We start from the raw sequence: 144,179 nt of genomic DNA on the forward strand, positions 1-144,179 counted from the left end.
AAAAATAATCATGGGTGACTGGTTGGTTTACCTTGAAAATATACTGAGAATAGAGTTCTACTTTCTGTTCATTATTAGTTGCAAGGTGACTCTGAAATAAATACAGGTCTGTTACTTTCTCATACGGTCTGGTGGTGTTGCAAAGAAGTTTTTTGACCTTCTGATGCATAATAGGAAGTTGCAGACACATAGGAGTTATAAAAAATGTTTGCTAAATGATTGTTAAATGGCTGAATGGTGGCATTGATTTAAATAAGACCTTGAAGTACTTTTATAGGCACATCTGGTTTTCCTTCTCCATCAGCTTTTTAATTCAAATTAATCACTTGAGCCACAACCTGCCCAAATTAGCAGAACATCCAGTTTCCCATTCTTGAGACTTAAAATTAAAAAATAGTGCTGAAGTTTTAATCAGCCCAAAGCCAGTTTTGTTTCCAAACACCAGGAAGAGATCTGCGTCAAGAACCTTAATAATCCAAATGCATATACCAATATTAGGTTATTCTTTTTTTTTTTTTTTTTTAAAGATTTTATTTATTTGACAGAGATAGAGACAGCCAGCGAGAGAGGGAACACAAGCAGGGGGAGTGGGAGAGGAAGAAGCAGGCTCATAGCGGAAGAGCCTGATGTGGGGCTCGATCCCACAACGCCAGGATCACGCCCTGAGCCGAAGGCAGGGGCTTAACCGCTGTGCCACCCAGGCGCCCCTAATGTTAGGTTATTCTTGCATCTTTCACTGCCACAGAGGTCATACTTAATACTAGTGCTACTCCTTTTAATGTATATCTATTCTATTCCAGAATAAAGCTTTTACTAAGCCATATACCCTGGGGAGCACAGTAGTTAGTGAGGAATGTGACCCTGCTCTCGTTTGGCGGAATCTTCTTTGATGGGCATTAAAGTAAGAACACTCAGTGCCTAGTTTCATGTCCAGCCATTGCTCCCAGATATGGCCTCCCTGTGGGAATTTCTCAACCAGGCAAGAGGAAGACTCCAGTGGCAGCCACAGTCTGGGACAAACCCAGTTCTCCTGTGCTGCCTGTCAGATCTTGATATTAAGCTGAGGACACCAGCCAGACTCCCCTTTCCTTCAGGATGAGTTCCCCAACAGAGACCTGGGTATATTTACAGCCAGTCAACTTAAGTTAGGATCATCTCTGTTTCAGAGAGATCGTAAAAACACTAAGTCTGAAAGAGTAATGAGGCAGATTTCATCTCCTTTCCTTCCAAGGAAGTTTCTTTGCATCAATACAAAAATAACTAAAAAGACCATCACAACGGATAAAGGGTCTATCACAAAAGATCCCTAGGGCAACGGGATTGATTGTCCTTAGATTTACACAACAAATGGAACCATTCAAAATTGCTCTTCTCTGAACTAATGATCTGTCCTCTGAATGACTCCCTGTGTTCAGCTGACAGGGGAAAAAAAATGTAGAAAACTTTTAAGTGACAATATCTTGAAGCCCTGTTTACCTCAGCGCCTGTCATCATAAATATTATGACATAGGTGTTCAGTTGTTCCAAATCTGATTTTTCTTCGTAATATTCTCTCTTGTTCTCCTCCTCTATCTTCACCCTAGACTAAGCCTTCATCAGTCTGTATTAAAATCTGTTGCTGGAGCGCCTGGATGGCTGTCGGTTAAGCGTCAGACTCTTGATTGAGGCTCAGTTCCTCATCTCAGGGCCGTGAGATTGAGCCCAAGTCAGGTTCCACGTTCAGTGGGGAGTCTGCTTGAGGATTCTCTCCCCCTCTCCCTCTACACTCCCTCACCTCTCTCTTGCTCTCACATAAATAAATCTTTTAAAAATTTTGTTGCTAATATTTACATTATCATTATGTTTCATGGTCAACAAAACATTTTCATATATCTTACCTCACCATAATCTTCACCACTAAATTGAGAAAATACAATGACACTAAAAATGTTTCTACTTCTACAGAAAGTCTGCACACCTACTATACTAGCAGCCATGTTTTCTAACTTCCTTACATATAAAATTTATAAGACCAAATATCTAATAAAGCTTGCCTAGAAATTGAGAAGCATAAATTATGTATTAACTATAACCTAGAATGGAAGGTGACACATTATTCTGATGATGAAGAAAAAAGATGGATTTTAATTAAAAAATAAATAACACTTAAATATTTATAATGCGTCAGACACTGCTATATTATTGTCTCATTTGATACTCACAAGTAACCCTAAGAGGTGTATGTCATTTTAGCTATATACAAATCAGAAAACACAGATTTGAGAGTCAAGCCTAAAATAAGGCTTTCCCGGAGATCAGAGAGATTACCCTGCCATTCTTGAAGAAGTCAGCACCTAAGAGCTCTGCAACAGCAAGGAAATGAATTTTGCCAATGAGCACGTGAGCTACTAAGAGGATCCCGAGCCCAGAGTGAATCTCCAATCCTGTAGCCCCCTGAGACATGAACATGGGACCAAGTTACGTGTTTTATTTTAAACTGTTAAATTTGTAGTAATTTGTCTTGCAGCAATAAACATAGCATATCTGCCAAAGTTCACACGCCTAGTGGGTGTGGAAATCAGAATTTGAAGTCATGGTGCCAGATCCCCAAACCCAACTAAATGACTAACTGCTATCATTTATGTTTGGTAGAAGAATGAAAAGATAGATAGATAGATGACAGGTAAATGCTAGACAGATATATAAATAGTTGGGTAGATAGAGAAGATAAACATTATTATCTAACTTAGAAATGCAGACTTCTAAGCCTCTAGTATATTAAAAAAAAAAAAAAAAAAACAAACCCTTAAGTCACTAAAGTCAGAGATGTAAAAGCCACAAAGGCTGTTTTTATCACTAACATAAGTTCTAAAAGAGGTCATTTAAACCCTAGGATATAAAAAAAGAATGCAAAATTACCAGTAGTGGATAATGCCTGTGAGAACACTACATAATAAATTTTAAAAATGAAGTAGAATTAAGTGAGAATCTCTTTCAAGTCATGCTTTGAAATCCTAAGCTAATTTTTCTCTAAACAAACCTAACTTGACATTTTAATTTTGAAAAGTTTTATTTTTCCCAGGCAGCTCTGATATATGGTTCCTCTTTCCCTGAAAAGCCATTAATTCTTGGCTAGTGGCCCTGCTGCAGTGCTTATTGGATGTGAGCATGGAATTCGGAATCAGACAACATAGGTTCAAGTAATGCTAACACTTATTGGCATATGAACTTAGAGCATCCTTTAACTACCAAAGTCTCACTTTCTCATTTGTAAAATGGAAATGATAATAACAGTTCCTACCTGTCCATGTTGTGATAACTATCAAATGCCATGGTGTCTTTAAATTGCTTCAGATATGTCTATGGCATTGAATGCTCATAAAGAAGTTTCCTTTGGGTATTACTTTTATTACTGGTGGATAATTAATGTTTGGGCACAAGGACTGAGAGCAAATGACATGTGCAAGGAGCAGTTATGATAACAGCTGAAGTCATAATGATTTCAGTATCAGAAATGATCACACTTCTCAGGTAGATTTTAAAGATCTCGAGAGCAGATTCATGTTTGACAAACATCTGCGATGTGCTAGGATCAGTGGCAGACATTCGTATCTTGTGAGTCATATTCCTAATATCCACCCAAACTCTCAAGGGTGTGCATGAATGCTTCATTTCCACATGGGGAAACACCTATGGATAAAGAGTTCCCGATGATCTAGGACGGACAAAGTACAAAACTAGGTTTTTCTTTGTTTCTGTTGTTTACACACAGTGAACAGCAAAGCCCTAAACTAAAATTAAGATTTATTTTCAGTATCACTCCTAAAGCAGTGTTTCTCAAACTTGTAACACAAGCAAAGCAATTGAAGTTATTGCCAGGTTGCTGTGAAAAACGTGCTGGATCACTTCTCAGCTGGCAAAGCTGAGCTAGATCTGCTAAACACTCAGTTTACACAAAGGTAGCTCTAGAACTTGCTGAACGAGGGCTAGGTTCCCAGGCCTTTAGGCCGGTCCCACACTACTGTGTTTGGACAATATGCAAATCAGCCAAAAAGATGGTATAAACAGTTGGTATCAAAGAAAAGGCAACCTGAAATACAGAATTACACAAACAAGTGATATATAATACCCACAACCATCAAGCAAGAATGCAAAATTGAAATTCAAGTTCATGTCACTGGTGGGTAGAATGTCCAAATTTATATTACCTGTATGTCCATAAATGCAAAGACAGACAATGAATGGTTCAAGACTAAAGAGGTAACTGGAACCAGTGAACAATAATTGAATGAGTGAATGGGAAAGTATCCTAGGAACATATTTGAACCAATCTGTGTTATCACGGAGAGATTGAGAGTGAAAAACGAAAAATGTTTATACCTGAGTATACCGTGTACCATACCTTAGTAATACTGTGTTCATATAATTCTGAGATTGGTGTGACTCACGCAACATGGCCTATAGCACATATCCAGGTAAAAATACATGCTAGTCTATCCAAGATTTATATGAAAACAGTTATACTCATTTCAAAATGCCTGATATGACCCTCACTCAAAAGTCACTTGGAACTGTGTTCCCACTGCTGAGGCTTAGGGGCTAGAAATCTCTTCTCTCCTGTAGAAAAAGCTCATTCTCTCTGTATATCTTGACTATAGTGACCTACTTCTTCATCATTTGGATGAGTAAACCCTATTTGATTTATTCAAATACTGCCTATGTCTGCTCTTTCTATCCATGTATTCATACTACTGACATTGTCAAGAGAATTTTTGTTCAGACATGTCATTCCTAAAGTGGTTAATATTCTAATATCTCACATTAATCTACAAGGCAGAATCACTGCACACTTTAATACATGGATATATTAATATATAATATACACAGATATATACATACATTTTATATACATATATTTAAATACACAGATACACAAACACATGAATTTATTTTTCATTTAGTATCTTAAGGAGCTTCAGTTTTGGAGAATAAATGTATGTAATGTTGGCTTTAGCTAATGATGTTCCAACTCTAGCTTTGGAACTCCATTCAGCTCAGTTCCAACTGCAATTAACTTTTTTTTTTTCTTTTCAAAATGTTAAGATTTTGTTTGCAAAGCTTCTTTGTTGTACAGAAAGTAAAAATGCTATGGTCTTGGTATAACTGGTAGCCACAGATGGTTCACTCACCAATCACAGCTCTCCACACTACTGCAAGAGTCTTACATGGAAACCTAACAATGCTTACAATTGTGTTGGGGTGAAGTCCCCAAGCATGATGGTGAATTTCCAAGAAGGACTAAATGGAGGAAGGTGGAAAGTCATAGGAACGATTCTGTGGCTCTTTGGGTGGGTAGGTGTACTGGGGTTTGTATCAAAACTACCTTTTTTTCAAAACAGCCACCAAATCCATATGAGCAGTCCAACCAAAGCTGAACAGTTCTTTTTTTACAGGTTATGCAGGGTCTTAATCATCTTCTCCTTCACCATCTGTTTCTTTCTTCCTCTTTTCATCTTTCCCACTTTCTTTCCCCTTTTATCTGCATCTTGCTCCTCACTGTCTTCACCTTCATCAACTTATCATGTCCAGGTTCTACTCCCTCCCCACTAACTTCATCTTCATCTTCTTCCCCTTCCACATCTTCGTCTTTGTCTTTATCCTATTTATCATCAAACTCTTCCTCCTCACCATCCTCATCCTCATCTTCTCCTTCTTCATCCTCCTCTTCTTCATCCACACCACCCACCATGGCATCTAAGTGAGGGGTTTCCCGATCCTCTTTTCATAGCTACCCAAGTAGGTCCGCTGGGGTAGGAATTTAAAGACACTCTCAGTAGCCATTCAGGTTCATAACCTCACAGTTAAACAGATCCGGGCTTTTCAGATATTCCAACTTTTTCAAAGACTCCAAGGTGATAATCTTTCAGTTTAGGTTCCACTTAAGGTTAGCAGTATGAGATTTGGAAGCTTTTCTCTTAGCTTGTCCAGACCGCCAAAGATTCTGTTGTCACTAAGCTCAAGCTTTTTCAATTTGGGTAGTTTGGGGAGATTTGAAACTGAAATCAAGCATGCATTTATTAAACTAAGGAATTCTAAGTTCACACATTCAGCTGTTAAGTCCTCAATTTTTCCATCATATGATTTGCAATCGTCCAGGACAAGTTCTCAGACAGTTGCCGGGGTCCAGTTCCTCAGGCCCAGCTGTATCTTCCTCTTCATGTCTATGTTTCCTTCTTCCCCTCTCTTCAAACTTTACTTTGCATGGTGGGGGCAGAACAGAGAGAGGCTTCCCACCTGCAAAGCAAGGGTGCTTGGGAGGGGTCTGCTGGCAGCAGAGGCCAGCTGCACAGTCACAGGTGGTGTGCAGGAAGGTGAGTGGAGCCCTCAGAGCCCCAAATCACTTTTTTATCTGGGTTTTCTATCATACAATATGTGGGAGTGACATTGTGGTTATCTAAAAAAAAAAAAAAAGGGCATATATTTTTTTTTCAAATGCTAACAGTTAATAGAATAGGATATATATATATCGTTTCTGAAATTTACATCTTAAAAAAGTACATAACAATCTTAATTTCCATTGGGTATTTTAAATATTTCTTTTGATCTTTATTTAATATTTTCTGCTAAATAAATGGATTTGGATAAGGAATTGAGTGCTATTATTTAACAAAATTGGGGACTACTTTAATGATGTTATAACGAGTAAACAGATATCATCTGCACTGTAAAGCAGAAAAATTTCAAACAGTTAACACGCAAAACCTTGTAGAGTTTCAATCCTTGATATAGCAAATACCTAATTGATTTTCTAACATAATAAATGTTTTTAAACTTTAGAAAAGAAGTGGCGACAAATCTTTAAGCGTTATGCATAAAAATAAAAAAGCAATTTAAGTATGATAAGACCATTATCAATAAAAGAAAAAAAAGTATGTTCAACTTTACTGTTGGGTTTTATGAAATTTGAATTAGTTTTTGAATTAGACCAGATTTAGTACTATGCCAAATGGATCATTTCAATACAGTTGTAATGAACATTACCATGTACTGTACTGTAAGGAAATAGAGCTTAGCTTGCCAAACTATCATTCTTGGGAACTCTGCTGGTGCAAAAATAGCCTCCTTCCCTTGGTATAATATTTAAGGGAATTTTAAGAGGTTTTAAAATTCTTTAGAGAATTATTAGAAGTTACTTGATAAAAGAAGCAATCAGGTGTGAGTTTGAAACAGCATCACATTGCTGGTTCCCCATCTAAAAATCCTTCTGCTTCTGATGGCCATTTGTCACTTTGTTTGGTCATTCAGTACTGTAAAGGAACTATTCTGTGACCATCTGCCACTTATCTCTTTGGCCCCAATCTCCTCTTCTCTGATCACTATTGATTTTCCAAATGGACCCACCATAAACTAAACGTAGCAATTACAACATTTAGGTTAGAAACAGCCTTTGCCACTGTAGGTTGTATCTGGATTACTAAAGAATCAGTCAAAAACAACCAACAAAATGAAAGCATTTCCTGGAGGCAAAGATTTTTAAATTGCTACAATTAAGTTTAAGTCTATGTTATCATCATTAGTCCATATTTTCTATTTTTTAAAATAAATTAGCCACACAAATTCCCACATTTAAGTCCTAAGCAAATACTAACACAGCTGGTCCTCCCAAATGCATTCATCATATAATTTTTTGAACTATGTGCCATTTCTACTCAAAACTGAAATATCCTTCAGGAAAAAGAACCATTTAACATAAAAAGGTATTTGAATTAAAATCTTTTCTTTGGAAAGGCAAACTGTTGAGACAATAAAATTATCAGTGGTTTCCAGGGACTGAGGGTCATGGAGAAGGGATGAATAGATGAGTACAATGGATTTTTCGTGCAGTGAAATGAGTCTAGATGATAACATAATGGTAGATACATGAGTTTATACATTTGGCAAAATCCCTAGATATGTATAACAAAGAATGAACCCTAATGTAAACAATGGACTTTAGTTGCTAGTAATATGCCATAACAATTCATCAACTGTAACAAAAGTACCACACCAATGCAATATGTTAATGATAAAGAAAATAGGATAGGGTGGCAGGATGTGGCAGGGTGAGGAGAGGCAATAAATGGCCATACTTGCCATACTTTCTACTCCATTTTGTCTAAACCTAAAAGTGTACTAAGAAATAAAAGTCTTTTTATTTAAAAACAAAACAAAATTGTCCCTCACTTGGCTCTTTATACTTCACTATGATTTTGTGTATCTGTCCTTAAATTAATGTAGAGATATGTGGAAAAGAAAATTTTGAAAGTCTGCTATAAATGAAATGGCCCAAACTAAAATCTCATGAGAAACTCAAGTAGAATTTCTGTCAACATATATTGTAACCTACATCATGTTGGCCTGTCAGTTGAATTCCACTGTGGGTGAAGCAGCAATGGTGGAGCAGAAATTCCTATTTATAACTCCCTGAAGGAAACCAATCAATTGATGATCAGACAGGTGTTTAAAAGCATCTTGCACCAACTGAAACAGTTGATGTCTACAGACTACCGGTCCTAAAACATGTTCCCAGGCTGTGTATGACCAGGGACCCATTATGGATTTGGGGGGGGCGGGGGGTTGGAGGAGGAGTGTTGTTGTTTAGTTCTTCTATATGTTGAATCTATGTGTTTCAAAATTTCAAATTTCAATATATATCATGGTGTTAGCCCTGTCTTTTGAGGTTATTAGAAAGAAAGGGATAAGTGTCCCTCAATGGATGAATGGATAAAGAAGACATGGTACACACACACACACACACACACACACACACACACACACACAGAGTGGAATATTATTCAGCCATGAAAAAGAATGAAATCTTGCCATTGTGATAACACAGATAGACCTTGAGGATATTATGTTAACTCAAGTATGTCAGACAGAAAAATACAAATACCATATGATCTCACTTGAATGTGGAAGCTAAAACAAACAAACACAAACAAACAACAAGCTCACAGATACAGAAAATAATTTACTGGTTGCCACAGACAAGGTGGGGGTGGGCAAAATGATTGAAGGGTGTCAAGAGGTACAAACTTCTAGTTATAAAATGAATCATGGAGATATAATGTACAGCTTGGGGATTATAGTTAATGCTAATGTAGTGCATATTTGAAAGTTGCTAAAAGAGTAAATCTTAAAAGTTTTCATCACAAGGAAAAGAAAGAAGGGCAGGTGACACAAAAGATAGAGGGCAGGAGGGAGCAAAGTGGAAAAGACAGGTGGGGCTTCCTAACCCTGATTAGGCTATGTTAGTGATAGCATCTGTATGAGCCCTCATTTATTGTTCTTATGTAAATGTGTTGATCCAAATATCACTAGCAGTATTTTTTACTGCACATTGAAATCTAAGTTAGTATAATTCAGTTGATATCATATAATGGAAACAATACATATTTAATAAGATAATTAAATAGTATTTTACAGCATACTTTCTTCTACTCTTAAACACTCAGATATTTGAAGGGAACTGCTAACTAATTCACTGTGCTTTTATTGATGGGAGCAAGAGTAGGAGGTAAATAAGAAAAAAAAAGGGTTTAAAAAAATCAAGCCATATCCACTAACACTTCTAGGTTAACATGTACTAAGCTGACATTTGAAAGAGACTTACCTAAAACACATTCATGAGAGATGCTACTGAACACTGGGAAGCCCAGAAATGTGTCCTGTATGTGTTTTTAAGTCAAACCTAAATTCCCTATATTTGGAATAGCTACTTAACTCAAGGGTCACACTATTATCTCATTTTCCAAATCTTACTCTTCTGTGATAAAGAATGTGTCAGTTAATTAAGTGGTAGAGAATAATTTAATGTTTCCCTAACCATTCAATTTTTTGAATGAAAGAAAAATACTTTTAGTTTAACTAGGGACATGATGTGCAAATGGGAATGAACAAATCCATTATCTCTAACCCAAGGACATTAAAAAAAAATCCTGCTATAGAAAGAGTCTCCCACATATTCATCATTCTCAGGGTGAACTGTGAAACTTGTTAAAGAATAGATACGAAAAGCATTGCCAATATGTCAACCACCTTAATACCATCCAAACTTCCTGCAATCGCTGCATTTTCTTCTGTAAGAAATGTCAAGATTTCATCAAAAAGACTTTTAATTTGGATAGCCTCCATACAGTTGTCTGGCTATTTTCACTCTCTGGTTTGCAACTTCTCTTATACCAGTTGTCATTTCTGTAACCTTTCCAACAGCAACTGTGCAGTCTTGGGACCACGATGCAGAATATCTCACTCAACAATCCTCCCACAAACCATCTGTTTCTAGAGACATCAACAACTGTTGGCATTGGGAGACTCTATGCAAAATGGGGAAGAAATTGTTCTGAACGATAAAGTGAAACTTTCTCAGAGATCTCAAATCCCTAGCATAATAGGAAAATAATTGATGTATTAAAAAACAGAATTATTTGAGTAAAAGATTTCAAGTCTGGAAAAATAAAATAAAACATATAAAACCAAAAGGACAGAAAGTCCCTCACTTATTCTTCCATCACATTTACATAAAGTTGCACATAAAAATTTTTAAATTATAATAATAAATCTCTATAAAATTATGCAATATGCAAATAAAACATATACCCAAAAATGTGAAAACATTCATAAGACATTCACTCATCAAACATGGCCATACATATATATATATGCCGTTGTGACATCTATCTATCTATATATATATATTCTTTCATTATAAAATGACCGACATCAATCCTTGTGCAAATCATAAATAGAACTTTATTATCTTCCTGCATCTTGATTTGAAATCTGATTGTCCTTGAGATATGAATGAACACCAATAATCATTTTTAATTCACTCATGGGGCAACTGAATGGTTTTGGACAAACTTTTTTTTTTTTTTTTAAGATTTACTTATTTATTTTCGAGAAAGAGAGCACGCAAGTGGGGGGAGAGGCAGAGGGAGAGGAAGAGAAGCAGACTCCCTCCTGAGTGTAGAGCCAGACAGGGTGGATCCCAGAACCAGAGATCATGATCTGAGCTGAGACCAAGAGTCAGATGCTCAAACAACTGAGCCCCCCAGGTGCCCCTAGTCAGATTCTATAAAAAATAAATGCCCTAAAAAGACTAATTAGTTTTACAGTTGACAATGTGATTTCTTATACATTTGACATGATTTCCAAAATAACCTTGTGAAATATGTAGGGCAAATATTGCCACCAATTTACAGAAAAGTATTTGGTGAGTCATTCAAAGTCACATACCTTAGAAGTAACAGAGATGGAACTTAGAAGACATTTTTACAATTCAAAAACAGTTCAAATTCTTTTCAAACACTACTGTTTAGATTGAGTTTTTAAAATAAAATATGCTTTTCTTCCTTAATTTTCTAATATTACTTACCATCACATCATCTGGGTACACAGATGATAACTGGTTTGAATATAACATATAATTTTTTAAAAAGATTTTTAAAAGTCTAATACAAATGCCAAGATCTTAAAAACTACAGGTTCTTACAGGTTAGGAACCACATCTGGTTAGTCTTACATAGAATTTAATAGAAAAATTATATTTAAAATTTTAAGTCTTATTTTAAAGACTGTTCCAAAGATCCAAGTTGCCACACAATATAAATTAATTCTGAAAAATAACTCATAGCCAAAATACCTTCTAAAATTCACTTTCTTCTTTTTTAATGGATTCTTTTGTTACTCTTTGTTAGCTCCCAGCCTGTTAAATTTCATGTCATTAATGCCTAATAGGTAATGTTTTGGTCTATTTAAGGCCTAAAGCTTAAATGATTCAAGTTTGATGATTAGCAAGTCTGTAATAGTGCTGTGCCTCTCTTTGGATCCCAGGTCTGTGAACCAGAGTCAGAGCATGTTTTATCTGTATGTATTATTCATCACTCTCATACTCGGAGAGAATTTTCACAGACATGAAAGCACTTTAATTTTTCTTTTTCTGAGGACACATTCATGTCCAATTGGACCAATTACCACAGCCAGTTAACTCTCAATTATGTGGGCAAAACAAATTGTATCATTTAAAAGGTGTGATTGTCACTACAAGTGATCTTTTTGTAAATGGACGACTGGGTCAGACTTATAGAGTTTCTGTCAAAGGGCTGAGTAATTATAAATCTCCCAGATGTTAGCAAACTTCACCAAAGTGATGTCAAACACAGGCATTCCATTTCGGTATTTCAGATCATTGGTTCTCAGAGGCAATTTTGCCTCTCCACGTAATACTCAGCAATGTCTGAAGACATGTTTTGATGTCACGTTGGGGAAGAATAGTTATTTCTGTCAAAATGTCAATAGTGTCGAGATTGAGACACCCTGACCTAGATGGGATTATACATGCAATGGTTCCTAAAAATAAAATCTGGCTAATCATAATCCTAATCAGTTTGTTTTAAATTGTAAGAACTGAACGAATTAGTTCAAGTTAATATCTCTCTTCCTGTAATATCTGATTGTTGTTTTAAAATTCTATTTTCCTATTTATTTCCATATTACCTAAGGTTCTAAACTTTAGTTTGAGTTTCTCTTCTGTAGTTGTCAGTGGATAATGTATTTGAGAAATGACAAGTATTTCTTTTTTCACATTGGGTGAGGAGATCCATAAAGGCCTAGTTTTAGATTTGGGTCATGAGAATTTCAGCAACTGCTCTACCACTGCTCTCCACTTAAGTTGGTTTACGTAATAGAGAGAAAGAGAGAGAGAAAGAATAGATACATGATACATACACGGATAGATAGATAGATAGATAGATAGATAGATAGAATAGGGAAGAGCTTCAACCCTACAGCCAGGCTCCCTAAGTATGCATCTTGGCTTCATTACTTACCAATTGTGTGTCCTTTGACAAATAAGATATTAGGAGTCTAAGATTTTAAATCTATAAAATTGGCAGAATATAACATTATCTACTTTATTAGGGTTGTCCATAGGATGAAATACACAAAGCCCTTAAACAGTTCCTTACATGCAATAAATGTTCAAAAATATCAGCTCTCCAAATATTTATAATAGATGTTTTTACACCAATAATAGTGCTTTATTTTTTTTTAAAGATTTTATTTATTCATTTGACAGAGATAGAGTTAGCCAGCGAGAGAGGGAACACAAGCAGGGGGAGTGGGAGAGGAAGAAGCAGGCTTCCAGTGGAAGAGCCTGATGTGGGGCTTGAACCCAGAATGCCGGGATCACGCCCTGAGCCTAAGGCAGACGCTTAACAACTGAGCCACCCAGGCACCCCAATAGTGCTTTAAAAGTAATAAAAAATTCATTACTTAACATTATTTTACTTTTTCTGAAACACCAGAACTTCTGAAAATTACAGGATTGCTTTCAATAGCTTCAAATGATAAACAGATGTATACAACCCTGCTCCTCTGTAAAATTAATTTAATTAACAATGTATTTTGACCGTCATTGGAAATGAGGAGTGAAAATGAAATTAGTGTATCACTAGAAAATGAAAAGATTTACCAATCCTGCTTTTTAATTTATATTGATTAAAGTACTTTTTGATCACCATTTCAAATGTATAGTGAAGATAAGATGTTTGCATCATCAGAAAATAACTGGATTGACCGATACTGCTTTTTCATTTGTATCTATTAGTACTTTCATGCTTCTGATCCGAATTGCCCAGGCTTCAGTAATTTATTTTTCCAGGCTTATAAAGTGCTTTGGGTGTTTTTGATTGAAGTTACTCATTTTTTCATCACTATCATTGATCAAAGTCTTCCTACACTTTTCTTTTTCTCCACAGTGACTTAAATATGTATCCTTGTCTTCAACTTTCTGCTTTAATCTTTCTTATCTTAAAATGTCTTATCTCACCATGTTTGTGCTGGTTTGTTCCAAAGGACCCTTACCTGAGGACTTCCCTCTGTTATTCACTCTAAGTGATAAATTCAGCAGGTACAGGGAAATGATAGATAGATAGATAGATAGATAGATAGATAGATAGATGATAGATAGACAGATAATAGGTGAGTAGATGAACATATATTTTATATGCTTTTATAAATATATAGCTTTGGCTGTATTTTAAATATATAGCTGTAAATGATGATAGAAATGGTTTGGTCAATCTTTAGGTTTGCCTTATATCAATTCTGATGTTTAACATCAATTCTGATGTTTCACACTAGGATACGAGGATCCACAGTGTAGGTTTATACAAAGGAAGATTTGGAGTTTACCTCCGTTTAAACAGATATCCTCCAACTCATGCTGGTAAATTAGTTCAAGTGTAAAATATCCAATATCTGAAAATTGCCTTCTAATATCCTCAGCCTCTAAAATGGGATTAACTTTAAATGGGAAGTTGGGGACAAAGGAGTCTGTGTTGAACCAGAGAAGGCATCTGGAGTAGTACGAAATAGGAGCTCTATCCTATGTGAATTGACAATCATACACTTAATTTTGCTGGGCTGCATTATGTCAGTTTTTCAATATAATATCTATAAGGAAACAGAACAGGATTTCTTGAATGCTCAGATTTGCAGGGAAATAACCAGACACAAGAGAGATAATCTAGCCAATAAGCAAGGGGATATGAGGCATATTACTATTTTTACATATCAGTACCAAACAATATGTTTTTTGGAAAGCTTTCTAAAACAGAACTCTCTATACCACATGCTGAGTAAATGGGGAAGTTTCACAAACCTTCCTTGAAATACCAGATGCGATATTTTATGAAATAAGGTTGAGCTTGACAATGTTTAATAACATACCTAATTCTAAAATAACATAATCTTATAATGATATGGGATATAAATTGAGAGCTGAAAAATGTACAAAACATTTTGCTTCATTAGTGTGAACATTTTTTTTTCCCCTGGCAATCACTTCTGATACATGCCCATACTCTCAAGCAATGGCTACTCCTAGGATGCTGGATTAAATCTAAATGGTTTAACTACATGTCTAAACAAGATCAGCCTGGTGCCTCTAGAAAAAATGTCATTGGAACTTGAAATGAAAACTTCCTTTTTTTCTTCATTTTCTTGTCCTACTATTTCCATATAATCAGCTCAAGTGAACAGAGCAGAAGAAACAGATAAAGGACTGTTTCTTTCTCCAACATTAACACGCTAGTTGGTCTTAGGTAAGTAAATCACTTACCTGGGTGTTTCTTCCTTTCCAAACTATATATTATTTGGAAAGTAACATTATTCTTTCCCAGACCTAAATTTTAGACGATCCATAAATTAATGATTTTTTTAAATACTTAAGAGTTTTTTGTTTGTTTTTTGTTTTTTTGGTTTTTTAAGGAGAGTAAATAAACCACACAATTATAAAACAGAATTCAACATGACTTAGCCGATGTTTGATTCATGAAGTTTTGCAATGGAGCATTTAATGCATTTTGGTAATGTTTTGATTTGCATATTTTTTTTTACATAGGACAGCCACTCAAATTCATGACAGTTTCCTTAAGGTTCATCTTGGTCAAAAATTCCTAGATGATGCAGCAGAGGCTCATAAAATATCTCTGGGAATTCCAGAAAGAGCCATCAAAACTTTGGAAATCTTTTAGGGTGTTACTAGTCTCTTTATTTCTTAGTCACTTATAGAGTCAAATGAAACTTGTAGATGAGAAGAATCTTGTACTTGAAGGCATACACAAAATTTTGACTCTGCAATAAGCAAACCAAGGACTGCTTATGTTTTCTTTCCTGTGTTTTCAGCAGCAACAACTATAACAAATGTCCAGTGACTCATACAGTTAATTATTTCTGCTAAATTATGGAATCAATAATATAAATGCTATGCAGAGTATTGTTTAAAAATCCAATTAAATTACTAGCAAAGTATTCCAAAATTTAAGAACATGGATTAATGTTCATTTGAAATATCCTATGCAAGGGGTATAGGACATCATGATTTTTGTGAGGCCAACACAGACCAAAGTGAAAACTATATCAAGTATCTCAACACTAACCTTGCTGGGAGATGAATATTACTGCCCTTAAGAAGGTCCTGGTTTGGGGGCGGCTGGGTGGCTCAGTCAGTTAAGCACTGGACTCTTGATTTTGGCTCAGGTCATGATCGCAGGGTGATAGGATCAAGCCCCACCTTGGGCTCTGCACTCAGCACAGAATCTGCTTGTCCCTCTTCCTCTGATCCCTGCTCCCCTCACTAACTCTCTCTTTTCTCTCAAATAAATAATAAAAATAAATAAAATCTTTAAAAAGAACGTTCTGTTTTTTTCTCCCCCTTTGGTGATTGAGTTCTAACATGATTTTGGTACCTCATGAAATACTCTTAAATACTGAAATATTTAATGTATATAACAAATTCAAAAATTTGTAAAGATTTTATTTATTTATTTGAGAGAGAGAGAGCACAAGCAGGGAGGAGGGAGGAGGAGCAGAGGGAGAGGGAGAAGTAGACTCCCTACTGAGCAGGGAGTCTGATGCTGGACTCGATCCCAGGACCCTGAGATCATGACCTGTGCCAAAGGCAGATGCTTAACCAACTGAGCCACCCAGGTGCCCAACGAATTCAAATTTTACATACAGAATGAATTTTATTTATATTGAAAGTATATTTTTTTAACTTAGCATGGAAAGCTATTATATTACAGGTATTTTAGACCATTAAATTTACCTTAATGTGAGTACAACTGATTCTATCGTGTACAGCTCTTATATCTCACCAAGATGTCAGGAACCTTGTTTTTCACACCTGACTAAGGACTCTATCTTGCCCATTAATGTCTATTTTTCTCTCCATCTGCCTTTTTCCTCAGCTCATTTCATATACTTTCCATCACTACTCTTCCAAGTTACATTTGGGGGATCCTAAAAAATGACACATCTCTTCTCTGCCCATTTCATAATCTATTGAGAAATAAATGCCAAAGTGTAATAGAAAGCTTTCAAGTTAAAAATCTAGATAATGATAGAGAAACTTTTTGCAGATTGTATGTTTTCACAAAATCAAACAACAATAAAAGCTGGGCAAAATATAGACCAACAAATAAGCAAATTTCTCTTTGAAGCCATCAGAGATACTGAGGAAGCCAGGACTTAAGGAGCCAGAATCCTGAAAAGAAAGAAGCTTGTTGAGATGAGCCTAACACTACTTTTCCAGCACAGGGTAATTCTTAAGTGGCAAGAGGTAAGAGGTTAAGAAGAGCAGAGAATGGCATCTGAGGTGGGGGTATTTTTGAGTTTAACCTTAGGCAGCCTCAAGGGGCTCAATCTCAAGAGTTATGACTCTGAATCAAAGAATATATCATGTCATCCCCTTGTATATAAATATTAATGGCCTACAAAATTTTAGTTGAGTTTTAGATCTTCCCCTTTATGCTAGATGCTTCTAGGGCCATCCATGAACCAATTCTTTTGACTTTCACCTTCTGACCCACATACATCTGGACATTCCCAAATAAAACCTCAAAGTAGTTATAAAATTGAGTAAATGTCAAAGCCTTAAGCTTATTTCTCTGAGTTTTCTAATTTATGACATATAAGACATAGATGTTTTGCCACACTCTTCTCCACTTGGTTCAGATTACAATAAACTGTAAGTAAAAAGAAAATACTGTTCAGGTATTTTTGTTTTTATTGTTTTATTAATTGTTATTTTTATTGTTAATTGTATTGCTATTATTTTATTGTTTTATTAATATATTTAATCCAGAGAATTTACTTTTATGTAAATATAAATCTTTTTCTCATACGTAGATTCTATGAGTACAAATCTCCTTCTTAAATATGAAAGGTTTTTCACATATCTTCCAAGAGATCTCTTTCAAATCTCATCACTGCTAACTGCAGAATTCAGGTCAGTTTAGGATTTATTTATAGTGACTCATTTGTCAATTTATACAGATAATGTCAGTCAAAATTACTGAAAAACAGCAAAACTAAGTTCCAGCAGCCAGAAACTGTTTATTAAAAAGCCTAGGCTTCTTATAGGCACATTCTTATATATTATGGCTTTAGCACATTTTCTTGTATTGAACAATTTAATAATAAATATAAGTTTTGTAATGGAACCTTTCACTTAGAGTTATTATTTTTCAAGTTTTATTTATGTAAGGAATATAATTATCTTCTATATTATGTGAGCAATTTCTATATACCGCAGAGTTCTTAAATCGTAGCTTAAATACTACTAGAGGAGCAAATGAAACAAAGAAATAAAATATTAAACCTTATATTTATATTTATTTTCACCAAATAATGAATGAGGAGATTTAGATTTGCTAATATTTAATATACAAATTAATATCAGGGTTTTTAGTCAAATATCACATGTCAAATGGAGTAAAACCAAAATATTTGAAAAAGTCATAACTGCTAAAGGACTGCCAGAGACAGTAAGTACATTTGGAGTTAATTAAAGTTTGAAAAAGACCAAGAATTTAAAATAAATCCAGGTGTAATTTTCAAAAATTTGAGGGTTTTTTTTTTTTCCTCACTTGCTTGGCCTTTGCAAGGATTAGGTTCATAGTTTGTGTATACATACATAAATATCTGCATTACAATTTCTGTTTTTGAAATTGGGATGAAACCAGAGAAATCTGTGGAGCGTCTGATTAGTGCTTAACACAATTAATTGGATGGCTAGTAGATTGGAATTTAGTCATTTTGGGAATTAAATCCTGTGGGGCACAGCTGCCAAAAGTGTCCTATATTTCACAGATTAGACAATGTTTAATTAATAGATTAAAGGTAAGCCAAGCAAATCATAAGCAGTATTCAGATTTATATTTTGACTAGTCAGATATAATGTATAGCAGAAACCTATTATGCTTATTTAACAGGGAATCACTCAATTTCAAGCTAAAAAGCATTTGCTGGTTTTGGTCATAAATCATTCTATTTGAGTCACCATCAATTTGGTTTTATATCCACTATTTATTTAGCTCATTATGTAATACTATTCATGATACATAATAGAGGCCATTATTTTGTGCAAAAGTATTCTGTCATGGGATTTTTGGAATATTTATTAAAAAATATTTTCTAAATGAAAATTATAGATTATATTTATGAATATTTGACAAGAAACATGTACAATATTATGCCCCTTTCCTGTCTTAGCTAACAGATGATTCTTTTCTAACAGGCAAGTTCTACAGTTCCATATGCTTGTATCCTATTTATTGGAGAATACTGAGAAGTTCTGAAGATGAAAATTACATTGTAGAAGGAACCATACATATACAGTGACTGTATATGTCCAGAGACTGGGAAATGTGTCACCGTCAAATCCTTATACTAGTCAAAACTTGCTGTACCCCATAATGAGTCAGCTCTGTTACTTACACTTAAGGATAGTGACCAAGCACAGTCTGTAAAAAGCCTTAAAATGGGAAGTCTAATGGGGCGCCTGGGTGGCTCAGTTGGTTAAGTGTTTGCCTTTGGCTTAGGTCATGATCCCAGGGTCCTGGGATTGAGCCCTGCATTGGCTCCCAGTTCAGTGAAGAGCCCTTCCCTCTGCTGCTCCCCCTGCTTGTTCTCTCTCTCTCTCTTTCTGCCAAATAAATAAAATCTTTTAAATAAGTAAATAAAAATTTTAAAAATGGGAGGTTTAATGTTAAAAGCCACAATCTCAAAACCACAGCTAATACTCATCATCTTTCTTCTCCACCACCCTTTCTAGATTTCCCTTACCTTCAGCCAACACTTCCACAGGTCTACATCTCTTTGTGGGAGGTATCATCAAAACTTTGTCAGTGATATGTGAGTCCTTATTTACCTTGTAGTTACTAGGATATAGCTGTTATAATAGCCTTTGTATCTTTTTAATCACATATAAAAGCACCAAGAGTTCCCTTCATGAATCTTTTGAGTTTCAGACACATTCTTCTTGGATCCCATTATGTCACAAGAACACTAGCTTCCTGTGATGATTATGGTCAATTTTCCCCACCCCACTATATTAACTCTTTTATCGCTTGTCTATTAGTATGAGGAGCCCAAAATTGTAAGGTGAAAATTGTAGTTCTAAGTTCATCAGAATTTTACTGAGGCCCTGATGGAATCGCACTCCCTTGAAGACAAGAATTTTAATTCTTTAAAGACCAGAATTCAGGAGATAAGAATTAGAAAAATTACACAGTTTCCAAGTGGGTCACTTAGCTAAACAAGGACAAGCTCTACTCCTCTTTCCACCTCTTGTTTCCTAGACTCGTTTAATCTGTCAGAAACACAGCATATTCAACAGTTATTGGTTCAAAGTATATAAGATATCTTAAATAATAGGACACCAACCTTGCAAAGTATCATTCTCAAAATAGTGCCTTAGGTGTGTTTTTAAAAAGATATGTCCATTCTTTCAGAACAGCAGCTACTCAATGATATAACATATGACAGAACCCAAGGATCCCATAATCATGTGCTCATTTTCAAGCTCTCTTTACTTGAAAAGCATGTCTTGGTCCAATACAATTCTAGCATGGAACATATGTAAGTAAATAAAAACTCTGAAAGTCTTAGGATAGAGATGCCAAAAAAGCACTGAAGGCAGAGGTAACAAACCCACAGCCAGAATACAATTCTCAATCTCAGGGTTGATAAATCACTGTTCCCTCCATTTAAGACGAACTTAGGCAATCAACTTATCACTGAGTGGCACCATATCAAAAACTCAACTTCAGAGCGCCTGGGTGGCTCAGGTGGTTAAGCTTCTGCCTTTGGCTCGGGTCATGATCTCAGGGTCCTAGGATCAAGCCCCGCATCAGGCTTCCTGCTCAGTGGGGAATCTGCTCCTGCCCCACCCCCACCCATACTCTCTCTGTCTCTCAAATGAATAAATAAAATCTTAAAAAACAAACAAACAAAAAAACTCAACATCAGTCAGGCATTCAGCAAGGGCAGTAGACAAACCAGTCTCCACAAAAGCAGCCCCATGTTACTGGGCTCATGCCTAGACTATACTTAACTTCTGTCACTATATCTACTCCATTCATGGGCCTGTTGCATAAATACTGGGGTGGCTGAGGAGATAGCCTGTCTTACCTACGTGAGTCATCTTACTCACCTAGTCATGAAGTGTCTGTATTGATTGAGGTTTTAATATGAAACCACAAAAAAAAAAAAAAAAATCTGCATATGCGCTTGCTCCTATCCATCAATACAGAGCTCTTAGTCTCTGATCTTTCTTCTCCTTCCAGACTTTTGACCAACAAACCAATTTACCACTCCTCCAGATTTTGAGCATACCCTTACCTCTAGTAACTTCTCTCATGATATTAAAGTGGTATAAATATGTGTACTACTCACAGTTTAAACTGCTGAGAAGATTCCCCAACTATACTTATAGCTATACATGAATGTAGCTATTGCTCATTGGCAGTCTGTTTTCAGCTTGCATCAACATATTGAGCCGACCCATCTGTGAACCAGATACTAGTCTTCCTCCAAAGTTAGCTTTAGGGAATATTCTCCTTTACCCACAAAGACATAGGTATGGACAGAGAATAAGACTTTGTTGAAACAGAAAAAGGTTACCTGTTCATCGCCGGACTGAACTGCAATCAGGTTCTGAATAACTCATTTCCATACTGGATCAGCGTTGCTCCTGCTCAAGTTTGTGACTTAGTAGATCTAAGAATACCCATCCCCTGATGAGTAAGACCACTCACATAGCCTTACTGTCCCATGATTTGTCAATCAGTCTCTATTGGAGTCTAATGCAAGTTTAGAAGGTACTTTTGACAGTAATTCTCTGCCGCAAAAGACATTGCCTTCCTCCAGAATGTGAAAGGTCTAATACGTCTATGGGAGTCTAAATAGTCTATATGACTATTATATTTAAAGATTCCAAGAGATTCTTGGGGCGTCTGGGTGGCGCAGTCGTTAAGCGTCTGCCTTCAGCTCAGGGCATGATCCTAATGTTCTGGGATCAAGCCCCACATCAGGCTTCTCCGCTAGGAGCCTGCTTCTTCCTCTCCCACTCCCCCTGCTTGTGTTCCCTCTCTCGCTGGCTGTCTCTCTCTGTCAAATAAATAAATAAAATCTTTTTTAAAAATAAATAAATAAATAAAGATTCCAAGAGATTCCAAAGCATTGTATCTACTGGGTCATATAGCCTGAGCAGGAAAGAAACAGGAAGGATTCAAAAACTTGATATGCAGAACCGTCTAGTGCAACTGCATGTGAGCTCAGAAGATAGAGTGGATATGGAGTAAGTCATCAACAACCAGCATTTAATCTATGTATGAATTGTTCTTACATCTGTCTATGTGTACATTGATTTATTGTGCAAATATTTCTTCTTCCCACATAAAATACAGCCAGATAAAATATAATTTTAATGAAATGTAGACAACAGGGTAAAAGAAAAAAAATAGCAGCAAGAAAAGGCCAGGGATGAAATTTTGTGTATAAAATCGCACTGTGAAGTTCGCTGCATTGAAAATATAGAGAAATTGACTTTTGCTGCTGAGGTGATAGAGCACAGTTCATGGCTCTCCTTTGTAAAATATGGCTTATCTTCAGTAATACTGATCTTGTGAAACATTTTTTTACCATTCATTATATAATCAAAAAATAAAAGAAGAAAAGATGTAAAGGTAGAAAATTAAAGATAATAAAGAGCTATTGGAAGGTTGTGAAAAGCAAAAATAAAAGCAAGCACAAAAGCTGGTCCTTTGCAAAAACATATAAAATTTATAAAACACTAGCCAGGCCAACCAAGAAAAAGAAAAGAAGACAAAATTGCCAATACCAGAAATGAAGGAAGAGTCATAACTACTTAGCCCATAGACAATTAAAGGAACACTATAAATAACTCTATGACCACAAATTTTATCACTTAGATGAAATGTGCCAATTCCTTGAAAGACAAAACTAGCAAAACTCATAGAAAAAAGTAGATAACTTGATTGCACTATATCTCTTAAAGAAATTCAATTATTAATGACCTTCAAAAAATATAAATAAAGTACCAGGCCTAGATGCTTTCATTGTTGAATTCTACCAAACAACTCAGGGGAAAATAATATCAACCTCCACAATCTTTGCCAGAAAATTGAAGCAAAGGAACCACTTTCTAATTCATTCTGTGAGTCCAGCATTACCCTAATACAGACCAGAATATGTCTTAAAAATAGACACAAAAGGGGCGCCTGGGTGGCACAGCGGTTAAGCGTCTGCCTTCGGCTCAGGGCGTGATCCCGGAGTTCTGGGATCGAGCCCCACGTCAGGCTCTTCCACTATGAGCCTGCTTCTTCCTCTCCCACTCCCCCTGCTTGCGTTCCCTCTCTCACTGGCTGCCTCTATCTCTGTCAAATAAATAAATAAAATCTTTAAAAAAAAATAGACACAAAAATCCTCAACAGAATATTAGCAAATTTAATCCAACAACATATAAAAAGAATTATATGTCAAGACTTAATAAGATTTATTCCACACAAGCAGGTCAAGTTCAACATTCAGAAATCAATGTAATCCATCATTTCGAGTGACTAAAGAAGAAAAATCATATAATCATATCAATTCATGCACAAAAATCATTGATAAACCCAATACCCATTCATGATAAAAACTCTAGAAAAAGAGGATTCCTCAATTTGATTAAAAAAAAAAAAGTCTAGAAATAACAACTAGCTAGCATCATACTTAATGGGCAGAGATGGGATGCTTTCCCACTACGATCCTTAGTAAGTGGTGAAATCAAGGATGTCTTATTTTGCCACTCCTATTCAACTATTCAACATTGTACTGGAAGACAAAGCTAAGCACAATAAGATAATCTGACAGTTTCTTACAAAGCTAAACTTAGCACTACCATATGATTCAGCAATCATGCTCCGAATTGCATACACACAACACACACATACACACACACACACACACACACACACAGACCCCCCCACACACACATGCATATATATCTACTTTCTCAACTCAGAGGACCTAGAAGTAATGGCAGACTAGTGGCAACAACTACACCTAGTACCCAGATCTTAGTTTCTAATAATCTCAATAAAAGGAACCAAGATTCTTTGGGAATATACCTCTTTGCAGGACTTACGCAGGAAACACACAAGATGTTCTTAAAGCATCTTATAGTGCCAGAAAGGAGGCAAGTATTAAAACAGAAAAACAGAAACACCGAAAGAACAAAAAAACAATATTGGAAGTGTATCAAAGGAATCCAGGAGTTGACTGAAAGAGCTACTAATGCCCACACCTGGAACAATTTTAGCAACAGAATAAAGTGGCATTGGATTATAATACAAAGTATAAAATAATAAATATCCAATATTAATACTGATATCTAATACATATCCATATTAATAAAAATTACTGAACAAAAATATGTGTAAGAAAAAAATCAATATCCTATCTGGATAAATTTCAGATAATTTGTGTGGACTGGTGCAGTGACCTCCTTCCAAAGGGTACGGTACAGAAAGGGTCAGAGGAGAGAGTAACTGTACAGTGGAAAAACTTAAAAACCACTACCTCAGCCAGGTGATCAAGGTCAACATCAACAGTGATAAGCAATGTTGACAGTACATACCCTTGATATGATGTGATGAGAATAGAAATTTACCTGTGTGGTCTTCCTCCCCAAACCTTTAATCATAGCCTAATAATAAGAAAAACATTAGATAAATGTCATTTGAAAGATGTTCTAAACTATCTCACCAGTACTCAAAACTGTTAAGGTCATCAAAAACAAGCAGTCTAAGAAAGTGTTGCAGCCACGAGGAGCCTAAGGAGACATGACAATCAAATGTAATGTAATCTCCTGAATGGACTCTTTGAATAGAAAAAGGATATTAGATAAAAACTAAGGAAATCTGGGGGCGCCTGGGTGGCACAGCGGTTAAGCGTCTGCCTTCGGCTCAGGGCGTGATCCCAGCGTTCCGGGATCGAGCCCCACATCAGGCTCCTCTGCTGTGAGCCTGCTTCTTCCTCTCCCACTCCCCCTGCTTGTGTTCCCTCTCTCGCTGGCTGTCTCTGTCTCTGTCAAATAAATAAATAAAAATCTTAAAAAAAAAAAAAAAAAAACTAAGGAAATCTGAATAGAGAATGGATTTTAGTTAATAGCAATGTATCAACACTAGTTCATTAATTGTGACAAATGTACCATTCTAATATAAGCTGTCAATAATAGGGAAAGCAAGGTGTGAAATCTATGTCAATTCTTTGTAGTAGTTTCACAATCCTCTAAATCCATAACTATTCTAAAATAGAAAGTGCATAAAAATTAAGCATATTAGTTCAAAGATTAAAAGGCACAATACTAGAATATATCATAGAAGTAAAATAATTAAAAATCCATTAAAGATAAGCTAATATTTCAGAATAATGAGGGGTAAAACAAGATATTAAGAATGAGTAAAGAAATAATTGACCTATGTAAATATGAGGTAGAAACTTGAAAATCAAAAGCTACAAGATAAAAATGAGAATATAATAGAAGCTCTAGAGAGACAAGATATGTGTGGGAAGCTGAGAAATGGTTGCTAAAGCTTAATGAGGTAAAGGCTACACTTAAGGAGAAATAGAAAACAGAAGAGAGGTTTGGATGAATAGAGAGGGGAACAAAATCCATGCAGAGACAAACCACATTTTCCAGTGACATCAACTGTATATAAGAAGATTGCTGTGCACCATGGTCCTGGCTATGAAATCCATCCTGGCTAAGAACCTGAGAACAAAGGACTGTTTTTATATTTTTCTCTCTTCTTTTTCTTTATGCCTGTTCTCAAATCTCTAGAAATGAGCTAAGCTTTCCGAAGTCCTTTGCTTCTACCCCTCAGATAAAGTTGAATGGTAACAAGGGGTTGTAAGAATCAAAAGGAGTTATGCATTTGCTTGTACTGTGAAAATCAAAAGTAAACTTGAAAAAGGAAAGGAAATAAAAAGAACTTTTTAGTGTGAATATATACTTACAAGTTTAGATTAGGGGGGCAACCTGGGTGGCTCAGTCAGTTAAGCATAGGACTTTTGGTTTCAGCTCAGGTCATGATCTCAGGGTAGTCAGGCTCTGCTGGGCATGGAGCCTGCTTAAAATTCTCTCTCTCCATGCACCTGCGCCGTGCAGTTGGTGAACCATCCCACACTTGGTTCCAGCCCAGGTCACGATCTCAGCAGTCATGAGATCAAGCCGGTGTCAGCCTCTGCGCTCAGCTCCCAGTCTACTTACAACTCTCTTTCCCTCTCCTCTGCCCCTCCCCCCCATTTACTTTCTCTCTCTCTCTCATATAAGATCTTTGAAAAAAAAAGTTTAGATTTGTCATTTCTTGAAAACAAGATTGTATGAAAAATTAGATGACAATATATAATTTTCAATCATAGATGTTATATACCATCTTGGAGAAGACATTAAAGGTATACATATTTTTAATTGAAATAATTATTCTAAATGAATATGCATCAGTTCATACACATTTCTGCATGGTCTTCTTATAATTAAAATATTCAGAGAGATATGTTTATCATTTTGAATAATCTGATTTACCTTTCAGAAATTTTTGTCTTTACATTTCTCCTATACTATCTTCAACATGTTTTAATAAACTTGTAGAAAGACCAGAAGTTTTTATAAAATAAGTGTATCTTTTTCTGATCTTACCATCAATATAATCCCTTTTCTCAGCAAATGCTTTTAAGTCAAAATACCCCCAGAGGCAAAGCTCTAAAAAAGGCAAATGGGAATCAGGGTATCAGTTATATACCTAAATACTTTAATAATTCATTAAATTAGGTGCGCCTGGGTGGCTCAATTGGTTAAGCACCTGACTCTTGATTTCAGCTGGGGAGGTGATCTCAGGATCGTGAATCCAGCCCCACGCCAGGCTGCGCTCTGGGCATGGAGCCTGCTTAAGATTCTATTTCTCTCCCTCTGACCCTCCCCTCTTCACGCATGTTCTCTCTCAAAAAAAAAAAAAAAAAAAAAAAAGAAAGAAAGAAAGAAAGAAAAGAAATAAATAAAAATTAAAAATTCATTAACTTAGAATTTTTTCATCCTTTCCTTTGTCATGTAATACAGCATTTATATTACATTTTATGTAAATATGAAAATAATATTTTAAAATAAATGAAATATTTGTTATAAAGGAGTTCAATTTTACAGTGAATAATTGAAATTTTTGAAAGCAAATTATTCATTTGTGCATATTTCAAAAAGCTTATTAATACTGCCATTTGACCAAATTAAATGGCAAATCTTTTTCACATATTCCACTTTTTATTAATATTGACTACTTTTTGCATTTGAAGTAGAACTTATGAGTAAGAATAATTTATTTGGGAAATAAAGTAAATTCAGATTTGGAAAGAAATATGTTAGACATTTTTACATATGAGAAATGTCTTTGTTATAGTTACATTAAAATTTGCAATAATTGACTACCAAATAGGTTAAATTTTGTCTTGAAGTGAATGTTTTTTGTTATTGAATACACTTAAAAGAATTGTAGTTTTTTACAAACATCTTACAATTTCTTTTACTACCATATACATAGTAATTTTTTTTTTCACTTTTAACTAGTTTCTATTTTAAACTGATGGCAGATTAAAGAATGTGTTAAGTCACAAAGTTGTCTTATTTTGGAGCTGTAAGAAAGACTCCAGCGTTCATATAAACAAATTTCTTGTACAGAAGAAAATAAGTTCAATTCAACAAAGATAGCTATTTGCAGAATCAGAATCAGGTATCTACATGAGTTATGTTTCATTACATCAAAGGAGATATTTATCTATATGTCATATGACAGATGAATACTCTAGTTTACAAAGATGCACACTCCACTAGAATTTTTAAATAACCACAAAGAAATTCTATTTATGATTTGTATTAGAAACATATGATTATGTTTCTTGATGGTTTCCTAATACATCACATAGAGAGGAAAGACAAATATCACCTGCTTATCTCACTAGTTGGCAGCATATCTTAGGTCCCTCAAGCAGGAAAGAGTAAGAATTTCACTGACCACATCTTTTATACAAAAATTTAAAACATTAAGTGAAGACACATACAGACATGCACAAGTACATAAAATGTATACAAACTACCTTAATATTTTAAAGTATAATTTTTATGTAAATAGATATAAAAGATGCATAGAAAATAACAAATAGGAATATGTGGATGAAAATGGTTAAATGTTGATTTAAAGAAAAGGCGTAGTTTTAAGCTCCTTTCCCTTTTTTCCCTTAAACTCATCTTATTTTCTAATTTTTCTACAATAAACATGTTTGTCTAGTGAAACTTTTTAAAGATAAAAATTAATAAAAAATGAAGCCATATTTCTAATCATAAATATTTTTCTTTATGAAAGGAAATTTAAATCACATGTTTTTTCAAAAGTTAAATGTAATAACTAATGGTATATCTTAAATATATGTTTCAGAATAATAGAAAAAATAGCAAAGAAGTATAAATATCTAGGTCTCAATTTTTAGTGTTTAGTTTGTCAAACTCTAAAAATAAAGTATCAAAGCATAGTTCATTCCAAAATGTCTTTTTTTTTATTTCAGTGACATACATTTATATATATACATATAATTCATATATATATATATATATATATATATATATATATATATATAATTCAACACTTCATAACACACCCTGTGCTCATCACAACAGGTGCTCTCCTTAATCCCCATCACCTGTTTCACCCACCCCTCCACCCACCTCCCCTCTGTTTTTTAATATTTTTCTATAATTCTTTACTAGCAACTCGATAGTTGAAAATCAGAATAGGTTAAAATAAAAAACTACTACCCAAATGAAAACATCACATGATTATAATTTCTGTTTATTTAGAACCTTTCCAACTCCAAATGCTTTTAAGATCAGTTTATAAAATTCCTTGAACAAGAAAATATTTTATCATGTGGAGATAAATGGTAAGTTATATTTTCCTTTCTCGGATTCTATAATTCTTTTAGTTTTATTCCAAAACAATTATTGCCCACTAATAAAGTGACCTGAATTGGGATTTAGAGGCAAAATAAACAAAATTAAAGGAAACAAGAAGCAATATCATCAACAAAAAGAAAGTGGAGAAATGAAGGAGTAGTGAAAAATAAATAGGACTTCATAAGAGGGTTAAAAGGTATAGCACTATGCAAAGGACATGGAGGGCGTAAATTCTATGATAAATCATATAGAAATGGCTATTACCATTTTCATGCCTCAAATGCCCGTTCAAGTAACCTTCTCATTTGTCATGGTACTAAAATTAAAAGAAAAACACTTAATCATAATTTTTGGTTTTACTCCATTTGACTTTTTTTTTTTTAAAGATTTTATTTATTAATTTGACAGAGAGAGACAGCCAGCGAGAGAGGTAACACAAGCAGGAGGAATGGGAGAGGAAGAAGCAGGCTTCCAGCAGAGGAGCCTGATGTGGGGCTCGATCCCAGAACGCCGGGATCATGCCCTGAGCCAAAGGCAGACGCCCAATGACTGCGCCACCCAGGCTCCCCTACTCCATTTGACTTTTGTTCAGTTATTGAGCCTGTCTGAGCCACATTTTCCTCAAGTGTAGAATGAGGTATAAAAAAAAAAAAAATAAGTCCATTCTGAAGGCTTGTCACAAGGATCACTTTAGCTTATTATTTGAGCCCACCGAGGGCAAGTACTATGTCCTATTTGCCGACTTATTCCCAGTACCTGGCCTGAAGCTGGTGCATAGTACGTAATTGAGAAATACCCATTTCTTTCTATATAAATAGAGTTTTTCTAAGCAGATCCTTGATTTTTAGGCATTTTAGACTGAAAATATTTTAGAATCATACAGACAGTAGCTTGAACTCCAGGTATATACTCTCAAGTTATATAACATTAAGCACCTAATTTGATCCTCATTTTCATCATTTATCAGATGAAAATTTAAAAAGAAGAAATAACAAAAAGAGACAAAAGATCTTTCTACCTTACAGTATTATTGGAAATATGAATAATGTTTACTGTATGCCTGGCTTTTCTTTTTTACTTGATCAAGTCAGATTTTGTTGCATACTTTTCAGTCTGATTACCATGCTGACCAGTTTCCAGAGGAAAAGCAGCCCATTCCCTCCCGTGGCAAACCACAGAAGGTACTCTGGTTTAAACAAGTGAATAAGGCTAACACACAACTCACACCTCTCTATGTCCTCTCCTGGCTTATGAAACAGGCTGTAGACTCAAAGTCAGAAAAAGCAAAGCCTGTTGTTTAAGGAAAAGTAAAATAGCAACAACAAAACTGTCCATTTCCTCCTACAGGAACTATATTATGGGCTGTAGCTGCGCTCTCCAACTAAGATTAGTCTTGGTATAGCTTTTTGCACCTTTAAAAAATGCACCTCAAAAAAATGGCTTTCTTCCTCCTTCTCCCTAAATTCCTTGATGCAGAATAGGAGTTTATAAGTTTAATTTCTTGTCTCTGGTTTCTTCATTGCTTATGACAAATCTGCATCAGTCTTTCAAACAGCCCTGCCAAAATGTACTGGAAAAAAGGGACTCATTGAGAGTTACTTGGCAATTTTAGTTTAATCAAATCCAAGTCTCCTAACACTTTCCTTCCCATTTGAGCAAGTCTGTCCTGCTAGGAACAAAGGAAGAGTGCATTCAGGCTTGTGAGTGACACATATTTAGAAACCTTGTAATGGGTGGCTGGCTATCTGCAAGGGACTGAAAGATGTATTTACAAAGGGGATTTTCTTTTCCTTTTAATTTTATAGCTTTTCTGCTTTTGCATATTTGATCCGAAGGGAAGATACATGCATCTTCCTAATGTCCCTGCCTGGGAAATAAAGTAGAATGGGGAGGATGAATGCTGAGTGGTTCTGCAATCCAGTGCAGAGGGAAAACAGAGACCATGTGATAAAGAAAAGAGGTCTCACACTGAATGCCCTAACCCAAGGGCTTTGTAATTGCTTAGTTCCATTATCTGTGTCGTAAGGATCAAATGTAGATATTTAGAGATATTTATCAAAGAAAGGAGGAAATAAAGCTGCAAAACAAGGTGAATTAATGTAGGAATAATATTATGTTAAATGCATTCTCAGAATAGGAAAGCAAATTAAAGTAAATGGGTAAAATAAATGTATATGTAAGAAAATGTGATTTTTATAAAATTTCAGAATAAGCATATTAGCGGAAGCATATTAATAGGCATGATGTTTCCACTCTTATTATCATGGCCACATTATGGCCATAAAGTGAAAGAAAATAGGACTTCTTATTATTAACATGTCCTTCTAGCAATGAATTTTATAGTATTATCTTTTTTAGTGGCAATCTTTCTTATTCTCTAGATGAGATGAATATTTATGCTTGTCTCCCGTTCCAGATAAAAGGATATGATAGCACATCCCCTACTAAGTGACAAAGTTAGCTCTGCACTTACCAGCTTTCAACCTCAAACTATACAGAACATATTGATGTAGAAATCATAACAGTCTTTCAAAAAAAACACAGATTTCTTAGGTAAGAAAGAAATTGAGATTAATGAGGCAATAATATCTGGTTTAGTGTGTAGAAAACAGTTCCCTGAGGGCATTGTCTGTCTCATTTTTATAGTTTATATATGGCCTTATTTTGAGAATAACTATTACTTACCATAGAATCATTTTCAACACAAGCTGTTATTGTCATCTATAGATCACTGGTAGCCTATCACCACGTGTTTCTTTTTTTTTCTCAAATAAATGAACCTAATATCTAATATGTATATGATTCCACTTTCTTCCTCTGGTTTAGTCTTAAATCAAGAGAAGTAAATACAAATGCACTCAAAGAAAAAGAAAAAAAACCCATAGTAGATGAATAGGCATTTTAAATTCTACCCAATCTCCGGTTTAAAATGTTATTTGGAACAATCACAATTCTAGATAAGATTATGGGAAAATAATCACATTTAAGAAACAATGGTTTTCCTAGAATACAGCTATGTAATCATGGCTTGGTATTCTTATATGCATTGTTGAAGTTATTTTGTTTTTAAAAAATTGAAACAAGTGGGGTAAAAGGTACTAAATGTTTGTGTGCTGGAGGGAAGAGAGTGGAGGAGATAGTGATTCGCAACAAAAATGTCAAAACTGAAGAATATTTGCAAGTTGGGGGTTTTGCTCAAATATGAATCAATTGCACTTCTGTATGTTGTTTGCGCTTACTAAATGAATGAATTCTCAAAATTTCAGGGGAATGATATCATGCTTTCATAAGCTGGCTAAAATTACAGATGTATATATAAATCCGATACCAGTTTCAGGATTTTTTTTTTTCTCTTAAAACTTTAGATGTCCGCAATACATTTGAATGAATCATTTCAAAACTAACTAGCATTATATAAAAAAAGTATCATGAGTACAGGATTCAAAGGGATGAGTCTTCTTATCCTAAAATACTAACGAAGAGAGTCCTTAAATTTATAGGGTAGTAGGATGATACTGCTTTTCCTCGGATAGTGCACTAAAAAGGTAAAAATGCATTTTTATTGTTTTATTATTATTTGTGCAGTGGTAGGAGTAGGAGAGACCACAAGTGGCCACCACTTCCTTTTTCAGCCCCTCAAATGTTTGTTTATATATAATTATATAATGTCTATATGTGTATATATAATATACTTATATCTATCTATCTATCTATCTATCTATCTATCTATCTATCTATCCTCTTTCGATCTATAAAATTGTCTTGTTGATTTACACCAGACCATCCCTTCCAGTCTTTTATAGGTATAAAGGGTAATGAATGTACATGTGCAAATAGTCTTCCTTTCTTTCCACTTTGGGAAAATCATCTAGGCCCTGTGTGTGTGCATGTGCATGTTGTGTGTGTGTGTGTGTGTGTGTGTGTGTGTGTGTGTGTGTGTGTATTTGTATTTTATTAAATTATGTTTAGAAATTAGAGAAATGATCAAGTGCATGTCTTCATGGAAATATTACCATTTATGTTATTTTCTCTCAGTTCACAATTCAAATGAATTACTGAAGTTTGAGTACAGTGTAATCACTATTGTACCTCTCAACTATTATCTGACCATTTCTCCCTTTACTACCTAAAGTAACTTCCCTTCCCAAGCTAATGTCTCTCCTCAAAGTTTCATGAAAACCCATGCATATATCTTCTTTTGTACATTTTTTACTCTGATTACTATTTAATTCACTTTGTTTCTCTTTCCTTTAAAATCTCAAACAAGTCTAACTCTCTTAACCATTCTATTGATAGGCCCAGGATTAATCACTAAATTCCCATAGGTTACTTACTGGACATGTTACTCATACTAATTTGCATTTTTCTCTTTCTTTTTGTGAGCACGTCTTAACTCCATCAAATTTGTTTGAACATCCCTTAGGAGTAGACGACATGTCTTCAACAAGTAAACTACTGAGTCAGAAGATGCTTGAATTTAAACCTGGCTCTGCTACTTATTAGTTGAGATAGACAGCAATTAAATTCTCTTAGCTTCAGTTTTCCCATGGGCAAAAGGCAAACAAACAAACCCACCCTAGGACATTATGGTGAGAATAAAATAACTCCTATAAATAGCATAGCCCATTTGTGGCCTGTAGAAAGTTACTAACACACAGAGGTTCCTTACATACCCAAGAAGCACCTAGCAGAACAACTTCTATATAAACAGGTTTGAAAAGTCTTGGTAACAACTGATTACTGATGTTCTCATATTAGACTGATATTTTACATTCACTGTTTTGCTCACCTAAGAAACACAGTAAAATTGGGGTGCCTAGGTGGCTCAGTGGTTAAACATCCACCTTCTGCTGAGGTCATGATCCTGGGGTCCTGGCATTGAGCCCCGCATCAAGCTCCCTTCTCAGTGGGGAGCCTGCTTCTCCCTTTCCTGCTCACCCTGCTTGTGTTTATATAATCAATTCTAGATTTTTAAGTTAAAGGCAAGTAACGGTATCAGCAACCATGCAAAATCAAACAAGATTTTGTTTGTTTTGTTTTCTCTTGTTAAGGATTGGGATTGTGTTTTTGTATTTGTATGGTTTTGTATTTGGATAACAGGTGGACTGGAATTTCTTTCTTTTTTTTCTTTTTTAAGATTTATTTATTTTTTAGAAAGAGAGATAGCAAGCATGTTTGGAGGGAGTGGCAATGGGGAGGGAGAAGCAGATTCCCCACTGAGCCAGGAGTCCAAGATTGGAGGCTCCATCCCAGGACCCAGAGATCACTACAGGAGCTGAAATCAAAAGTAGGACATTTAACCAACTAAGCCACCCAGGCATCCCTGGAATTTATTTTTCCTAATTTATAATTCTTTAAACAAAAGGGTGAAATCATATTGAAGATGTAGTTAGGTAGTTTCAGAAAAGTAGCAATCCTATAAACCTGTCTATTTCTTAATTCTTTTCTAAACCCAATTTTCACATTAGAAATAGATAATTTTGCATCTGATTCTGGCAGAGGGTATCTTTTCATTTTTTCTAAGTCTGTTGTATAGGTATGATCCTTTGAAAGGAAATCTTTAACTATATTCTCCTATAATACAAAAATACTAAATACCCTAACAAAGAAATTTCTTAAACAAAGTGAAGTGAAAATGAAAGAGAAAGACATAAACTTTTACTCTTGAAAAACATTTGTACTTGTCACTAAGAAATGTAGTAATTCTGAGCAATGCTATAATAATATGATTTGATTTGTGATGGTTCCCATGTATGGCTCCAATATGAGTATATTCATGCTATCAATTTATAACCCTTCCTGTGAACCAGTCTTTTTAATTCCTTCTGAATACCCACCTCATGAGAAACTATCTCTAATATCTGAGTACGGATTTCTAGGGAATTAGATTGGTAGACGAATTCTTTGATCAGAAAGTCAAGGAGCAGGACCTGGTGTGGGACTAAATGCAGATAATGTAAAACTGTTAAACTCTATAATGCTCAGAGAAGACGGCAAAGTGTTCAAGAGGCCCGGGCCTAGAAGGATATGGGACCAAGAGTCTTACATTATACATAAAAATAGAACTTGTTGGTTGAAACCTTGCATGAGCTTGAGTTTTAAAGAGTCAGTTGTGGGACACCTGGGTGGCTCAGCTGGTTAAGCATCTGCCTTCGGCTCAGGTCATGATCCCAGGGTCCTGGGATAGAGCCCCACATCAGGCTCCCTGCTCAGCAGGAAGTCGGCTTCTCCCTCTGCCTGCTGCTCCCCCTGGTTTTGCTCTCTCTCGCTTTCTCACTTTCCCCCTTGCAAATAAATAAATAAACTCTTTTTTTAAAAAAAAGTCAATTGTAAGACATCCAGAGAAACATTTTACTTTATTAAACAATACTTTTAAGTTCTTTTCCTTCTTTCAACAATATTCAGGTATTATCCATTAGTTCTAGAATTAAAATGTTTATCTTAACTGAAAGAATTTTTTATTTTAATTAATAGGGATGATAAGCAACTAACTGAGAATTACTAAACTCAAATTAGGGAATGTGAACTAGAATTATAACAGTGATATTAGGAATTCTTTAATGTTATCTCTATTGCTTATTTAATTTTTAAAAAAGATTTTCTGTATTTACTTGAGAGAGAGAGAGAGAGCCAGAGAGAACAGGAAAGGAAGGAGGGCCAAAGGGAGAGAGAGAAGTAGGCTCTGCACTGAGAGTTCTCTTCTTCTGCCTCCTCCAATGTGCTATCTTGACTCTCTCAAAAAAGCAAAAACTGTATTCTTGGGGCTAGATCTGTTCAGCAGTTATATTTTGACTGGTTTAAGGAGAATACTAAAATGTTTGGATTAGATGCTTGGATGTGAACATAGAGATATTTTCACACAAATCTGAATGTAGTATCTCTCCGGGGCTGTGAGATTTGGCTACAGTGAATCCTACTTCCCTGCAGGTCAACAATTAGTTGGAACTACCACATTTAAAAGGGCACATCTCTTGGTTTGCTACTGCCCCTATCTGACTCCTTTTCCCTTTTTTCTGCTCCTGCCTGGCCCTTGTAGGTATTTGAATTTATAATCCTTGGACCATACCGTCTATTCTTTTACTGTTTACCTCCCCAAAGATTACCCTCTCCCAAACACAAACACATCACACAAGCTCCAGTGTATGTCGGAGTTTCTCCATTAATCTGCAGATAAATCTAAGCAAAACTATAACTTTTAAAATTTTTCTTATTATTTTATTAAATAATAGTTTAAGTTTTAAGGTGGATAATTTGTGTTTCGAGTTACAACTGAAACAGCGCTTCAAGACTTCATCTTTTGATAGAGATAGCTAAACTATCAGTTTAAGAAGGTTGTACTGAATACTGTGATGCTCTAACATATGAAAGATGACTGTGAGGCAGATTACCCAGCTGGGCAATTAAAACGAACCACTTTAAAAAACAAAGCTATCAGAATTTCTTTCCACAGTTAAATTGGTCAAGAAGGAATTTAAAAAAAATCACTGGTTGGGGCGCCTGGGTGGCACAGTGGTTAAGCTTCTGCCTTCGGCTCAGGGCGTGATCCTGGCGTTATGGGATCGAGCCCCACATCAGGCTCTTCCCATGGGAGCCTGCTTCTTCCTCTCCCACTCCCCCTGCTTGTGTTCCCTCTCTCGCTGGCTGTCTCTATCTCTGTCAAATAAATAAATAAAATCTTAAAAAAAAAAAGTTAGTATATTAAAAAAAAAAAAAAATCACTGGTTGTTAATAGAAATTTCAGATGGGTAATCTGCCTCAGTGAACCCAAAAGTCTCAATCATTTCTTCTGGAAAGAGTTACTTTAACTTAGTAAATACGGCATTCTTATACTAAAAAGCTGAGCATTAGAAGTATAACTGTGATCCCATTTCTGCTCTAAGAATGTTAGATTTACTTGGGGTGCCTGGTTGACTTAGTCTGTTAAGCTTCCAACTCTTTGGTTTTGGCTCAGGTTTTGGCTCCCCCCTTTGTGGGATTGAGTCCTGCATCGAGCTCTGTGTTTGGTGCAAGTCCGCTTCAGATTCTTTCTCCCTCTCCCTCTGCCCCTCCCATGTTCTATCTCTTTAAAATGAATAAATAAAATCTTTGAAATGGAAAAAAAAAAGTTATATTTACTTATTTGATTTTGATTTTCAACCACATTTAAAAGGACCATAATATTAAAAAATAACCATGAAAACACTTCAGGACAGCTAAAGTTCTGGGTAGAGCTGAAAATATTTTTCTTCAGGAAAACAGAATAATGATGTGGTTAAAAGTGTCAAGAGAAATTGCTTGGGTTGGAAATCTGGATCCTCTATTTACAAACCGTGTAACCTTGGATTAGTTATTTAACCTCCCTGTGCTTCACTTTTCACATCTATAAAAGGAGGATAAAAATAGTACCAAAATCCCTGGACATAGGATTTGATTTGTAATGCATGCAAAACACTGAGAAGTACTAAGTAATTATTAGCTGGCATTATTTGTTTTCGAAAGGATTTATTAAATTTAGACTGGGTTCCAAATACTATCGTAGTTACAGATGATGTCCATAAAATCTCTGTGCAGTTTGAATTTTTAATAACTTTGCTTCTGTATAGTGTGTAACAATGAACAAAATACAAGAGAAGGAATGTACTCAAAATGTAAATAAAATTGTTAATGATTTATTTGTTCTAATTATGTTTATTTTCCAGCTAACACATTCACCTTATGAAAAATAGCTATATTAAAATGTATCCAAAATTATAATGAATAGTTTAAAGTCTAAATATCTGCAATTAAATGGTGAGTAAAAGTTTCTACTCATCTCATCCAAACACAGAAGGCTGGCAATGACTTCAATTCAGGTAATAGAGCTGGGGAGGAGAAAAGTAAATAAAATTGCATTATGCAGATTAGGCCCTCCTCTTACAGAAATAAATTCTATGAGGATGCTATGGATACACTATATAACAAAGATACTACATAATATAATAAATATCAATGTGTTTGCAATAAAGCAGTTCTTCTAAGAATTAGTATAAGAGCTTTCAATAAGCTTTCAAAAAGTATTTGATTTACCATTTCATGTAAAATTTTATTACAGTTTATATATGTTAGCATGACTTCAAGACCCTGAAGGTATATGTAAAGGGTAGATAATTTATTTTGTTGGTATCATTCTTCCCTGTATTTTTTATTATATGTTGATATTATGTGAATATTTAAATTTCATGATAGCAACTATATTTATAGATAATTGAAGCCTGGACATTTTTAATAAAATAAAGATATTTGCACAGGCACATTGTAAGCAAACAAAACTACTGTTCATTGGTTATTTCTTCACTGATGATTGCCACAAATAAATTCCAAATAGCCACTAATGATCTAGTGGGATAGAGGAAACCAAAAATCTATGTTATATTTTACAGCGCAAGATGAGAAAATTATTCATGATCAAGTAGGATTTTCTAGAGAACAGGCTCTTCTCAGTAGTACATAAAAGCAATCCATTCAACTATAATACAGTAAATGGGCTAAACCCCATTAAAATCTTAGACCTTGTTATCCTCTCCAGAAAATGATGGACACACTTCAAAGAAAATTGGAAACTGAAAATAAGTAATCAGTGATTTCTTCCTAAAATATGGCTTAATTATTTCATTTGGTCAAAAAGGTGTGTGTGTGTCTGGGTGTGGTATGTGTATGTGTCTCCAATAAGCCAGGCACAATTCTAGATGTTGGAAATACAATGAGTTGGATCCAATTCCCACCCTCAAGGCACATACACTGGATGAGCAAGTAAATATGCTGAAAATTGCTGGGTGAATGATTTAGGAAGGGTTACTGTGGAGCGCCATGAAAGGAAAAAAAAAAAAATTGGTCTCAGGACTTCAGGAAACAGGACTCAGAGTCAGGTAAATGCTGAAGAGAGCTAAAAAGGTTCTATATATATAATATATAAGGTTATATAATATATAATATATATAATATAAAATATAATATAATATAATATATAATAATATAATATTATATATAATCTTTCATATATATATGAAAGATTATATATATAACTGACTTAAGAAAAAGAGCATAGCTAGAAGTCTCTCACCAGGTTTCTGGGGAGGACAAGAATAATAATGACAGAAATAAGAAACACCAGTGTTGGACTATTTATGAAGGTTGTATCTGACATAACTGAGGAGTAATAAGGCTAAATAGGCATTAAGTGAATAAAGAGGCTCTCTACACTGATGATACTTCTTTCTGTATGTCATATATTACCTGCCTTGGGCCTCCGTTTATGCTGTCAAATAGCACACATCCCTGAATAAGGCATTTTCCAACTCCAAGAAATGAAGATTCTCTGAGATAGAAAGTAAACTTCTAAGAGCATGCAGAGTACTACAAAAAGCTCTGAAATATTTGTGTAAAAATTTCAGTTCTGATCAAGATTCTAATATGATTAACTGGGTGAGTTAAAGCAAGTTAGGTAATTGCTATGTGCCTCAATTTGCTTATCTAAAAGTGTAAGGATTGAGTTTGATGCCACTTAGCACCTCAACTAAGTCTAACATTCTTTGAAAACATGTATGTTTTTGATGAACTCATGAAAGTGGTCAACTTTCCTACTTGAAAATTTCCTAAGTTATCACTCAACTATTAAACTGTTTTTCATTCTTTATATTCAATTTGGACCAACAGATGCCTGATAGAATTCAAAGGAACAGGACTGAACCATATGTGAATTTTAATATCACCTTCTTCTACAGCTCTTTCATTTGTGTTCAATGAGTTTTACTTAGAGTTATTATGGGGAAATTATGAAATATAGATTAATGGTTGCATTTTTATGCTTTTGATGTGTTGTTTAATGAGGTATGTGCTGTTTTATATCTTACATCAAAGAGACATCTGCTAGAAACCTTCTTATCATACACATCAAGTGACTTTTGCACTAATGAGCATAATCATCTGAATAATGGAATATGGTATCTCTTTTTTTATACCAATGAACTTACCTTATAAATTTAGTTCCCATTTTGAAACATAGTTTTTAATTTTGCAATTTAAATTTTACTTATTATTGAACATGCCTTTCCTGAAATAAACTTAAATGGTATGTAAGATTAGAGGAACAATCAAAAGATACAAACATTTAATAGTCCTAAAAGTCACAGAATATAGTTCAGGAAATTGCCATAATGATGTGGACCGCATCATTAGTAGTTTCTATAGAAGTTATCAATCACCTGGATTTATGATGTGCATTTCCAGTCATAGAAAATCATTAATTTGATGAAATAGTCATCAGTTAAAATGAGACATCAGTCCAAGTTAAATAATAGTTTAAATAAAATCACCATATTGATGATCAGACTCTCTGCTCCACCTGCTCTCATGGCATCTTTCAACCTAGGCCTGCATGGTTTAAAATCAAATTGCCCTTTCAGTGAAATATGAAGTGTGTCAATATTTTCTGCATCGCCAAACTAAACCAGTAAGATGTAAGATGTCTTTGTAAGACATAGGACCATAGAATAAACTATAAAATCAAAGAAACCAGACCAATACTATGCAATTTGCCATTCTGTTTTGTTTTGGTTTTGGTTTTGGTTTTCTGTTTTTTTGGTTTTTTTTTTGGTTTTGTGTGTGTGTCGTGTGTGTGTGTGTGTTGCACACAAACATAAGGTTTTGACATAAGCCCATCAGAAACAGATAAGGACCCTGGTGTGCAAATTCATAATATCCCTTAGTAAGCAAGATGGAATGTAGTTACTAACAAATTTATTAGAAAATATTGTTTGAAATGCCAAGTATTAAATAATTTCTCAGGGCAGATGAATAAACTATTACTAGCATGGCAATTACAGACGGCTCCCAACTTAATGACTTTTTTGACTTTATAATGGTGTGAGGCAATGCACATTCAGTAGAAATCATACTTCAAATTTTGAATTTTGATCTTTTCCTGGGCTGGTGACATGCAGTATGACAGTCTCTTGTTAAACTGTGTAGTGGTGGCCAGACAATCACAAAGGCAAACAACCAACACACTCAAAACTATTCCATAACCATATAACCATTTTGTTTTCACTTTCAACACAGTAGTCAATAAATCACATAAGATATTTAACATTTTGGACACCTGGGTGGCTTAGTCAGTTAAGCATCCAATTCTTGGTTTCACCTAAGGTCATGATCTCAGGGTTATGAGATCAAAGCCCTGCTTTGGGCTCCAAACTCAATGGGGAGCCCGCCTGAGATTCTCTCCCTCTGCTCCTCCCCCCCACCTCTGTGTGTGTGTGGGGGGGGCACGCACTCTCTCTCTCTCATAAAATAAATAAAATTTTTTTAAAAAATCTTTAATGCTTTCTAAAATAGGCCTTCTGTTAGATGATTTTGTCCAACTGTAGGCTAATCCAAATGTTCTGAGCTTTTAAGGTGGGCTTGGCTAAGCTATGCCATTCTGTAGGTTAGACATAGTAAATGCATTTTTGACTTAGAATATTTTCAGTTTATGATGGGTATATCATGATGTAACTCCATAGTAAGTCCAGGAAGATCTGTATTGCATTTTCCCTGGATTTCCCAAGTATAAATATCCAAGTAAAAGTATTCAGTGAGCTTTTCACCTAAAAGTAAGAGTAACACATATTTGTTTTAGTATGTGAAACAAACAGCTCTAAAGAATGAAAAGCACAAAAACTGTCCTCTGAAAAGTTTGGTTCTACATATATTACAAACTTGATGCATTACTTGGTGTTTATAAAACTAGACTATACACTAAATTAATGGAAATATTATATTAGATAGAAGAAGCTTTTCTAGAAAATGAAAATCAGTGACTCCTGAGTCACAGCTTTAAAAACAAACAACAACAATGACCACACATACAACAGCAGTACACCGTCAAACTTAGGTTCAAGTTTCAAGTCTCAGTTCTTCCTTTAGCTTGTTTTCTGAGCAGGCTCAAATCAAGCTTCCTCAGCTTCATTTTCCTTGTCTTTAAAATGAAAGAAATTTAGTGAAAGGAACCTGGGGTCACAGTAAAATAATAAATATTTCATTCTTTAACAATATATTTCACTGTTTATTCACAGCAATTTTAAAAATTATTTATTTTATTTTTAGAGAGAGAGGACAAGTGCAGGGGTGAAGAGGGGCAGAGGGAGAGGGAGAGAGAGTCTTAAGCAGACTCCCCAGGGAGTGTGGAGCCTGACACAGGGCTGGATCCGAGGACCCTAAGATCACGAACTGAGCAGAAACCAAGAGTCAGACACAACCAGCCATGCCACCCTGGCACCCTTATTCACAGCAATTTTAAAGACATAACTTCAAAACTATTATTTTAATGTATGGTAGCTCCTATTTGTCTGTATTTTTAAAATCTTGCAAAGCCTGCTCTGTATCACTCACACTTCTAGATAAAACTATATGCTGCAAGTAACATATTGTTTTTAATTCTAACTAAGCAAATATATCCCTCACCATTAATCCATAAGTGCTGTTTAGGTCTGAGATAGTTCTATCAATTGTCTGCAGTGTGCTGCAGACAATTACTTTAACTGTTTGATTTTTTCTGTATCTCAGCATTTCAGATAAATTATTAAGTCTCAGTTGACATTTGAATTAAAATTTCTCTGTGTCTCAGTCCTACATATTTTTGGAAAAGGCTTTGAGAATCCAGGGCATAACCGTTTAATCTTACTTCTGTTTGACCTTGGTTACCTCAGCTCAGAACAATATACAACATGTCATCCATCTCAATTCCTAAATTTTATGCCCTTTATCTCATTTCGTATGTAATAAATTGTCTTTTATATGTATAGCTCTGAAAAATGACTTGAGAAGAAGAGAAAGATTAGGTTTTAAGACTAAGGATGGGGGCAAAAAATCTACTTTTAAGCAAAAAGTAAATGTCCTCCTAAATGTAAGGGCGTATTCTGGAGATGCTTTTGCTAAAGCAGAATGTAGAAAGACTATGAAGTAAAAAATTTCGGAACTTTTTTAAATGGAAAATTATAATTGAAAGAGGTCACTGGGGTATCAAATAATATGTGTGTGGCTTCATTAAGGAAGATGATTCCCCAAATACTTGTGTGTATATGAATATATATATATATATATATATATATATATATATATATATATACTCTCACATTTTAAAGCAATTCACTTTTAGATGTTGAGTAAAACACTCATTTTTAAAACCATCTATAACATTGCAATCCTCATAAAATATTCTTAAAAAAATCAAACTTGAATCAGAAGAAGATTCCAGATTTAACTATAAAATGCATGGGCAGAGTGACAACTTTTAAAATGTATTACAAGTATGCAATCAAAACAATTGATAACAGGAAAGTTTACAGGAAAAAGAACTCAGTTCATCAATAAAAAATTACAAGGAGGAAAAGGCAACCAAGAGATTAAAATAGAATTAAAGGAGAAGTCAACTAAATTCAATGTGTGAATTTTATTTGAATTATGATTCAAATAAACCAACTGCAATACTGCAATATCTCTCTCTCTCTCTCTCTCTCTCTCTCCACACACACACACACACACACACACACACACAAAGGAAACTTGAAAATTCATTAAATATTTAATAATACTGAGGAATTATTATTGTTTTCTTAGGGAAAAAAATCTATAAGCCTGATATGTTTCATTGGTCACTAATTCAAGACTGGTCAGCCAAGTATTGGTATATTGCCTAATACAGTAGTCACACAATAAACTTTTGTTGAATGTTGTTATTGTTGTTTTACTCGTTAATGTTTTAATATGATTAAAAGTTCAAAGTCATAAATTGTAAGTACATAAAATTTTTAAAAATCATATGCAGTCGAAGAGTCATGATGAAGAGTTCAGGACACATTAATTTATTCAAATTTGTATGCTACATCAAAATAGTTTAATTCTCTCTCAGACCTTGTTCTTTATGGTGAAGGTCAAAGGTTTAAATTTACATGCTCATTTCTCTTTTTGGATTCCAACATAGTCCTAATTGAAATTTGACATATATGCCTATTAGTTGAAATTATTCCTTTTCCATGCTTCATTAACAATGCACTTTACTATACTACAACGATAATGCTCATAATAAAAGTCTCCTATGCAATGTGGATTACATTGAGACATGATTGATTATCTGAAATGTAACATGGAATTTGTATTATAAAATTTCATATGGTGAAATTGAGTCTGTGACTAGAATTTAAATATATACTGAAAGAAGCAAAAACAGTTTTCATTGCATGAAAATGAACAAAATTTGAGAAACTTTTTTTTTTTTTTTAACTCGGCTACGTATCAGTTAGAGATAGATATGACATTCAGGACTTTAGTTAAGACATTTTATTCTTCAATATTATTTAGGAAGTGACATCACCAAGATGGCAACATAGGTCATTCCTGACTTTGCTCCCCCTCACAAGAAGAGCAACTAACATCTATTCAAAACAGGACACCACTAAAAGAATCCCGGAATATTGGGCTGAGACTGAAGTACCCCCTCTATCTGAGAGACATGATAGACTGCATTAGAAGGGTAAGAGAATCAGCTACACACTGACTACATCCCCCACCCCCCAGGCCAGCACCCCACCACCCAGACAGGTCCCCTGAGCCCTCAGCTCCTCCCATGGGAAAAGAGAACCCAGGGGACAACCAGCCTCTCCTAGTATTGTGGGTCACTTTGGGGCACCCTTACTCTGACCATGGACGATGGGGACTGCCAGGGAATCTTCGGTTCCCACCTTTTGGAAATCTGACTGGCATGTAAGGGGGTTGAGGGTGGGTGACTTCCAAAAAACAGTGCTGGGTTCTTGGCAGACCAGGTTTATACCAATAGGGCTCAAGTAGTAATTCCACCAGTGGCTCCCCCCATCACAGGACCAAGTTGGGGGTGTACTCTGACCAGGGAACTTGGCAGGTGCAGATCTGCCTCATTTGGATCCTCATATGGAGAGTTTTGTCAGCCCAAGAGTCTGGTTTGCCCATATACAGGCAAGGTGCTGAGTCACAGCACCACTCATTGTGGAAAGTGTCTCCCAGCCCCATTTGATCAGAAGAGCTGGCAAGAACTCCTGGAAGATATGCAGTCCAGTGGCCCTTGAGACAAGAGGTGGGCAAGCAGAGCTGATTTGCCCCAAAGCAAAGCCAGTACTTGACATGGAGACTCCTGTGCTATGCTGTTCAGGGGTATTAATTCACAGCCAAGGCTGAGAGTAGCTTCTAGCCTTTCCCAACAGGAGGGACTATTTGGAAAATTAAGAGTAGCCTGGAATGTCTTCTCCCCCTGATTTCTAGGCAAGGGGGGCTGAGACATAGCCCCACCCTCTGTGGTGAAAGTCTTCTGGCCTAATCTGATGAGAAAGCCTGTAACAACTCCTGGAAGCTGAGCAACTCAGCGGCACTTGAGCCCAGTCAGGAAAAAAGAGCTGATCACCCCCAAGGCAAAGCCAGTGGCCCTATTCAGCCAAAAACCCCGAGGCAGAGGTTGGCTTGAGTTAAAACAACAACCTAAGAGCTTTACCAGTTTTAGAGCTGCTTCTCCCACTATGCCCAAGCAGGAAATCTAATTTATATCCCTGCTCATAACAGAATACAGCCTTCAGCTTGTCTGACTAGGGAAGCTAACGAGAGCCCACAGGTCACTGAACACTCAATTCAATAGCTCAATGTACAGTAGCACTTGAACAGAGACCACAGACCATGGCTTCCCTTGTCTGCAGAGCAAAACCAAGGGCTTCTGGACCAGTGCACACTCAGGCCTGATTCAAGCTCCCAAATATCAAGCTTGTACAGGCCCTGGGCCCTGACCTGCTATCCTGCCAGGAAGCTAATTCATAGCCCCATCTGTTACTGAACACAGTTTTTAGTCCCAAACATCTAGTAAGTCTGACCAAAGAATTCAAAGACCTGCAGAGCCCATACAGCCTCACTTGGGTAGGGAACCAAGCCAGCAGCCCTAGCCAACTGTTCTCAACCAGTGGCACACCCCCACTTCATACCTATCCTCAGAGCTCAAACAGATGCCTCACCCCAAAATAAGCCATAATAGCAGACCCCACTTCTGCAATGAATGATTACCAGCAGACACACCCAGAAACCGAAACTAAGTTGACTGGTGAAGAACCATCTCTGCCATAGCAAACCTGTAATATCTGGAGAGGAGCCAAATTACTTAGGTAAGGAATCAAGGATCACTAAAAATCAGGTAAATATGATACCACCAAAAGAAACTAACAGAGATCTAACAGAACCTAAAGAAATGAAAATCTATGAAGTTTCAGAGAAAGAATTTAGAATAATCCTTTTAAGGAAGTTTAATGAACTATGTGAAGGGGCGCCTGGGTAGCGCAGTCGTTAAGCGTCTGCCTTCAGCTCAGGGCGTGATCCTGGCATTCCGGGATCGAGTCCCACATCGGGCTCCTCCGCTGGGAGCCTGCTTCTTCCTCTCCCACTCCCCTGCTGTGTTCCCTCTCTCGCTGGCTGTCTCTCTGTCACATAAATAAATAAAATCTTGAAAAAAAAAAAAAAGGAACTATGTGAAAACACGGATAACTAACAAAATTAGGAAAAACATGCATGAACAAAACAGATAGTTTGACAAGGAACTAACAAGAATAAAAACAAAACAACAACAAAAAAAAAAACCTAGATTTAAAAAAATGGAAATTAACACTCTTCTGAACAGCCAAGAGATTAAGAGGAAATTAAAGGTGAAAAAAAAAAAAAAAAAGGTTTCTGAGACAATTGGAAAGGGAAACACAACATATCAGAATTTATGGGATATAAGTAAAGCAGTTCTAAGATGGAAGTTCATAGCAATAAAGATCTACATCAATAAGCAAAAAAGACCCCAATAAACAACCTAACTCTATGCCTTAAGGAACTACAAAAAGAAGCACCAACGGAGTCCAAAGTTAGCAGAAGAAAGGAAATAATTAAGATTAGAACAGAAATAAATAACTTAGAAAACAGAAAAACAATAGAAAAGAGTAACTAAGAGTTGGTTTTTAAAAAGATAAACAACATTGAGAAACCCTCAGCTACACTAACCAAAGGAAAAAGAGAAAGGATCCAACCAGAAAAATTATAAATTAAAAAGTAGGCATTATAACTCACACCAAAGAAATTCAAATGATCATGAGGTTACTGTGAACAAGTACATGCAAACAACCTGGACAATCTAGATGAAAAAAAAAAAAAAAAAAAAGTCTTAGAAATACACAACTTGCCAAGACTGAATCAGGAAGAAATAGAAAATCTGAATAGACCAATAACTAGTAATTAAAACTAGTCAAAAAAAAAAAAAAAAAAGCCCAAAACAAGATGACTTCACTGGTGATTTTTACCAAGCACTTAGGGAAGTATTAACACCAATCCCTCTCAAAGTATTTTTAAAAATTGAAGAGGAGGGAACACTCCCAAACTCATTTTATGATACTGGCATCATCCTGATACCAAAACCAAATAAGGACACTAGAAAAGAAAGATATAGGTCAATATTCCTGATGAATATAAATGCTAAAATGCTCAACAAAATACTAGCAGACAAATTCAGCAGCAAATTAAAGGGATCATTCACCATAATCAAGTAGGATTAATCCCTGCAATATGAGAGTGTATGGAAATCAATCAATGAGATCTATATAGAATTAATATCTATTCATTAATATAACAAATCAATAATAATATATATTAATAGAATAAAAGAAAATAATCATATTATCACCTCAGTAGATGCAGAAAAAGCATTCAACAAAATTTAGCACCCATTCGTGATAAGAAGTGAACAAATTAGGCAAGGAAGAACTATATCTCAAGATAATAAAGGCCATATATGTGATGAGCGCACAGCTAACATCATACTCAGTTATGAAAGGATGACAGTTTTTTCTTTATGATCAGGAACAAGACAAGGGCACCTACCCTCACCACTGCTCTTCACCATAGTATTGGAAGTCCTAGCTAGAGCAATCAAGCAAGAAAAAGAAATAAAAGGCATCAGAATTGGAAAGGAAAAAGTAAAATTTATCTTTTGCATAGATGGCTTTATATATAGAAAGCCTTAAAGACTCAAACAAAAATCTGTTAGAGCTAATCAATGAGTTCAGTAAAGTTGCAGGGTACAACATTAATATACAAAAGTTAGTAGCATTTCTATACACTAACAACAAATTTTCTGAAAAAGAAAGGAATCAATACCATTTATAATAGCATCAAAAACAATACTTAGAAATCAATTTAACTGAAGGTGGCTGGAGGGCAGGTGGGGGGGATGGGGTAACTAGGCGATGGGCGTTAAGAAGGGCACATGATGTGATGAGCACTGGGTGTTATACACAACTGATGAATAATTGAACACTACATCTGAAACTAATGATGTACTATATGTTGGCTAATTGAATTTAAAAAACAAAATAAAACAAAGAAATAAATTTAACTAAGGGCATGAAAGATATACTTTAAATACTGTAAAACATTGATAAAAGAAATTGAAGACACACCAATCAATGGAAAGACATCCATATTTGGAATTGGAAGAACTAATACTGTTAAAATAGCAATACTCTAAAAGCCATCTAGAGACTGAATGCAGTCCTATCAAGATGCTAATGGCATATTTTATAGGTATAGAAAAAAAAACTACTAAAATTTATATAAAACCACAAAAGACCCCAAATAGCCAAAGAAATCCTGAGAAAGAACACAGCACCAAGAGGTACCACACTTCCTGATTTCAAGCTATATATATAAAGTTATGGTCATCAAAACAGTATGGTACTGTCATAAAAACAGACAGACTAATGGAACAGAATCAAGAGCCCAGAAAGAAACCCAAACGTATACAGTCAACGAATATTTGACAAGGGAGCCAAAAATATTCAAGGGAGAAAAGATTCAAGGTCTCTTCAATACATCATACCAGGATAATTCAATATTCACATGTAAAAGAATGAAACTGGACCCATATCTTATACCACTTACAAAAATTGACTAGAAATGGACTGAAGACTTAAATGTAAGACCTGAAAACATGGAACTCCAAAACAAAATTGTAAGAACAAAGCTCCTTTACATGGGTCTTGGTAATGAACTTCTGAATATGGCACTTGAAGCACAAGCAACAAAATTAAAAAATCAACAAGTGAAACTGCATCAAAATAAAAAGCTTCTGCACAGCAAAAGAAATCATCAAAAAAGTGAAAAGACAACCTATGGATTGGGAAAAAAATATTTGTAAACTATATATCTGATAAGGGTTAATATCAAAATATATAATGAATTCGTATAACTCAATAGTTTAAAAAAAAGACAAAAACAAATCAACAACAACAAATAAACCAATTAAAAACTAAGCAAAGAACATGAACAGACAGTTCATCAAAGATATACAAAAGGCCAACAGGTATATGAAAAGATGCCAAACATCTTTTGTCATTAGGGAAATGCAAATTAAAATCACAATTGAGCTATCACCTCATGCATGTTAGAATGGCCATCATCAAAAAGACCAGTGATATTAATGCTTATAAATGGATGCAAAGAAAAGGAACCCTTGTGCCTCGTTGGTGGGCTTGTAAATTGGGATGGCCATTATAGAAAACAATGTAAAGGATCTTCGAAGAGTTAAAAATAAAACTAGCATATGATCCAGCAATTCCTCTTCTGTGAATATGTCCCAATATAATGAAAAACAATATCTTCCCACATGTTCACAGCAGCATTATTTACAATAGCCAAGACTTAGAAACAACCTAAGTGTCCATCAATGGATGAATAAAGAAGTGTGTGTGTGTGTGCATGTGTGTGCGTGTGTGTGTTAGTGTGTGTGCATGTGTGTGCACACACGTGTGCACAGAATGGAATATTATTCAGTCATAAAAAAGAGGAATTCCTGAAATTTGCAACAACATGTATGGTCCCTGAAGGCATTATGCCAAGTGCAATAAATCAGACAGATAAAGACAAATACTATAATACTGTATGATCTCATTTACATATGAAACCAGAAAAAGAAACAACAAAAAAACAAAAACCAAAAACAAACAACTCATAGAAAAAAAGATCAGACTTCTGCTTACCAGAGGCCAAGGTTAGGGGAAGAAGGAATTAGAGGGAAGTGGTCAAAAGGTACAAACTTCCAATCATAAGACAAATAAGTACTAGGGATGTAATGTATAGCATGATGACTATAGCTAAAACTCCTGTATAATATTATAGAAAAGTTGTTAAGAGTATAAATCCTAAGAGTTCTTATCACAAGGAGAATTTTTCCCCTTTATTCTTTTCTTCTTTCTTTTCTTTTTATCTCATCTATATTAGAAGATTCTTGTTAGCTGAGCGTACTGTAGTAATCAGACATTTCACAATATACATAAATCAAACTATCTTGCTGTATGCCTTAAATTTAAACAGTGGTGCATTTTAATTATTTCTCAAAAAAACTGAAAAAAGATGACCTATTATTACAAATTAAAAACAGTTTCTTTTTGCAATTTTTTTCTAGAGTAAACATTTTGATATTATTAAAACTTTCTATTGAATCCAAAGTACTGTGTTTTGAAAATACATACTTATTTACAAGGTCTAATTCTTCAAAGTACATTAAAAAAAAAAAAAAAAACTCCAGAAAAATATCTGCTGATTTCTTTTCCAGGATAGAGTTCCCTTCTTTTCAGCCAGTTACCCTGATTTTTGTTTGGTAGATTTCACCTTTTCCCTAAGTTGTAACAGTCCTGAAGTCCCAGATGGGCTTAAGCCAATAAGCGAATGACCTGGTTTCAATGGTTAGTTTAAAAACAAGCATGAAGGATTTATTTGCTAAGACTTTCTAGGAAAGATTCTTTACTCTTCTAAAAAAAAAAAAAAAAACAAAAAACAAACAAACAAAAAAAAAACAAACAACAACAACAACAAAAAACTTCTGAAAACTGTTCTCTTTTCCTCTAGTCAATGTGATATGAGAATATGAGTGACCCCTATAAGTGTTAAAGGCATTTTTCTACCCAAGGATGAATTGATGCTGGAGGAGGCAAAGTTGAAAGAATTGTTTAAAAAAATTGGCACCTAACCTTGACTAAACATGTCTGAAGACTTTCTTACTTATTCATATTATTTCTATTCCATATACATATAGAAAATATTGTAATTTTTTTCAGTTAATCATTTGAAAGTTCAGATTTTTTACATAGCTTTAACAAGGCCAGGGTTTAATTGTGGACTGTGAGGTGATAGTTTGGGGACTTCCAACCAACTGCCCTATTACTAAAGAATACAAATCTCTTGGGGGACACCTGGATGGCTCAGTCAGTTAAGCATCTGCCTTCAGCCAGGTCATGATCCCGGGGTTCTGGGATCGGGGTCCTGGGATCGGGGTCCTGGGTTTGAGCCCTGTGTGGAGCTCCCTGCTCAATGGGAAGTCTGCTTGTCCCTCTCCCTCTGCCTGCTCATGCTCTCTCTCTTGCTCTCACTCCCACAGTCTCTAATACATAAATGCAATCTTTAAAAAAAAAAAGAAAAAAAAAAAAGAATACAGATCTCTGGAGAAAGATCCAGAAGTACACATTTTCACAGGCACACTTAGATAATTCTGATGTCACCCACCAGATAATTTGTTTTTAAATTTATCTTTGCCACATCATCACCTTGGATCTTTTAAAAAATGCAGATGCTTACTACACCCTCTATCCCCCCAAACTCGTCAACCAAAGATTCCATTTTGGTAATAGGATTCAGGTAACAGTTTAGAACCCTAAAAGCACATTCACGTGCAACCATGGCAGAGCACCATTGCTCCAAGGCAGGGCTTCTCAAACTTGAATGTGCAGACAAGTCATCCAGACACCCTGAGAAACTACAGATTCTAATTCAGTAAGTCTGAGGTAGGACCTGAGAGGCTGCATTCTGAGCAGACTTCCAGGTCAGGTCCAGGCTCCTGCTTCACACACTACACAATGAGTAGCGACGAACTGTAGATTTTTTTTGTTTGTTTGTTTTTAATAATGATTTTTTATTATATTATGTTAGTCACCATACAGTACATCCCCGGTTTTCGATGTAAGGCTCGATGATTCATTAGTTGTGTATAACACCCAGTGCACCACGCAATATGTGCCCTCCTTACTACCCATCACCGGTCTATCCCATTCCCCCACCACCCTCCCCTCTGTAGCCCTCAGTTTGTTTCTCATAGTCCATAGTCTCTCATGTTTCATTCCCCCTTCTGATTACCCCCCTTTCTTTATCCCTTTCTTCCCCTACTGATCATTCTAGTTCTTATGTTCCATAGATGAGAGAAATCATATGATAGTTGTCTTTCTCTGCTTGACTTATTTCACTAAGCATTATCTCCTCCAGTGCCGTCCATGTTGCAGCAAATGTTGAGAACTCATTCTTTCTGATTGCTGAGTAATATTCCATTGTATATATGGACCACAACTTCTTAATCCAGTCATCTGTTGCAGGGCATCTCGGCTCCTTCCACGATTTAGCTATTGTGGACATTGCTGCTATGAACATTGGGGTGCATATGGCCCTTCTCTTCACTACGTCTGTATCTTTGGGGTAAACACCCAGTAGTGCAATGGCTGGATCATAGGGTAGCTCAATTTTTAACTTTTTAAGGGACCTCCACACGGTTTTCCAGAGTGGCTGTACCAACTTGCATTCCCACCAACAATGTAGGAGGGATCCCCTTTCTCCACATCCTCTCCAACAATTGTTGTTTCTTGCCTTGTCTATTTTTGCCATTCTAACTGGCGTAAGGTGGTATCTCAGTGTGGTTTTGATTTGAATTTCCTTGATGGCTAATGATTTCGAACATTTTTTCATGTGTCTGTTAGCCATTTGTATGTCTTCATTGGAAAAGTGTCTGTTCATATCTTCTGCCCATTTTTTGATTTATTTGATTCTCGTGTATTGAGTTTGAGAAGTTCTTTGTAGATCTTGGATACCAGTCCTTTATCTGTAGTGTCATTTGCAAATATATTCTCCCATTCCGTGGGCTGCCTCTTAGTTTTTCTGACTGTTTCCTTGGATGTGCAGAAACTTTTAATCTTGATGAAGTCCCATAAATTCATTTTATCTTTTGTTTCTCTTGCCTTTGGGGATGTGTCATGAAAAAGGTTGCTTTGGCTGATGTCGTAGAGGTTGCTAACTATGTTCTCCTCTAGAATTTTGATGGATTCCTGTCTCACATCGAGGTCTTTCATCCATTTGGAGTTTATTTTTGTGTATGGTGTGAGATAGTGGTCAAGTTTCATTCTTTTGCATGTAGCTGTCCAATTTTCCCAGCACCATTTATTGAAGAGACTGTCTTTTTCCCACCGGATGTTTTTTCCTGCTTTATCAAATATTAGTTGCCCAAAGAGCTGAGGGTCCATTTCTGGGCTCTCTATTCTGTTCCATTGGTCTATGTGTCTGTTTTTGTGCCAGTACCATGCTGTCTTTGTGATCACAGCTTTGTAGTACAGCTCGGCATTGTGATGCCTCCAGCTTTGTTTTTCCTTTTCAACAGTTCCTTGGAGATTCGGGGTCTTTTCTGGTTCCATACAAATTTAAGGACTATTTGTTCCAGTTCTTTGAAAAACGTTCTCGGTATTTTGATCGGGATAGCATTGAAAGTGTAGATTGCTCTGGGTAGCATGGACATTTTAACTATGTTAATTCTTCCGATCCATGAGCATGGAATATCTTTCCATCTTTTTATGTCTTCCTCAATGTCTTTTAAGAGTGATTTATAGTTTCTAGAATAAAGGTCCTTTACGTCTCTGGTTAAGTTAATTCCAAGGTAACGTATGGTTTTTGGTGCTATTGTAAATGGGATGGATTCCCTGATTTCTCTTTCTTCGTTCTCGTTATTCGTGTACAGAAATGCAACTGATTTCTGAGCATTGATTTTGTATCCCGCCACGTTACTGAATTGCTCTATAACTTCTAATAGTTTGGGAGTGGCTTCTTTTGGGTTTTCCATATAGAGTATCATGTCGTCTGCGAAGAGAGACATTTTGACTTCTTCTTTGCCGATTTGAATACCTTTGATCCCTTTTTGTTGTCTGATTGCTGTTGCAAGGACTTCTAGTACTATGTTGAATAATAGTGGCGAGAGTGGGCATCCTTGTCGAGTTCCTGATCTTAAGGGAAAGGCTTCCAGCTTTTCCCCATTGAGAATAATATTTGCAGTAGGCTTTTCATAGATGGCTTTTATGAGATTGAGAAATGTACCTTCTATTCCTACACTCTGAAGGGTTTTAATCAGGAAAGGATGCTGTATTTTGTCAAATGCTTTTTCGGCATCGATTGAGAGGATCATATGGTTCTTGAGTCTTTTCTTGTTGATATGATGTATCACGCTGATTGATTTGCGAATATTGAACCACGCTTGCATCCCAGGTATGAATCCCACTTGATCGTGGTGGATAATCCTTTTAATGAACTGTTGGATTCTATTAGCAAGTATCTTGTTGAGGATTTTGGCGTCCATATTCATTAGGGAAATCGGTCTGTAATTCTCCTTTTTGAGGGGGTCTTTGCCTGGTTTGGGGATCAAGGTAATATTGGCCTCATAGAATGAGTTTGGTAGCTTTCCTTCTGTTTCTATTTTTTGAAATAGCTTTAGGAGAATAGGTATTATTTCTTCTTTGAATGTTTGGTAGAATTCCCCAGGAAAACCGTCCGGGCCTGGCGTTTTGTTATTTGGAAGGTTGTTTATCACTGACTCAATTTCTTCATAATTAATTGGCCTGTTTAAGAAATCAATTTCTTCCTTTTTCAATCTTGGTAGTTTATAGGTTTCCAGGAAGGATTCCATCTCTTCCAGATTGCTTAGTTTATTGGCATATAGCTGTTGATAAAAATTTCTAATAATCCTTCCAATTTCAATGGTGTTCGTCGTGACCTCTCCTTTTTCATTCATAATTTTAATAATCTGAGTCTTTTCTCTTTTCTTTTGGATAAGTCTTGCCAGTGGTCTGTCAATTTTATTGATTCTCTCCAAGAACCAGCTTCTAGTCCTGTTGATCTGCTCTACTGTACTTCTGGTTTCTGCTTGATTGATTTCAGCTTTAATTTTGGTCAACTGCTTCCTCGTGTGTGGATTAGGCCTGTCCCTCTGTTGCTGTTCCAGCTTCTTGAGGTGAGAATATAAAAACTGCATTTTAGATTTTTCTATTCTTTTGAGTGAGGCTTGGATGGCTATGTATCTCCCCCTTAGGACTGCCTTTGCAGTATCCCATAGGTTTTGGACTGTTGTATTTTCATTCTCATTGGTCTCCATAAATTGTTTAATTTGATTTTTGATTTCCTGGTTTATCGAGTCATTCCTGAGCAGGATGGTTCTTAGTCTCCAAGTGTTTGAGTTTCTTCCAAATTTTTCCTTGTGGTTGAGTTCCAATTTCAGAGCGTTGTGGTCTGAGAATATGCAGGGGATAATTTCAATCTTTTGGTATCGGCTGAGACCTGTTTTGTGTCCCAGAACATGGTCTATTCTTGAAAATGTTCCATGGGCATTAGAATAGAATGAGTATTCTTTGGTTCTGGGGTGTAGTGTTCTATATATATCTAAGAGGTCCAACTCGTCGAGTATGGCATTCAAAGCCTTTGATTCTTTGCTTAGTTTTTGCCAGGGTGTTCTGTCTATTTCTGAGAGTGGAGTGTTGAGGTCCCCTACTATTAATGTATTTTTATCTATATGTCTCTTTATTCTGGTTAAGAGTTGGCTTGTGTATCTTGCTGCTCCCCTGTTGGGGGCATATATATTTATAATTGTCATATCCACTTGTTGAATACTTCCTTTAAGAATAATATAGTGCCCTTCTGCATCTCTAACTATAGTCTGTAGTTTAAAATCCAATTTATCTGATATGAAATTGCTACCCCAGCTTTCTTTTGAGGTCCATTTGCGTGAAAGATGGTACTCCATCCCCTTACTCTCAGTCTGAATGCATCTTTGGATTCGAAATGAGTCTCTTGTAGACAGCAAATGGATGGGTCATTTCTTTTTATCCAATCTGCAACCCTGTGGCGTTTGAAGCAAGAATTTAAACCATTAATGTTCAGGCTGAGTACTGAGAGATATGCTTTTAATTCTGCCATGTTGTCAGTAAAGTCTTTGTTTGTATTGGCTGTGACTTTCTGTTTTGTATCACTCTTGGGGCCTTTTTACTTTTATAGAACCTCCCGTAATACCTCCTGTAGGGCTGGTTTCGTGGTTACGAAATTGGCTAGTGACTGTCGATTCTGAAATGTCTTTATTTCTCCATCAATTCTGAATGACAGCATTGCTGGATAAAGGATCCTTGGCTGCATGTTTTTCTCTGAAAGAGCTTTAAAAATGCTCCCCCAACCCTTTCTCTCATTCCAGGTCTGTGTAGACAGGTCTGATGTAATTCTGATGCCTTTGCCTTGGTACGTGAGAAATTTCTTTGCCCTGGCCGCTTTCAATACTGTATCCTTGGATCTCATATTTGCGAATTGCACTATGACGTGACGTGGTGTAGGTCTGTCATGGTTGAGCTTGGGAGGGGTCCTCTCTGCCTCTTGGACACGAATTTTTGTTTCCCTTGCTAGATTAGGGAAGTTTTCAGCTACAATTTGTTCAAATATCTCTTCTAGACCTCTGTTTTTCTCCACCCCCTCGGGGATGCCGATGATTCTAACATTGGATCGTTTCGTTGAGTCAGTAATCTCCCGTAGCCAACATTCGTGGGCGTGGATTTTTTTAAGACCATCTTCTATTTTTATTTTTTCCTCTATTAACCCATCCTCCAATTCACTAACCCTTTCCTCCGCTTCCGTGACCCTGGCCGTCAGAGCCTCTAGTTTTGCCTGCATTTGGCTCATAGAATTTTTAATTTCTGTCAAATTCGCTCTCATTTCCGCCCTTAGGGATTGTATATTCTCAGTAATATTTTCCTGAATACTTTTTTCAAGTCTACTCATTATCTTGACCATTGTTACTCTGAATTCCATTTCTGATAATTTGGTTACATCCATATCCGTTACTTCTGTGGCAGAGGCCACTGACTCACTGTCTTTTCTTTGCTGGGGGGGCTTCTCCTTCTTGTCATTCTGATGAAGAGAGGTTGCGGGGTTTCCAGAGCCCAAAATTATTGACTGGGTCCCAGGCCGTGCCCCTTGTTTTATAGGGATCTTAGAGATGTGGGCTTCTTCTTTAAAGATTTTATTTATTTACTTATCTGAGAGAGGGAGACAGACAGTCAGCAAGAATGAAACAGAAGCAGGGGAGTGAGAGGAAGAAGCAGGCTCCCAGCGGAGGAGCCTGATGAGGGACTCCTTTCCGGAACGCCGGGATCACGCCCTAAGCCGGAGACAGGCGCTCAATGACTGCGCCACCCAGGCGCCTCCGGTTGTGGGCTTCTTGATTTTCAGTCTGCCTTCTGTGTTCTGGGGGAGGGGCCTGCCGCGCCGATACTCAGGCAACCCTGTTTGGTTAGAGTCTCCGTGTCCCCTGCGAGGGAGGATGGGGATGGGCACTCTCTGAGCCGGTATTTCCAGGCTTTTGTTCTCTGGCGGCTTTCCCTGGCGGTTTGCTGTGCCTCTTCTGAGAGTCAGAGCAGCAGAGGCTGCATTGTCGCAGAACAGAGGGATTGCGGCCCGTTCTCCACTGATGTTCTGGCCACTTTAACTCTGTTTCTGTTGGTGCTGCTCAACCCTGCAGCGTCCCGGGATGTGCACCCCACACCCAGCGTCCCTGCCCTCACTTCCAGGGCCGGCGCGTCTCTGTCCTTTGTGTTTCTAATGCCGCCAGCCACCAGCCGCCCCGCGCGCTCCCGGGTCTCCCGGTCTCAGTCTATGCCCGGTGAGCACACCTCGATTCCGGAGTTTCGTGAGAAGCCTGGTGGCGCGCGCACCCGGTTCAGGGTCTCAGTCTGCTGTTTTGCGGGTGCCGACCGCGAGTCCGCCCGCTCCCCCGTGCAGGTGGCCCGCCAGCCGCCAGCCGCCCCGCGCGCGCTCCGGGAGTTCCCGGTCTCAGTCTGGATCCCATGAGCACACCGGGATTCCGGTGTTCCGGGAGATGCCTGGTGGCGCGCGCGTTCACGGCTCACCGGTCTCAGTCCGCTCTCTCGCGGGTGCCCTCTGTGTGTCCGCCCGCTCCCCCATGCAGGTGGCTGCCGCTTCCCGGAGCCCAAACGCGGCGGCTCCCTCCCCCTTCCGTTTATCTTCCGATATCCGTGCACGGTTTACAGCTCCCCTCTTCGTACCTCAATACTCAGCGCTGGAGATGTTCATTTGTAGAGATCCAGATGCATCATCCTGCGTCTCAGGCTGATTCCGTGGTTATTTAGGCTGGTCTGGTACCTATCCAGCTCGACTCAGGGGACCGGCTGAAAAAGGGGTCCCCTACTCCTCCGCCATCTTAACTCCCACTCCCGAACTGTAGATTTTTAATGGTCAGTCAGGCTTGACAAGGCCGATATGTCACAAAAGAAGTAGATAAGAAACTGACAGTAGGAACTATCCATTGTATTAGCGTAGGCATTAAGAGCACAGATCCTGTTACACATTCTAGGAAAAGTCCAGTCTACCAGCCAAAGAGGAAATTGAAGTTTATGACCTACGTATGATTTATGATGTAGTAATATACTCATCACTAGGGGTCAAGAAAAAAAGCAAATGCTCTGTAGTGAAAGGGAATAACATTACTCTTATTAAGTTTGCAGTAGTAGGAAATGTATAATATTTGAATTTATTTTATAAGGCATATATACAATGTAACTTCTACAGTTTAATAGTTTTTTTTTTGTATCACTAATTTTTTAAAGAATAGGAAAGTCCATTTTAATGTTATGCATTTAAAAGACAAGCTAGGTATTAGAGAAATTAACATTTAGCTTTTGGAAAACACTGACTTGGTAGCAGGGAGTCTGTTATCCTTGCTGTTACTCTGAACATTTCAATTTCAGAAAGTTGCATGACTTTCCAATCTCCTCCATGTAAGACATTCTACTTGACATAAGGATTTATTTCTGGCTTTCCATCAGTTTCTAATTAATAGCACCACTGTGTGTTACATGATGTGAGAATTGAAAATCTCTAAACAGTACCACAGGAACACCACATTGCACTTCTACATGAAAAAACACCTGATCAGTTACCCAGCTGTTTCCTCCAGATGTTGTCTGTAAACTCAAAGGTCATTGTTTCACTAAAACTAAGATTAATTTGACTTTATCTTACTATTAAAAAAAAACACACAACTATTAAATCAAGTTCTTAAATAGCCACAAGTATAGACAATCAAAACATGTAGAACTTACAAAATATATATTTTTTTAAAGCATTTTCTGTCTACTTTACAAATCTAAATACAAAAAATATATAGTTTGTATGATTTATAAATAAAGTGTGGAGTGATATTTTTTTCTGTTTTTAAGAAAAAGCATTATCTTCCCTCTGAATGAACTCCCATGAAGTAAATATATATATATATATATATATATATATCACTATTTGTGCAGATAAATGACAATTCAGTGTAAGATGAAAACCTCAGCAAATGGTGAATGTTTTTGAAATGGAAATAAAATATAATATCAGTAGACTCTCTTTCTAATGTTTATCTGGAAAACACAATAATAAGGCTCAACCTAAAGGACAGAGAGTGTATTTATATGTGTGTGTGTGTGTGTTTTATTTTATTGACTTTTTGTTTGACAACATGACTTTATTACATTGCATAAGATCCTGTAGTAACAGGATACTATCAGAGTCTTAAGCATTAAAACTTGTCCTTCATAAAGGGTGTTGCAGCGTTTAATTATACGTATACTATCTTATAATAAAATCAAAACGCAGGGGCGCCTGGGTGGCACGGCGGTTAAGCGTCTGCCTTCGGCTCAGGGCGTGATCCCAGAGTTATGGGATCGAGCCCCGCATCAGGCTCCTCCACTATGAGCCTGCTTCTTCCTCTCCCACTCCTCCTGCTTGTGTTCCCTCTCTCGCTGGCTGTCTCTATCTGTGTTAAATAAATAAATAAAACCTTTAAAAAATAAATAAATAAATAAATAAATAAATAAATAAATAAAATAAGATCAAAATGCAAACATCAATACTGCACTAACTCTGCATTTGATTAGCTAAAAGGAAACCAAATATCCCTGTAATGTTATTATTTTTGTGTTTTTTATAGATTCAAGATTGAAAAATGAAATTTAAACTTGGATTATTCTGTCACTGGGAATATAATTTCTTTTCATTAATTGCTCACCAAAATAATTTATTGCTCACCAAAATAAAATAAATTAAATTAAATTAAATAAAAATCCCATGGAAAACTATAGCACAGTGATATTTGTTAAGTGAGTATTTATCAGGGTGCTTGGGTGGTGCAGTCCACTGAACATCTGACTCTTGGTTTTGGCTCACTTTGTGATCTCAGGGTCCTGAGTTTGAGCCTATCAGGCTCCATGCTCAGTGTGCAGAGTCTGTTTGAGACTCTCTCTCTCTCTCCCTTTGCCACTCCCCACATGCACTCTCCCTCTCTCAAATAAATAAATCATTTTTAAAAAATGAATATTTATCAAGTCCCATTGTGAATATGGTCTTGGGTGCGTACTATTCTCTAAACTTTGGCCCTCTATGTAATATTAATGGTATAACATGTATGCATCAATATTTATTTTTCTATTTATTTGCATGCCCCGCATGACCAAACCATAATTTGGTTTATAAATAAATATTCTTCTCTTGTTTTCAAAAATTATTGTGCATTAAATTAGCAGTCCTTCCTTTAAAAGGAAAAGAAAAAACTTGGAACTATAAAGTTTTGAATATACCAATTTCATAACCAGATTAAAATGACCACATCAATAATCAAAACACACAAAACAGTGGATAGAAAATTGAAAAATACAATTGTTAGTATAGATAGATAGATAGATAGATAGATAGATAGATAGATATAGACAGATAATAAATGAAGAAGAAATGAAGGCATTTTGGTCTCAGCTTGAGAATAACAATTATAGCAATCGTAGTATCTAGTGTTTGCTATGTACCAGGCACAATGGGAAGTGCTAAACATTTGTTATTTAACTCTGTGAATCCTACGAGATGGATAATTTTGTTACTCTCACTTTACATATAAAGGAACTGAGGGTTGAAAAGGTCTAATAACTTGTCAAATGTCAGATCACTAATAAGTGGTACTAGCAGGACTCAGACTTAGATCAGACTTCAAAGCCTATCATCTTAACCAAGCTACACTTGGCAGACAGAAAGCAGTACACCTAAAGACAGAAAGTAGATACACTTAAATGCATACAATTATTCTGAGATAATTCCCCAGTCAAAAGACATCTTTAGGATATACAACTGTTATTTGTCAAAAACAGCTCGATAAAACTGAAGGAAAAAACAGCTGACTTGATACAGGCAATAAAACAGCTGGTGAATTGTTTATCAATACAGCATGCAGTTTAAAACCACTTTTATCTGGTCCAAATGAAAATAAATTATAAATCTAATAATTAAGATGCTCAACATCACCAATCATCAGGGACATGCACATCAAAACCACAGTGAGAGATCACCTCACCCCAGTCAGAATGGCTAGTATCAAAAAGACAAGGAATAACAAGTGTTGGCAAGGATGTGGAGAAAAGAAAACCCTTGTGTACAGCTGGTGGGAATGTAAATTGATGCTACTACTGTGGAAAAAGTATGGGGTTTCCTCAAAAAATTAGAAATAGAATAACCATATGATCTAGTAATTCCATTCCTGGATATTTATCCCCCAAAAAATGAAAACAGTAATTAGAAAAGGTTATTTGTACCCCTATATTCCCTGAAGCATTATTTACAATAGCCAAGATCTGAAAGTAACCTAAGTGTCCATCAACAGATGAATGAATACAGAAGATGTGTGTGTGTGTGTGTGTGTGTGTATGTGTGTGTATAACTCAGCCATAAAAAATGAGATCTTGCTCTTTGCACTGTGTGTGTATGTGTGTGTGTGTGTGTGTGTGTATATATATATATGTGTGTGTGTGTGTGTATATATATATCACTCAGCCATAAAAAATGAGATCTTGCTCTTTGCACCAACACAGATGCAACATTGATGGGCCTAGAAAGTGTTATGCTAAATGAAATAGTCAGAGAGAGACAAATACCATATGATTTCATTTATATGTAGAATCTAAAAACAAAACAAATGAGCAAACAGAACATAAATAAACTCATAAATACAGAGAACAGACTGGTGCTTGCCAGAGGAAAGGGGGATTGGAGGATGGGCAAAAGAGGTAAAAGAGATTAAAAGGTACAAACTTCTTATTATAAAATAAGTCACAGAGATGGAAAGTACAGGATAAGGAATATAGGTAATCATGTAATAGTATTCTCCGGTGACAGATGGTAACTATACTTATTGTGGTGAGCACTGGCCAATGCAGAGAATTGTTGAATCACCGTGTCATGAGCCTAAAACATATTAATGTACATAACTATATCCAAATAATAAAACTTTTAAAAACAAATAATACATAGCCACTTTTTAACACAAAGAAAAACATCTCAAACAGAAATAGAATAAGAAACTCACAGAGTGAAGCCATGACTTAGGTAGTAAGGCTGTGACGGAAGGATTCAGAGCCCAAAAGCAAGCAGTGGAGACAGAGAGTTTACTCTTGTGTAAAAATGCAACTGATTACACCTCATGTGAAATGAAGACCTAGAACCAACTTTTCTATGAGAAGCCAGTAATTAGAATCCTGCTCACCCTCTCATCAATGCACACAGAAAACCTAGCAACTACTGACAGGGTTTTCATGGTGTGGGACATTAACTGGGAACTAGAAAGTGGATCGTTGCCAATGTGGGGTTGATGGGATGCATCATGGAGTGAAAGTCTGAGCTAACATAATACTGTGTCTGAAATCTGGCTGTCTTTGTATGAGACAATCATGGAATCACAAAACAGAAAAGGGAGAAAGAGGATGAGAGAAAATAAAAGCTCCCTCAAGAGACAATAAGCTCTCAAAACCCAATCACACACATATAAAGAAACAGATACTAATAAAGTTATTCAATAAACCTGAAAGATGGAAGATTTTATGCTGACAGAAATAGAAATAAAAGGGCAATGTGTAAGTGCTTTAAAATTATAATTTTAAATTCTCAAATATGTAGTGTAGATAAGCGCATGTATAAAATAAAATCCCAAATCTATAAAGCAGATAAGGGATCTTGCACATGAGATCAAGTACAGGTAAGTACGACAAGGAACCAACTGAACATCCAAAAAATGAAAAATGCAATCATTGAAATAAGCATCTGAAACACTAAATCAATGGAGATAAACAGTAGACTGTATGAACACAAAGGATGAAGATTTAGATATTAGAGCATGCCTACAGTTTTGATGTGAAATAAAAGGTTTCTCAATGGAGCTTAGAATATAGCATGTTCCTTGATATTGAATTCAAGAGCAAGTCCCTCAAATGGAAGAAGTAAAGAGAGAATGCAAAATCCTCATCATATTTTAAAAAAATTTTAAGTTCACTTTGTAAAACTGCAATTAACGGGTCTGAGATACACACCAGTGTGGAAATAAATGAAGAGCAACCAAATAAGAACAAGCAAAGGATATTTATGAAGACCTTGCTACAGATGTCAGCCACTACCATCTGCATTTGGACAGAGCCTCAAGGGAGGCAGAAAGGTGGGAAAGCTAAAGTGGGGAAAAAAGAAGCCTTCAGGCCTGCCCTCTTTGAAGGCTATTGGTACAGGCTGTCAGTACAAACTGTAGGTGCTCTTTCTAGAAGTGGGACATTTTATGTGATTGGTTAAGGGTATGTCTTTGGCTCATTCTAGTTGGTCTTAAGTTAGAAGCAGGTACAAAAATTAAGGAAGCTGCCAGTCAGTTATTAATTAAGTTCTGGCTATTTGGGGCCCATTGTTGCAGGGGCCATTGTTCGGATAGACTGCTGGTAGAGATAGCAGCATGACCTTCTCCAAGTCTGACTTTATAGCAGGCTGGCTTCCTGGGTTGGTTACTATAGAAAACAGGTTGGTTTCCTGGACTGGTTGTGGCTCAGAGTTCTATTTCGATAGATGGTCTAATCATCGTCCCACTTCGCACTAGATGATCTACTCTATTGGCCTATTCAGTCTCTCTCTAGATTAGTTTTGCAGCAGAATTTGCAAAAGGCTTCTTTTTATTTTAACAAGATACTAACGCTGAGGTCTTAAGAAACTTAAATATGTAAGCTGCCAATTACGAATGCCTGCACTATGTATCGTTAACATCTTCGAGGAAAAACGTATAGTTTAAAATTTTTTAATTCTTTTTTGCAAAAGATCTCTGATGAATAGCACTCATCTCTTTTTTCATACTTTCTCCTATGCAGAATCAACCACAAGCTATCAGTTCCCGTGCAGGCATCAGTTCAGTGATGGGATAATTAGTGAGAACCATTTTTTACACAAGAAAATGTTTGTAAACTAGCACTTCATAAAGTAGTTACTTAAAAAGTCATAATATATGTCGCTCAGGTGCAGCCAAGCCTAAGAGAGTCCTGTTTGCTCTCTGGTGGTTATGATAATCTTTCTGGCATGAAAATCCACCTGGAATATCTGTGGAAAATGTCCTACAAGGGAAAACACCCTCTCTTTCAAGGCCTCCGAACAGCATTGCATATGAAGGTGAGTAGCCCCATGAACTTCCTGTCTCAGTCAAAATGAAAGACTATTTCCCCATTTCTTTCACAGCAAGTGGAAGATATGAAACAGAAATTCATCTACTCCTCCGGATCAGAAGCTCCTAATTCTATCCCTTATTTTCTACAGCCTTTATCCTAGGATTCCAGCTTCTAGCTGCTTGACAAAATACAGCTGCCAACTCCCTCAGTAAGTGCTTTTATGAACACATTTGGCTGCTTGTCTTTAAAACATCCATAATTCCAGCAGGAACACTTTTAAATTTATTCCCAGAGCAGTTGCCCTCTATTTCTCTCCTCTTGACTACTTTCATGTCCTCAGCTCATTGCAGACATGGAGGGCACTAGCAGAATGCTCTGGGCTACAAATGGTAGCTGGGGTTCTCTCCACAGTGAGAAAACCAATATCCACCAGATAACGAGAGTGGCACTCAAACTGTGGAGGTGACTGTGATTAATTCAATGAAGATTTAGTTAGCATATAGAACCAAATGTAAAAGTAACTGAAATGGTAGCTATCTGGTGAAAGAACTAGAGAGTCATGCAAACAGTGCAAAAGTCTAGAAAAATGCTATTAACCAGTGGTTTAAGGAGATAGGAAGAGAAAGGTTCTTTAATATTCAAGTCTGAATTCAGACTCACAACCCAACTTTATTTCAAAAAAAAAAAAAATTATATTCCTAGGATGAAATAAACAGCAAACCAACTAAGGTTTAAAAATATTTTAATTCTCTTTTATTGGTTTTCTTTTCTTTTTTTTTTTCCAGATAAATCCGGACTCTAACAGGAACCTGTCATAGGTCAATCTCTAAGTCAATTTCAAGATTCCCATAATCACACACCAACAGATAGTGGATGGCTAAAGTAGTTCAGCTCCTAACAGGAGATTTGTCACCTCATTCAACTCTGGACTTGGAAGAAAGCAAGCAATGGAAATAACCAATACACAGAGTGTAAGAATGTGATTCGGTTACATTAGTAAATCAGGAAATATACTCCAGCTCTAGAGAGATGAATCCTTAATAACACTGTCCAGGAAATACAGTATGTGGATTGGAGATCACAGTATGTTCTGTTCCCTTTTCTTATTTTCTCAGTGGGAGTTTTCATAATGGTTATCCTGTTTGCCTTTTAACATTAAAATTAGGGTACACTGAGGCATAAATATTTAGGCCATATACAAGATTAAGGAGAGCCACACCTAAAAATAATTATGAAATCTATGAGAAACCCTAGACTTGGAACTGAATGTAATATATGAACATGACATTAGGTTTGCTTGTTTCTTCTGTCCTGTGCACGGAGTTAAGTTTATAGGAGATATCACTGCATTATGTTTTGTCAGAGCATTTTTGCCATTTTGTCATTGCCATTACCTCAGAAAAATAGGTAAATGTGATGTAAACAATAAAAAGACATGATTCTGTAGGAATAAGGAGCCATATTATCCTTGCTGCTGTTTGCATAAACTACCAAACCCACTTTTTGCTTTATGTTAATTTGTGTCATTTACAATTGAAAAAGCAATAAATAACGGGGGGGGGGTACAAGAAATGGGCTTCTTGGCAATAAAAATCCATATGTGACTCCTAGTGGCCTTTTCCTCCTTGTTTCTCCTGATTAATATCCAGTCTTTCCTGCAACTTTTCTTCTTTTTATAGTTTCCCCTCCTAGATTTTTCCTGCATGATCAATCTCACAAGGCAGTTGCGCAAAGGAAGGTTTATTCAAAGTTTTGTGGTATAGTGATAAGCATATAAAGCTATAATTTTCCTCTAAGCACTACTTAGGTGCAATCTACAAGTCTGGATATGTTGTAGTGTTGGTTTTATTCACTTTGTACTTTCTAATTTCCTAGCTTTTACTTGTGGGTTATTTAGAAGAAAGTTGTCTAATTTCCAAATGCTTGAATATTTTTCATGACCACTCAACTATTGTTTTTTTTATTATGTTCCTTCTATTTTGGTAAGCAAATATACCCTATATAATTTTAATTATTTTCAATTTGTTAAAAATAATTGCTTTATGACTCAGAATATAGTTTTAATTTGTGAATATCCCATATGAACTTTAAAAGAATGTGTATTCCACAGTTATTGGCTAAAAGTATTTTGTTGGTTGTTTATTTAACCACGATAATTTTGAAGAAGTAAAAGAAAATTAGAATACTTAATACTACTTGATTTCAAGACTTATTATAAAGCTACAGTACTTAGAACACCCCCTCACACAAGCGAAATTTGTGACAAAGGTCTCTCCAGACATTACCAATTCTCTCAAGGGGTGCAAAATTGACCCTGATTTAGAACCACTAATCCAGGTATGCCAGCTTTTTTTTTTTCTTTTCTAGAGCCTATTTGTTGTATCCTTTACCATAATTTTATTTTTAAACCTTCAATACCCTTGTGCTTTAGATATATACCATTTTATTTTAAATTTTATCTGAATATACCTGTCCAAACACTGGTGATTTTGTCCTTTTACATTTTAATTCAAGCTCATCATGTTTTTCTATATTTATTTTCTTATATATTGGATAACTCAATTCTTTGAAAGAAAAAAAAAAAAAAACCTTATTCCTTCCACTGGTTTTCATAGCATACACTGCATTTTAACATGTATACGTCTCAAGAAAATTGATTCACCAATGATTGAAATTAACTAATATTCTCTTTTCAAGGAATATAAGCAAGGACTTCAGAAAAATTTGAGCTCCTATCCTCCCCTTCCCCATCTTACTTGTGTGGCTTTGGTTTTTAATACCTCCTGCAGTAAACAGAGTAATGCTCTCCCCATACCCAAAGATGGTCACATCCTAATTCCCAGGACCTGTGAATATGTTACCTTACATGGCAAAAGGGATTTTGCAGATGTGATTAAAAATCTTGAGATGGGGAGATTATCCTGGATTTTCTGGGTAAGCCCAAGGTATCACAGGAGTTCTTATGTGCAAAAGAGGGAGGGAGGGGAGTGAGAGAAGGAATTGTCCACTGAAGAATAGTTCAAAATCGTAAGACTGCTGGAAGGAGGGCAGGAACCAAAAAAATGCAGGCAGCCTCTAGAAAAAGGAAATGGAAAGGAAATAGATTCTCATCTGGAAGCTCTAGAAGGAATACAGCCCTACCGACACCTGGATTTTAGCCCAGTGATGTCCATTTTGGATTTCTGAACTTCAGAACTTTAAGATAGTCTTGTTTTAAGCCGCTAAATTTGTAGTAATACGCTACAGCAGCAGTCATAAACTAACAAACCACATTTAGTCTATACCAATCCCCATTCCCATCCTGGCACTCACTAGTTTTCCCTTGCTCAGTTTAAATGTAGTGTTCATGCTCACTGACTGATTCTTCACCACCCTCTTCTTGCACCACATTATAGCCTGTAGGGTTAAATTTTATTTGTCATAAAGAATATCTTCACGTAGTTCTTCAGGTGAAAGTCTTTGTGTGGTATGTTCCATATAGCCTTTCTTTGGGGGAGACAATTAGTTGTGTAGCTTGTACTTTGTTCTCCCATAGAATGCTTCCTTCTCTCTTTTTAATTAATTAGCTAATTCAACTATTTCCTTTTATAGTTAATTAGCTACTAGGAAAACTATGAGTCATTCCCTAACATAAAACAAACAATCAACAGGTTACTCTTAGGGTAGAATCCCTTATACTTATTTTTTTTTTTTTTTAATTGTACTGACAGCCAGTTTCTCAGATGCAGGGTTTTTTCATCTTTCTCTAATTCTTTATTTTTAGCCATAGCATATATTTCTATATCACTGTTTATTTCCAGTGCCCGACTAACCTTACTTATTGTAGTTCCTCTAGTGTGGTAAAATTTATTTTATTTTCTATTTGCTTCTATAAGTAAATTTTAAGAGTTAAAATACATAATGTATTTTGTTTATAATATTAATTTGAATCTTCTAGGATTTTTTCCTGATCATTCTGGCTAATGGTTAAATTCTTTAATCTTCTTCAAAAAATACCTTTTGTTTTCATTGATTTTCTCTATTCTATTTCACTTATTTTCACATTGATCATTATTATTTCTTCATCTATTTACTCTGGGTTTAATTTGCTCTTCTTATTTTCTCAAGGTGGATGCTGAAAGCACCGATTTGAGACTTTCCATCTTTTTTACTACAGGTGTTTAGTGCTATAAATTCCCCACTAATTACTGCTTAGGGTATATATATATATATATATATATATATATATATATATATATATATATTTTTTTTTTTTTTTCTTTATCTAACCTGTCTTTATCTAACTTTGTGAACATATGGAATATGGTTAATATGGTTTAAGACGACCTTGGCTACTAAGTCTAATACCTGAGTCAGTTTCAGTTGACTAAATTTTCTTCTCATTGTGGGTTGTATTTTCTTGCTTCTTTGTATGACTGCCAATTTTTTACTGAATCTCAGACATTTTGAATTTTACCTGTTTGGGTGCAGAATATTTGTTTCCTTGTAAACTTGAGATTTCTTCTGGGATGCAGCTGGAAACGATTTGAATGGGGGGGAGGTCTTGTTTTTAAAATTAGTTAGATAAAACTGGAACATACTCAGTCTAAAGCTCATTTTTCTCCAAGACTTAGACAAAACACTTCTGTATACTCTATACAATGTCCTGTTTCCAGTCTGTCTATGGAAACCAACTCTTTTCACCCTTGTTGGGCATCAGGCATGTTACCTCTAAACTTGTTGGGTTGATCTTTCCCCATCCTTGAGTAGTTTCCCCATATGCATATGCCATTCAGTACTCAAACGAGTTCTCCCAGAGGACCTTTTGCCCATCTCCAGAATTACAGCCTTATGCACCACTCTCTTTTCCAGTACTCTGTGCTGTGAATGTTCCTTTAGTTTCCCTAGACTCCCAATTCTGTCTCCCCAATTCAGGGAGTCCACCAGTTTCCATCTGGGTTCTCCCTTCTTGTGCCACTGACTCAAGATTCTCTCAAGGCCATATGTTGTGGTATCATAGGAATCATATCACTGGTTTTCCTATTGTTACTGCTGCTCATTTGTTGTAAGTAGGAGGTTAAATTCAGTCCCTATTATTTCACCTTAGCTGAAAGGAGAAGGTCCACTTTTAATAAATCTTAAAATACTTTACTTTAATCCAAACTTTTATTGAGTTTTCAGTTCAAATGTAAAATATTCTTTGCCCTTTAATCTATAATGCATAAATCTAGTTATATATATATATATGTGTGTGTGTGTGTGTGTGTGTGTGTGTGTGTGTATAACTTTATTCCTTTCTTGCATTTTAAATATGTCCTTGGTATTGCAAAGTTCTGAACAAATCTTCTGCCTTTCTAAATGACTGAGAAAAGTATACAAGGGAAATCTATTATTTAATAACTGCAATTATACTTTATCCCCTGTACAAATAATCCCCCACTATAAGTTACTGACAAAAGTACAGAGCTAATAGCAGGAGAAAAACAGAAAAAAAAAATGCAACAGAAATTTATTCATAACACAATGACATTAATTCACAAGACTTTATTAACCTGGCACTCTGATGGTTAAATAAAGTTGTCGGCATAAATACAAATTCTCTTTCCTTAATTTAATTTAATACACAATGCAGGGTCAGAGGCCCCTATCTCCTCCTGCTCTCATAGAATTCAAATTGCAGCATGATTGATTCTTTGGACCATGAGTTCGGTTTTCAAAAATGACTGTAAGGCATGTAAACTCCAATGGAAAGATTAAATTTTAAGTCTTTGTCAGTTAACATTTAACAGTGATATAAGGCCTTACAGCAATGAGACACCAGTTACCAAAGGGTCAAGGAGTTAGTTGTAAGTAAATCAAAAGCACTAGAGGGTGCACAACAGTGGTGAATTGCATTCCTTTCATAGTAACATCAAATCAGCCTAGTTGCTCTCTTAATTAACTGCTGTACTATAGAACTATTTTAGCTTTTGTCACACAAGCATTATTCACCTCGATGCTTTAAGGCTCAAGGCTATTTTATCCTCCATACCTCTGTCCAAAGGACATTTATCATCAAATTTTACTAGAAGAAGAAAATGATCTGCTAATTTTCTGCCACCTGCTTTTAAAGGGGTTCAGCTACCATTGAGATCATTTGCTTTAGATAGGTTTTGTCTAACGTGTAGTATCTCACCAGCTGCGATGCATTTGGTGCTCCCACCCAAATATCTCTTCTGTGGAGAATAACACTGAAAGTCCTTATCTAACTCAACATCGCCAGAAATTAAAGTCAACTTCAATTAAATGAGAAAAAAAACTGTTTTGTAATTACAAACACAATGTAATTTGAAGCATAAATTTAGAGCAGAAAGTACTGCTTAGGTTAGCTTTCCAATTCCAAGAGAGCATACAATTTCTGGACACATTTTCTCAGATAATAAAAATGAGAATTCTATTCTTTCTTGCAGCATATAATCAAGTAAGATCTCCACTAAACATATTTCCATAACATTAAGTCAGAACAAAATTTCCTTTTTTGGGATCCAGGTATTATTTATTTCCTCTACTTTAACAGTATTGTTATGTTCGTACTGCTAAAATATAATGTATTTTATCAATAAAGAAATATTGTGAGGTGCCTTGAAATGTGTTTTTTTTTAAGTTAGAATGTCCCATTTTATCTTCTGTATGACATATTCTCCCTACCCAGAATTTCTCAAGAATTACCTTAATATGATAGGTGAAATGGAGAAACCATCAGTGCATACAAAATATTACAGTTATCATTTAAAAATTCAAAAGAACCTCAATCTTTCCTTTAATTTAAGGAGCAAGTGAATTGATATCTTAATACTTTAAAGTTGAACTCTAATATTAATTGAAATAAAAGAGTGCTGGAGAGTGGATGAAAAAGTGGGGCGTGTTATAAAGGAAGGAAAAGCAAAGCTGTGATAAGCTGCTTCCTTTCCCTGTTCTCCCGCCCCAGGCAGCTCTACCACTACAGTCAAAACTTCCCAGACATGCATCTCAAAATGCAGCCAGTAACCAAAATCTAGCACCACATTTCTGCTCCTTTTTTAGTCACCTTCACTTCACTCCATGTTCACCAAGAGTGCAAACATGTAGCAAGTGTCTTTTCATGAATATTAATATAAAAATGCATTTAATGAGTGTGATTTTCTAAATTATCAATTATAAGCAATAATGAAAGCCTGTGAGATAGATACATAGATATACATATTATATAGTCAAGTTGGCATTCTTATGTAGCAAAAAAGTTATTCTGTATAAACTATTATGACACATAACTCCTATTTGCAGTTAACAGAAAGACCAGTAGGATATTGCTTATAAAGTATAAATTCGTTCTTCACAACACTGAAGAAATACTCAATAGTAAGATGCTAGCTTACTCATTTTATAAGAAAAGTTTCCTGTAAACAGCTATTTATTACCTACTTTTTTCTAAAAATAAAAATTTTACAAAGTTGGAAAATTCAAATAGCAATCTAAAAATACCATTCTTGCTTTAAGGTGCGCTGGAAATTAACTGGAGATTTGCATAATTTCTATCCTATATCTACTCTCTGCCTAAAAAAAAAAAAAATAAAGTTGTCTGCTGGATAGCATTAGCTATTTACATAATTTCAAATATCATGTGTATACTAATTTCATCCATATCACACCATGAGCTCTGAGATCATTAAAGAGTCCTGATGCACACCTGATTCACAGATCCCTCTGGTTATTACTTTGATCTGAAATTAGCTTGGCCATTTAAAATTCTTTCAAATTATAGTTTGTTGACTGATAGTGGTAACAAATACAGGCTCTGGAATTAGACTGTCTAGGTTCAAAGATTGGATCTATTGCCTCTGTGTGACCTTGGCCGAGCTTCTTCACCTGACTCAATTTCCTCATCTGTAAAATAGTTCTAATAATAATAATAATAATAATAATAATAATAATACCTTTATCATTAATCCCTGTGTGATTAACTGCAATATTCATAAAGTTCTTAGAGCTGGGACTGCTTGTTAGCTATGTATCTTACTTATTGATAGCATGTTCCCAATATAAATATCATAGTCATCCATCTCCTGCTTCTCTACAACCAATCACCAAGCCTTGTCAATTCTGCCTCTATCATCTTTCTCCAGTATCGTCTGGATTTTTTTTTTAAGTTTTTAAATGATTTTATTTATTTATTTGACAGAGAGAGAGAGAGAGATCGTGAGAGAGAGAGAGAGCACAATCAGGGGAAGAGGGAGAAGCAAATTCTCTGCTGAGAAAGGAGCCCGACATGGGGCTTAATCCCGGAATCCTGGGATTATCACCTGAACCAAAGGCAGATGCTTAACTGACTGAGCCACCCTGGTGCCCCTATATTCTATTTTTTAAAAAAATTTTCATTGGGAATGACTGAGTTCAGTTCCTTACGATCTCTTCTTTCAAATCTATAATAACTCCTTTACAGAGCTCCCAGTTCTCTAACAGCTATATCATTAATACTTTCAACAGATTTATCTGAATAATAGTCATAATAATTTATCTGAATAATAGTCATGAATAAAATAATTCACTCTACTACAGTGGTTCCTCATAGCTCCCCATTGCAACCCTCAATGCCTCCATAATCTGACTCTTAATTCTTTGATATTTAAAATTTTGGTGCTGGGGCACCTGGGTGGCTCAGTCGTTAAGCATCTGCCTTCAGTTCAGGGCGTGATCCCAGGGTCCTGGGATCAAGCCCTGCATTGGACTCCCTACTCTGCTGGGAGCCTGCTTCTTCCTCTCCCACTCCCCCTTCTTGTGTTCCCTCTCTCGCTGGCTGTCTCTCTCTCTGTCAAATAAATAAATAAAATTAATATATACATAATATATACATGTTTGTGTATGATATATATTATATATATAATATATATAAATAAAATAAATAAATAAAATTTCAGTGCTTTTCTTCAGCCTCCCAAAACTTTTTGCACATTTTCTTTTTATATTTTTTCCTTCAGAATAACCTTTCCAACTTTTGAAACTTGCAATTTTTTTTAAGGTCCACCATAAATGCCAATAACTTAGCAGACTTTCCTACCACCCGTATTACACATTAAGCATGGCCTCAGTCTAAGTCATACAGTTATGTTACTTATTATGGTGTTATTTTTGTTCTGAATTGATTGCATATAGTTTGTTCTGGATCGAGTCTAAAATTCTTTGAAAGCAGCGTCTTCATCTTCTTCATCTTTGCTTCTGCACAGTGCACAAGACGAATACGAAACTTCCCCTATCTCTAGCTCTGATTTCTGATCCAGTATAAAGAGGCCAGGATATATATTGAAATTACATTTTAAGAGTCATACAAAAGTATATTTTCTGAGTGTTTAAATAATAAAGTATCTTTTTATTAATGTTTGGATATAACTTTCACTCTTAAAATTCATTCTTTATTCATTTCATTCTTACCTGATGATTAGTATTACTGAGACATTGGAGTCCAGCTTAATATTTTTACTTCTTGGGCAAGATTCTTTTCTAATTTTTGATTTGTTTTATGTTTTAGTTTTGAAATTCCATCCAAAAAATCATATACTTCTTGCACTCATATAATAATCAAATAAAGACAAAATTTGAATAGCTGTGAATCTCTTTTCTTTGATTTCCTTGCATCCCGGAGAAGCCCTTTCACTTTTTGTACTCATCTGTTTCTTTGCTGCAGAAAGTTTTCTTTAAGTATTTTTAATTTAAAGTTTCTGTCCAAATCACTCCTGTTTCTTTCTCATGAATACCTGTAATTCTAAGGTTTAATCTTTTTAGGTTTAATCTCCACATTCCTCAGATAACGTACATAATGCTCATTACTTGCTCCCTTTGGTCAGTATTCTGGGAATGTTATTCAAGTTTTCTCTACAACACTGATTCAATTTTTATCTATGTCATTTTTGCTTTTAACCTTTACTGCAGAGATTTCAATTTTACTGATGGGGTTCAGGACATGCTACCCCAAAATACAGCATCTTGGTATATTGAATATTTTAAACTGAAAGAGTTTGAGAAAATGACAGAAGCAGAAAGGTCACTCTGACTTCCTTCCCCTTCGGCCTTTTTCTCTAAAACAGGCCATAAAATTCTCATGTGAAAGGTGTCCTCCCTATACCCACAGGAAAGATACTCTTTATCTCTGAAAGCAAAGGAACACAAGGAAGTATTTTAACAGGAAGGACTTGCTAAATTTCTCCTAGTTTACTAAAGTTACCTCATACTCCTTAACCTATCATATTCCCCCACAAGTATCCACTCTTCAACAAACCTAGCATAAAAATATGCAACTGTTTCTTTGGGTCTTCATTTCCTTACAAAGGCTCCTATGTCATGTAAATCCTACATTAAGTAAATGTGTATGCTTTTCTCCTGTTAATCTGTCTTTGCCAGTTTAATTTTCAGAGCCAGCCAGGAACCCTAAGAGGGTTGAAGAAAATGTTTTCTTCCCCTCCCTTCAGGTATCACTAAAGGTTCTTAGCAATTCTTTCTTATCTCAGTCCATCCTTTTTAAAAAATCTTAACTTCCTGTCTTTACTACTTATTCTCCTTTTCTTATTCTGTTATCTTGGCTGTTCATGTCACATATATACACATTTTCTGATATTCTATTTGCTAGGATGACCATACATCTCAGTTTGCCCAGTATAGACCTAGATTCTGGATGTTGTTCTGGTCTAATTATCAACAGTGCCCCTTTCCATTCTCAAAAGTGTCCCACCTCATATGATAAATTACATGCTTGTCCTAGAAATGTCAAGCAGATATTCTAGATGCCCAGGTGGCTCAGTCAGTTAGGTGTTTGCCTTCAGCTCAGGTCATGAGCCTGGGGTCCTGGGATAGAGTCCCACATCGGGCTCCTTGTTCACCAGGGAGCCTGCTTCTCCCTCTGCTGCCACTCTCCCTGCTTGTGTACACTCTCTCTCTCTGACAAATAAATAAAAGAAAGAAAGAAAGAAAGAAAGAAAGAAAGAAAGAAAGAAAGAAAGAAAAGTTTCTTTTCATCTTTTGATAAATGTCAGGAGTTTTTCTGTTTCTCTGAATACTGAGATGCTGTTTCTGTTCTCACTTTTCTTTTCTCTTGTTCCTCAATATTATTTGAAGGATCTATCTGTCCTAATTTACTCACCCATAAACAACAAAAGATACATAGAAAGTATTTCTGCACAGTGTATATTTGACCTTAGCTCTATTTACAGAATTTATTACCTCTGTTATTTTAATTATTTCTGTACCTATCTGTTATGCTCAAATTGTTACAATTTGTTCCAAATTGTACTAAGTTCCAAAAGTACAAGTGTATTCTCTAATGTCTTTTTTCAAAATATGCTTCTACCTTATAAGTGTGAATATGAATTCTTTCTAGAAAATACCAAGAACACAATGATTTCTGTTCCAATGGGATGGATTCCAACAACTCATCTCTTTCAGGTGGTGGATATATTTTATAGAGAAATTATATATATGTATCACACACATGTGCATGAACATGTTCCCATATTTAGAATCAGATTCTCCTTGCTGGTTATTCCTGTGGATTCTAAATATGAATTGTCTCCAGCTGGATCTCCTGATTTAGCCATACATTTTAAGGAATTAAGAAAATGATCAAAAGAGAGAAAACACCACTGGGAAAGAGAGAGAAAGATAAGTGCAATGATTTTCTAATGTCTGTTAGTCTCAAACACTTTTTATGATTATTTGCTCTAATATAATAAAATGCTCAATAATTTTTAAATCTCTCTGAGACTTCTCCTCAGGAGCAAAGAGGGGGCATTCTAAGGTAACAAAGAGAAAGGATAAGCACAATAAAATGTACTTGAAGTTGACATCTGGACTAAGAATTTTACTCAACAAAGGAAAATTTCCTTTATGTTATTATATCCCTAAGATTTTTCCTCCAAAATCATGTCATAGATACTCAGTATTTCTAAGTTGACTGTACACATCTATCGATGGACCTTTAACCATTCATGTCTCTTTCCTCTTGTTTATATCTCAGGAAATGGAATAACAAAGGATCTCTAAGAAAACATTCAAATTTCCTTAAAACTTGGGCATTGTCAAAAACCTTGAATATGCTTTATACTGGTATTAATGAGATCTCCTACTGTATCCCGTTCACTATTTTGAAAACACAGTAATAGCGTAATAAAGCACAAAGTAATAAAGTAATTGAGTACATAGTAACAGAGAAATTTTTATTGAGACATAGCTTTAAAACGTAAAGTGAAAGATTTTTGTTTTCCTCTGAAGAAATTCTATAATAAAATTTCACTGAAAATGTTGGAGGCCTTGAGGAAGCCCCAACAAATATGAAACCTCTTTCCCTCCTGAGTTCTCAACAACTGAGGAGATGAAAGAGTTCATATGGAAGCCAACCTATTACATTCATTGCTATAGCGGATGAAAAAACGTGGCTTTATGTGTTTTGGCAGAGTGGGCCTGATAATACCTGCGATAGGTGAAAATGGTTCCCCAGTGATCTCCACCCCCTCATTCCCAGAACCTGTGAATAAGTTACATTATGTCACAAAAGGGCCATTACAGGTATGGTTAAGTCTATATATCTTAAAATAGATTATTCTGAATTTTCCATGTGGGCCTAATTAAATCCCATGAGTTAATAAAAGCAGAGAACTTTTCCCAGCTAGAGTTAGAAATGAGGCAGAATAAACAATTAGGAAGATCTGAAGCCCAAGGGGAATCTAACCCCATGAGGGGCCCACGTGGAATGCATGAAAACAGAGACACAGGCAACTTCTCTGAACAAAGACTGTCTCTGGCTGACAGCAAGGAAAGAGTGATTCTGCAACCTCAATGAGTTTAGAAGAGGATTTTCCCCACTGAGAAACAAACTGAGGGCTTCAGAGGGGAGGAGGATGGGGGAATGGGATAGGCTGGTGATGGGTGGTAGGGAGGGCACGTATTGCATGGTGCACTGGGTGTTATACGCAGCTAATGAATCATCGAACTTCACATCAAAAACCAGGGATGTACTGTATGGTGACTAACATAATATAATAATTAAAAAAAAAGAAAGAAAGAAAAAGAAAAAAGCAAATGAAGGCAGAAAGAAATGAAGTTACATGAGGGACCGGATCCAAATTCCCAGTGACTTGTAGGCCATGACAATGAATTTGGGTTAACTCTGAAATGGGGAGTCACTGAAGCATTTTCAAACTTTTGGAGTTTTGACAACTGAATAGATTTTTTTTAAAAAATGTTTTTTTTCAGTGTTTTTTTAGTTTGCTTTTTTTTCTTTTTAGAAAGGTTGAGCACCTTTTCCTGTTTTAAATGCTGTGTTATTTCCTTTTCTAAGTATTCAAATCCTTTCCTTGTTTTGAGGATGTTTGTTAGTCTTTTTCATGTTGATTCATAGTAACTTTTATATGTTGAGGAAATTAGCCTTTGGTTTGTTACTTTAGTCACAAATTCAGTGAACATCTGATATGGTCTTACTACATGGATTTTTGCTTTTGCCTGTTGCATTTAGAACTTTAGGGCCACAGCAATAATAGTGTGATTGCGTATGGAAATTAATTCATTTTCTCTATTCCTGCATCTTATTTTTTTTAAATCAAATTAATAGAGAAAAATAATTTCTGAAATGACAAAATGCCTAGAAGTTCTTAGGTGCATTTTTTAATTAATAGCTAACAATAAAAACAGGTAATAAAAAAATCTTAACTATCATAGCATACATTAAAAAAAAAAAAAAAGAAGAAGAAGAAGAAGAAGAAAAGGATTTTTCCCAGACCTGCCAGATAAGAGCCCATTAGCCCAATACCATCATAGTGGCCTTGGGAAGTAAGGAGCAGAGAAAACCAGCCAAGCCAAACCAAAGAACCTTCTAACCAACAGAAACTGAAAAAAATGTTGGTTTTAAACCACTACATTTGTAGTAGTTTGTTAGAGTAGCAATAGAAAACTAATATATTAGTGAATGACATTAATAAGCAGACTTGTTCACCCACACCCTGGAAATCCTAGAGAAGGGCAAAATCCTAAAGGTAGACAAACCCATTGAAGAGGGAGCACTTTCTATTCAGGCAGCTGCAAAGAAATAGAACAGACAAAGAAAGCATAGGAAGATTTGTTTTTCTGCAAATTTACCTATCAATAAGTGATTATTCTTTCAAGGAGGAGAAACCCCAGAGGCCTGGGATAATGTTGATTAATATCCATTCCTAGGAAGGAAACATCAGGAGTGGGGAAGAAGCTTTCTCTATTGAAATACAATTTAGTTTCAAACTATGTGCATATTATGAGGTTAAAAATGCTAATAGTTGATCAATTTTTTTAATATACATAGATTATATATCTATCTATCTGAAAAGGACTTTATTACTGATTACAAGTTAAAATATCATTTTGTATTGAAGTTTGAATTTCTTATTATCATTTATGGTGTATATTTTATTAAAAACATAATATTAAAAAAGAACAAGAAGATTAAAAACTAAGAGAAATTATATCATTACATGTGTAATGAAAATATTATTTTCCCCAGAGACTGTCAAACAGAATATTCAGAACTTTGTATTTATATTTATTATATTACAGAAATAAGAAATAATATATTATAGAAATATTGTAGAAATAAGTTTTACTAAATATTTACTATATACATTACCATTCAAAATTTCAAATTTTATGTCAACTCTAAATGAATGTATATTGCTCATATCAAAGTTACAAATGGATCTAATTAATTTTACAATTAACCTATAATAACATGAAGAAAAATATGTGACCTTCATTAAATTTGTTCAATATTTAGTTTCAGATTATAGAAGAACTCTTTTTAGCTAATAAAGCCTTCAGTCCCAAATGTTGATGGTATAAAATAGTAATTAATTAGCACATGCAAATGAAATGCATTGACATAATACTGCAACTCATAACTTCTGCTTATTCTACAGGATTCTATTTCATGGGCAATATATAGGCCAGTATTTTACTATTATTTTCACATAGACAGATAAGTACTATAATTAAATATTAAACAATGTGTTCTAAGCATGCGTTTTTTCAGGAAATTACTTTTTTTTTCAGAAAAATGTATTTATGTTTCTTGTTTGTTGTATTCTTTTTAATAGTGATGGGTGAGATAAGAGGAAACCCAGATATATCAGTATCAGTTCACTTACAAATTTAAATAAAATATTAACAGTTCTTTTTTATGGATGCCACTTATGTCATATAAGAAAAATATGAGAACGATGTTTTTACTATTAAAATAAGCGAATTTCAGGGGCGCCTGGGTGGCACAGCGGTTAATCATCTGCCTTCGGCTCAGGGCGTGATCCCGGAGTTCTGGGATCGAGCCCCACATCAGGCTCCTCCACTATGGGCCTGCTTCTTCCTCTCCCACTCCTCCTGCTTGTGTTCCCTCTCTCGCTGGCTCTCTCTATCTCTGTCAAATAAATAAATAAACTCTTTAAAAATAAATAAATAAATAAATAAAAATAAAATAAAATAAAATAAGCGAATTTCTACCACTATCACGATCACTCATTAAGAAAATACTGCATGTAAAACACTAGTCTAGATCTCTGCTGTTCAATATAGTAACACTAGTCCATGTGTCTATTTAAATTCAAATTAATAAAAATTAAATAATATTTAAAAATCAGTTTGTCATTCATACTGGCCACATTTCAAGTACTCAACGATTTCATGTGGTAAGTAGTTACCATATTTGACAGCATAGGTACAGAATATTCTCATCATGGCTGAAAATTTTATTGAGTAATACTAGCCTGAATGCTGAAGACTGGAAACATATAAGACAAGAGTGCTTGCTCTCAAAGATCTTGAAATAGAGTTTCAAATAAATACTATAGATAATAAATGCTGATCTGAGATGTCATTTTGAACCAAAATAATAGGGTGGAAGTGTGGTGGGCAGTCAGATTGTTGTGTGAGGCCTGGGTCCTGCAGGAAGGGGGTGGGGAGGGAGGGCAGATGTTGAGAGGGAGATGTCAGAGACCCGCAATTAGGCATATCCTGCCCAGATGGCCAAGAGGAATTCTAAAAGAGAAGCCACAGGATGCACATTAGCACTGTGGTTTGCCAAACCTTCACTCCACAACCTTTCTTAGGGGATGCTAGGAACTAAGACAAAAGAGCTTCACACAGGCCCACCATGAACCTCCTTCATGGCCAGCTATTGGGAAGGTCAGAGGCCAGACAGGGCTCCTCAAGAAGCCAGATCAAACCAGATAGACCCAAGATGGTGGAGGCCATGACAGGAAACCCCTGACCAAATTAGGAAGAAAAGACCCTGCTTCCACCCCAAGTAATGAATATTCCACGGCCTACCTAACAAAAACCCTGGTTTTATCAATTCTGTTCTGGGCACTTGAGGCTCTCTCAAGCTGCCCACTCACCCCTCTTGTGAGTATACTCAGTAATCTCTGCTGGCTCCTGCTTTCTGGTCTCTTGCCTGAATTCTTTCCTGTGAGAAGACTAAGGACCAATGCTGTACTGCTCCAGGAAGTAACAGAAGCATCAGCAACATGTGGGATTAAAGAGTCACAAAATTCTATTTTCATTATATGAATTTATGGAAAACCTTTCCTGTCTTCTTTTTTTGACCCTCAGTCACTCTCCTATCTTTGCTCCTCAGGACTTAATGTAATCTCTTCAATTACTATAGGATTGAAAGAAGGAAAAAAGAGGGGAAAAGAATAAGAAAGAAAGGGGTAAGGAACAAGGGCTGAGAAAGAACGTCAAGCTAATTCAGTTTCCATGCTTGCCTCTATGGATGTTCCAGAAGACAATGAATGTAGCACTGACACCAATTACCTGCTGAAATAGGGAGAGGGAAAAATACAAGAACAACTGCAAATCAATATCTCAGTAAATATTTTTCCACAAGGAAAAATAAAAGATGCTTCTTTGTTGTACTTATTACCTTCCTTGATTTTCAAGGCCTTCCTAGAGTGAAGAACTTTCTTTACAAAGAATGACAATAGGAGCATTTGTATCATTCTCAGTAATCTCCTCATAGAAATAATGGAAAAGTATCACAGGAACATCAACAATGAGTTAATGTAAATGCAAATCACCACAAATGAGACAGGCTTGCAAGTGGAAGGTCTTCCAACTGTTTACTCTTAATACTATGGGTAGGGAAAAAAAAAAAAAAGCAATTGCAATCCTATCTCTAGTGTCTGGTCTAGGTTTTAACATGATTGAAAGATTTCATGCATTGTGTCCTAAGAGAAGGCAATCAAGAAAATAATTTTGTATGCTATATATGCATGAATGTCACCATATTAATATTAGGAAAGGCACAAACTGCAATTATTTTTTTCCTTTTCCAACTCCTCAGGCATTTAGTATTTCTTCCTTAATAAAATAGACAATTTTTAAGGAAAACAAAGTAACATAATGACTGAAAATTATCTTTTAGTATAAAAATTAACCTAATTTATACATTTAACAGCTAAAATTTACATGATCATTTGAGAAGAAGATGTTAAGAATCTATTTGGAACTGGTAAAATGATATGCAAATGAAGAAATATATTGGTATCATTGTGATGTAATCCACAATGAAGAATAGTAAGCAATTTAATGATGTATAAGGATCTCAAATGAGAATGTCTTTAAATCAATGCAGAAAATAGACCAATGCTTTGAATGAAGATTAAGGGATGTAAAATCAAATCCTGATAGATTTAATCAAATTATAAATGAAAGCGAGGATTATAACTTCAATGATGAAACATTACAGAATAGATTTTTCAACAAAAATAAAAACTAATGGCAATAACAATCTATTTTTCATGCTTATCAATTTGTGTTTTTCCTAGCCACTTAAGGCAGAGGAATAAGTAATTGTATTTTGTGGCATAATGGACATAAAATAAGTTTTGTGTGTGCTAGAATTGACTTCAGAAAAGTAAAAACAAAAATGTATTGTTCCTTGAATGTAAAATGTGAAATTTATTTTCAAGATAAAAAGAAAATATCATAACTATTTTGTATCTTCTATAAGACTTTTGTGAAGGACTAATTTCACTAAATAGCTGAACAAGACAGAAGACATCGGAGGAAAAGATGACCTTGCATATCCTTAAATAACTGACATCTAAGATGATTTTTTGGATCTCAATGGAGTTACAAAGAACAAATACATGTGACAGTTTCCTAGGCCAACTGTGGGTTATTGTAAGAACAAATATAAATGTAAGGAATGAAAAGCATTCCAGAAGACGATCAGCCCAGCTTCTGAGTGAAGAAGATGTTTTTTCAACATACGTTAACAAGTGATCTTGTCCTGTCTTCACAACAGTAGGAACAAGCATACTTTCTTCTTTATTCAAACTGTCCATTAAAATGACAATTTGGATATCTTTTCCTTTCTCAATTTCTTCTCTTGCCATCACAAAAAACTTCAACTTAGGTTTTTCTGCAATTTCACAACAGCATATACCTGATTGGTTGGTAAATCATCACCCATTAAACAATGATCCACTTCTTAGTCTGTGCACATCATTGTCCACTAGCTAAGCCACAGATGACTTCCTTTTGATGGGTCATTGATTCTAAGCTAAACAACTACAGCAGGGTAGTGTATTCAATTTATGGCTTATGAATAAACACAGCTCAGAGAAGAGTTTCTTAAAAGGAGGTAGTACAAATGGCATTAAAGATTCAGTTTCTGAAGTAAGAGAAAAATCAGGGCTGAGCCCATATTAGGTCTGAGAATTCTTAGGTATGAGAATAAATAAAAGTAATTTATTATGAGTCCAAATTTTCTGTTACATGGGGATTCACCACAATATTTCCTGAATCTCTACCATAGGTTAGGTATTGTTCTGGTCGCTTGGTAAATACCTTTCAAACACAAGAGACAAACACAGCCCTCCCCAGAGCACATATTCTGATGGGAGAAATAAAGTAAATATGGATTAAATAATAAAGAATATAGTAAATAATTAAATGTAGTGGAAAAAGAAAGATATGTATAGGAAGAGACCAGGATAAGAAGGATTGAGGGTGCTTGGTGGGGGTGTTGCAAACAGTAACAGGATGATCATGTCATCAAGAAAGTGACAGTTGAGCAAAGACTTGAAGAAAGTGAAGGACTTAACTCTACCAGCAAGGAGGAGCAGGCATGTCTGCAACTAGAGGCAAGCAACAGAGTTTGACGTAATGGCCCAGAAGATTCCGATTTTTAAAAATATCAGTTATTTCAAAAGTAATTTTCATCTTGTGAGGATGCTTCCACAGTGCTGGTGTTTTACGCACAAGACAATCTAGACAACTACTTTTTCCTCAGATATCCTTAGACTAAATAGCTGCCATTCATGCACACATTCTTTTCTCTGTACTATAAGCAATCCCTACCCAGCAACAGTAAAGTATCAAAAACGTTGTCTTCTTGACTAGGCCCCATGTCAAATGCTTTCTGCTTTCTATTTCATGAAGTCTTTCTTGATATTCAAACTACATATCCCTTTTGTTGTTGTTAATCCACCCATCTAATCATTAATTCCACATACAACATTGGTGAAATGCCTGCTGTGTAACTAAGTATATGCTATTTATTGAAGGGACAAATGTGAGTAAAAAGAGTATTTAACCTACTGGAACTATTAAATAAATAAATATTTTTTAAAAAAATATTTTTAAAAAGGAAGAAAAAAAAAGTCATGGGGGAAAAAAGAGAGAGAGACAAACCAAGGAACAACCTCTTCACTATAGAGAACAAACTGATGGTTACCAGAGGGGAGGTAGGTGGGAGGATGGCTTAAACAGCTGATGGGGATTAAGCAGGGCACTTGTGATGAGCACCAGGTGCTGTACGGAAGTGTTGAATCACTAAACTGTACACCTGAAACTAACATTACACTATATGTTAACTAACCAGAATTTAAATAAAAACTTAAAATTATGCTTCCTTTTGTTTCAACAATTTCAATGCTAGAGATTGATCTTGTGTTAAAAAAAAAAAAAAAGCAACTATCCATGCTCCCTGCAGTGATATTTATAATAGTTTTTCTCTCCTAGAAAAGTTAACAATACATAAAGATAATTAAAATTATTGTTTAATTAATGGAATACTCTAATGTAAATATGTCACATCCAAATGTTAATATAGAATGCAATTTTAAGTTTTTAATAATTCACATAATAGTCTGTACAGATTGATACCATTTTTGCTAACACAAAGTCTGTTTTCCACATGTTTATGTGTGTGTCTGTACACATATTATTAAATATTTGTTCATTATAGAATACACACCAAAATGTTTATTGTCATTAGCTCTGAGGAGTGGGATTTCCAGTGATGATGGAGAAATACTTTCACTTAACATTATAACATTTTCCACTGTGAATTATTTTATTTACAATTAACATTCATCATTTTGTAATGAATCCCAATCTGCAAAAATACAAACAATATAAAATAGTATAGAAATGATAAGTTGTTTGACTCCACCATTTCAAAAATCTATTGTATGCTATCCTATCTTCTCGTTCAGTAAAATATATATGCAAATATTCACAGATCAAAAAAGAGTCAACATACTAAATTTTAGAATTGTCATGTTATAATAAATTATTTTTTTAATTGAGAAATTCTCTACTTCAGTGTGAAATTCTGGCATAGCTATTCTTTTGCCTTCACCAGTTTCCTTTTTCTATCTTTATAAAGTCCAAGCACCGTAGAAATATTCAAAGGGAAGACTTTAAGACTTATTTCATTTCAGACTTGACGATCAACCATCAGAACATCAGATTTCACAGGAGTTATAATTCCCTATAGCATTTGGTTCAAGCTAAAGGGCCCTTTCCATTTCTGATTATATCAAAATGCAGACTACCTGCCTACTTTAAACCAGACTTATCTATGTGAAGTTACACCTTGACAGCCAGCTTCAGACATTTCTTCCCTCACCAATGGCTAAAATTCAAACTGCCAAGGAGAATCTCTCATTGTACTCTGACACACAACATGTTGATTTTTCTGCTTCACTAGTAAATGAAAATGAAATTACCCAGAGGGTTTCCCAGTCCGAATGGCATTCTGTCATTCCTGACACTAGAAATTCTGTCTTCCTCCTGCAAAGTACTATAGGGATATTCTGTGTGAGTTCCAAGGAGCATACGAAATGATTTGAAATGGGAACCAAAAAATTTTCACCTTGTTTAAGGATTTGGTCAGCTTAAAACAGCATTTACAAGACAAGGAACTTTAAATAATTCTATATTTTCAAATTTTAAGTATGTGAAAATGAAAAAATCATGACATTCCAGTTATCAGTTACTGTAATTATTCCATGTAATTTAAGGGGCAAAAAATGTTCAAGTCAATGAAAATACCAGCTGACAATACCTTTTCCTCTTGCTGACAGATTATTTAGATCTCTTGACAAAGTATCAAAACAGTTCAGATTTTTTTTCCATTTCATACACGTAGACAGTGTTTGAACACTATATATTTCTATTTTGAGATACTTTTTGAAATTATTTAATATCCAGTTAAGATAATTAACAGATTAAGATATGAGAGTGTTATCTACTATAGTAAGAAGTATAAACATATCACTAAATAGTGACCGTAATTTATAAAGCCCTCCTTTATGTCATTTTAAGTGCGTTATGTGTTACCTGAGGCTCTCCTAAATTTAGGTCTCAAACATCTCTATATGTGTAGCAGGAGCTATTTTGAATTTGAGGTACAGAGAGTTTCAGTGATTTGCCCCAAATCATACAGCTTAAGAACTAGAGTCAGGACTTGCATGAAAGCAGTCTGATTCCAGAACCCAACTCTTAAGGTCAAAGTGCACCTAATATACAAAGTGCTGTCATTGGTATTCTTGAAGCGAAGCCACTGGTGTAAAGGAACACAAAAGCTCCAATAGACTGTCCACGGAAGTGAGAACACCTTGGGGCAACATTGCGAAGGGTGAAGGTGTGGGCCTTCACCGAAGAGTTCTGCAAGGATCTTCAGATAACTGCCAGCCATTCAAGTGAATTCTATCCTTATACCTAGAGATATAGTTTCCTCTAAGTTTCAGGCTTTATAGTAACAATATAACATGGAATTACAGTAAAACGTGTTTCTACCAACTCACTAAGAGAAATATCTAGTAAAATGTCAGGACTTCCCTTTTTCATCTTTTATATATTGAATAATCATTACAATAACCAACTGTATAATGCACATTGCTTTTTTTTTTTTCCAATTCACTGACAAAATACATCATAAAGAAAAAGTACACAGCAGCTGGTAATTCTATATCTGAAATATGTGTAATACTCTTGGATCAAATACTTAGGGAATTTTCATGGGCTGAAGCACAGAAACTTAGAATTATACCTTAGATTTTTAAACTACTTTAAAATGATCTACCTACAACCAACAGCTGGTTCCCAATGTGCCTGCCAGTTTCAATGAAAACTTTCATCAGCAGCCTGCCTTGCCTTGTAAGCCTATTGCTTTTATATTCAAATCTGCAACAGAAAAAGTCTTTTGAAAGCTCAGGGCTAAAATAGGTGTGTTTTGTAAATAAGCTGGGAGATTGATGATCACCCTAGCCCCCATCCTGTGTCTGTTTCCTCTAAGAAATCCCTTTCTTGTATCTTTAAATCACTTCAATTATCTTATATCTCATATCTTCTCTCCTACCAGGGTACTCCCATTCTTTCCCATTTCTTGCTTCCAGCTCTAACAAGTATCCTTCCTTCTCCTTTCCTGTTTTTGCTTATTTCCAGCTCCTTGCTTTCACTGTCACTGTAATATGGCTTTCATTCATTCCACTAAATTCAAATTACACTCAAAAGTTCATAAATTATCTCATTGCAAACCAAATGGTAGATTTCAAAAACAGTAAGCAGTATATGGTCTGACTGATCATTCTCTTCTTGAACAATTCCTTCTTTGGCTTCCAGGAAACTACCCAACTTTGATTGTCCTATATCTCTGATAATTTTCCTCAATGTCTCATGTTGTTTCTTTCCCCTTTCTTCAACTACTCTGTGAATGTTGCTGACATCTAACTTTCCTTTATTTCTTAAGGCTTTTTCTTCCACTCCACTGTTTTAATTCATACCTGTATGTCAATGCCTGCCAAAGACCTTTGTAGCCTAAATGTCTCCCCAGAAATCCAGACCCATATTCCCCCATGCATACTATACATCTCACTTGAAGATCCTACGCACACCTTAAATTTAGCATACCTGAAATTAAAATCTATCACCAGATCTCTATTACCTTCATCACTCACACTCCCCTTCACAAACCTGCTGCTTTGCCCATTTCAGTTAATGACATTACTATTCACCCAGCCACTCAGGCTAGAAATTATAAAGTCAGGTTTGATTTTACATTTTCAATACCCTTCCTCACCAATTACACTTCCCATCAGTCTAAACACTTTTACTCTTGTACTTAGGAGAAACATGTTTGTCTTTCTATTGGTATTTTATCCTCTCCAAATAAACAATTTCCTAAAAATTATTACATTGTTACTGCACTACTACCAAGAAAGGTAGTACATTTCCAAATTATAAATACCCTGTATTTTGAATATTTTGATGATTCCTCCTCATCTAGAAGACAAAGTCTAGAGTCTAGACTTTTTTAGGCACCTCATTCAGAATGATTCATAATCTGGCTCCACGTGCATTTTCAGTTTTATCTATTGTAATTCTCTCCCACATTTTTTTAATGAACCTTTTTTACTTTGAGATAACTGCAGATTCACATGCAGTTATAAGAAATAATCAGAGATCATCTATACTCTTTGTCCAGTTTTCTTCAGTGGTAGTATCTTGCAACTTACAGCACCCCATCACAACCCGGATATTAACACTGACGTAGTCGAGACGCGGTATGTTTCCACTAACACAAGGATCTCTCGTGTTGCCTTTCTGCAGCCCCACACACGTCGCTCCCATCTCCATAATTTCCTTAACACTAGCAACCACTATTCTGTTCTCCATTTCTACAGTGCTGTCATTTCAAGGATGTTGTATAAATGGAGTCATACAGTATGAAACCTTTTGGGATTTGCTTTTTGCATTTGGCATAATTCTTGGGAGAGTCATTTAAATTGCTGCATGTATAAATGATTCCCTTTTATTGTTGAGTAGTATCCTATGATAGGGATGTACCACAGCTGATATGCTATTCACCCACTGAAAGACATCTGGGTAATTTCAAGTGTTTTGGCTATTACAGATAAAGTTGCTATGGACATTCATGTACAGATCTGTGTAAATATGAGTCTTCATTTTTCTGAGATAAAAGCCTAGTAGTGCAACGGCAGGGTTGTATGTTAGTTACAGTTTCAGAGCGGTTGTACCATTTTACATTCCACCAGCAATTCACGGGTGACCCAGTTTCTCTGCAATCTCACCACCATTTGGTGTTGTCAATATTTTCTACTTTAACCATTCTAACCAGTGTGTAGTGATATCTCATTGTGTTTTTAATTTTCCTTTCCCTAATGGCTAATGATGGACATCTTTTCATGTGCCTGTCATTCATACATCTTCTTCAGTGAAATCTCTCTTTATGACTTTTGCCCATATTTTAATTAGATTGCTTGATCTTTTTACTGCTGCATTTGGAGACTTTAAAAATATTTTCTAGGTACTAGTTCTATGTCAAAATTAAGCTTTATAAATATTTTCTCCCAGTCAATAGTTTGTCCTTACATGCTCTTAATAGGGTCTCTCACAAAGCAAATTTTTTTAAATTTTGATGAAGTTAAATTCATTTTTTTTTTCTTTTGTGAATCTTGCTTTTGGCTTTATGCCTAAGACCTTTTTGCCTTGCCTTAAATCCTTAAGATTTTTTCCTATATTACTTTCCTAAAACTTTTATGGTTTTACATTTTACATTTAAGTCTGTGATTCATGTTGAATTAATTTATAGATTTAGACTGAAGTTTATTTTTCCATCTATTGATGTCTAATTGCTTTAGCATCATTTGTTGAAAGGGCCATCTTTCCTCCGCTGAATTATCTTCGACCTTTGTAAATAATCAGTTGGGTATATTTGTGTAAGTCTAATTCTAGATTTTCTATTCTGTTTCACTGATCTTCATGTCTATCTCTTTGCTAATACAACACAATTTTAATTACCTATATAATAAGTCTTGAAAACAAGATTTCGTGGTTGTTAGCTTCTTCAGCTCTAAAATGAGAGATATATGTGGCAAAAAGAATACTCAAGGAACTTAACAATTATATCATTACTTTGGTACTGATGTTGCCAGCCAGTTGGCCTTCTTCTCTACACCTTTGAGAGTCTTCTTAGGTTCGATTCATATATAACGCCCAGGAGTTTTAGCTGTACTTAGTGGAAAAAATACTCTTTCATCCATTTTATCCTTTGTTCTTACCCAAACATTGTAGTTTCTCTTACACTTCTTTGCTTTTGTCTACTTCCACGAACATTAATCAATTCGCTTCTTCCAATTAAATTCATTTTATAGATTATGAAAATAACACTGAAAGAAATTAAGTAAGCTATACAGTGAGGAATAGGCACAGTATGAAGTTGAACACAGCCCTACAGGACTATAAACTGATTTTCCTCCATAACACACTCACACTCCATGTTTGTAACAGAGACTCTTGGTCTTACATCGTGCTTTCAATAAGCTTTAGAGGTATACAGGTATGACTGAAACTTCCCTAGTTGAGAGTTTTGAGCCTTTAGGTAAGTCATTAGCCATTTAACTTCTCTGACTCTCTGTTTCTTCCTCTGTAAAATAATAATAGGGATAATGATATCTATTTTGCAGGTTTGTCTTGTGAGTAGTAATAATAAACATAACTCACGTACTACAATGCCTGTCCCAGAGTAGTTTTTCAATATACGGTAGATATCTTAACACTGCTACTGCCTACAGAGTAAAAAGATTAAAATGTATATAACAGGAAACCTTAAAGATATAGGAGACTTAAGCACTTAATAGGAGCCTGTGTCAATTCTAGACACTCAAAATTGTATCCCTGTTCTAAAGTATTCAGCTGAGAGAGCACGAGCCTGAGCAGATTATTTATAATATCTATTACTGATGCATTATGGTTATTTATGTGTTCACTTCCCTCATTATGTTACACACTTATCACAGAATAGAACAATTACTTGACTATCTGTGAATCTCCCCCAGGGTCTTACAGATGGAGGATGATTAATTAATAATTATCATGTTAAATTGAATTGATATTTTGACCATCTACTCTTCATCTTTATACTTTGTAAAATTATAACCTGACACTACACTGACTAGGATATTGAATACATTTGAGTTCAAGAGCAAGTGCTGAAAAGATATACCCTGCCCTAGACTAAAGTTCCTGATTAAAACTCTGAGCACAAACTAATTTAATAGTATAATTAGTTCTGTAAATGAATAACTATTTATAAACAACACTAGTGTTACCAGATCCCTTACAAATACTAATCTTTCGGATTTGGAAGCAAGATGTTTGAATTCTTGAAATTACTGAGAATTCCTGAAATTACATATATATGTATTTTTTTTGGTGTTTGATTATTTGCTATAGGATATAGGAATATATATAATTCTTGTATCCTATAGCAAATAATCAAACACTGAAAAATGCCAGAGAACGTTATCGGCTATTATTTGAAAAATACACCATTAAGACCAACTAATAAGTTTAAGAGCACTATGTGGAATCAATTATGTGTTGAATTGTTAAGTGTTTATTTTGCTTCCAAAACTGATTTTTTTAGAAGAGCCTCATGTGATCTATGTAAAATACATTATACTATGTGAAATACACTAAAATGTACACATGAACTAATTTTTATTTTATGTCCCAGACTGACTTACTATTAGCAGCTAATAGGCCCCAGAGCACACACTTATAACATCGCAAAAGCTACAAACAAGATTGATGGATGAGAATGGATCTTGACTGAATTTCCAATTCACATTCTTAGAATTGTTGACTTTAACCTGTGACTCTGCATGTTGACATTCCATGATCTTACTTTCAACTTGACTTAGGTTAGTTCCTTTTCACCAGTTACATCTTTATGCTGATGGTTCAGATTTACTTTCCACAAGAGGGTTATAATACATTCTCTTTTTTTTTCTGATTTCTTAACTGATTGTTACTTGAGACTCATAAAATTATATACATTTCTCAAGTAATGCCAATAAAGAATTTCCTAATGAAAATACTAAACAGTCATCTGGGCACCACACTCAATACTTTTCCAATTATGCAACATAATTTAGATATGCCATAAGTTTTCTTTCAAGAAGTATTATAAATTACTATTTTGAAAAATTAATTATTTTCATAAACGTGGACACCCTTGCTGACATATCTCAAAATATGCATTCATTTAGGACCTGAAGATGAGCAGCTATTCTTTTATACTTTCTTTCTTTCATTCACTCATTCAAAATATAGCAGGGGGGCCTGGGTGGCTCAGTCAGTTAAGCGACCAACTCTTGATGTCAGTTCAGGTCCTGCTCTCAGTGTTGTGAGATCAAGCTGCATGTCAGGCTCTGCACTCAGCAGAGAGTCTGCTTATTCCTCTCCCACTGCTCCTTCCCCCCCACTCACTCTCTCTCTCAAATAAATAAATAAAATCTTTAAAAAAATATATACCAGTTACAATAAGATTTTATAGGTATGTTTTTCTGAAGTCTTTAAGGAAAAATAGTTTGCACTCATACTATATTGCATTAGAAAAGTATGAAATTTTCAAGTAGGGTACTTGATCATTACCTCTTATAAATGGTCTTAAGTCACCAACACTTGCTAGACTTCAATTTTTCTCAACTGTAAATGAGGAATTGGAATGAGTTTTAAACTATGTCCTGTTTTAAATTCATTTGAGTTAATAAATTAGTGATTAAAAATAAATGACTAAGCATTTAAGTATTATGAAATACTTATAAAATATTCACCTTTAAAATTTCTTCTCGTGTCAATATACATATCTTTTAGGATATGAGACAAACTACTTAAGGCAGAGTTTATAAAACATATATGCTATATTTAATATGGAATTCTCCAACTCAAGAGTGGTATTTTTTTTAAAGATTCTATTTATTTATTTATTTATTTATTTATTTTAGAGAGGGAGAGTGCACATGCATGTGTGTGCATGTGTGAGCGGGGGGAGGGGCGGAGGGAGAGTGAGAGAGAGAATGTCAAGCAGAGCAGACTTCCTGCTCAGTGCAGAGCCCAATGGGAGGCTCAACACCATGAACCTGAGATCATGACCTAAGCCATCAAGAGTCAGACACAACTGACCGAGCCACCCAAGCGTCCCTCAAGCTTAATATTTTTAATGAACATGATGGCACCATCAAAGACCCTAATTAGTATCCTATTTTACAGAATAAAATAGTGAGTCATGAATCAGTAGGTAGAAGATCTGGGAGGTAAACCACCGAATCTTCAAACTTGTTGTGGTACAATATATGAAAATTCATACTCTTAATGTAAATGACAGGACAAACACAAGGAAAAGTCCAATGAATATGTACAATAAACATGAACATAATCACTTAGCGGTCTTATTTAATTATATGCCTAAATGCTAATGAGATGCTACAGTGAATGGACTGACTGAAGAAAAATAGGGTTGCTCGGGAAAAACTTCACAGAGGAGGTGATATCTAAGTGGTGCTTAAAGGTAGTCAAGGTCATGAATGTGTAGACAGGTAGCTGCTTAAGGCCAAGAATATACATGCATGGAAGTGAGAAAGAGAGAGAGATGTTAAACCCTGGCTGGAATAGAGTATCTCAACAGGGTTTTGTTTGTTTTTTTAATGAAACCAATGAGAGTCTGTATTGGGTGGGGGATGATGACATTGAAATGCATCCCAAGTAGGTTAAACATAGGCTCCATAATCATCATGATCCTCCAAGAACTTTTAAGAATGCAGAACAAGTTATATTAAAAGTCAAGCTATGTAGATTATAGATGAGATTTAAAAATGTAAAAGTTCTTGAGAAAGAACCATAAATCAAATACAAAGTATCTACTAAATATGACCAATGAATGGTAATTGCATCTATTTCTTTAAAAATAAATTATTTTGTGAGAAATGCAATTTACTAAAAATAAGTACTTAAAACTATTTTTTTTCAAATACAATTCATTCAAGTATCACATGGGGAAGATGGGGGGAAGCCAAATACTTATTTTCCTCAAAATGATAGAAATGCCCAGGAGTAAACAGATATCAGAAAGAAATTCTATAAACATAAAGCAGCAGTAAGAGCAGATGCTACTAGAGCATCAGATACAAAATATTTATTTTCTCTTTTCTATTCATGTCATAAAATATAATAGGCATGTAAATATGCAACTTGCTGGTATACTTATTTTAAACTGGAATTTGTTTAATTGCTTATAACTCAAGTTTTTCACTCTCCCAGCACAAATGGTAGGATTTTTATTACACCTCCTTGGCAATGAACCGGTTATATATAAGAAAACACACCACCAAATGCTATTAACGTTTCTTTTTCTTTTCAATTTATCACTTTATTAGTAGCCTCAATTTCATGATGAAGAGTACCACTGATTTACTCTATAAGCTTTAATCAGAATGTAAGTTTAAAAAAATGCTTAATGTGCTAATTTTTATACCATTACCCAGAATACTTTGTCAGCTCTCAACTACATCTTGTTATGGTTAACATCTATATTATCGCTAAGTAACAGAGTGTCTTTTAGTCTGTAAGGAGCACTTTAGAAATTAAGAAACTGGAGGCACAAAGAACATTTTGAGGATTTAAACATCCTTATACAGAAGAAAGTCTGTCTTCTCGGAAGTATAGAGGGAGGAAATATGAACACGATTAAAAGGGAATTTTGCCCTCTTTCAGTAGTACCAAAAGCTATATAGTTCAAGAGGAGTTACGTGTAGTGTAAGGAGTTAAAAATAGAAGGTAAATATTTTACTTGAAATAATGCTGAAAATGTCTTGAAATTCTCTCATCATATCTTATGCAATATAATAACTTGATTTGATTAAGTTCCTCCAACACAGTGTGTTTACATATTCATCCAGAATCACAGATCAAAGAGAACTCTGTAACTTTTAAAGGACACAGTTGTGTGTTGCTTACTCTTGTCCCTTCAGTTCTTAGTTTTGGTACCTGAGTCTACCCAGGTTGTGTATTTTTCATAAAAAACAAAAACAAAACAAACACAAAAATACAGAGACTTCTTTACACTTATACTTTTTTAAACAAATTTAAGAGTATAAATAGAAGGCAAGTAATTGTATCGTTTAATTTCTGTGTTAAATACATTTTAAATCTAGACAGGATTGCAACATATACAAAGTATTATTTGTATCGATATGTTTTAAATGGGAGGGAAGTAGACAGATACTCTGGTGTTTTGTTTGGTGGGCTGGACTGGTGGTCTGGTTGCAGGAGAAACAGGATCAGCTGCTAAGAATTTTAACTTTTTCAAGAAAGGGGACTTACTTAGGCAATCCTGAGAGATACTACAACCATCCATTTTCCAAGGAAAACAAGGAACACTTGGGGGTGAGAGAAATAGCTAATTAACTCATTTTTGTTGACAATCTAAAAGGAGAACCTGTAAGACACCTAGCAGAGGAAGAGGAGGAGGAAAACACCAGGAGGTGGGAAAACTCTAATAGTCTACTCTGTACAGGCTGAAGTAAAGACTGTTCATTTATGGGCTGAGGTAAACAAAAAACGAAAAAACAAAACAAAACAAAAAAAGAACAAGTCCAGAAATACATGCTAGAATAATCTCAACCGAGTTAAACTACTATAGGATTTCCCTGGAAGTCACAAGAGGAGACAGGAAATTTCTCCCATCAGTGTTTCCAATCACTAAAAAAAAGGATACTAGGGAATTAGAAACTCTGATTTATGGGGACAGACTGGAATACTAACCTCCTGAGCTGCATGGAGAGGAGACCATGCATATCTTGTAAGTGCTCCAGAGTTTTGAAAGGGACTTTGTGTGAGGGAGAACATTCAACCCAAGAATTACGTGGAGAAGAGATGTTCCTTGATGTACAGGATTTAAACGGACAGAGTGACAATTTACATTCTGGCAAAAGTGCCGCTACAACTTTCCTTAAAACGCTCCACAATCACCAAACCTCTTGAGAGACTTGCCTTGTCAAACCTCCTCAGGAGACCTTTCTTCCTCTATGAGAACTTTAGGTATGCTAAACTTGACAGAAAATGGTAGTGGAAGTGATGCTCAGAATTCTACCATATATGTCTTTTAACTGTAACCAGTCTAACTTTCTGAGCAGTCAATTTTGTCTTCTAATATAACAACCACAAGCAGGTGCTGATAAAATATATTTATTATTTTTTTCTAGTTTATGCCTCCACTGTACCACTTTTCACTAATTAATTCATTAACATATATTCACCAAATTATTCCTAAGCTCCAAATCTTTAGCAGTCATGGACACTATTTCTTAGAATACAAAGATGAAAAGGGCACAATTCCTCATAATGAGGGAGTGAGGTTGCCCAAGAGGGAGTAGAGATACGGCTTCAGCGATTATATTGAAGGAGGGCTAACAACAAGAGAGGCTCCAATACTATTTCTTTCACTGTGTTTTGATAATGTAATCTCAGGTCTTGAGTGCTATATGCTGAAAATCATGGGCCATGTTGATGCCTGTCATAAGCTATCAACATGATGGCAAACTTCATTCTACCGCTTAAGTTACAGAATCTTGGTATTAGCCCAGCGTTACATCAAAATAACTACTCACTTTAATCATGTAAAAATATGTCAGACATTTAGCTAAACTCTTTAATTGAGATTTTGGGGTACTCATTTTAAAATTAGAAGAGCAAGAAAATTTAGTAAGAACATTTAATCAATATGTAAACATAAACATAACGCTGAATTTGCATGAAGTCAAAACTTGTTAAATTTTGCAAAAGTCCCAAAAACTGCTTTGTTGAAATAGGATACAGAGAAAGAACTGGCATCGATGGTCCTGGGAGTAGGAAGTTAACCAAAGAATTACTCAAAATCTTTGCTATAACAAAGTTAGCAATGCTAAACTCCAGCAAAGAAGTAGTCAATGTTACTATTGGTGATTTCAACTGAATATTTATTGTTTAATGCTACTCTTTTAAAATGAATTAATCATATTTAATTTTCACAGTGCAGTTCATGAAAAATCACCTCTTCACAATTCATATATATATTAATCAGAATTTTCTGTAATTCCTAAAGGAAATCTGAAATATTTTCAAAAAGCACTTTATAATAAAGTGTGTAATAAAATGATATAACTAGTATGGAACACCTATAAATTAAAGCACAGAGCAACTTCTAAGTGCACTTCTTAGAGTATATATATATATATCTAAACATATATCTTAATCATTAACCAAATTTATCAAATCTCATCTTTGCAACTGTCATTTGTTTAGAATATGTCAAAAACTGATTTGAGATCTGTGATATAAGGTGTCATCACAGTAGCTCAAAGTCACAGCAAGCATTTATTACACTGTCACTGTGCCATTACAATGCCATTACAATGCCACCTGGGTAGACATTTTATCTGTGTCGTGTCATTGCACCCTCACAGCAACTCCATGAGTCAGGTACAAAACTTATTATAAGAATAATTAAATCAAAGTTTTCAGAGATTAAGAAACTGTTTAAAAAGACTTAGCCAGAAAGTATCACAGCCTTGATTGAAATTTAGTCCTCTATGAACCTAAATCTCATTTTCTTTGACAGTAAGAGTATAAATATAACTTCACTTTCTTAGTCTAAAATAATCATCAATGAAGATGCAATACCCTAGAAAAATTGTCAATAATTTAAAAATAATAATGTGTATTATGTATTAGCATGTGTGTGTCTTAACTATTATATATGTATATATGCATTCTTTAATTTGTTCTCTAGGTTATTTGGCATTAATGTAATTGTCTCAATTTTCACTTACCTTTCAGGTCTTTGCCCCAAATTTTGAATACAATTTCACAGTTCTTAAGAAATGGCAATTTTGATCATAGTGGAAATTTAAAACTCTGAAGCCTGGGTTTATATACAATGTTGTAAATATGTGTCTCATCTTGTCAAAACAATATATGTTCTATGGCAATATAAAAAAAGCAACATATTTTAATCATGTCAGTATATTAAGGTCTCTTGTGTGTCTGTATAATTCTGATGTCCACAAATGTTTAAATCCTCTAAAAGAAAAATATGAATCTTGTCTCTTCTGTGCTTACAATTGAAAATATTTCTACTTCAATTTCTTTGTGACTTCTGCTTTAGAAATGTAGGAAATATAGTAAAAATTATGGAAATGATTGGCCTTCTTATTGAAAGGGAAGTTCCTCATCCATAAAATGGATATCCTCTCTTTCATGAGACAATTTATGTGGGTTCACATTTCTTTACTTGTATTTCTTCTTTTAGGTTGTTATAGGGATCCAATAAATTCACATCTATTAAATGCTCACTTTGCCACATATATACATATGTGCTCACAGGAACTTTGAGAATGAGTATTGAAATCTAAAGTTATTATATTAAGACTACTAATAGAAGCTTTGTTTGGGCTACAGACATCTGAGAAATACTGTGGAAATAAGTAAATTTATCCCTCTAATCCTAGACTAGTAAGATACTGTAAGTGTAAACCACGAAAGCCTTTATGATAGAAAAAAATAAAAATAAAAAGCATAATCCTTTTATTGGAGTATTTCTAATGCAACATAATTGTAACCCAAATATGACATGATACTAAAAGCTTTAAGGAAATTACAGGCAAGGCACTAAAAAATTAGAGATCACTCAAATATAACTTTTGAAACCCAAATGGGTACTGCAAAATTTATGTGCAATTTGGTATCAGTCAGCCACATTATTTCCAACCACCTGGCTCTATCTTTTCCATTGTCCGGAATTCTCTGTGATTACGGCATTTGGCGTTTCACAGTAAGCAATCAACATTTAGAAAAGTATTTTGAAGTCACAGAGCATAAACTCAGAGAAAAGATAAGTTTGGATATCAGACTGAAGAGGAGCTAGAAAGCACCATTAAGGAAATTGACATTGGAATCTTTTTTTCCATAATTCATATTTGCCATCAATCAATCAGTTCCAGCTATAATTGGAACGACATACTTTCTTTCTCTCCTTTCTCTCCAGCCTAGAGAAGAGAAGAGTCTTTCCACCAAGAATTTAATTGAGTACTTGCAAATGGAAATAGGAAACCTTAGTCAGATCTTGTTATAACCAAAGAAGTGGTGACTAAGATCATATGGATCAGCACAGACCCAAATCTTATCCTATGCAGGCCAAAGGAGCACAATTTGAAAGTGAGATGATGCTCTGCCTATAATGAAGTACTAACTCCACTGAAGAAAAGGAGTCTGGAAAGTTATGGGTAATTAGGAAAATAGTTCTCTCATCCTTAGAGAGTTCAGAGCTTAGATGGTACTCTGTTTAGGAATTAATATCTGCATTGTCCTGGATCATAGGGGTGTGTGTGTGTGTGTGTGTGTGTATGTGTGTGTGTGTGTGCATGAATCTTATTTAAGTTATGAACTGAGAAAAAGGAAAATCACAGAGACATGTCTGCAACTATCTCTGATGAAGTAACCAAGAAAGAGCATGCACTTGAGAATGCCCAGCCCACTAAGGGACTCCTCTGAGGACTACCGACAGAATTTCTAACTGAAGCCCCAGGCATGCTTTATTGGTTGGAGATGTCAAATTGGGGAAATGCCTTTCTAGAGAAGTGGGGATACCAACTACATAGGTAGGTGTTAGGTTTTTCCAAAAGTTGGATCTAGACTATACATTCAAGTTTGGAGGAAGAAGATATGTTCAACAGATACGCAAAAACTTAAAACAGAGTATTAAATTTAGGAACTGGAAATATAAGGGGGAATCCCTTTAGAGGAACAGTAAGGGAAAGATTTATCTTGTTAGATATGTTTCTTTTGTAGTAATGTGAAAAGTCTTATGTAGCATGAAGTTCTAAATTGTATTCCCTATGTTCATTAATTCCCAAACATTTATTCAACTCTGTTGTCCTCTTTAGAACAGAGATATAAAGATGAACAAAGAGATGAAGAAAGTAAGAGGACCATGGCATATTGAAACCTTCTCTGCTCTCTGTTTAGCAGAAACATCCGAGTGTACCATGTCCAATACCTTCTGGTGCTCAACATCACCAAAATCAGTGTCAATCACACTGGAGCTGGGGGACTCGGGAAAGTGCATGAAACTTAAGCAGACACAGCCCAGGAAGAAAGGAAAAACAGCTTCTTTTTCAAAATATACTGTAGGGCGTGAGGAGGCCTGTGAAAACCATTTAAAATCTCTGAGCCTTATTTTTGCCATCTGTCAAAGGGGAATAAAATGAATGTTTTTTGCTTTGTTCTTAGGCTTACAATAATGTGAAATAATATATGAAAAAAATCATAAATCAGGGTAATTCCTATAATACAAGGCATAATTATAAAAAAATAAATGCAAAAACAGTGGCAGAATTCTTTATTCATAAACCTAACAAAAGACTCTAATATTAGATTTACTCCTGGAACCACAGTGCCACCTAAAGACTACATACCAGAATTATGGAACAGTGACACGCTTTTTTCTTGACTGTCTATATTGCATCGACATAGTTGGATATTTTATTGGCAATGTTCCATCACAGTGCTCTGTAGTGGTTCCAGAACTAAATTCAGTTTAGAATGTAAACCTTTCATCAAAGAGTTCAGAAATGTTTCAGCCTAAAAGCAAAGCAAATGTGACCGGGAAACAGAACAGACCCAGCATGTATATAATAACTTTACATTATACCGCTCTCTAAATGTAAGTTCAGAAAGTTTAGCTAATTGGATCCTTATTAATTGAATGCATATATTCTACACTAATAAAAACCTACAAGAATATATTTTTATGTGTGCATTAAATCAAGGAAATAGAGGATAGTGATTTCACACATCGTTAATAAATGACTTTGTGTCTTTAGTTAGTATTCACCAAGGACGAACTCTGTTCATGTCCTCATAATGTAGGCGTGATAAGATCAGAAAACATAAAGACCAGTCTTAATGTAAATTAGATGACATAAAAAATAAAACACATATAGTATGCCTAAAGACAAAAACCCAACTAGAAAAATACAAAGAGCAAAACCATTCCTTGCAATTCTGCTTAAATCCTCATGGAAGGGATCCTACCTTTGTTACGTCCTTCAGTGACACATTTTAATTTCTGGTTCCACATGTCTTCTGTCATTGGACCCTACAAAGGCAGGGACAGCATATATGTTATTAGGCTAAAGGTCATAGGTAAATAGAAGCCCTTATAAAAAATTATAATTAATCCTTAAACAATACAAGAAAAAAATAAATGTCTAGGCCTTCCTTGAAAGGAATTCCCTAGTATATATTAGCCTAGGCAAGCTGATGAGAAGCAGAAGTTCTATGTAAAGTAAGGGTGTGGGAGCAAATTTCTTATTTAATAATTGGTGTGTACTGTACTTTTCCTTTGTACATGATTATCTGCTTTCGGAATGTCAAGGGGTCGGCTACAGATAGGCAACTTATAAGGAAAGCTGATGTTCAGAGACTCAGATTCCACCCATTTCTAGATTTTTTCCCAAACAAACACATGACAAACTTGTATAATAGGCTTGCAGTAAATATTTAATAAACAGTGTAAAACCTATAAATCAATTATGCCTCCAGGATAATAGATATGCATGTGTCTTGAATAACATATGAGAAATTCTGGAGCCAAGTACAATTATATTAAGAAGGTTTTTATTTTGCTTGTATCTATCACAAAAAAAAGTCATGTAATTCACAAGTTACCTTCCATATGAAAATATATTCCTACCAAAAAACATTAAAGAAAATCCTCCGTCCTATTCCATACTTTTATAATTAGAAGGAAAGTGATGAGGGGACAAGATATATATGTATTTTTTTGATTTTATGGAATTATGGTATAAATTACTTAACTATAATTTAAAAGTTTACTTAGATTTTGATAACACTAAGTTAACTAAAGAGCTATTTAGAGAGGGCATTTCTCCTAAATCAAAAAACTATCCAACAGTGATAAAATATAAAATAAAACAAGGTAAGAAATATTTTTAGTAAGATATGAGGATACACTTTCTGTCACACAAGTTGAATCCAGGAGAAGACTATGATCTTTGTTCTTAACAAAATAAAGGAGCATTACATATTTATTATAAACTAAAAAAATTCAAAGTGCTTGTATGACTCAGGGTTCTCTAGAGAGACAGAACCGATGGGAGATGACAGATAGACAGATAGATAGGTTAGATAGCTAGATGACAGACATACAGAGACAGAACCAATAGGAGACAACAGAAAAATAGAGACAGAGATATAAATACATAGAAATAGATTTATTATGAAGAATAGGCTCTACAATGATGGAGGCTGAGAAGTTCTACCATATGCTGTCTGAAAGTTGGAGGCCCAGGAAAGCCAGCTGGTAGTCCAGATCTGAAAGCCTGAGAACCAGGTAACAAAAGTATAAGTCCCAGTCCGAGTCTGAAGATCTAAGAACCAAGAGGATGAATGTCCAAGTACCAGAGAATATGGATGTCTCAGCTCAAGCAAAGAGCACAGTCATCCTTCTTCCCCCTTTTCATTCTATCCAACCTTAAAGAATTGGAGGATGCCCACCTGCATTGGTAAGGGCAATCTTTTTTATTCATTCTGCTGATTCAAATCCTAATCTCTAACACAATATTTTCAGAGACACACCCAGATGTAATGTTTTACCAGCTATCTGAGCATTCTTTACCCCAAAGCATCACATAAGATTAACCATCATGGTACTTAAGAGTAATCATTCAATATTCTTCAAGCAAATATCAATATTCAAGGTTTGACTTGAGATGGTAACTTATATATGCACAGATAATAAAATATGACACATACACTTATCTTAGAATATTCTAAAAGAATTTATAAAGCTAAAGATTCTCAAGTAGATAATATAGTTGAGTCATGATTTTTAAATTGTGATAAAAAAGATGCATTCATATGTTATAAAACATGTTAAAATGTCAAGTTTCAAAATTCTTAGTACTTACATAAAAATATATTGTACTTCAACATTCTAGAAATGTTAGCAATATGGTAGGCCATTATGAAAATATTGGTGAGCCAAAGACATGTGAATAGAGCTAGACAAAAGTAGAAGAACATCAAAAAGGGCAAAGTAAATAATAACTGAAAAATTAAGTATATCTTAAGAGCTGGTAATCTAAGGCTCTGTGCCAAACATGACACTGCGGGATTTCCAAGCACTTGTCTTGTCAACTGTGCTGCTGTCTGCCTTATTTTAAAAAGCCTGCGAAATATCTATTATCTATTCTTAAATTGCTTTCTGAAGAGTGGGTGTGGTCATTACGTATACTCCAGTTGACTCATACTTTGGCAGAAAGACAAGCAAATTGGCATAAACCTTCTGAAAAGTTACTAAAAACTTCTCTAGATTAACCTCCTCTCACCTAATTGGGTCATTTTTTAAGAGCAATAACAAGAAATGAAAATCTAATGAGGCACAGCTTGGAGGTACTCTAATAAACATGTAGAAGAATATGGGTTTTTTTTTTTAATAAAATAAAACTCTAGGATTTTTATAATCTTAAATTGATTAACAGACCTTTATCTTATGATTTTCTCAGATTGTAAGGCAGTGGGAGTTTAAGAAAATGTTGTACCTATAAAATTAAATAGAGCCCAACAGCCTCAATTTGTGCTCACTTTGAAAGTGTTTATTATTTTTTATTAAGATACCTTCATTAGCCTTTTATGTTCAACTTTCCACTTCTTGGGTCTATATTATTACCAGAGGTCCTAGCCTAGATGACAGCAAAATCTAATTAGAATGTATCACATTTGGTTGTCACTTTTTCTACCTGAAACTCGGTCATGCTTCCCTGAACACACATGGGTTAACCCTAAGAAGAGTTCGAGAACTCATCACAGATGAGCCACAGAAGTGAGACTAAGTTTAGGATGAAAAAATAATTATCAGATATGGCACTTTCAAATTCCTTCACTTTAGAGATAACAAAATCTTGTTTAGCCAGAATGCCTGGGGAACAGGATATTCTGATTAAACTGATTTTCTGCCTAAATTAAGGTAAACTTACAAACTTTTTTTCATTAATTATTTCTAAAAAAACAAAGTACATGGAGTTATTAATAAGAATCATGTTTGGTATAATGGAAGACGTGGTGGTAACCGTAAAATAGTCATGATTTTTTTTTTCCCCTTTTGGAGGTACAGGACATGTATGTGTTGCATCTATATGGGTATGAACATAGAGAAATAATGTACATAATATCATTCTATACAATATTAGATATAAACAGATTTAAAACAACATAGCAGAGTTCCCTAAGCACAAGAAGCTGCACATACTCAGGTAACAAGAAGAAGATGGGATGGCTGGCCATTGGAGGTGGTCCTAGATGTATATTTCAATACACGTTAAAAACCTTTCTAAATGCAGTTAGGCTTATTCTTGGGTTGGATGGAGAATACACCAAATAAACCTGTTTTTTTGGTGGCTGAGGATCCAAGAAATAAAGCACCATGAATGATTTTTAAAAGATCCATCCTTACTAAAGAAGATGTAAATTGCCAAAGAAAAGTCTTCCAAAAACAAATACACAGGGAAACTCCTAACTTTTCAAATATGTAAAGTATGCACTAGAGATTAGAATCAATTATCTATTCGCTCCTCCCTGCCCTATCATGTTTTAGGAGGAGATGTATTTCAAATTTATAGATTTTTAAAAATCTTCAACTTCACAAATATCCAGTTAAAACACTAGCTATTATCTCTCATTTTAGCATCTGATGAAATGGAATGTTTTAATTATCTATTTTCTTTCTTTTTCCTTATTATTGATTTTTTATGTGTGTGATGAGAACATTTAAAATCTAGTCTCTTAGTAACTTTGAAGTACATAATACAGTATTGTTGACTATAATCACAATGTTCTGCATTGGATCTCCAGAATTTATTCATATCCTAACTGAAAGTTTATACACATTGACCAGCATCTCTCTATTCCCCTAACTTCCGCCAACTATCACGCTAACCTGTTTTCTATGAATTCAGCTTTTTGAGATTCCAAATATAAGTGATACCATGCAGTATTTGTCATTCTCTATCTGACATTTCCTAGGGTTCATCCATGTTGTTTCAAATGGAAGGATTTCCTCTTCTCTTGTAGCTGAATAATACTCCATTGTGTATGTGTACTTTACCCATTCATCCACTGACAGAATACTTAGATTATTTCCACATCTTGGCTATTGTGAATAATGCTACAATAAACATGAGAAGGCATATCCTCTACGATATCTTTTTGTAATTTCCGTTGGATATACCCAGAAGTAGGATTGCTTGATTATATGGTGATTCTATTTTTAATGTTTTTGAGGAACATCCATAGCGGCTGCAACAATTTATATTCCACTAACAGTGGACAAGGGTTCCCTTTTCTCAGCATCCTCACCAACACTTGTTACCTCTTGTCTTCTTGATCACAAACATTCTAATAAGGGTGAGGTGCTATTTCATTATGGTTTTGATATATATATTTCTCTAATGATTAGTGATGTTGAGCATCTTTTCATGTATCAGTAGGCCATTTGGAGGTCTTTTCTGGAAAATTTCTATTTGATTCCTCTGCCCATTTCTTAATCAGATGATTTGTTTAATTTGTTACTGAGTTGTATGAATCGTTTATATATTTTTTATATTAACCACTTATCAGATAAGAGTTTGTAAATATTTTCTTCCATTGTGTAAGTGGCCTTATCATTTCATTAGCTGTTTCTTTTGCTGTGCATAAGCATTTTAGTTTTATATAGTCCCAATTATTTATTTTTTGCCTTTTTTGCTTTTTTTGCTTTGATGTTATAGTCAAAAATTGTTGCCAAGACTAATGTCAAGAAATTGTTTTTTGTTTTTCCTATATTTCTTATAGGAGTTTTATTTTCAGGTTTTCTAGTTAAATCCTTAATCTACTTCAGTGATGTAAGATAGATGTGATGTAAGTGAGTGATGTAAGACAGATGTCCAACTTCATTTTTCTGCATGTGGTTAACTAGTTTTTCTAACACCATTTATTAAAGAGACTATTCTTTCTCCATTGAGTATTCTTGGCTCTCTCATCAAACATTAGTTGACCATATACACAGTTTGCTTATGAGCTCTCCATTCTCGTCCCTCACCAGGCTTTTTGGATTACTAGAGATTTGTAGTATAATTTGAAATCAGGAATGTGATGCTTCCAGGTTTGTTCTTCTTTTGCAGGATTACTTAGGCTATCTGGGGTCTTTTTTGGCTCCCTAAAAATTTCAGAACTATTTATTCTACTTCTGTGAAAAATATAGACTGCATTGAATCTATGGATGCGTTTGGATGCTGTGGACATTTAAATATTAATTCTTCCAATCCATAAACATGGGATATCTTTCCATTTGTTTCTCTCTTCTTCAATTTCTTTTATCAAATTCTAACTCATTTAATTACACAGATTTTTCCTTTCCTTGGTTAAATTTATCCCTAAGTATTTCATTGTTTTCAATCCTACTGTGAATGAGATCACTTTATTTATTTATTAGATATCCTGTTTTTAGTATGAAGAAACACAACTGAATGTTGTAAGTTGATTTTATATTCTAAAACCTTACTGAGTTTGTTGATTAGTTCCAATGGTTTTTTGGTTGAGTCTTCAGGTTTTTCTATATGCAAAATCATATCATCTGTAAATAATAACAATTATACTTCTTTTTTCCAATTTGGAAGGCAAAGTTCCTTTTATTCTCTCTAATGTGTCCAAACTCCTTTTTTTTTTTTTTTTTCCAACACAGTGCTGGAACCTCTCCTCAGGAAACCTGTACTTCTACAAAGGCTTTCGCAACCATGGGAGACTACCAAAGTCAGCGCTCCCCAGGTAATCCATGACCATGACCAAGAAGAGCTGAAACTGGTTCACAGGTTCCTACCAGTTCCACAGCCCTTACTGAGGTCTGTCTGCCTACAACCCGACACCCAGGTGGGTGAGACCCCACCCAAGGGCCTTGGCACATCGTGCTGGATTCCACAACTCTGACAGAAGCACTTTTGCTCATGGATGGATGCCAAATTTCAGTTGTTAAGAGGAGAGACAAGAAAAGAGGGATATCTATGCCACCATGATGCTGATGTACAAGTCTTTCATTTTCTTCCTATGACGGTTTCTTACACAAGTTCGTAAGTATGTATAATTGCCACTTCCCATCAATCAAGATAAACTGTAGTCTATTGGCTGCATAGACTGTTTCATTGAATGGGTTATTTTTACACGTGTAAAGATAAAAAACACCACCAGATAGAGCAATATTAATTGATTTTATATATGAAATGGAGGTTATGTGTCTCTTTAGAAAGGGTATTTGATCCACAAAACTGCTATAGATACAGATCTATAAGGCACATCCTTGTTCTAACCTTCTAAAGTCATCTTGTAAATTCTGAAGCTCAAAGAACAGTAATATAGACTCCACACTTGTGAACAGTGTACTCCATAACATTAGGTTACAAAATCTATTTGACTTGGCAATGCGTATGAATTACATTAACAGAAATAATTATTGCTATAATCTGTTTGCATGGTATATGTTGAGTTTGTACTAACCGCCATAAGTCAGCAAGTTAAAAAATAAAGGCCATCTGCTACTATTTTTTTAATTGTGATACTCAGACATAAACTCCATTTTACCATGATAATTGCTCAATTGGTTTTACATATCAAAATCCTAAAAAAGTCTATGAGTTTTTGTTTTGTCTAATCTGGCTCTTTTAGGAATTTAATTAAGTTACTGGTTTCTTATCTTATAGTCATTATGTCTAAAAGTATCAGTCCAAAACCATAGGAAAACCAAGTATTTTAGAAATTAAATTCATTAGAACAGTTTTTATAAATTCTTTGATAATAATAAAATACATTTAGCTCAATAAAAAGTAAGTAATATATTTTTTTAGGATTTAGGATTTTAGTTCACTTTTTTGTTGTTGTTGAGTTACCTAATTAATTCACTAGTGGTTCACGATGACTTATAATGTGCCATACCTTTGTGTCAAATATAAGAACATCATATTTTATTTTATTTTTTATGATGTTTACATTTTAAAATATATTTCTTCACAGAAATGACTATTCCAGTTTTAAAATTAGTGTGAAGATATCCAGATTTTTCTTCTACTAATCTATCTGCTCATCATTCACCTTCCATACTCAGTATGGAAACTGTCTGGAAAGTGATAGTTCATAGCTGGAATTGTCCCTAAATAGAATTAGATAGCTTAACTAAGAAATAAAGCAAATTTGCAAAATGAAGAAGTAGGGAGAGACTTCACTCTCCCGGAAATCCGGTGCTTGCCCAATGCAGGTCTGTCATTTGTGCTGTTCTTTTTTCTAAAAAGACAAACAATATTTCCACCCTTACGAAAACTTCTCATTCCACAGAAATTGCTACTTTCTATAATGCATCTGGGTCAGAAGGTGGACTGCAATTGTTTATGTCATCCTGAAATATGAAATCAATACCAAAAGGAGTGGACTAACCCAAATTATTAAATTGCAATTCCTTCAGAGTCAAATGACCAGGTTCTGAGATTAAGAGTAAAATTCACTTCACTCTATCAAAACCACAGAAAAATAACAGCTACTGGGTAATATTAATATATATGGATAAGAATTTTAGGGTATCATGTTGATGTCTAGCTGAGGAGCCTGGAAGCAGATTCTACAGCTTTTAGCAGTTGGTGGAGTTTTCCTGTGTTTACATAACCACTAGAGGCAACAGTTCTTTGTAAATACTTCAACAGATAAAATGCAAAGAGAAGATATAAATGTTGATGTCAAATACTCATATGAAGTTGGAAACTGACCTAAAATCTAAATTAGTGAAAGCAATGCATTCATGGCAAAACCAAACCCCAGGAGAGCAGAAAAAGTCTTTTCATCTTTATAAAAAGGAAATGAACTGATACAAAGCAACCTGAACTAACACACAACCTATAGAGACGTCATAAACCCTCTGGACAATTCAGTTGGAGTCAACAACAAAAAAATGTTAAAAAATGAAAAAAGAAAGAAACTTTTCTGCATCTAGAATATTTGTTATGAAATGAAGATCAGACAGGCTAAGTAATGTTTTGGGTATTCCAAAATCCCATTTTAAAAACAGTAACTTTTAAATATTAAGTGCATGTAGTGTTCTCTTTCATTTTAAAAAATGATATTTATTTGGCATTCATTTCGTCTTACTATTTCATTCTTTTGATGTTTTCTTTATTAAATGTCTAAATCAAGTAGGATACTTTTACATGTTAATGAAATATGTAATCTTGTCACTATATATTAGTTCATACTATTAGTATATTAGTATATTATTACATTATTTCAGTTTGTTTTTTAAAGAAACTCTGAAACTTCTAGTATTGCCCTTTTGAAAAAATAATTCACTATTTATTATCATGCTCACTCATTATCATTTAAACATACTGAGATAAAAAATAAATTATAATTTGAAAATTTGCTCCAACTCCAGGGAATTCTGATTTCTCACTTCTAAACCTTGAAGACCGATATTTGTCAGGAACTTGAAAACATTACCTGAAGGGAGTGGTGTTCCATGACCTAGAGGGGTTAATGGTGTAGCCCTCCCTTATTTGTTTTCTTTTAACATATTGCAGTTTATGTGGGCCCAAACATTTTTCAGTTTTAATTAAACCTACTCTCACAAAAGAGACAAGTAGCTTTAAAAAAATCCATGAAAAGGTGTGGAATAAGGCCCAAATTAATAAAATCTATCTAAAGCAAACAACAATCAAGTGGTAGAGGGAGTACAGTGTGGGGGCCACTTCTCGGCCACATTACTTTGTGGTCTGCACATGTGTGACAGGAGGAATTCAATAAAAATTGAGAAAAAGACAGAAGACCTAGCAGATTAACTAAAATATTAGTGATAAGGGCTAAGTTGAAATACAAGCTTTAAAATAAAGCCAATATACAGCTGAAAGATTAACCAATCCAGGGACTGACATTGCTGGATCAGAGAAGGGTTCATCTCTGAATGGATAGCCTAGCTTTGGGACAGAGAGCAAGGGTCCATTTTGTGTAGAGAAGCCACCTGCTAAAAAGAAAGAGGCTCAAGCTGGGCATAACTAGCTTATTTTTCCCAAATTGACTAGTTAGATAATTTACCCCATCTCTGATCCCTAGGGATGGAAAAAAGGGAAGAGAGATCAGAGTATGATAGAGAATTCCATGATTCTAAAGAGTTTCCTATATCCCCCTTTTTAACATCTCTGAGATCTATATGCCTCTAATAATCAATGTCTTAAGATTAAGTCTTAAGATTACTGTTGGACAAGCAGCTAAAATGATAAAGTTGTTAATGGCTACTTGTTAACTTGGCTGTTATTTTAGAGGACTTAACTAGAAAATTACAACTATTCAAGAATCATTTGAGAAGAGAATATAAATCCCATTGTTCTCTGAAAACCTTTCCGTGACATCACCTGGGGAAATTAAGAAAATGCCAGCATTAACATTTCACCATGAGTGCAAGTGGTAAGAAATAGCAGACATAATGTACCACTCCTAAGAAAAGTGGCATTAGTGATACCCGTGATGGCTACAAGAGCGATACATAGTTGAAAATATCTGGACATTGATGATGCTGACTCAAAGCTTATTCGGAGATGTTGGACCTTGCATGTTAAGAAGCTTTGAGATAACCTATCCCATTTGCTTCACTTATTCCTCCTTTTTTATGCATGCACTATAGGTATACATGATTAAAATCTATCTAAATGCAGAAGAGCTCTTTCAATCAGTATAAAATACCAATTCCAAGTTATAATACATGTCCTGGTTTAAATGGCAACATTTTCTCCTTAGCGTTCTATATGACAATAGTGTAATCTTACAATCAATGCCATCCCAGATTCAATGAAATAATGAATGATAATATATAACTTTAATTGAACACCTCCTATACACCCTTATATAGCACTTTACATGTATAAATTTCATTTAATCATTACAAAACTCTTTAAAGAAGAACCTAATACTATTGCTATTTTACACTTTAGAAAACCAAGGCACAGGAGATATATAATAATCACCCAAAATCATGTAGCTCGTAATTGTATGACTGAAGCTTCAAACCCAATCTTATAAAAGCAGCCAAAACTAAACGCTACACCATACTGTGCCATTCAAGATACATTATTTACTTGGAAATAACCATCTTGTTTTGGGGAAAATGAATAACCTTAGCTCTGAAACTAAAATAGAAAATACTATTCCTTAGAAAATCTCATCACTGTCTCTTATTTTAAAGATTTAATGGTGCCCTGTCAATGATATGTTTTTTTAAAAGAGATTTTAAAGCTCTGTTGTGAAATACTTCAAAGTTATTGCTCAATAAGAAATATTGACCCAACTTGTACCAGTCTTTTAACAACTACACTTTTATCTTTTATGTATGAATGTGGGGCTGGGAATAGACACATTCTGTATAGTTAGTGATGGAAGAAAACAATTTAACCAATATTGGATCCATTTTTCTATGGAAAATTAGGTTTTTAGTTCTCTTTGGCTATAAATGTAGTGCTTACAGCCTCTAATTAAACTTAAAAAGAACTTAAGACATCACCACTTTCAATATTTGGGTATAAGTTGGCTCTGGACACCATTCCCAAGCAAAAATTAATTCTGTATATGCATGTGGGATATTATCTTATATAGTATGCAGAGAATTACAAAAGAATAGAAATAATGTGGAGAGTACACAGTATCAAGAAGAAAAAGAGGTCAAATTTATATCTATCAATCTCATTTATCAAAAGTGACTTAAAATTTAGAAACATTTTATGTACTTTATAGTCAATGTATTATCATGTATGATTCATAAAAAAGATTGTTAATCATGGAATATTAACATATTCTGCATGAATGGCTATTTCCTTTGTCAGAATTAATTGAAAACTCTGTTTTTGCCTTTTTTTTTTTTAAGATTTTATTTATTTATTTGACAGAGATAGAGACAGCCAGCAAGAGAGGGAACACAAGCAAGGGGAGTGGGAGAGGAAGAAGCAGGCTCATAGTGGAGGAGCCTGATGTGGGGCTCGATCCCATAACACCGGGATCACGCCCTGAGCCGAAGGCAGACGCTTAACCACTGTGCCACCCAGGCGCCCCTGCCAATTTTTATTTCTGTGCCATCGTGTATCTAAAATGCTTTTGTGGTTCTGCAAGATTGTTCCAAGAACTCTTTGGATGAAGTAAATGCAAACATTTGCCTTATAAAACATATTATCTAGGTTTCTTCAGCTGTTAAGATACTAATGCCACTAAATTTGAGCTGATCAACTGATGCTGGGTAGAACATTGCTATCAGTACCTATGTAATTGTAACTGCATTCATGCCTAAACATAATGACAATGGAAACAGTGAGGGTTAGATGTTTGTAACACTGTTCAGCTTTTCTTACCAAATAGGGTTTTTTGCCTTAGTAACTGCACATCTTATGTTAGCACATTGGTGGTGAAAAATATATGAGCACCCCAGACCAAATGGCTTGCAGAAGAGGGGATCATTTTCTACAGCTCAAGTGAGTAAATTTAGTTTGGAGAAGAATCATCCTTTGAATCAGTGTCATTAAGACAAGAGTTTTCATAAATATGAATAGTGAATAAATGAAATGATTTTATCAGATTTGGTAGTATTTTTAGATACAATGAGATCTAATTCAGTTTATCTTAAAAAATGTAATTTATAAGCCACATAGTATTATCTAGGGACTATGCTAAATGATGTGCTAAAGTAAGAAAAAGCCACATTCCTTGCCCTCAAGAAAGCAATAATCAAGTATGGAAGACAGAAATGTAGGCATTCAGGGTATCACCAAGTACAAGATATGCATTGACATTTTCACTGATGAAATGAGTTCTTTCTTGATATAATTTTGGAGAAGATAAAATGAAATATCAGAAGTAATTTTAAAGAGTCAAATAACTTTTGATGCAAACTTATTTGTTTATAGTTGGATAACTAAGCATATGAATCTGCTCGTAACATAAGAGTGGGGGATAATTTTATGAGCAGCTAAATTGTGTACAGCCACATATTAGAGCAGGTATCTAGACTCACCATTAAATAAAAGTTTGATGCTGGTTTTATAAAATAGTCAATATAAAATGTCAACTGTAAAAATAGGCAAACATCACACAATATCAATTTCTTTTTCAGAAATAAGAATTTTCCAAGGTGCCTGGGTGTCTCAGTCCGTTGAGCATCTGCCTTCGGTTTGGGTCATGATCCCAAGGTCCTGGGATCAAGTCCCATATCAGGATCCCTGCCCAGCAGAGAGTCTGCTTCTCCTTCTCCCTCGGCCCCTCCTCTCTGCTTGTGCTCTCTCTCTCTCAAAATAAATAAATAAAATCTTTATAAAAATTTTTAAAAAAGGAAAAAGGGTTTTCCCTCAAAGTCCACAATTTGATTTTTAAAATTTTTTGCAGTTGGAAACCACAATCTCTGTCAAACTTATATTGCATATATATATATACATATATACATATACACATTATACATATACATAGAGAAAGGGAGAGAGAGAGAAAACACACACACACACACACACACACACACACACACACACAAAGGAGATTATGTTTGCATTCAAGTATCTTGAAACCAATCAAGTTATTGAAAATATATGTACGTAATATAGTCTCTCTGAGTTTCCTATTCTGGCTGAGATTTTTTCTTTTCTCTTTGCTTCCAGAAACATATTGGAAAACAAAGATTAAACAGAATTCTCAAATAAGTCATTTACTAACTGAGAATTTAGTTGTGAGGTTGCCAACCGTGGTTTGATTTTTCATCGTCTTGTTTCAGGGTTGTAAACCTTTCAATTCATTTATATTTATAAACAATTCCCATCTTATTATGTGCATGGATTATTAGGAATGTCTCCCAATAGAATTTTGTCAGTTTTCTGTACACAATTAATTAAAAGCTCTGATTCATTTTTTATCAAACTCTTACAGTAGGTTAGAATATCTGAAATCTAAACTAAAGGTCTCTTTTAGTCCAAATGATGACTCACTCTTTAGTTTGGAAGGCTCTTTATTTCCTGGGATTTGAAAAGGGAGATTAAAGCCACTGGAGAAACCACCTTGGGCAGAATGTGGTTTTGCTGATAACAGAATTATATTTCACAGCAAAGGAATCCAGACCCTGTATCCAGTTAACAAACCAACTGTGATAAAAACAAGTCAATGGAGAAAATTTTTAGCCTAAAACTATAATCCTACCTGCAAAAGAATGTAGAAGGTATAATAGCTGACCTCTGACCATGCAATATTTGCAAATTACATTATATTTCTAAGAGGAACTCGAATAAGCACAGTTTCTATACCCTCTGCAGTGAGCAAAATCCCTAATCCTGCAACTCTATCTAACCCAGATTCTTGCACTTTGAATCAACTCATGAGCTTTTAAAACCTATCAATGTCTGGGCTCTAGCAGACATTCTGTTTTAATTAGTCTAGGATGAGAAGAGAGAAGAGTTTGTTTGTAATATATTTTTATGTATATATCTCCAGGTACTAACCTATGCTTAGGCTGATAATTTTGAAGTCCTAATCTGTTAATTCTGAGGAATTGGGAATCATCACATCATTTATCCCATTGTTTCCTAAGCATTACCTTAAGTTTTGAAGGATGAGTGGGAGTTTAGTGTGAGGCAGTAGTAATAGAGGGTAATAGAGCAAAAAGTGCAGGAGAGAATTGGCAATGATAGTAAGTGTGTATTTTAAGTGGCACTTTACCAAGTAAAGTACTTGAAATTTCAAAGATCTTTCAATCCCATTGTCTTATACACCTGCTGTTGTTTCTTTTAGACTCAGGTGCAAAGGCTTGAGTTAATCCTATTCCTCTACTCACAGCACATTTGCATCTTAGGCCCATGCAACATTCCTTCTGTCTATTTATTTAATCTCCTAGGCCTCTCCCATTTCCCCACAACATAAGGGTCAGCCATTCTATGCTAAACAGTATTATTTTCTTACATACAAAAATGTTTTACAATAAGGTAGAGCACGTCCTATCAATCTCATTTTTACAGATGAACAAGCTACAAATCTTTTTTTGCATATGCTTTTTTATATGCAGAGGTGGAGACACCATAAAGTTTTAGAAACAAATTTCTCTTCAGAGTTTGTACCAAGTGACATTCTCCCTGGAGATAAATGAGTGCCTCTTTTCATCTACAGTTGCTAAAACTAGAAATTATGATTCATTCTTTATTCTTATGAATCTGATAGATGAAAAATTATTTCATAGTGTTGCTTTAATTGAGAACACTTGATTGCTAGTGAGGTGGAACATATTTTCATATGCTTAGTGGCCATTTGCATTCCTTCTACTTTGAGTTGTTTTGTTTCTTTGCCTATTCTGACTTAGCCTTTTTAAAATTAAGGTATAGTTAATATACAACAAAATGGACAGAGTTTAAATATCCAGCCAAACAAATTTGAGCAGATGTATACATGTGCATAGCCACTAGGCAAAACAAGATATAGATCATTCATTTCTATCATACCATTTAGTTTCACGTCTCCAACTACAAGTGCTTCTTCCCATATCAACTTTCTGATACCTAACACTTTAGATTAGTTTTTTCTCTTGCTAGAATTTATGTATAAACGGAATCATACAGTACATACACATTGTATCTGGATTCTTCTGTTAAAATGTTTCATATTAATAGTTTAATCTTTTCTTGCTGCGTATTAGTATTCTATTGTAGGAATATACACCAACGTGCTTTTATGCATCCCTCTACTGATGACACATTTTACCCAATTCTTTTTGGCTGCCACAAATTTGACTCTAAGAAAACTATTGGGCAAATTCTTTTGTGGACTTATGTTTTCAATTCCCTTGGCTAAATACCTAGGAATGGAATTACTTGCTCATATTGTCGACATATGTTTCATTTTATTTAAAAAGTGCAATACAGTTTTCCAAAGTGATTAAACCATTTTAAGTTTCCACCAGCAATGTCTGAGAGTGCCAGTTGCTCCATATCTCCACAAATATTTAATGTTTTGAGGGTTTTTTTTTTATATTAGCCATTCCAGTCAGTGTGAAATGACTGTAATTTTAATTAGCATTTCTCTGGGGACCTTTATGTATGATTATTGACCACGTATCTTCTTTTTTTAAGGAAGGTGAGTGTTTTTTAAAGAAAATAGTTTTACCGGTAAAGAAAAACTGTTCAAGTTTTTGCCCATTTTTAAAAACTGGAATCTCTGTCTTTTAATTGCTAATTTGTAGGATCTCTCGATGTCCTCTTGATGAAAGTCCTTTGTCACATATATGTGTTGCAAATAATTTTCCCCTGTTATGGTTTATATATTCATTTTCTTAATTATGTTTCTTGAGCAGAATTTTTCCAATTTTGTTGAACTCCAATTTATTTATTTATTTATTTAAGATTTTATTTATTTATTTGACAGAGACACAGCGAGAGAGGGAACACCAGCAGGGGGAGTGGGAGAGGGTCGCTGAGCAGGGAGCCTGATGCAGGGCTGGATCCCAGGACCCTGGGATCACGACCTGAGCAGAAGGCAGATGCTTAACGACTAAGCCACCCAGGCGCCCCTGAACTCCAATTTATTTATTATTGTTAATGATTCTAGTTTACTTGTTCAAGAAGTTTTCTATTACCCCAAAGGAGAAAAATATTATTTATGTTTTCATCTGGAAGTTTCATAGCTCTGTGTTTACAGTTTGGTCCATGATTTATCTCAAATTATTTTTATGTGTTGAATGAAAGAGATCAGTTTTGTTTTGCTTTGTTTTTCATATAAAAACCCAATTGTCCCAGCAACATGGTTAATAGGGAGAAAAGGCTTATAGATCTCACAGCTGACAAAAACCTTATGTCTGGAGTATATAAAAAGGTCTTAAAACTTAACAGTAATAAAATAAACAATTTAATTAATAGATGGGTAAACAGTAGAGATATTTTACCAAAGAGGTTACAGAGATGGCAAATATGCTGCTGAAATGCTGCTCAATATCACTAGTCACCACAGAAGTGCAAAGTAAGATAACAATGGTTATCGCCACATACTTATGAGAATGGCTAAAACAAACAAAAATAGTGACATACCAAGTTACAGTGAGTATGTGGAGAAATGAGGTCTTTCATACATTGTCTGTGGACATGTAGAATGGTACAGTCACTCTGGAAAATGGCATGGCAGTTTCTTAAAAAAACTAAACATATATTTATCATATAATACAGCAATCACCCTCCCAGGCATTTCTTTCAGGAAAATAAAAACTATGTTTATATAAACCATGTCCATGTTTGTTCAAGGCAGCTTTATTTGTAATGGCAAAAAACTAGAAACAACCAAAACATCCTACAATAGTTGAATGATTAAAAACAAAAACAAACAGGGGCGCCTGGGTGGCACAGCAGTTAAGCGTCTGCCTTCGGCTCAGGGCGTGATCCTGGTGTTATGGGATCGAGCCCCACATCAGGCTCCTCCGCTATGAGCCTGCTTCTTCCTCTCCCACTCCCCCTGCTTGTGTTCCCTCTCTCGCTGGCTGTCTCTATCTCTGTCAAATAAATAAATAAAATCTTAAAAAAAAAAAAAAACTGTGGTTCAGGCATACTTTGAAATTGTACTTGGCAATAAAAATAAATGAACTATTGATACACATAACAGCTTGAGTAGATCTCAAGGGGATTATGGCTGAGTAAAAAAAAGTCAATACCAAAAGGTAATATACTATATAATTCACATAACATTTCCCAAATGAAAAAATTAATAGATCTGAAGAACAGATTTGTGGTTGCCAGGGATTAGAGATGGTGGAGAAGAAAGGGTAACTATAAATAAGTAACACTGAGATCTTTGTGGTAATGGAATATTTCTGTATCCGTGGTGGTGATTCCAAAAATGTACATGTGATAAAATTACATAGAACTGTACACATACTTTGTACGAATGTCAAATTAATGGCTTTTTTACTGTACTATAGGTATTCTAAATGTAACCAATGGAGGGAACAGGGTTAAGAAGGGAGAGGTAGATATAAGTCCTTTCTGTACTATCTTTGCAATTTCCTGTGCATGTATAATATTTCAACTAAAAGACTTCCCTTATGCTATCGTATTTTCTTGGCTGCTTGTTGAAAATCAGATGATCATATATGTGAGGGTTTATTTCTTGACTCTAGTGTATTCTACTGGTTTGTCTATCCCTAAGCGAGTACCTCACTATGTAGGATAGAGTTATTTTATTGCCTGACTAGAACTCTGATTATCGTCAGGGAAACTTGGGTATCTGGTATTGACTGTTTTGTCAAATGGTTGAGAGTGCTAACCAGATATGGTTTGTGTGCTAACCAACTCACCAATGATGAGTGATGTGGTATTTAATCTTAAACTCCCTTTGTGACATCCATTCAATGGCTTTCAACTGGCAAACACAGTCAGCTTGGTTATGTGACCAGAACATATAAGACTTCACTGGAAATTTCTCCTTGAGCTCTACTGAAGGTCATCACACAAATATTGATGATTTATTCTTGAGACCAAGTGTATCTTTGTGTAAGTACTTGGAGGATCTGCATCTGGAAGTCTCTCAAAACTAATGCTTGTCTGCTTTCTCTTTTTCTTATTATATCATATACTTCACCTGCGAGTGACCTACAAGTCATTCAAATATTCAAAGTTGAGTAATCTTGAAAAGAGTCTCTCTCTTACACTGTAGCTTTGTGATTTAGTCCTAAAATCATACAGTATAGTATCTCCAACTTTATTTTTTTTCAAAATTGCTTTCGTATTCCTCATCCTATAAATTTCCAAGTAAATTTTAAAATCAGGTTATCAATTATTTTTATATACATGCAGAAAGTTTTATAAATCTATTTTGAGGGAATCTTAATATTACCTTCCAATCCATAAACAAGACATTTATCTCTATTTATGCAGGTTTTCAATTTTTCCTCAGAAAGACTTTATAGTTTAAATGTAGAAATTTTGCTGATATTTTATTAGATTTATACTAAGGTAGATTATGTCATTTTTTAGTGTTATTATATGTCATAAAATGTTTAAATTTTTTTTCTCATTGTTCATTGCTAATATATAGAAATACAATCAACTTTTATGTTAATATTAAATATGTGTCTTGATAAATTCAACTAGTAGTTCTGATTTCTTTTCCCCAAATATCACAGAGTTTAGCATATTAAAAAATTATGCTATCTGGAAAATTAGTTTTAATTTTTTTATTTTCAAATTGATTGTCTTTCTTTTTCCCTTGCCTTATTATACTTATAGAAAATGTTGAATCAAATTGGTGACAGCACACATACTTAGCTTAGGCTTTATCTTATAAGAAAAATTTTTATGTTTGTCTATTAGGCTATGCATATACATTAGCTATAGATTTGTTTATTTCATGTTTGCTTGTTTTGAAGACCTTCAGCATCTAGAAGAAGTTTTCTTTAAATCCTAATATGATAAGAGATTTTAAAGGGAAGAAACATGAAATATTGTCTCTTTTGCTGCATAATGAAATGCATGGTTTTTCATCTTTATTCTGTTAATATGGTATTTTACATTGTTTGATTTCAACTCTTGAATCAAACTTGCATTCCTGTGATACACCTGACTTGGTCATGATGATTTATCTCTTTTCATGTATTGCTGAATTTGATCTGCTAACATTTTGTTGAGAATTTTTACATTTGTGTTCGTGCAGAATTTTAATATATAATACCCTTTTGTTGTATTTTTCATGTTTTGATGCCAAATAAATATTAACCCATAAAATGAATTGGGAATTGTTCATTCCTCTATTTTCTTTTCTTTCTTTTTTTTTTTTTTTAAGACTTTATTTACTTGAGAGTGAGAGCGTGCAAGAGAGAGAGCACAAGCAGGGGAAGGAGCAGAGGGAGAGGGAGATGTAGACTCCCCACTGAGCAGGGAGTCTAATGTGGGACTTGATCCTAGGTCCTAGGATCATAACCTGAGTCAAAGGCAGACACTGAACCAGTTATGAAATGTCAACTAGCGAACCATTATGAAATGTCATTTTTTTTTCTCTTTAGCTACATACTTTGTCTGATATTACTATAACTTCACCGGCCTTCATATGCTGTCTGCATAGTTAATCTTTTTTCACCATCTTACTTTTAACCTATCTGTGTCTTTATACATAAGCTATGTTTGTTGTAAATCGCATAAGCTTAGGTCTTGATTTTTTAGCCAGTCTGACAGGCTCTGCCTTTTAAGTGTAATGTTTAGTCCCTTTACATGTCATAGACTTACTGATAGGGTTAAGGCTGAGTCTCCTCTTTTTCCCTCATTTATCCTATTTGTTTATTGTCCTTCTGTTCCTCCTCAACTGCCCTTTTTTGGATAAACTGATAATTATTTAATTTGAATTTTATCTCTGGTATTGATGTTTTCAGTACTTATTCTAGAACAGGATTTCTCCACTTCGGCACTATTGAAATTTTGGGCTGGATTATTCTTTGTTGTGAAGAGGCAGTCCTGTGCATTACAGGAGGTTTAGAAGCATACCTGGTTTCTACTTATGATGCTAATATTACTCCATCCCAACTGTAATCACCAGAAATGTCTCCAGGCATTGTTAAATATCCCTCTGGGGGAAAAGTAGTACCCAGTCGAGAAGCATTGTTCTAAAGATTGCAACATTCATTTTTACTTGTTCATAGTCTACTGTTATTGTACTATTTCAAAACAGTATAAGAGATTGCTTATAGTCTAATTCTATTTTCCCACCTCTGCTCTTTAAGGACTTGTTTTATAATTTGATTTTCTATTCACAAAAAAACACTCCAATATATTATTATACAGAAAGTATCTAGCACCATTTGCCTAGCAACAGTTTATTCAAATTCAGTTTTTTTAAACTTCATTCTTATTAGACTCACCTGAAAATATTTCAGACAATTCTGAAGTCAAAGCTTTACTCCAGACTAGTTAAATTATAAATGTTGAAGTAAGGATCAGGCATTGGTAATTTTTTTAAAGCTGCGATTATTCTGTGTGCAACCTGGATTGGGTCCACTGCTCCAATGTAAGCAAGGGAATAGACTGAGAACAATGTCCTTATAGAATCAAACTTATAAATTTACAACACCAATCACATTTTGCATCATATACTTATTTACTTGATTTGTTAGTGTTAATGTTAAGTGAGATTGGTTAGTTAAGCTAAACTTCAGGTTGAAATGTATTTGACAAACTCAGACAAATAAGAGCTTAATTGGTTACTCATGGTAATGCATTTTACTAAAGATAATCTCAATCCAAGAGAGTAAACGCTCTGGGTTCAATCTGAAGAACCAGAGTTATCCCAGTTGAAGATACCTGATGGGGCGCCTGGGTGGCACAGCGGTTAAGCGCCTGCCTTCAGCTCAGGGCGTGATCCCGGCGTTATGGGATCGAGCCCCACATCAGGCTCCTCTGCTATGAGCCTGCTTCTTCCTCTCCCACTCCCCCTGCTTGTGTTCCCTCTCTCGCTGGCTGTCTCCATCTCTGTCAAATAAATAAATAAAATCTTTAAAAAAAAACAAAAAGAAAAAGATACCTGAGCAAACAGGACACTACAACAATTTTTTCTCATAGCACTATTTCATCTTATACAGTTGTTTATCTTCTCATCATTTGTTTACACTACATATAGTAACAGTTTAGAGTCTATAGTCAGCACTATGATTAACTTAACTCCTTTAATCTACATAATACTGAGTTATGTATTATTATTTCCAACACTTAGAGTTGAAGAAACAGAGGCTTTGAAGAGATGAAATCCTTTTCCAGGTTTTCATAATAGTAAATGACCAAGTACTTGGACTCCAAAGCGTGTTTGGTAACCACTCTAATGGACAATCTAATACACATGATCTAGAAAAAAATATAATTTTCCAAGATATATAATTAAATTGTTCCATACTGAGCAAGAGTTGGCAGATTAAATGTGTGGTGCGATGATAATTACATGGTACATAACTGATAAATACTTCTTGGTTGCCTTATAAAGATGTGTATACACCAGAACTAGAAAATAGATAAAAAGGAAAAATTTAACATCACATTTAATATAGTAATTAGGATGAGAAAAAAGGATTTGTTTTGTGGTGTTTGTTCTTGAATTTTTTTGTTTTTTGTTTTCCCCATCAGAAAACTCTTTACAGCTTCTTTTGTGTACATGAGCCATGACATGTGTTATGTGTTAACTTACAGGCTAGCATCTCAGCTCAGGTTGCATGTAACAGAAACATTTTTGTCATGATATAATGTAAATTTAAAAAATATACTTTCTCACTTAAATAATGCAACTTTTTCAGCCCCTTATTCAAAGTAATATCATGTAATACAAGTCATGTTTATTCTTGCATTGACCTCTAACCTTTTAAAGATTGTCTAAGCCTATAGCACTAACCATTGATATTTTTCAAAAGTTACATGGATCCTTTTTTTTTTATCTGTGATTATCTTTACTTGTCTGCTATTAAATATTCATACTATGAATGGTCAATGATGCCATATGTAACATGCCATCAAGCATCTAATCAGGGTGCTTACAATATCATACAGTGTAATGGTGACATATTGACTGATTTAAAAGATGTGAAGCTCATCTTATTTCATTTCCTTTTTATACTTATCAATACAGTTATTCTGTTGTAGCTAATTTGCCATTACTTAATTTTGATGGTTCTCATTGCCATTTCATCACACATTATAAACCCCAACCTATACTTTGATATGCCTAACCTATAATTAGAAAACACAAAAAAGCACTTTTTATTAACTAATTTTACTTATTCCACATAAAACCATTCATTTTTTTTAACAGATTTTATTTATTTGACAGAAAGAGACAGAGAGAGAGCACAAGTAGGCAGAGGAGGGAAAGGGAGAAGCAGGCTCCCCGCTGCGCAGAGAGCCCTCTGATGCAGAGCTCAATCCCAGGATCCTGGGGTCATGACTTGAGCTGAAGGAAGACCCGTAACTGACTGAGCCACACCGGTGCCCCGAAACTGTTCCTTTTCAATGGCATATCCATGCTGTCTTCCCATCATTAGCCTTACATCATTTGTATATTTTCAAAACGCATCTCTCTGTTGTGCCTACTCTGATCAAACTTGATGCAACCACAAGCCCCGTTCATGTCCTCTGCAATTTTCATTGTCTGGTTCAAGCATGATTTTATCTAGTTGTTTAGTCATTGTGGGAGGAGAGTATATTAATAGAATAACTCAAAGAATCCTGTATTTACTTCTTTCCAGAAAGACAGTCAGGTGCTTTGCATTTTCTTTTCTCAGAGAACCCAGCAAGCTGAGGTGAAAAGCAGCTGAAATCATTAGCTTTCCCTGTCTTTTCTACCATTCAGTCTCCAGAAGGGTTGGCACAGGTGAGGGAAGAAAAAAGTAAGGATTTGGAGGATAAGGATTAAGACAGGTTGAATAGAAGATGAAAAGACTACAGATCTTTTTAACAGAGGCCTTGGGTCCAATTAGCTGACAACACCTTGAGGAAGTGGAAAATATCAGAGAATAGCCACTTTATGCTCCAATGAAGCAGATACTGAGTTTTGTTATTTTTTGGTTTTTTTTTTTTTTTTTTTTCTACATGGACCTCAAAGACAGCATAAAAACAGAAAGTCTCTGAAACTAAAAGGACCCTCAAGACTGGGATAACAGGTGCTTCAGTACTACTCAGAACTAGTGAATTAAGACTGGGGCCTCCTCAATGTAGGACACTAGAATAATTGTAGAACATTGGTGGACTAAACGAAGGAATCAAGTCCTAAGGCTGAATTTGAATTGTAGATGACAGCTTGGACAGGTTTTGATTTAGAATTAACTAATAAAAAAAGAGTAAAGACACGTATCAGTTCTGCACAACTGAATCTATGATTCACACCCTCCATAAGATGTTAGTGTTTTACTACTCCCAATTTAATTACAAGTTCCTATAAGTAGTGTTCTCAGTTATTTGCATCCCCCTTCAAACCTACTAATAATACCATACAGATAATAAGATGTCAAATATTTGCTGGTATGTTTCTTATCTATCCATGGTTTTTTAGGGTAGAAATTAAAATTTGGAACTTATAAATACAATGCTTAGAATTATTGAAACTTAAAAAATGATGCAATACTATTGTACTACTAATCTACAGGTCAAAAACGGGAAGTATGTCCTAGCACACTATGTTTAAGGAGTCCAGTGTCATTCTGTTGCTCAAATGTGTGTGTGTGTGTGTGTGTGCGCGTGTGCACGCGTGCTGGTATTAGAAGAATAATAAAAATTAAATTTTTAAATTAAATATTGAATGCTTGCATTAAAGGTTGGCTGAAATAATATTAGAAATCTTAATAGCTTCATACATGGACATGAAACCATTTAGGAAAATCACATTTGTCTCTCCAAGAATAGCATCTTCACCATAGAAATATATTTTAATTTTTTTCATAAAACAAATGTTTCATAATATATGCTTTATGTATGTGTATATAGATCGTGTTGATATATCTGTAATATAGATATATAAAACTATATACAATAGTAAGGTTCCTAACAATTCATATGTAAATAGATTTATTCTTATTCAAGTAGCATGGCTGCAATCTCAGGGAAATTTTCAATATGTAGAAATTTCTTTGTGTTGCGAGAATCATACCCTAATTAGAGTATTTTAAATATTCAAAACAATTATTTTTATGTAGAGTTTAATTAAATTAGGCCATTCCTAAGTCATAAAAAATCAGCAATCATCATACAGGAACCTTCCCAAAAGCACTATGTAAGCCCAGTATTAGCAGCAATGGGAGATCTTTTGAGAACCCAGGTAACAGTTAGTGGACAGGACAAACATTCTTATTCCCTAAGACTTTCCTCCTCCACCAATGGATGCCAGGGTGGCTGGGAAGCAAGAGAGAGTACATCTTAATAAGTAGCCTAATTAGGAAGTCTCTGTGCCACTGGGCTCGAGACTTCCCTCACTCATTGAGACAGTGGGACAGCCCAGCATAAGGAAACTCCTTCTTCATCCTTAGCACCGGCAGGGACCAGCGAAGTCCTGGAAGTACCAGATAAACCAAGTAGACCAAAATAAAACAGTTTTACTATACTGGTAATTTTTAAATTATCTTTACTAAAAATCAAAATAGAAATGGGAGTAATCCAGTGTCTCTTCCCTAAGAAAATCTGGGTATAACATGAATTAATGAAAGAAGGCTTTGTTATAATATGAGAATGGGCAATAAGGTCATGAAAGATGGTTCTCTGGAAGTACTTGGTACGTTTTAGAGTATTTAAAATGGTGCTTCATTATGAATTATTGTATCTGAATCAGTTCTTCATTCTTTCTGCTCACTATCTGAGATGAAATAAGTTGCAATGATCTCCTTTAGTTCAAAGACTAAGAATGGTGACTTGGAAATTTAAAACAGACAGAACTTTAATACAAGGAATTAAGTGTCCACAAAACCACTGGAGAACTCCAGGAAAAGTCAGGTCTTTTAAACTCAAAGACATTAATGTACTGACATCTGGAGGTCAGAAAGATACTGCTACAGTCATCACACCTCCATTCAAACAGCCTCTTAGCCTCAGAAAGCTGGTGGGTCTCTGGTGTGGTAGGTATGGATGATGTAACTTTCTGAACACCAGATTTTATGATCTTCCCTTTAGCAAAGGAGAAGAAACATAGTCTCCACATTACGTCTACCTTCCCAATATTAAGTGTAAGCAACTGGAGGAGCCCAAACTGCATCCAAAATTCTCACTTCAAGGCAGTCTGGAAAACAGAATTTTTACCTTTCCTGCTTCTAAAATTAGGAAAAGTAGAAAAGAGATTGAGGAAATCGGTCCACAACATCCAATAAAAATGTTAAGTCTTCACATTTATAAGCTTCTCCACTCTACGCAATGCCAGGGATTCTTCTTGGCCTTGTCTCTAGAACAAGGAACTATTTTGAAACACAGAACCATCTGAATTAATCTCCTACTACTCCCTACCTTAAGTAGGGAACTATAATCCTAGGTACTTGCTTCCTGTCCTTTGGGCATACCAACTTTGCCCATACTTGAGTCATTACCTTTGCCATCCTTCCATGTGGAAAGTTCTTCCTTTGCATTGGCTCATGGTTTATTCTTCATCATTTAGGTAACTGTTCATTTATCATCTCCTAGAAATTTATTTCTTGATATATGAAATTTTAACCATTTTAACTACCTTTCTGTTCTTTTAAACATTTTTCTTTTCTTCATAATATTTATAACTACCACATAGTTTCATTTAATAATAACCTCCCTCTCTTTTTCTCCCTCTTTCTTTTATTTAAGACTTATTTACACTATCATCCAGAACAAAAACATCAGGACAAAAATGTTTTGTTTGGTAATAACAGCAATGTAACTTTTTCTTTCTGCATGTTTTTGTCACTTTTGAAAGTCCAAAGTGATTTCAGATATTTTTTTTAAATATGATAAAATGCAACCTATATTTAAAAAAAATTAGCCATGAACTAACTTAAAGATAAATTACTGTATTTTAAGGAAAAGTAAATTTATAAGAATTTCTAATTCCATTTAAGATCAAATCCTTAAAGAAAACCCTTAAAGAGATGCATGGCAGTGATAAAAGCAGGCAGCATAAAGTGACAGCAGATGTTTTAGGTGGTAAATAGAAAAATAGTAATAAATAAATAAATAAATAAATAAATAAATAAATATTTTTTAAAAAAGAAAAAAACAGAGGTAATAGAAGTTTGAAGTCAGTAGTACATATTCAGATTTTATGAAAAATTTCTCTATTAGTGTGCAGAAATAAGATAGTATTTTTCTATTTGGAATAAATTTTACTCTGCCCAGTCTAAGATTATTTTATAATGACCATTGCAACAGCATCCTATGGATGATTTTCCTTATATATCCATTTAATTATTTATTCATTCATATTTCTTCCAAATATTTATTTCATATCTACTGTGTACCAGGTAATAAAATTGAGATGGATACCATTTTCACATTTCTAGAGCCCATTCTGGTGACCAATTAATGATAAATAATTAAGAAAGTCAATATTCTTAGATTTTTCCTCCTCATATGATATTTCTTATCAAACGCCAGAAAATATGTCACAGGACCAAAAATGCTCTCTGCTCAAACCATCATTTCCCACTAAACGAGTTTACTTCACCAAGGTAGGTCATGGCTGGTAAAGCAGAAATTTAACCAGATAGATTATCTTTAGATAAAGTTATAAATTTCATATTCCAAACACAAGATTCTAGCTTGGAATTCTAAAAAAAATATACAACTTAATTAAAAATTCTAAATTTTTGACAAAGCAGGAGATATTTGATCTTCTTTGCCATAAATTATCCATAAAAGAATAAAGATGAATGCATTGTATTTATCATATTAAACTGGACTAGTACAGAGCTTATCAACACATAGTCTTATGCACATAACTTTTAAAAATATAAAGTTGTCATAAAATTTCTTGAAATTGCCTATTATTTCTAAATTATAAATTATTTTATTATTTCACCTGATAGTCCAAGAATTAGCTTTCTCCAAGACTACTCATAATGTGCATTTGAGATTAGAATAATGGAATCACATACTTTGTGATTATTTAAAACAAAATAAAACAAAAAGAACACAACATGACAGAGTAGTTTCAGAGAAGCATATGACTCTTGACACATCCTAAATTGGTTGCAAATAATAGTGCATTAAGATGCTACTCTCTTACATGACCTAATTCTCCCAAATTTATAGCATTTCCTAGTAACATAGGATTTAATTAAAATATTTTCTAAGAGAAAATGATGGCATTAGAATTATTATAGTAGTTCTACTGGATCGTATAGTCCAAAATCATCATAATATATTAAGAAATCATATATATTTTCACCACATTAAAGTTAATATAGTATTTATTGTTTCTGAAACATGTAAATTCTCTCTTCAAAATGTTTTCCAGTTCCCAGTGACATGCTCAGACATTTTAAAGAATGTCACAATAGAATACACACATACATTATACATGTATATATAACACTTAAAAGAAATTCAAGCATATTAGCTTAATAATCTACTTTCTTCAATATAATTTAACACAAAATTGAAACTGTGTAATTGTCATTAGAAATAATAATAGGGGCCCCTGGGTGGCTCAGTCAGTTGAGCGACCAACTCCTGATTTGGGCTCAGGTCATGATCTCAGGGTCCTAGGATTGAGCCCTGTATGGGGCTCCATGCTCAGCGGGGAGTCTGCTTGAGGATTCTTTCTCTGTCCCTCTGCCCCCCCCCCAACTCACATGCTCTCTCTCTCTCTCTCTAAAATAAATAAATAAATCCTTAATAATAATAATGATAAAAGACACATGACAATATGATATAAATAAAGTTTTAAAGTTACCCATTATAGAACCCTGTGATGAATGGTATTTTAAGGCTGCACAGTGTTATTCACACTTCATCATCTTTTAGAACATAGCTGACATAAAGTCTTAAAATTTAATCTGTAACAACCTCATGCATAAATATTCTCTATTCATCAGTTAAATATACACACTTTGTTAACTAGATCTAATGATGGTGCATTTCTTACTTAATAAATCAAATAATTCCATTTTGAAATTCTAATACATAGAATAGATAGAATAAATCTATCCATATGAATTATTTAGGGCAGCTCTTGCATCTTAATTTGAAGAATATGAGATTCAAAGTGCTTATGACTGCCTGGTTTTTGTGATGATTCAGAAACCCAACTTAAACCTTCCAACTTTATGTCTGTTTTTTATCACTGAACTATAATACCTCTTAAGTCCTATAATCAGAACTTGTTTTTGTTCCTCATTTAATTTTGAAAAACTCAAGAACATACTAGATTCAATCCAGTGTATGTGTCCATGTAGGTGTCTATATATTTCTTGTTCTTTTAAAAAAAATTGCTATATTTTTAAAAATTTGTCAAAATTTTGAAATAATTCAGACTTAGGAAAAAGTTACCAAAATAGTACAGAAATCCCAGATTTCAAAAATGTGCTAACATTTTACCATATCATTCTCTCTCTCTCTCTCTCTCTCTCCTTCTCTCTCCCTCCCCTACCCTAGATGGATAGATGGATAGATGGATAGATGGATAGGTAATAGATCTATTTATAATTTTTCTCCAATGTGTGAAAGTCAGTTGTAGACATGATATTCCTCTACCTCTAAATACTAAAGTGTCTATTTCCTGAAACCAAGGACATTCTATTCTATAACCACTGATACAATGATATTATCTAAATTAAAGAGATTCACGTTTCATCGATTATCCAAAGAGTGCACTTTATAACAGAAGAAACAAAGTATCTGGTTTAGTATCTAATCCAGGTTTGTGTGTTTCATTTAGTTTGCACTTTATTTAGTGCGCTTTATAACAGAAGAAAAAAAATATCTGGTTTAGTATCCAATCCAGGACTGTGTGTTTCATTTAGTTTGCACTTTATTTCAAAAAATATTTTTGACATTTATGTTTATTTTAGAAAATATGCATGATAAAGACAACAAAATCTATATTCCTTTGAAATTTAGATGTACTTTTCCATATTTTATTTTGTCTGTAAGAATTCTAAGGTATTTTATAATCTACTTTTCCCACAAGTTACAGGGACACAGTTAAGAACTTTACAAACACACATACACAGAAAAAACAGGCATAAACTTGAACTTTCCCATGAAAATGGGGCATATTGTCATTCCAATCATAGATATTACAAATTATTAAATAGTGTCTTTAAATGCTTATTTTTTTCCCTTTTTTCTCAACTATAAGCATTTATACAGCAAGAAATACTAGAAATATTAGGAATATTAATACATAAGACTTAGTCCTTTCTTTCTTTGCTTACTTCTTGTGACACCTTGTGTTACCTCTTACGTAAAGATCCCTCCTCCATGACTAAGTAGAACTTCTCTTCAGCGCTCAGCTAGCTCATTGGTACATATCCATGTGAACTTTCATTGACATTACTACAGTCTTTTAACATCCTGTAACATGTATTTCATCCTGGTTTAAAACTTATATTCTTACTGAAGAACTAGAACATTGTAGGTATATTTTATCTGAATATCTTCAGTACTATGCAAAGTGCCTTCATATGTTCATTTGTAATCATTAATGAGGGTGTATACATGTTCAACATACCTCATTGAGCCATAAGGCAAGGAAGCTATATATACTTATGTTCAAAAGTTTCTCATGTTTACAATTACTTTATTGTATTTCTTTGAAAGCTACTTGAGAGTAAAGAATATAACTCTGATAATCTAGTCCTTCTGGTAGTAAAGGTTTTAAGACTGTAAAGATTCATGAAAGCCACTGTTCTGATCATATCAGCTACTTCTGACAGTGTACTCCAAAAGTCAATCTGTCACTTGTGAAATAATTGTTGATAGTACTTCAGGAAAAGGGATTGAGTTTATCATAAAAAAGAAAAACATCCAATAGAAACCTTGTGAAATCTGTTCTTTTCTACTCAGTGTTACATATTTTCCTAATATTTCTGGTAGAAGAATCTGAGGTTACCTAGGTGGGCAGAGCAGTATATCTGATAGTCAGTGGATGAGATATTTGAGGAAAGATGAAAACTTCCTTCATAAGGCACCCAGAACACAATGTACTCCCAGTTTGCCTCCCACATCTTTAGCCATTTCTTCTCAGGCCTTTTGCTGGTTTACAGCATCTCACCAACTTCAAAATGTTGGAGTGTGTCATCAATCTCAGGCTTTGGACCTCTGCTATATTTCACACAGTCCATTGGTCATGTCACCCAGTTCCATGTTCTCACATTCTTTGGGTCTTTAGGAGGCTTTTGCTGAACTCTTTCCTATACTAATATACTTCAAAATTTAATTGCCACCCTGCATTCTCTCTTTTTTGGCTTTATTTTCTTCATCATTTATTATGTCACCATCTGACATATTGTAAATTTTACCTTTATTTAAAAATTTTCTCTCTTCCTCAATTATGTTGATATTTTGCTATTCATATCTTAGCATATAATATCTTCTCCAATAATATTTATTAAATATTAAATGAGGCTTTCAGTTCCTCTTAAAAAGCACTGTACATAGTCCAAAACAGTGTTTACATTCAAGGACACACCGGAGCCAGCCCTGAATTTATTTCAAATCAAAAACCCTTCTTGCCCATTTTTTAAGTCATGTATGTTATAAAAGTCAAAATGGACATTCTTTCCTTTTACTTGACATTTGCTGAATTTGAAACAATGTCTGGGCTTACAAAAGTCTGGTCCAAATTTTCTCAGAATAAAATTATTGGCAGGATTCTTAAAAACACTATTTTTGCTTTATTTATAATACTGCATTGACAATTTATTTTGTAGACAACAAAGGCTATGAAATAAAAATATAGGTACTATAATCACATAGGTCACAGAGGTACTATAATATACTAATAAAATTAATACATTAGCAAAAGACCCAGAATAGCCAACATAACACTGAATAAGAACAGAGTTGGAGAATAATACTTCCTGACTTCATGGCTTACTATAAAGCTACAGAATTCAAGAGAGTGTGGCCCTGGTAAAAGAACAGACAAATAGATCAATGGAACAGAATAAGATTGCAGAAATAGACCCACCTAATATAGTCAACTAATCTTTGACAAAGAAGTAAAGGCAATACAATGAAGCAAAGATACTCTTCCCAATAAATGGTGGTGGAACAGACATTCACATTCAAAAAAAAAAAACAAAAACAAAAACAAAAACAAAAACAAATCTAGTCATAGAACTTATACCTTTCACAAAATTATCTCAAAATGGATCACAGACTTAAATGTGAAATGTGAAACTATAAAACTCCTAGAAGATAACATAGGAGAAAAATTAGATGACCTTGGATATGAGGACAACTTTTTAGATACAACACCAAAACCCAATTCTTTAAAGAAATAGTTAATAAGCTAGACTTTGTTAAAATTAAAAATTTCTGCTCTACTAAAGACATTTTCAAGAGAATGAAGGAAGAGAAGCCACAGACTGGGAGAAAATAGCTGCAAAGGAAAAATCTGATAAATGAATGTTATCCATAATACAAAAAAAGATCTCTTAAAATTCAACAATAAGAAAATAATAAGAATAAATTAAAAATTGGGCCAAAAATCTTGACAGATATCTCACCAAAGAAGATATACAAACGGCAAATAAGAATACAAAAAGATGACCAACACCATAGGTGATCAGGACATTGCAAATTAGAACAATGAGATATCACTATAGACATATTAAAAATGGCCAAAATCTGGAACAATGACAAAACAGAATGCTGCTGAGGATGTGGAGCAATAGGAACACTCTCTCACTCCTGGTAGGAATGCAAAATAGTACAGCCACTTAGCAAGAGTCTGGTGGTTTTGTACAAAACTAAGCATACTCTTACCATAAAATCCAGCAACCCTGCTCCTTGGCATTTACTTAAAGGAACTGAAAACTTACATCCACTCAAAAGTCTGCACAAGGATGTTTACAGCAGCTGTATTCATAATTGCCAAAACCTGGGAACAATCAAGATGTCCTTCAGTAGGTGAATGGATAAATAAACTGTGCTGTATTCAAATAATGGAATATTAGCACTAAAAAATGAGCTACCAAGCCAACGAAAGCCATGTAGAAAACTTAAATGCATATTAGTAAGCGAAAGAAGACAATCTAAAATTCCAACTACATGACATTCTGGAAAAGGTAAAACTAGGGAGACAGTAAAGAGATCAGTGGTCTAGGAGTTGTGGAGAGGAGGGTTTGGATAGGCTGAGCACAGACGATTTTTAGGGCAATAGAACTACTCTGTATATACTATACATAGTAGCATAGGCAACCATTTCTCAACCCAACAATAAAAGATAAAATGGAAAAATCTTCAAGAGATGAAAACCAATTAAAACTGTGTGGCAGCTAAGGTAAAAGTAGTAGGATGGTTGTCACACACACTATAAATACCTCTGACTGAATTAGATAATAACGAGATTAAATAAATCTATTATTCCCTATCACTAGAAACTAAAAATAACTATCACATACACTAGTCTCCTGTCTTCTTTTATTCACTGTTAAAAACTCTTATATTAAAAAAGGTATTTGTTGTATACAAGTACTGTAACTAAATCATTCTTTAAAATTATTTAGGGAAGAGGCACCTGGATGGCTCAGTCAGTTAAGCCTCTGCCTCAGCTCAGGTCTTGATCCTGCCCCAACAGGCTCCCTGCTCAGCGGGGAACCCGCTTCTCCCCCTGCTTCTGCTCTCCCTCTCTCTCTCTCTAATAAATGAAATCTTAAAAAAAATATATTGGGGGGAAGAACTGATGTAGCTTTGAAATATAGGTGAGGTTCAGTGGGGTGCAGTCTGGATAAATAAAATCTTTTAAAAAAATATTTGGGGGAAGAACTGATGTAGCTTTGGAATATAGGTGAGGTTCAGTGGGGTACAGTCTGGATAAATAAAATCTTTTAAAAAAATATTTGGGGGAAGAACTGATGTAGCTTTGGAATATAGGTGAGGTTCAGTGGGGTGCAGTCTGGAACCAATGACCAAAAAAATTTAATTCTTGAGACGTCTTTGGTGCAAAATGGTGGTTTATTAAAGCAGCGGGACAGGAGCCCTGGGCAGAAAGAACTGGTGCCCGGGGTTGTGAGGGGTGGCTGGTTATATACTATGGGGTTGGGGGAGGTAAGGAAAAGGGAGATTTCAAAAAGATTTTCATATGTTAAAGAAGACTCACAGGATACCAGAGGCCTTGCCATTGTCACGTTAAGGTTGTTTTTCCCTCCAGCAAGGCATTAACAGTAAGATAGTTGGGAGCTTCCTGGAGGAACATTATACTCTGCCTGCTGCGAGTACCTGTCAATGGGCTGTAGATTATAAGGACATTTAATTATAGCTACATTTCCTTCTAGAAGTTAGGTTATTGATGGAAATGCTTTGTTCTTGTAAATTGCTAAGACATTTGTAAACTGAGGGAGACTCGGGTCCTGCAGGATTGTGATCTCTAAGTTACTATTTGTTTTTCCTTTCCTTAGCTTTAGGGCAGCCAGGAATCCCGGAGGTCACATATATCCTATAGTAGGGAGGAGTTGTGGGGTGTCAGATATTGCTTTGTCCTCAGCTTGCCTTCTGTTCCCTCATCAGAGTGAGCACTAATGTAAACTACTTCCTTTGGGTGATTATGATGTGTCAGTGTAAGCTGATCAACTGTAGCAAATGTGCCACTCTGGTGGGCATCTTGATAATGGGGGAAGCTGTGCATGTGTGGGGTAGGGAATATAGAGGAAATCTCTGTACTTTTCTCTCAATTTTGTTGTGAATCTAAAATTGCTATAAAAAATAGTCTTAAAAAACTAACTAAATAAATACTTTGGACCCAGATTTAAGGAATCTGAATTGAATTAGCCAAGTTTATGAGGCCAATCCCAAACTAACATGTAAATTATAATTACTTTTTGCATTGGGAGAGTGCAGGGTTGGGGTGGGGGAGGAAACCATTCGACTTGTTTTAAGCGAAAATGCAAATGACTATGAGAGAAACACTCTACCAAATTCTAATTATCAGCATAGGTGGTGAAATTGTGATTATCTCCTAGAGGGCCAAGGAATTAGCTAACGTGATTTCTGTATAGTAGATGTTAACTCTCACTATGTGTAGTATCGTTTCTTTATGTGATATCTTACTGCAATTACTATTTCTAATTCTTTAAACTCAAACCAAATTCAACTTAATCCTATCTAAGGCACTAAATTAGTGCTTTTTCATATGATTTTTGAATATGTTTAACTGTCATATGTTTAACACCTATTAAAAATAAGCTTCATATCTACTAATATCTGATGAGTACAAATGATCACCCAAGCAAAGCATCCCTACTATATTTTCCCTGCCTGAATTTTAGGAGGTCCCTGGACAATAATATAAGAAGGACAGATACTTTCACTGCCCAATTCTTCAAGGTTGGCTGTGTCCTTGATATATCCAACAGATCAATACTTGGCAGCCTTTAGTGCATGTCTGTTTTCTTAGAATATCATCATCATTAACCTCTATACCTCTATTTCTTAACCATATCCAAACAGTAAAAATGTCTTTCATATGTTCAATCAGATTTTAGACTTCTGACCTATGCCAGTGGAAATGTTGAGTATTTATCACATTTTTTTAGGCTTCTACTCAATTCCACACTACTTGTCAATGCACAAACGTAAGGGTTTTCTGTTGAAAGTCCAAACTCTGGGCTCCATAAGGCTTTTAACATTATTATTTACATCATCAGAGCTCTCCACTAAAATCCTCAGTATGTTAGGATGTGTACTCGTAATCTGTACTATATGCCAGCCCCCACATTAGATTCTGGGCACTTACAGGGGAATTAGTCATGGATTTAAACTCCAAGGAGCTTAATAATAACACCTCTGTTTATAAAGCTCTTTCACACATATTATTTTTATTTAATCCTCACAATGTCTTTTTACTAATATTTTACTAATATTACACTGTGGTCTACTGAGTTATAATTGAAAGCGAATTGAAGTAGTGATGTCGAAAATTTAACCTAGAGGAGATCATCAGAATTTCACCAAGTAATCAGAATTTGGTAGAGTGTTTCTTTTATAGTCATTTGCACACATAAAAGAAGTTGTTACACAATGGCATATCATTTCTAAAATAAATAACGGCTATCCATTTCCTCTTTTGTGTTCTCACTTATTTTTGAATTTTTTTATAATAGACATATATTGCATTCATGGTCAAGATTTTACATATATCTTGTTCTCACACGCTTAAGTAGACACTTTGTTCAGAGAAGCCAAATGAGGTCATACAGATCTACTTACTAATGACTCTGTTGCCAACAAAAGTAATTGACAGATTCCCTGACCCCCTACAATCTAAAACAGACATTCCCCAATAAATTGATTAAAAAGTTCCAATCAAAGTTTTCCCAGGTTGCTTTCCCCACACACAAAAAAAAACTATTATTTGTTTTATATACATTCTAGTACAAACAATGCTTCAATTACAATTTTCTCTATAAAACAATCCAAATAAACAAAACTATTTATTTATTTATTTTAAAGATTTTATTTATTTATTTGTCAGAGCGAAAGAGAGACAGCAGCAGGCAAGGGAGAAGCAGGCTGCCAGCCCCTAGGATCATGACCTGAGCCGAAGCAGACACTTAATGGACTGAGCCACCCAGGCGTCCCAACAAAACAATTTAATCATACTTCTATATACGTTTCCCATAGTAAGTAGTCTATTAATCTATCACTCTATCAAACATTAATAAACAATCTAGCAATTGCTATTTTTTATTGTTAATAGCATTTAAATAAAAATAAGTACCTGAAAGTTAAAATCATTTTACTGGCAATTTTGCTCAGTTACAAAAATAAAAACGCACTAGTGCAAACAGTTAGATCACACTAGTTTTACAATAATTATTTGCAGGTTAAGAAAAAACAAACTGACAGATCACAGAAAAAATAAGAATTATATTAAAGTAAATTGACTGAAATGAGCTCAATTCAACTCGTTTTACCACTAAAAATGAAGAAAATTGACTGGAAATATTTTATTGTGCTATAAGTGAAAGTACACAGAATTTATGAGTATGTAACTTCCCTTCCTTGTGATATGTGTGAATGTGTGTACATTTATGCATGTGTGTTCATGTTTGCATGTGAATCTGGCTTTTTTTTTTTTTTCTTCTTCTTCTTCTTTCTTAAAGGAAAACCCCTTGAGTCCCTACAAGTGAAGCTGTGTCACTGTAAAATAAAGGATTAGGCAATTGGTGGTAAGATTTTGATAACAGTGGTGAAATTCTATGATCCTAAAGAGGGAGCTGCTTTTTAAGGCTTAGCCAAGATAAACAGTGGTTTGAGAAGCTGGGGTTTCAATGTAAGAAAGACTCCACAGGCCTGCTGTTACTAAATGCAAAGCAAATAACAGAAGCAGGTTGAATGCACTCCATGGGTTTTTGAAAGTAACTTGATTCATAATAAAACAGTGCTTAAAATCGTGAAACTTCTTTTTCTCTTCCTCTGGAAAAACTGCATTGCGCTTACTGAGGTATTGTTATTGTTCGAAAAAACAGTTTTATAAAGAAATGTATTAGAATCAAGCAAATAGATCAACTAGTGTTATCACTTATATAAGAAAATATGCTACCATAAAAACACCCTTAGGCCTTTCTCCGATTCTGTATTTTGGCTTCTAAAATTAAAGCACGGTTCAAAGTAATACAAACAGAGCCACCCTCAAAAGGCTTTGCCTTTATTAAGTCCCCTTCTCTCCATGACAAAATTATCTTCTCCCTCCTGCCTCTAAAAAGCAATCTCATCCTAGAACATTTCAACAGATGCTACCTTTCCTATCGCTCTTGGCTCGAAAAGACTGCCTAATACTGAAATATATTTAAGGCTGACTCTGAAGTCAGACATCAGATTTTACTCTTTCAAAATTCACTTTGCCTGTCAATAATTCCAGGCTTACATCTAAGAATTTCTCCATTGGGAGTGAGAAATATCAAATGTCTAATATGAAATTGCCCCCTAGTGGAACAAAAAACTCTCATGATAACCATCTTTAAGAATATGGGTCAAATCAGTTGTGGTAAATTTATTTCAGTTCTCTTACTTTCTGCGAGGGGTAGGGTTGTAAGAGAACATAATAATCAATGTTAGTAATTATATCTTGCCCTTTGTAAAAGAGTAGCAATCAAATTCTACATCTCAATCAGGAGAATCTGCTGGGGCAGGAACAAGCTCCTTAACCTCCAGCCCTCCTACTTCCTTTATCCCTCACAATTATTTTCTTAAAATTGTGTTCAATTTGACACATGAAATATACCATAAAGGAAAAATAGTAGTATCCTATTAAAGGACACAATGTGCCCCAATTAAAGATTCTATCCATCCTCATTAATACATAATCAATAACATTTTGTTTGCAAAATTAAGTCAATATGATAAATTTAATCCTTAACCAAATGATTAACATGACTTTTTAAGATGACAGAAATATAATCTTTTCCAAAACATCTTAAAGAATTCCATTTTCCAAAGAAAATTTTCTTTAATATAAATAACCGGCCTGTAAAAAACACTATAGGGGGAATCTATTTTTTAATGAAGTAATTACTTAAGTCTTAAATCTTAAAATACTGTTTTCCAAATAATTAGCAATTTCAAAATATTTTGAAAGAAAATGTATAAATAATTTCTGCTTTCATTCTACATGAAAACACAACTCGTGGATACCCTTACTAACTAGAAAAGACACAAAACCAGTAAAATCAGTATGTTATCTCAATTCCAGTAATTATTAGACACTGTTGTAAGGGACTTGTAGTTGATAATTAATAAAATTGATGATCCATTAGCATTCTTAACATATACCATTTTGTTCCTTTTTCTCATTCTTTTATTTTTCTTTCTCTTCTTTCTGATTTTTTTCTTTTAAAAATCTTTCCTCATTTTCTTTTTCCTACCAAAGAGCTAGTTAAAGCCTTAGGTTTTTTTTTTTTTTTTTTTTTTTTTTTTACATCATATTTCAGACATTGAATATTTGATTCAAACTGAAATTCTAAACAGCAATAATACCGAATTCACATCAGTCTGTGATCATGACTATGCTTTCATTATTTCATCTGTATTCTTTGGCCATAATACCTTGAAGTATTTGCAATAATACTATTGTAGTCATTCCTAAACATATATATAGTATAAAAACAGAATAGTACAAAGTAACATTTTTTTTAAAGATTTATTTATCTGAGAGAGAGAGAGAGTGTGTGTGCACACATGCACATGGGGGGGAGGGGCAGATGGACAGAATCTTCAAGCAGACTTCCCTCTGAGTGCAAAGCCCTATATGGAGCTCCATTTCAGGACCCAGGAGAGCATGACCTGAGCCAAAACCAAGAGTCAGACACTTAATAGACTGAGCACCCAGGTGCCCCAGAAGTAGGATTTTAGATTTAGATCACACAACAGGTTTCTACTAGATTTCGTACCATGGGTAATAGTACTGCTTGCCCTACTGAACTGAGCCATAAACAGAAGCTAGGGATGCCTGGGTGACTCAGATGGTTAAGCATCTGCCTTCGGCTCAGCTCATGATCTCCACGTCCTGAGATTGAGCCCTACATCAAGCTCCCAGCTCAGTGGGGAGCCTGCTTCTCCCTCTCCCTCTGCCTCTCCCACTGCTTGTGCTTTCTCTGTCTCTCTCTCAAAGGAATAAACAAAATCTTAAAAAAAAAACAAAAAACAAAAAACAACACTACAGGAGCTAGACATGGATGTGGTAATAAAACATAATGTGTATATAGAAGGATATTTTCAATAGAAAAGATGAATAGAGACCTATGGGAGAGCCATGTGCAGAGATATCTATTTGTATTTTTAGTTACTTTTCTGGACTAAACATGGTTCATGCAAAAGAAGAGAGTCCTAACCAATGTGAAAGAGCAGAGCTGAAAGCGTGACTCATTAATTTTATCTGCTTATAGTCACCAACACAAAAGCATTAGGAACAGGAACTAAAATACACATTCTTTGGCAAGAGTGATTAAATGACCTGGTGATAGGCTTAAAACATAGGAAATAGAAAAAAGTTAAACGTGCATTTTCATATTACTAAATCTGAAAGTCCCAGGAATCTCTATTTCTTTATATCTTGTTCCAAATGTTTTGTGTGTTTATCATTTTCACCCAGTGTTTTTGAGACAAAATCTATTTAAAAATTAATTTTATAGACCAGAAATTAGAAGATGAATTTTCTACATAATTGTTCATTGTTTGCCCAATGCTCTTTACTGGAAAATCCCTAAAATTTCCACAGCTTAATTACAGAGGGAGTGCCTAGCCAATATTCAGGATTGTGTGTAGCAAACGGAGTCTTTAGTAGTGAGATACATTACACATGAACAATGGGTCTTACAACGTACAGTTTCAGTGCAGTAGTATTAACTCATTGACATGTCTTAACAATCAACGGTCAATTTAAAAAGTGGAACGATGATACATAAATCCTAGAAATTATGAAAAATGGGCTTATACTTGCACAACTCAAATAGTAAGGACATATTTAGTAAAAGGAAAGCATACTACTCTAAGTCTGCCATATTGTAGGTTAAGGAACAATAAAAATAGTAATGATTAGTGTGTAAACTACATGGAACACACAGCACAATTTTGAATGATGTGAATAACCATGGGTGATAGCTGTAGATTAACCAGAAATGGAAAAATAAGAAATTTAATAAAAATCATTAAATTGAATTATGATTAGAATTAACTGGCTTATAACAGTTTGTTGAGAAACAGATTCCTACTAATAAATAAATGCATATATCAGTCCAGGTAGTGAGATCCTACGTTATGTAAGATTTTTCAACATAGGCACCATGTTGACTCAGAAAAGCAGTATACTGCTTACCACAATTAATGCTCTCAACAACAAATCCTTTGCTAAATTGGTTTTTAAATTCTACATGGGACGCCTGGGTGGCTCAGTCAGTTAAGCAACTGACTCTTGGTTTCAGCTCAGGTCATGATCTCAGGGTCCTCAAGCCTCGAGTTGGGCCCACCTTGACTCCATCCTCAGTGCTCAGCGGGGAGTCTGCTTGAGATTCTCTCTCTCCCTCTCCCTCTGCCCCTCCAACCACTGTCGCACATGTGCGCACACATGTTGTCTCTCCCTCTAAAAATAAATCCTAAAAAAAGCAAATTCTACAAAGGTAAGGTAAAATAGAATACTGAGTAGGTATATTCAGTACACTGAATTTAGGTATTTGCATTTCCTTTAATACTTTTTTATCTGCAGGTTGGTTTGGTATTTTGTTCACTTATTTATTGATATTTGTACCAGGCTTGCAATTTTTTAATGGACTAATGTAATGTTAAATGTAGCAAAAAGAAGACTGTATTGTAACATAAAGTAATAAACTGAGAAAATTGAAAAACTCTTATGAGACAAATTAGAGGTAGTTTGGTTAGGAGGTACAGCCTGTGAAGCCAGACGACCTGGGTTTAATTTAGCTCCAGCACTTACTAGCTAGGTGACGTTGTAAAGGATATCTAATCATGCTTTGCCTCAGTTTCCTCATTCGTAAAATGAGAATATAATTCTAAATGTCCTTCTTTGCAGGACTGTCATGAGAATTAGATGAATTAGTGATCTAGAGCACTTGACGCAGTGCCCAGCACATGACAGAAATAATCAGGAAATGTTAGGTCTTATTATACAATCGTATTACTCATTTTCCTGTCTTTGACAATTTTTACAAAATGCTTTAAAATCATGACAGACAGAAATTTTAAATAAAACTTATTGAAACAATTGTAATAACATTCTTCTAAAATCTAAATTAGATGTTAAAATTTACAGACTGGCACAGCCAATGACCAAATAGTATATTCCAACTCCAAATTCATATTCCTAAAATTCATATTTACTCAAACTGTTTAGAGATCTGGCATCTTTACTTCCTCTTCAGGGGGTCTTAGTTCTTATTGAACCTATCAGATTGTGCTTTCTTGTTAGCAAGAAATACACATAATCCTTTTTTTTCCCCTAACTTCATATCAACCTGCTAATTGATGTTAGTGAACCGCCTTAGTATAGACACTTAAGTATAGACAGTTTTTAGAAAAAAATTTATAATGCTAAATAAGCATCAGGAATTATAACCAATATTCCACAAAATTCAATGTATTTTTGAGAATCTCTAGAGACTACAAGAGAGGAAGGCACAGATGTGATGAATATACCCAAAGCAGAAATGTCTAAATCAGTCGAAACATTCAAAGTAAAAATGGACATTTCAGAGAGACTTGCAGATGCTTGCTCTATATGTCAATATGTCTATATAGCATCTTCTGCTCTCCTTATGGCAAAAGGTATCAAACTGGATTATAACCACTGAGTATAAACCTGCTATCAACAACATGAAGCTGAGACTATGTGTTGTGCCCACTTTTACACCTGTAGGGTTGGCTCAGTTGGAATAGGTACTTAACAAATATTATGACGTAATGGATTAATGACATCAATTATTAAAATGCCTGACACCTGTTATATTTTAAAATGAATACAAAATAGCTGATCACCTCAAAAATTCTGACACTAAATAAATACAGCTTTTAACCCCACCTTTATGTCATTCTACTCAATACGTTTGTTTGTTTGTTTTTTCCAGAGGTCTGGTGCATGAAAAGTCAAGCAGTAAGACTGTCAACACTCAGAAAGGTCAATACTGATCTAGTGCTTATATCAATTTTAATAAAGTAATACAAATTTTGGCTGAAATCAAATACAAAAATACATTCTTATAATCTCTGTGTGTGTGAATATTTGCACAAAATATTTTCATCCTATGGAGGCAGTAGGCCAAAAGAGTTTATTTTTTACATTTTTTGTTGTTTGACGCCAGAAAATAATAATTGCAGAAATATCTGTGCAAAATACATGCTGTTTCTGCATATGTGATGTTTGGGTCAAATTTAAACTTTGCATGTGAATTTTGGGAGCAGTAACTAAAATCTGAACATCCACAACAACTTTAAAACAAGAGATTCTCCTAGGAAAACTAGTCTAAATATGCCTATCATTCTGTAATGTGACGTGTTTCTAATTTTTCACACAGTCTTATTAAAAATTGTGTGAGTACATACTATAATTTAGGAGGGCTTTCTTTTCATATGCTTGGCATCTCCAGAGGAGTTAATATTTGTTCTGTGGATCAGTGAGCACTAGAGATAAAATTAAAGCTAATGCGTAGATCTCTTTTTCATCTAAGAAATCCCTTCTAAGCCTCATTGACTGAAGGCCCAGTGTATATTACAGGATGTGGGAAACAAAGGAGGAAAATAAAAATGAAATGTCCGGAAAAACAATCCTGCAATTCAGTTTCCCAGTTTCTGTAATTTAATTTTATATACTAACTTGCTCTTCCTACTAAATATGCATTTTTTTAGTCTTCTATAAAAACAAATTAAGAAATATACAGATTTGTTTGTATGTTCTCGAGCACCTCGTTCACCACAAAAAAGAAATTAAAAGAATTAATAATTCAGGTATTACAAAGCACTGTAAATATTAGGATAGCTTTTTTTAAAGGAATATTCATTCTCATTTTCATTTGAAATGCACTTAGGTAGTTACAGTAATGTTTACAAAATACTCCACTGGGGGCGCCTGGGTGGCACAGCGGTTAATCATCTGCCTTCGGCTCAGGGCGTGATCCCGGAGTTCTGGGATCGAGCCCCACATCAGGCTCCTCCGCAGGGAGCCTGCTTCTTCCTCTCCCACTCCCCCTGCTTGTGTTCCCTCTCTCACTGGCTGTTTCTATCTCTGTCAAATAAATAAATAAAATCTTTAAAAAAAAAAAAAATACTCCACTGAGTTGGGTTTGTGTGTGTGTGTGTGTGTGTGTGTGTGTGTTTAACCACAATTTATATGACAGTCACATGGGACACAAGTTCAGGAAAATATGTTCTTATTCTTGTTTAGTAAACTTCCTACGTACACAGTAAGAGAATTTACAATTATGTATTTTAACATTTCTGTGAAGATAAAAAGTTGGCTATTTGTACGGAGAGTTTTTAAAAATATGTTGAGCAAATCACTTCTGTGTGGATATACTTCCATTGCATAATAGGACTTTTTGCTTACATTTTCTAAAAGATGTTTCTCAATTCTATGGAAAATTATTTCAAAAATCGTGAATTAGACAGAATCTGGATTTTTTTTAAATATTTTATTTATTTACTTGAGAGAGAGCAAGCACGAGCAGGGGGAGGGGCAGAGGGAGAAGCAGACTCCCCACTGAGCAGGTAGCCTGATGGGCTCGATCCCAGGACTCTGAGATCATGACCTGAGCTGTAGGCAGACGCTTAACTGACTAAGCCATCCAGGCGCCCCCAGAATCTGGATTTTTAAGGCAATGTTTTATTCACTTTAAATGCTTAAAATAAGAAAATATTTTATTGTTAAAGTCCAAAACACTATCTGGCATAATACTCTGCATCTCGCAAAAGATTACAATAAATGTTACATAAGAGATCTATTCTTATCAATACTTTTTCCAGTAATCAGCATTTTGAGTAGATAGCAGAGCATCTGGAAATTTCTGAAATGTACATATATATGTGTGTGTCTGTGTGCATACATAAAATATTTAAACATTTATCATACATATTACAAGGTAAAGAAGGTATAACCATTTATAACTCTTTAGTGTGGTGTAACTACTTGAGGACCTAGGCTTCCTTCCTTTGGAAATTATTTGGAAGAACTCATGCCTGCCTTTTAAATATCTCCTTATAGGCTGACTAATCTCCTAGTATTTCAGGTTAATTTTTAATACTGAATATAAAAGG

The 144,179-nt window shown here is 34.9% G+C and overlaps 1 pseudogene; it reads right to left on the minus strand.

The window, feature by feature from the left end:
• Positions 1-5,445: 5,445 nt before the first annotated feature.
• On the minus strand, positions 5,446-88,491 carry LOC113248120 (acidic leucine-rich nuclear phosphoprotein 32 family member B-like; annotated as a pseudogene).
• Between the last annotated feature and the right edge of the window lie 55,688 nt (positions 88,492-144,179).

Source organism: Ursus arctos, unplaced genomic scaffold (genome assembly GCF_023065955.2).
Source record: "Ursus arctos isolate Adak ecotype North America unplaced genomic scaffold, UrsArc2.0 scaffold_1, whole genome shotgun sequence".
NCBI lineage: Eukaryota > Metazoa > Chordata > Mammalia > Carnivora > Ursidae > Ursus > Ursus arctos.